General features: G+C 45.4%; 1 protein-coding gene across 1 annotated transcript; it reads right to left on the bottom strand.

Annotated features, from left to right (window-relative positions):
* Positions 1-37,651: 37,651 nt before the first annotated feature.
* RASGEF1C (RasGEF domain family member 1C) lies at positions 37,652-135,582 on the bottom strand. Its single transcript, XM_033855157.2, has 14 exons — positions 135,456-135,582; positions 70,211-70,393; positions 69,917-70,039; positions 68,587-68,724; positions 61,550-61,750; positions 60,395-60,469; positions 55,241-55,330; positions 53,458-53,560; positions 52,863-52,942; positions 52,685-52,780; positions 47,498-47,593; positions 45,344-45,467; positions 38,800-38,872; positions 37,652-38,306 (listed from the first exon to the last, which is right to left on the bottom strand). Exons 2-14 carry the CDS (start codon positions 70,385-70,387, stop codon positions 38,282-38,284), a joined length of 1,401 nt encoding a protein of 466 aa, XP_033711048.1. The 5' UTR covers positions 70,388-70,393; positions 135,456-135,582; the 3' UTR covers positions 37,652-38,281.
* Positions 135,583-144,179: the final 8,597 nt, after the last annotated feature.

The following is a 144,179-nucleotide window of genomic DNA, read 5'->3' as shown; positions in this document are numbered from 1 at the left end:
CTCCAGCTTTCTTTTGGATTCCATTTGCATGGCATATCTTTTTCCATCCCCTCACTTTCAGTCTATATGTGTCTCTAGGTCTTATGTGGGTCTCTTGTAGACAGCATGTATATGGGTCTTGTTTTTGTATCCATTCAGCCAGTCTGTGTCTTTTGGTTGGAGCATTTAATCCATTTACATTTAAGGTAATTATCGATATGTTATGTTCCTATTACCATTTTCTTAATTGTTTTGGGTTTGTTATTGTAGGTCTTTTCCTTTTCTTGTGTTTCTTGCCTAGAGATAGTCCTTTTGCATTTGTTGTAAAGCTGGTTTGGTGGTGCTGAACTCTCTCAGCTTTTGGTTGTCTGTAAATTGTTTAATTTCTCCATCAAATTTGAATGAGACCCTTGCTCGGTAGAGTAATCTTGGTTGTAGATTTCTCTCCTTCATCACTTTAAATATGTCCTGCCAGTCCCTTCTGGCTTGCAGAGTTTCTGCTGAAAGATCAGCTGTTAACCTTATGGGGATTCCCATGTGTGTTATTTGCTGTTTTTCCCTTGCTGCTTTTAATATGTTTTCTTTGTATTTAATTTTTGACAGTTTGATTAATATGTGTCTTGGCGTGTTTCTCCTTGGATTTATCCTGTATGGACTCCCTGTGCTTCCTGGACTTGATTAACTATTTCCTTTCCCATATTAGGGAAGTTCCCAACTATAATCTCTTCAAATATTTTCTCAGTCCCTTTCTTTTTCTCTTCTTCTTCTGGAACCCATATAATTCGAATGTTGGTGCGTTTAATGTTGTCCCAGAGGTCTCTGAGACTGTCCTCAGTTCTTTTCTTTCTTTATTCTGCTCTGCAGTAGTTATTTCCACTATTTTATCTTCCAGGTCACTTATCCTTTCTTCTGCCTCAGTTATTCTGCTATTGATCCCATCTAGAGTATTTTTAATTTCATTTATTGTGTTGTTCATTGTTGCTTGTTTCATATTTAGTTCTTCTAGGTTCTTGTTAAATGTTTCTTGCATTTTCTCTATTCTATTTCCACGATTTGGATCATCTTTAATATTATCATTCTGAATTCTTCTTCAGGTAGACTGCCTATTTCGTCTTCATCTGTTGGGTCTGGTGGGTTTTTACCTTGCTCCTTCATCTGCCGTGTGTTTTTCTGTCTTCTCAGTTTGCTTATCTTACTGTGTTTGGGGTATCCTTTTGGCAGGCTGCAGGTTCATAGTTCCCGTTGTTTTTTGTGTCTGTCCCCAGTTGGTTCAGTGGGTTGTGTAGGCTTCCTGGTGGAGGGGACTAGTGCCTGTGTTTTTGGTGGATGAGGCTGGATTTTGTTTTCTGGTGGGCAGGTTCACATCCGGTGGTGTGTTTTGGGCTGTCTGTGGCCTTATTATGATTTTAGGCAGCCTCTTTGCTAATGGACGGGGCTGTGTTCTTGTCTTACTAGTTGTTTGGCATAGGGTGTCCAGCACTGTAGCTTGGTGGTCGTTGAGTGAAGCTGGGTGTTGGCGTTGAGATGGAGATCTCTGGGAGATTTTCGCCATTTGATATTACGTGGTGCTGGGAGATCTCTTGGGGACCAGTGACCTGAAGTTGGCTCTCCCACCTCAGAGACACAGCACTGACTCCTGGCTGGAGCACCAAGAGTCTTTCATCTACACGGCTCAGAATAAAAGGGAGAAAAAGTAGAAAGAAAGAAATAAAGAGGGTAAAATTTTAAAAAAGTAAAATAAAAAAATAAAGTTATTAAAATAAAAAATAATTATTAAGAAAAAAAATTTTTTAAGTAAAAAAAAAACAGACTGGCAGAACCCTAGGACAAATGGTGAAAGCAAAGCTATACAGACAAAATCTCACACAGAAGCATACACATACACACTCACAAAAATAGGAAACGGGGAAAAAATAATATATCTTGTTCTCAAAGTCCACCTCCTCAATTTGGGATGATTCGTTGTCTATTCAGGTATTCCACAGATGCAGGGTACATCAAGTTGATTGTAGAGATTTAATCCGTTGCTCCTGAGGTTGCTGGGAGAAATTTCCCTTTCTCTTCTTTGTTCAGACAGCTCCCAGGGTTCAGCTTTGGATTTGGCCCCGCCTCTATTTGTAGGTCGCCTGAGGGCGTCTGTTCTTCGCTCAGACAGGAGAGGATTAAAGGAACAGCTGATTCGGTGGCTCTGGCTCACTCAGGCCAGGGGGAGGGAGGGTTATGGAGTGCGGGGCGAGTCTGCAGCAGCAGAGGCTGGCTTGACGTTGCACCAGCCTGAGGCTCGCCGTGCGTTTTCCCAGGGAAGTTGTCCCTGGATCACAGGACCCTGGCAGTAGCAGCCTGCACAGGCTCCTGGGAGGGGAGGTGTGGAGAGTGACCTGTGCTCGCACACAGGCTTCTTGGTGACTGCAGCAGCAGCCTTAGCGTCTCATGCCCGTCTCTGGGGTCCACGCTGTTAGCCACGGTTCGCGCCCATCCCTGGAGCTCCTTTAAGCGGCACTCTTAATCCCCTCTCCTCATGCACCTGGAAACAAAGAGGGAAGAAAAAGTCTCTTGCCTCTTCGGCTGTTCCAGACTTTTTCCTGGACTCCCTCCCAGCTAGCCGTCGTGCACTAACCCCTTCAGGCTGTGATTGCGCCGCCAACCCCAGTCCTCTCCCTGCGATCCAACCGAAACCGGAACCTCAGCTCCCAGCCCCTGCCTGCCCTGGTGGGTGAGCAGACAAGCCTCTCGGGCTGGTGAGTGCTGGTCGGCACCGAACCTCTGTGCGGGAATCTCACCGCTTTACCCTCCGCACCCCTGTTGCTGCGCTCTCCTCCACGGCTCCGAAGCTTCCCCTCTCCACCACCTGCAGTCTCTGCCCACGAAGGGGCTTCCTAGTGTGTGGAAACCTTTCCTCCTTCACAGCTCCCTTCCACTGATGCAGGTCCTGTCCCTATTCTTTTGTCTGTGTTTATTCTTTTTTCTTTTGCCCTACCCAGGTACATGGGGAATTTCTTGCCTTTTTGGAGGTCTGAGGTCTTCTGCCAGCATTCAGTGGGTGTCCTAAATGAGCAGTTCCACGTGTAGATGTATTTCTGATGTATCTGTGGGGAGGAAGGTGATCTCCGCATCTTGCTCTTCCGCCATCTTCCCGTCCAGCTCTGTAATATGTTTTTTTATAAACTTAACATCATGTCTTTTTTAATACACAGTTTCTGCCATTTTTTACACAGCTACCTAGCATTCTATCACTTAGGTGGCCCACAGTTATTTTAATCAGCACCATCTATTAACTGTGGACACCCTCTAGATGAACACTTGGAGTGTTACCAATCTTTCCTGTCATAAACAATGAGTAAAGTAAGGAATTTTGCATGTGTGCTACTGTATTAGTTTGCTAGGGCTGCCATAACAAATACCACAGATATGGTGGCTTAAACAACAGGAATTTATCTTCTCACAATTTTGGAGGCTAGAAATCCAAGATCAAGGTGCCAGCAGGGTTGACTTAATTCTGAGGCCTCTCTCTTTGGCTTGTACATGGCCTTCATATATTTTCATGTGGTCTTCCCTCCATGTGTGTCTGTGTCCTAATCTAATCTTCTTATATGGACACCAGTCATATTGAATTGCAGTCCACCAATATGACCTCATTTTACCTTAATTGTTTCTATAAATGTCCTATCTCCAAATATAGTCACATTCTGAGTTACTTGGGGTTAGGACTTCAACATGTGAATTTGGGGACAGGGACATACAATTCAGTCCATAACAACTGCTATATTGGTTGGCAGCAGGATAGCTGGGTCAAAGGATAAATGTAATGTAATTTTGATAGCCATTACCAAATTGCCCTTCATGGGATGCTATAATGGACCAAATGTTTGTGTTCCCTTGAATGTCATGGTATTTTGAGGTGGGGCTTTGGAGTAGTAGTTAGGGTTAGATAAGGTCTTGAGGGTGGGGCCCTGGTCTGATGTGATTAGCACCCTTTTACTTATTTTTAAAAAATAAATGTATTTATTTATTTTTGGCTGCATTGGGTCTTCACTGCTGCGTGCGGGCTTTCTCTAGTTGTGTCAAGCAGGGGCTACTCTTCATTGTGGTGCATGGGCTTCTCATTGTGGTGGCTTCTCTTGTTGTGGAACATGGGCTCTAGGAGCATGGGCTGCAGTAGTTGTGGCACGCAGGCTCAGTAGTTGTGGCTTGTGGGCTCTAGAGCGCAAGATCAGTTGTTGTGGCACACAGGCTTAGTTGCTCCGCGGCATGTGGGATCTTCCCAGACCAGGGCTCAAACCCGTGTCCCCTGCTTTGACAGGGGGATTCCTAACCACTGTGCCACAAGGAAAGTCCCACAGCACCCTTTTAAGAAGGGACACCAGAGAGCTTGCTTTCTCTCTCTCTTTCCACATGTGCACAAAGAAGAGGTCATGTGAGCACATAGTGAGATGACAGGTATGTGCCGACAAGCCAAGAACAGAGCTCCCACCAGGAACTAAATCAACTGGCACCTTGACCTTGGACTTCCCAGCTTCCAGAACTGTGAGAAAATGAATTCTGTTACTTAACCCACCCAGTCTATGGTATTTTGTTATGGAAGCCTGAGCAGACCCATTTTCCCACAAACTTGACAATTTGTCAAGAGTGTGTTGTCAATATTATGTGTGAAAAAAAAAAAAGCTGGTGTGATTTTAATTTTCAGTTCTTCTGTTATTGGTGAGAACATGCACTGTTTCATATATTTAAGGACCTCTCATTTCTTTGTGTGTGTGTGTGTGTGTGTGTGTGTGTGTGTGTATGAATTGTTTGTTCATTCTTTACCTATCTTTCTGTTAGGTTGTTTGGTTTTATTCTTTTCTATTTCTAGGAACTCTTTATTTGGCCAAGTAATAAGGGGATGGTATACCTTAGCAGCAAAATGTAAGAAGGCAGTCATCTAAGGGTTGGGTAAGAGTGACTTCTCTTACTTTCTTGCAAATTTATATATGTATTTGTCAACTGTTGGGAGAGGTATGTTAAAGTCTCCCTCTACAACTTTGGATTTCTCTTTTCAGTTCTTTTAAGTTTTGTTTTATGTATTTGAAACTATGTTGTTGGGTCCATACAGATTTAGAATTGTGTTGTCTTACTGCTGAATTGAGTTACTTATCATTATATACTATGGTTTGAATGTTTGTATTCCCTCAAAATTCATATGTTGAAATCCTAATACCCAAAGATGATGGTATTAAGAGGTGGGGCCTTTGAGAGGTATGTAGGTCAGGAGGGTGGAGCCCTCTGCCCCTTCCACTATGTGGGGACATAGTGAGAAGGTACCAATTATGAACCAGGAAGAGGGGTATCACCAGAAGGAGACCACACTGGTACCTTGATCTAGGACTTCCCAGCCTCCAGAACTGTAAGCAATAAATTTCTGCTGTTTACAAGCTACCTAGTCAATGATATTTTGTTATAGCTACCTGAATGGACCAAGACATTATATGATGTCTCTTTTTACCTTTACTAATTCTTCTTGCCTCTAATTCTCCTATATCTGACATTCGTATAGCTAGACCAAATTTCTTTTGGTTAATATTTGCCTAGTATATCTTTTTCCATCATTTAAATTCCAACCTTTTGGTGTCCTTATATTTAAGGTTTATTTCTTTTAAGTACTGTGTGGTTGATTTTTAAAAATCTAGTCTGACAATTGTGATCTTTTACTTGCAATATTTAGCTTGTTCCTATTTAATGTATAATTGTGTTGATATCTACTATCTTATTAATCTTTGACCAATTTTACTTTTTCTCTTCTCTGTTGAATTCTTTGGACTAATCAAATCTTCTGGATTATTTCATTTTATAGTTAACTACACTTCTTTTGTTAGTCTTTTCATAGTTAACCTAAAGAGTGCAACAAACATTCTTGTTATGCTAACACATATATATGGAATCTAAAAAAAAAACCAAAATGGTTCTGAAGAACCTAAGGGGCAGGACAGGAATAAAGGTGCAGACGTAGAGAATGGGTTTGAGGACACAGGTAGGGGAAAGTGTAAGCTGGGACGAAGTGAGAGAGTGGCATGGACATATATACACTACCAAATGTAAAATAGATAGCTAGTGGGAAGCAGCCACATAGCACAGGAAGATCAGCTCAGTGCTTTGTGACCACCTAGAGGGGTGGGATAGAGAGGGTGGGAGGGAGACGCAAAGGGAGGAGATATGGGGATACATGGATATGTATGGTTGATTCACTTTGTTATAAAGCAGTAACTAACACACCATTGTAAAGCAATTATACTCCAATAAAGATGTTAAAAAAAAGAATGTAACAAATTATTACTTTTTACCATTTCTTAATACAAATTATTCCCTTTACCTTTTCCCTATTAATGTTAGATGCTCAAAACAGTTCAATTCCATAGACTCTTCCTGAGTTGTGCATTACTTTGGTATGTGTTTATTTCTACATGTATTTTAACTCCCACATGATATTACTTTTATTGTTTTGTATTCATTTATTTTAACCCATATATTTACCCTTTCTGTGCTTCTCATTTCTTTTTTCAATTCTGTAATTCTCTCTGAGATTACTTTTCTTCTGACTGAAGAAATTTATTGAGATTTTAGGTTTTATAATAAGTTTGCTAAGAATGAATTTCTCTTGGTTTTTTAATTCTTGAAAAGCCCTTATATCCTTCCATTTTTGATGGACATTTTCTTTGGCTATAAAATTTTAGTAATTATTTTGTTTCAGTATTTTAAAGATGTTTCATTGTATTCTGGTTTGCATCATTTCTGATGAGAAGTCTGCCATCGATCTTATTTTTGCTTCTTTGAAGGTAATGTACAGGCATACCATGGAGATATTGTAGGTTTGGTTCCAGACCACCACAGTAAGGTGAATATTGCAATAAAGTGAATATTGCAATCAGGTGAGTCACACAATTTTTTTTTTGTTTCCTAGTGCATATGAAAGTTATGTTAGGGCTTCCCTGATGGCGCAGTGGTTAAGAATCCGCCTGTCAATGCAGGGGACACGGGTTCGAGCCCTGGTCTGGGAAGATCCCACATGCTGCGGAGCAACAAAGCCCGTGTGCCACAACTACTGAGCCTGTGCTCTAGAGCCCGTGAGCCACAACTACTGAAACTCACATGCCTAGAGCCCGTGCTCCTCAACAAGAGAAGCCACCACAATGAGAAGCCTGCGCACCACAACGAAGAGTAGCCCCCGCTCGCTGCACCTAGAGAAAGCCTGCGCACAGCAACGAAGACCCAACACAGCCAAAGATAAATAAATAAAATAAATAAATTTTAAAAAAGGTTATGTTACTGTTGTCTGTTGTGTGACATAGCATTATGTCTAAAAAAACAATTGCCTTGTGACTGGTGTCTGAAGTCCAAGGAGCGGGTCATGAGAACCTCCAATCTATAGCTGGTGGTCAGAAGCACCTTGGCTTGTGACTGGCATCTGAAAAGTTGGTTGTGGGCAGTCTTGAAGGATTGAACTCTTAGCCTGTGGAATCTGATGCTATCTCCTGGTATATAGTGTCAGAACTGAGTTGAATTGAATTCTTGGATACTCCTCTGGTGTACAATAATTACTTGGTTGTATGTGTGGGAAACTGCCCCCCTGCGCTGCATTGGAAGTGGCTTCAGTGCTTTTAAGATTTCCTCTTTTTTCCTTTGGTTTTCAGCATTCTTACTATAATATGCTTAAGTGTGGTTTTCTTTGTACTTATCTTTCTGGGGTTTGCAGTGCAACTTGAATCTGTGCTTTGATGTCTTTAATTAATTTTGGAAAATTCTCAACCATTCTCTCCTCAAATATTGCTTCTTCTCCATTTCTCTCTCCTCACTTTATGGGGCCCCAATTTCCATGTTTTCTCTCTCACTCATGTGATCCACATGTCTCTAACACTGTTTTCTGTATTTTCTTTTATTTTTAAAAAATCTCTGTGCTTCAATTTGGATATGTTCTATTTGTAATAACTTGTCTCCATGATATTTGTCATCAACTACTTCCCACCCTGAATGCTAAGGCAATTTTCCCATCAAGAGGTAAAATCTATTCCGTTATTTTCCTTGTATCTAGGCTGGGCTTAGAATCCACTTAAACAACAGAATGCAGTGGAAGTAATATTCTTGGACTTTTCAGGCTAAATCATAAGAAATCATTCACTTTCCATTTATCCTATTAGAATGCCAATTCTGGAGCAATCTGGTGACCATGTAGGAAACCTGATTACCCTGAGGCTGCCGTGCTGTGAGGCATCCTAAGCTAATCATACATACAGAACAACCATAGGTGCTCCAGTTGATAGTCTCCACTGAGCTCAACCTTATGGTTATCCCCCAGTGTGCTAGTCATACCAGTGAGTGTGAGATTACAGAAAATATATATTGGTCTCTGCCCCCAGTTCTTGGTACAGAGCTCCTGGTACCCTTATAATTTCCTAAGTGATTAAAACATTAGGAAACATCTCTTATTCTAATATTTGTTTTTGATCCCATCCCTGACACAGGACTCCTAAAACCCTTGTGAGTTTCTCTCTCTTTTTAAAAAAATATATTTACTTATTTATTTATTTTGGCTGCGTTGGATCTTCGTTGCTGCACGTGGGCTTTCTCTAGTTGCAGCTAGCGGGGACTACTCTTTGTGACAGTGCGCGGGCTTCAGTAGTTGTGGCTTGCAGGCTCTAGAGTGCAGGCTCAGTAGTTGTAGCACACAGGCTTAGTTGCTCCGTGGCATGTGGGATCTTCTTAGATCAGGGCTCGAACCCATGTCCCTGCATTGGCAGGCAGATTCTTAACCACCGCGCTACCAGGGAAGTCCCAACCCTTGTTAATTTCTAAGTGATAAAAGCACTATGATCATCTTTTGTTCTATTGAGGTAACTGTGAGTGAGCTCCTGGATGGGGCTTGTCACTAGCAAGACCAAGTTATGTTGAGAAGTTTGAAACTTTCAGCCCCAATTCCCCGCCCCATTCTCCAGAGAAGGGAGAAGGGCTAGAAACAGCTTTAATAATTGATCATGCCTATGTGAGGAAGCCTTCATAAAATCCCAGGAGTAGGAGGTTTGGAGAGCTTCTAGGTTGGTGAATACATACACACTGGGAAGGTGATGCACCCCAACTCCATGGGGACAGAAACTCCTGCACTTTGGACCCTCTCAGACCTTGCCCTATGTATCTCTTCATCTGGCTGTTTATCTGTACAAAAGTCATACCCTTTAATAAACTGGTAAATGTAAGTAAGTGTTTCCCTGAGTTCTGTGAGCTCTAGCAAATTAATTGAACCCAAGGAGGGGGTTGTTGGAACCTCTGATCTGTAACTGGTTGGTCAGAAGCAAAGGTGACAACCTGGTTTTATGACTGGCATCTGAAGTTGGGGGGACTGTCTTATGGGACTGGGCCCTTACCCTGTGGGACCTGACAGTAGCTATCTCCAGGTAGATAGTGTTAGAATTGAGTTAAATTTTAGAACACACAGCTGATGTCACAGAGAATTGCTTGTTGTGACCAGATGTGTCAGAAGTAAAATGCTCTGTGTGAGTTAATAAAGGAGGCTCATAGGGAAGAAAGTCATAGTAAGGAAGAAAGGGGTTTTTCTCTACATAGGGTGGGAAAATCTGGGTTTTTCCTTTACGGTGAGATTCTCTTGGACCAACCTATCTGTTAGTTAAATATCACCAAACAACCTCAGTTGATGTTACATGGAGCAGAAGAATCTGCAGCTAAACCCTCCTTGAATACATGACCAACAAAACTGTGAGATAAAATAAAATGATTGTGGAAGCCACTAAGTTTTGGGGTAATTTTTTATGCAGCAATAGCTAACTGGGACATATTTCAGTACTTGGCAGTGGGGTGCTATCTTAATGGAAACCTGAAACATGGGGCATTGGCATAGGGACTGGTTGGTGGGTGGGCACTTAAGGGGCCTTGAGGAGACTGTTGATGAACACCTGAAGGACAGTGAAGAGAATGCTATTTGGAGGCGGGAGAAAAGGAGACTGGGACCCTTGTTATGTAGTTTGGCAACACTGTCACCTGTAGTATTGCGGAAAATAGAAACTGTACTTACTGAACCTGTGAACCTGGTTGGCGAGAATTCTGGGGAGATTTTAGAAAAGGCCAACTGCCCTTTTCTGACTGCCTGTAAGAAAATATGAGAAGAAATGAAGTAAAAAATTTGCAGTTCAACTTTGAAGCAGATCTTAGATAAAATAGTTAAAAGCCAGGACTACATAGGTTTGAAAAATAAAAATTTTCATCCCTAGTCTTTACCAGCAAAAGATTCTCAAAGTTAGGGCAAAGATCTAAAACACTAAGAAAGATTTAACAGTGTGCTCAGTAGGGTTCCTACGAATCCCTGCAAAACAAGTGGGCCTCTAAGAATTTTAAGAATGTATCTCCCAGACTCTTTCAACTAGATAAGCAGGCTTCCAAGAATCCTGAGGGCCTTGTCCCATAGCACCCTGATTCTCAGCCCAAGCTATGAAAAAGGCTTATTCCGGAAAGAAATGAAGATGTGGCTTTTATCCAATGGAGTGGCTTACAATTGGATACACAGTAAGTGTACAACATTTTAAAAGGAATTACAAGACAATAAAGATTCATTGAGGCCTTTTGGACCCCCAACTTTCTGTGAGTAGGAAGCAAGTGAAAACACAGGGTATTTTTTTTTTTTTTTTAAAGAATGACTCAGAAGGCAAACCCAATGATTCTCATGGAGACTCATTCCCAGGGAGAAGAACCCAAGTCAGGGAATTGGCAACAAATTCCCAAGTGGAATTCAGAATTGTTATGGAGCAGGAACTGCTGTGAACCTTCCTTTTAAGAGAGTCTGTCTGGTCCAGTTTTGTTCACAATTTCTCTCCTTGGCCTGAGAGGAAAGACTCTCATTTAAAGTTCCACTGAAAGTGGATACAATGGGGCAGATTTCATATCCCAAAAGGAAGTGGGGTGCTGTTACCAAAAGAAGGATCAGGGATGCTAAGAGGTACCAAATTTCCATAATGATATAGAAATCTGTCCATGACATAAAGTTAAATGGAAAATAGCTAGTTTTAAAACAGCTTCTATGTATGGTGCCATTTAATGTATGTGTGTGTCCCAAACGAAATGTCTGAAAATTGAAAAGAGCTAAATCTTCCATTGTTGGTAAAAATATGGGGAAGAATTTATTCTCATACATGGCTGGTTGAGAGAAATCTGGCAACATCAATTAAAATTTGAAAGATACACTATTCAACCCAGCAATCTCACTCCTGGAAATTTATCTCACAGGAATAAAATCAGTGGTATGTAATTACTGTGTATAAGTATGGCTATTACAGCATTGATTTTTTGGGTGCAAAAAAATCCAAAAGCAAAATGAATACTCATCAATAAGAGAATGGCTGGAGAGGTGGAGTCAAGATGGCAGCCTGGGAAGATGCAGAGTTCGCATCTCCCACAACTAGGGTGCTTGTCAGATGCTGGTGTGTGACCTCAATCCCCAAGGAGATGGAAGGAACCCCCAAGTGAACTGCTGGGGGTTGGGCTGAAGTTCCTGCTGTGGGAGCTCTGAGTCCAAACCACTGGACTAACAGAGAACCTCAGACCCCAGTGTATATTCATAGGAGTGAGGTCTCCCGGAGGTCCTCATCTTGGCACCAAGACCCAGCTTTACCCAACAGCCTACAGGCTCCAGTTGGAAGCCTCAGGCCAAACAACCATTAAGACAGAAACACAATCCCAACCATCAAAAAAAAAGAAAAAGAAAATGAGATGGCCAAAAAATATGTCACAGATGAAGAAGCAAGGTAAAAATCTACAAAACCAAATAAATGAAGAGGAAATAGACAATCTACCTGAAAAAGAATTCAGAGTAATGATAGTAAAGATGATCCAGAATCTTGGAAATAGAATGGAGGCATGGATTGAGAAAATACAAGAAATTTTTAACAAAGATCTAGAAGAACTAAAGAACAAACAAACAGAGATGAACAACACAATAACTGAAATGAAAAATACATTAGAAGGTGTCAAGCAGGATAACTGAGGCAGAAGGATGAATAAGTGAGCTGGAAGACAGAATGGTGGAAATAACTGCTGAGGAGCAGAATAAAGAAAAAAGAATGAAAAGAACTGAAGACAATCTCAGAGACCTCTGGGACAACACTAAATGCACCAGGATTTGAATTATAGGGGTCCCAGAAGAAGAAGAGAAAAAGAAAGGGTCTGAGAAAATATTTGAAGGATTATAGTAGATAACTTCCCTAACATGGGAAAGGAAATAGTCACCAAGTCCAGGAAGTACAGAGTCCCATACAGGATAAACCCTAGGAGAAACACACCAAGACACATATTAATCAAATTAACAAAAATTAAATTCAAAGAAAAAAGGTTAAAATCAGCAAGGGAAAAACAAAAAATAACATATAAAGGAATCCCCATAAGGTTATCAGCTGATTTTTCAGCAGAAACTCTGCAGGCCAGAAGGGAGTGGCAGGATATACTTAAAGTGATGAAAGAGAAAAACCTACAACCAACATTATTCTACCCAGCAAGGATCTCATTCAGATTCAATGGAGAAATCAAAAGCTTTTCAGACAAGCACAAGCTAAGAGAATTCAGCACCACCAAACCAACTCTACAACAAATGCTAAAGGTACTTCTCTAGGCAGGAAAAACAAGAAAAGAAAAAGACCCACAAAACAAACCCAGAACAATTAAGAAAATGGTAATAGGAACATACATACTGATAATCACTTTGAATGTAAATGGATTAAATGCTCCAACCAAAAGACACAGACTGGCTGAATAGATACAAAAACAAGACCTGTATATATGCTGTCTACAAGAGACCCACTTCAGACCTAATGACACATACAGACTGAAAGTGAAGGGATGGAAAAAGATATTCCATGCAAATAGAAATCAAAAGAAACCTGGAGTAGCAATACTTGTATCAGATAAAATAAACTTTAAAATAAAGAATGTTACAAGAGACAAGGAAGGACACTACATAATGATCAAAGGATCAATCCAAGAAGATAAAACAATTATAAATATCTATGCACCCAACATAGCAGCACCTCAGTACATAAGACAAATGTTAACAGCCATAAAAGAGGAAATCAACAATAACACAGTATTAGTAGGGGACTTTAACACCCCACTTACACCAATGGACAGATCAGCCAAACAGAAAATAAATAAGGAAACACAAGCTTTAATTTACACAATAGAGCAAATAGATTTAATTGATATTTATAGAACATTCCACCCGAAAGTGGCACAATACACTTTCTTTTCAAGTGCACACAGAACAGTCTCCAGAATAGATCACATCTTGGGTCAAAAATAAAGGATTGGAAAATTTAAGAAGATTGAAATTGTATCAGGTATCTTTTCTGACCACAATGCTATGAGATTGGAAATCAATTACAGGAAAAAAACTGTAAAAAAACACAAATACATGGAGGCTAAACAGTGCACTAGTAAATAACCAAGAGATCACTGAAAAAATAAAAAAATATGCAGAAACAAACGCCAAAAAAAACATGACAACCCAAAACCTTTGGAATGCAACAAAAGCACTTCTAAGAGGGAAGTTTATAGCAATTCAATCTCACCTCAAGAAACAAGAAAAATCTCAAATAAACAATCTAACCCTACACCTAAAGCAACTAGAGAAAGAAGAACAATGAAAACCCAAAGTCAGTAGAAGGAAAGAAGTCATAAAGAACATGGCAGAAATAAATGAAATAGTAATGAAGAAAACAACAGCAAAGATCAATGAAACTAAAAGCTGGTTCTTTGAGAAAATAAACAAAATTGATAAACCCTTAGCCAGACTCATCAAGAAAAAAGGGAGAGGACACAAACCAATAAAATTAGAAATGAAAAAGGAGAAATCACAACTGACACTGCAGAAATACCAAGGATCATAAGAGACTACTACAAACAACTCTATGCCAATAAAATGCACAACCATGAAGAAATGGACAAATTCTCGGAAAAGTACAATTTAAGACTGAACCAGGAAGAATTAGAAAATATAAACAGACCTCTCACAAGTAATGAAATTGAAACTGTAATTAAAAATCTTCCAACAAACAAAAGTCCAGGACCAGATGTCTTCACAGGTGAATTCTATCAAATATTTAGAGAAGAGCTAAAACTGATCTTTCTCAAACTCTTCCAAAATATTGCAGAGAGAGGAACACTCCCAAATTCATTCTACAAAGCCACCATCACCCTGATACCAAAACCAGAAAAAGATATCACACAGAAAGAAAATTATAGACCAATATCACTGATGAACATGGATGCAAAAATCCTCAACAAAATGCCAGCAAACAGAATCCAACAACATATCAAAAGGATCATACACCATGATCAAGTAGGATTTATCCCAGGGTTGCAAGGAATCTTCAATATATGCAAATCACTCAATGTGATACACCATATTAACAAATTAAGAAATAAAAACCATATGAAAAAGCTTTTGACAAAATTCAACACCCATTTATGATAAAAAAACTCTCCAGAAAATGGGCATAGAGGGAACCTACCTCCACGTAATAAAGGCCATATATGACAAATCCACAGCAAACATCATACTCAATGGTGAAAAACTGAAAGCATTTCCACTAAGATCAGGAACAAGACAAGGATGTCCACTCTCGCCAATCTTATTCAACATAGTTTTGGAAGTCCTAGCCAAGGCAATCAGAGAAGAAAAAGAAATAAAAGGAATGCAAATTGGAAAAGAAGAAGTAAAACTGTCACTCTTTGCAGATGACATGATACTGTACATAGAAAATCCTAAAAATGCCACCAAAAAACTACTAGAACTAATCAATGAATCTGGTAAGGTTGCAGGATACAAAGTTAATGCATAGAAATCTCTGGCATTCCTATACACTAACAATGAAAAATCAGAAAGAGAAATTAAGGAAACAATCCCATTTACCATTTTAACAAAACGAATAAAATACCTATGAATAAATCTACCTAAGGAGGCAAAAGACCTGTATGCAGAAAACTATAAGACACTGATGAAAGAAATCAAAGATGACATAAACAGTTGGAGAAATATACCATGTTCTTGGATTGGAAGAATCAATACTGTGAAAATGACTATACTACCCAAAGCAATCTACAGATTCAGTGCAATCCCTATCAAACTACCAATGCCATTCTTCACAGAATTAAATTAAAAAAATTTAAAATTCTTATGGAAACACAAAAGACCTCGAATAGCCAAAGCAATCTAGAGAGGGAAAAACTGAGCTGGAGGAATCAGGCTTCCTGACTTCAAACTATACTACAAAGCTACAGTAACCAAGACAGTATGGTACTGGCACAAAAACAGAAATATAGATCAATTGTACAGGATAGAAAGCCCAGAGGTAAACTGACGCATATATAGTCACCTAATTTATGACAAAGGAGGGAAGAACATACAATGGAGAAAAGACAACCTCTTCAATAAGTGGTGCTGGGAGAACTGGACAGCTACATGTTACAGAATGAAATTAGAACACTCCCTAAGACCATACACAAAAATAAACTCCAAATGGATTAAAGACATAAATGTAAGACCAGACACTATAAAACTCTTAGAAGAAAACATAGGAAAAACACTCTTTGACATAAACCACAGCAAGATCCACCTCCTAGAGTAACGAAAATAAAAAGAAAAATAAACAAATGGGACCAAATTAAGCTTCAAAGCTGTTGTACAGCAAAGGAAACCATAAACAAGACAAAAAGACAATGCTCAGAATGGGAGAAAATATTTTCAAATGAAACAACGGACAAAGGATTAATCTCCAAAATATACAAAGATCTCGTGGAGCTCAATATCATAAAAACAAACAACCCAATTAAAAAATGAGCAGAAGACCTAAATAGACATTTCACCAAAGAAGACATACAGATGGCCAAGAGGCACATGAAAAGATGCTCAACAACACAAATCATTAGAGAAATGCAAATCAAAACTACATTGAGGTATCACCTCACACCAGTCCGAATGGCCATTATCAAAAAATCTAGAAACAATAAATGCTGGAAAGGGTGTGGTGAAAAGGGTACCCTCCTGCACTGTTGGTGGGAATGTAAACTGATACAATCACTATGGAGAACAGTATGGAAGTTCCTTTAAAAACTAAAAATAGAACTACCATATGACCCAGCAATCCCACTACTGGGCGTATACCCTGAGAAAACCATAATTCAAAAAGAGACGTACCACAATGTTCATTGCTGCATTATTTACAATAACCAGGACATGGAAGCAACCTAACTGTCCACTGACAGATGAATGGATAAAGAAGATGTGGCACATATATACAATGGAATATTACTCAGTCATAAAAAGAAATGAAATTGAGTTATTTGTAGTGAGGTGGATGGACCTAGAGTCTGTCATACAGAGTGAAGTAAGTCAGAAAGAGAAAAACAAATACCGTATGCTAATGCATATATATGGAATCTAAAAAATAAAAATGGTACTGATGAACATAGTGGCAGGGAAGGAATAAAGACGTAGACATAGAGAATGGACTTGAGGTCACAGAGAGGGGAGGGGGAAGCTGGGGCAAAGTGAGAGTAACATCGACATATGTACACTACCAAATGTAAAATAGATAGCTAGTGGGAAGCAGCAGCATAGCACAGGGAGACCAGCTCGGTGCTTTGCAATGACCTAGAGGGTTGGGATAGGGAGGGTGGGAGGGAGGCTGAAGAGGGAGGGGATATGGAGATATATGTATGTATATGGCTGATTCACTTTGTTGTACAACAGAAACTAACACAGCATTGTGAAGCAATTATACTCCAATAAAGATACATTAAAAAGAAAGAGAATGGCTGAATCAATAATGGTGCATCTATATAGAGGGATATTATAAAACCGTTAAAAATAATGAATTAAAGCTTTTCTGTGGACTGGGAGGGGTTTCCAGGAGTATTGGTGGTTGAGAAAAGCAAGATGCAGGAAAGCATCTGTAATAGAACCAATTTTAAAAATGACCCAAACCCCTTGTGATAAAAATTATATAAAATATGGAAGGGTGCATATTAGGCTACCTCTGGAGCATGGAGATTGGGTGGAGTGGGAAGGAGAAGGGGAAAGGCCAAGCAAAAAAGAAAGTTGAAAAATCACACTGGAAATGTAATCCTAATTACATGAATGCATACACATAAACCTATTTATGTGGAGGCAGATATGTAAAGACAAATTTTAACCATTTCTGGAAATATATTTATTAAAAGGTTAACAGTGGTTATCACTGGAAAATGGACTTCTGTTTATATTTACTTTTCCTTTATGTTTTTAAGTATTATTAAATTTAAATTAATAATAATAATATAGAAAGTTATTATTAATTTGATTAGGGAAAATTATTTGAATTTGGAGCATCTCAGGCCATGTGGGCTGCTGTAACAAAAATATCATAGACTGGGTAGCTTATAAATAACAAATTTATTTCTCACATTTCTTGGTCCTGGAAGTCCAAGATCAAGGTGCCAGCAGATTGAGTGTCTTGTGAGAGCCTGCTTCCTAGATATCTTTTTGCTGTAACCTCATACGGTGAAAGGGGCAAGAGAGCTTTCTTGAGCTACTTTTATAAGGGCAGTAATCCTATTCATGTGGGCTTCAACATGTGCACTTGGAGAGGCACAAACATTCAATTTGTAGCATGGAGGAAAGAAAAGAAAAAAGGAAAGGAAGAAGGAAGGGAGGGAGGGAGGGAGGAAGGAAGGGAGGGAAGGAGGGATTCCCTCTGAGCCCAGGCTTCTCCTGGCAGAGAACACATCAGTGAGGGAGCACACAGCCCTGAGCCCAGTGGGTCTCACAGTGCAGGACCAACTTCTCCTTTACCTGCAGTGGTTACACAGATGCCCCAGGCTCTGGTTCCTGGAATCAAAGGAAACTGAGGGAGCAGATTTGCCTTCCTGTCCCCAGGAGCCAGGGTATGGGCATGCAGCCTCGTGGTGGCCCTCCTGGAGCCTGAGGTCAGCAGAGGCCCTTCATGGGACAGCAGTGCCGAGGAGTGCCCTGGGGCACGATGCCACTGTATGTCGCAGAGTTCAGAGGCATGGCTTTGAGGCCCCAGAGTGGATGGTTCCCCATCAATTCCTGTCTCAGCTCTCCTTGGCTCCTTGGTTCCTGCCCAAGCCTGCCTCTCCCACCTTCCTCTTGACCTTGTCAGCTGCCTGGTAGGCTTCCAATAAATCCCTTCTCTGCTGAGTCAAAAAGAGTTCGCTTCTGTTGTTTGCAGGCACCGCTGTTCATAATCAGCCCCGTGGAGAGATGGGGAGCTAGGCCTGTCAGTTCTGTGCATGGGGTCCCTGGGCCCACAGCCCCTCCCACTCTGCTTTCTCCCTTCTGAACTGTTACCCGGGCAAGGCTCACACAAATGTCACCTCCTTGGCAAAGCCTCCCCAACTCCTGCCCTGGCCAAGAGGTTTATGACATTTTCTTGCCAAAGGCCTCGAGTCAGCATCCCCAGGCAGGGCAGGCTGGGGTGTATTGGAGATGTGACCCCCAGCTGGGTCCTCAGGAGCTGACACTGAGGGAGTGAGCTTTGCTTTCCTGGTGATGGCAGGGGTACGGGGGTTGGGGGAGCCTGGGACTGTTAGTTTCAGGTCCCACACCAGCAAAGCTGTGGTAATTTTTTTCTCTGGGGCCCTAGAGTCAAATACACTCACCCAATGACCAAAAGCAAGGTCTGCAGACCACTGAAGCTGTTCCACACATTCTTCTTGCTCATGGAATTGGACCCCACTACTTGGGAGAGAGTCACTGTATTCCCTTCCTGGTGCTGTGATACAAATCACCACAAACTTGGTGGCTTAAAATCACACACTTCCATCCTCTCACAGTTCTAGAGGTCAGAAGTCCTAAATCAGTCTCACTGGGCTAAAGTGAAGGTGGCGAGAGGGCTGGTTCCTTCTGGAGGCTTCAGGGGAGAATCCATTTCCCAGACTTTTTCACTTTCTAGTGGTCACCTGTGTTCCTGGGCTTATGGCCCCTTCCTCCATCCTCAAAGCTCATCACTCCAATCTCTGCTTCCACCATCACATCACCTTCCTCTGCAGTCGAGTCTCCTTCTGTAAGTACACTTATAAGTATACTTGTGATTTCATTTAGGGCCCACTTGGATAATTCAGGATAATCTCCCATCTCAAGATCCTTAACTTAATCACATCTGCAGTCCCTTTTGCCATGCAAGGTAACAGTCACAGGTTCCCGGGATTAGGATTGGACATCTTTGGGAGCCATTATTCAGCCTCATGCAGTCACCCTGGCATGATTATGCTTACAGTGCATGTGCCTCCTTCTGGTCTTTTTCTCTTCAGAGGGGCCATTGTAAATACTTCCTCTTGAGTGTCTGCATGAGCAATGCTATGCTCTCACCACTTCTGCAAGCCCCAGTGAGCTTCCCAGTGGCAGGGCAAAAGTTTCAATTCATTTTGTCATGCATGCCTGTCTTTCCAGCTAGGGTTAGAGGCCACTGCTAAATGTCCTTGCCTGTCTCAGCACCTACACCATGCTTGGCATGGGATGGGCTTCCACAGCATCTGCTGGCCAGTCACAGAGGAAGAGGCTGTTCCCCTAGGCCCACACTGAGGCTACAGCCCACAACAAGTCCTCTGTCCTCTTGGAGGTCTGGATAGGAACCTCTGCCCTTCTCCCTGGTCCCTAACCAGAGTGCCCTCAATGCCTCCTTCACTGCTCAGCTGCTCCTCTGAGATTCGTAGGTGAGTTCCATTCTGGTGACAGAGGGGACATATGCCTTCCCTGGGAGCCAACCTGACTTATTCCCCCAGCTTGACCAATCCTGACTCCATCACTCAGAACCCACCTATGAGGAAGGGCCACCAGGCATACCTGACAGGTTCTGGAACCTTCTCTTTTGGGTGTAAAAAAGGAAAAAAAGAATAGTGTAATTTTCAAGTGAATGGGAAATTAAGCCCAGACCAGATGACAGAGGGCTGTGGATAGATTTCATTTGAATGGATGCCAGCCTCACAGCCTCCTCAGGGTCCTGAACACAACTGACTACAGCCCAGGCAAGCCACAGGAAGAGACGAGAAGGCCATTGGGATTGTACAGAATTGCTGTGGCCCAGAGCTGGCAGAGGTGCAGCAGCTTCTCAAGAGAAGCCTGAGACCCAGATTGGTATATACAATCTCCAGTTCTAAATGTTTGCTTCCAAGTAACTAAACTGCAGCCACCACGCAGGCCTGGCCCAAGGGGTCTGGACCAGAATGTGGGTCTCCAACTGTGCCTCTGCCTGATACCATGCTCTGTGGTGCCCAGGCCACTGTTTCCTCAACATGGGGATTGTGGACCACCTGTGTCAGCATCACCTGGGGACACAGGTTACCAGTGGGACTCCTGGTCCTGAGCCCCATGGGTAGTGCTTAGGACCCTGCATCTGCCACAGGTGCCACAGCAATAGTTCCTTTTAAACTTCTGGATTTGAGAACCCTGGCTAAAGTTCATCATGGAGCCCTGAGGAATCCAGACATCCAGAGCTGTTTAGCTCAAGTCAGTGTCATATTTGGGACTTATGTGACATAAGAGTTCCTTTAAAAAACAATCCCACCTGCTAAATAAAGTTTGCTATCAAGGTTTGCTGATGTGGGCAGTGGGAGCATGGAATCTAAGGCAGGCAGAGCAAGCTTGAGTTTTTGAAAACGAGTCCAGCCATGCCACTTGTCTGCTCACACCCTCCAGCGGCTCCCCATACATTCATAGTCCAGTCCTTGGCCAGCTCATGGCCTCAGGCCCTGGATGCCTCCACATCTCTGCTGTCATTCTCCACCATTGCGCTTGCCCCTTTGCTCAAATGTCACTTTCTCAGTAAGACTTCCTCTGATCTCCCTATATAATGTAGTCTTTCCCACCCCAAACTCTCTCCCTTCCAAACAATTTTTCTTCCTAGTCCACAGCTGCTTCCACATTCTAACATCACATTATAGGATGTTTTGTTCCCAGCTGTATCCTCAGAGAGCAGTGCCTAACACACAGTGGGTGCTAAATAACTACTTGTGGAACGAATGAATGAAGGACCACACCACAAGTTGTTTCCGCCTAAGGGCCTTGGCGTGGGCTGGTGCCTTTGTCGGGAAACTTCTTCCTCCTCAACACACAGTTGGCTCCTTCTTGTTACTCAGGTCCCATTAAGTGTCCTCACCTCAGAGAGGACTTCCCTGACTCTCTAATATCCTACCTCTCAGTCTTTATTTGTCATCCTGCTTTATTTAATTTTTCTTTAACTTGAGATATAATTAACATAATATAAAATTTCATGTAACATAAAACTCACCATTTAAAAGTATACAGTCAGTGCTTTTGAGTGTATTCGCAAGATTGTTCAACCACCATCAATGTCCAATTCCAATTCCAATAACACCCATTACTCCAAAAGGAAACCCTATGCTCATTAGCATTCTCTCCTCATCCCCCTCCCCCAACCCTGCAACCACTAATCTACTTTCTCTATGGATTTGCCTATTTTGGGCATTTCACATAAATGGAATCATACAATCTGTGGCCTTTCATGTTTGACTTTTTTCACTTAGGACATAATTTTCAAGGTTCACCCATGTTGTAGCATATATCAATACCTTAATCTTTTTTATGGCTGAATAATATTCCATTGCATAAAGTGACCACATTTTGTTCATCAGTTCATCAGTTGATGGACATTTGGGTTGTTTTCACTCTTTGGCTGTTATGAATAATGCTGCTATGAACATTCACGTACATGTTCTTGTGTGAATGTCTATTTTCATCTCTCTTGAAAATGAAAGTTCTTATCACTTTAGAGTTCTTATCACTTAGAGCTCTTATCACTTTCTGAAATTATTACTGGGCCTACTATTTATTGACTGTATCTACCAGGGCCAGGGTTAGGGTACAGTGAGTGAAGAAGCACTTATCTCAGGTACAAAATATAAGAAGCATGCCCCAAACCTCAGTCATCAGCATAAATACTATTTTTATGCAATATTTTAAAAAATCAAAGATAGGATCCGTCAAAGTGCTGGAGCCTGAGGCAAAAGGGAAAATCAAATCCTGTCTCTATTTAAAATGTTGATCTTTTGTTCCCCATGGATTTTTTGCCTTAGTTTTGATTTTTTAAAATATTGCATTAAAATATTATTAATCTTGATGGTTGAATTTTGGGGCACTATTTTACATTTTGCATGGAGGAAAGTGCCTCCTTTGCCTTAGTCCCCTCAGGGTGTGAGTACCATGGGTGCTCCATCTCTAACACACACAGAAGGCTCTCAGGAAGCTCATGTCTGGCTGAAGGAAAGGATTGTCTGTGAGCAGGGGGTATACAGTCAACTTTGAATTTAGGGCAAGCTCTCAAGCTGTGAGGCCACGGCTCCCCTGATGCCCTTCAGAACCCAAGGTGAGAGGGACTGAGGCCAGTCCCCAGGGAGGGCTGCTTGATGGAGAGGAGGGAATAGATCCCAGGGCATTGTGAAGAAGAAATGGACACAGATCTGTGAGCAACTGATGCGGGGAGGTTGGCAGAGGAATTTTACCATCCAGTTAGGCATCTGATATCTGGCATTGAAGGTGCAGGAGGCCCAGCATGGCTTTGGGGACAGGTTGGCTGGGACTGCCTGCTCTACAGATGCATGCCTTAGCCGGGTTGGGGGTGTCAGAAGAAGGGCGCCTCCCTGGTATCCCCATGCAGCACTGGCACCAGCTTTGGTCTTTGTGAGACTCCAAGCAGACAACTCAACAGGGCTTCAACCCAGGTGCAGAATTTAACCAAAGGGGAGCCAAAAAACTCAGCAAACAAGATAAATATTTTAATGCAGTAGTAAAAAAATTAAATCAGGAAACTATTGTCTATATACTGGCCACCTGTTTTTGTTTTTTTAAATAAAGTTTTATTGGAAACTTGGCAAAAATTAGAGAATAAAAGCCCCTGGTGCTGGCCATAGCATCACAGAAGGGCACTCTCATGCCCTTCCTGGGGTGTCCTGGGTGTCCTGGGATGACAGTGGCTTTAGCAGGGCTCTCTTTGACCATTTCTTTCCCTCATGACTGAAAGGACTGGGTATTGACACAACCCTTTTGGAAAGTAATTGGTCGATACTTACTAAAATTTAAAACCCACTTCTCCTTTGGAGCTATCATTGCATTAAAAAAAAATCCATTTAAGGACTTCCCTAGTGGTGCAGTAGATAAGACTCCATGCTCCCAGTGTGGGGGGCCTGGGTTCAATCCCTGATCAGGCAACTAGATCTCACATGCATGCTGCAACTAAGAGTTCACATGCCACAACTAAGGAGCCTACTGCCACAACTAAGGATCCAGCGAGCTGCCACTAAGGAGCCCTTCAGCCGCAACTGAGGAGCCCGCCTGCCGCAACTAAGGAGCCCACGAGCCACAACTATGACCTGGCGCAACCAAGTAAGTAAATAAATATTTTTAAAAATCCATTTAAGTTTTTATATCAGGTCCCTGTATTAAGTACTCCCATTTAGCATGATTTTAATTTCTCTTGTCTGGAATCTGATTGATTTATCTTCTACATCCCTGAGCAATCATTTTAGGGAGAGAGGAGAATTATACCAAGGAGTGGGATCACTGGTTTATAGGAAATATGCACACAATTATTCAAAATACTGCTAAAGCATTTGCCAGCATGGCCAGCACACATAAACTCCCTCATCAGCAAATGAGAGGCCTCATCCCCTCACATTCTCATCAATATTTGATATTATCTACCTTCCTAACTTTTTATTTGGCTACGTTGGGTCTTCACTGTTGCTCACTGGCTTTCTCTAGTTGCGGCGAGTGGGGGCTACTCTTCGTTGAGGTGCATGGGCTTCTCATTGTGGTGGCTTCTCTTGTTGTGGAGCACGGGCTCTAGGCACGCGGGCTTCAGTAGTTGCGGCATGTGGACTCAGTAGCTGTGGCTCGTGCGTTTAGTTGCTCTGCAGCATGTGGGATCTTCCTGGACCAGGGCTCAAACTCGTGTCCCATGCATTGGCTGCTGGATTCTTAACCACTGTGCCACCGGGGAAGTCCCTACCTTCCTAAATTTTGAAGTTTGGGCATAAAAGTTGTATTTCATCTTGGTTTTAACTTGTTTTTTTCCTGATTCTTAGAGAGTTTTGTTTTTCTTTCTTTTTTGTATTTATTTTTCTTAATTGAAGTATAGTTGATTTACAATATTATATTAGTTTCAAGTGGAAAACATAGTGATATTTTTATAGATTATACTCCATTTAAAGTTATTATAAAAGAGTGGCTATATTCTTTGTGCTGTACATTACATCCTTGTATCTTATTTATTATATACATAGTAGTTTGTATCTCTTAGTCCCCTTCTCCTATCTTGATCCTCCCCTCACTCCTCTTCCCATTGGTAACCACTAGTTTGTTCTCTGTATCTGTGAGTCTGTTTCTGTTTTGTTATATTCATTCATTTTATTTTTTGATTCCATATAATAAGTGAAAACATACAGTACTTGTCTTCTCTGTCTGACTTATTTCACTAAGCATAATACCCTCCAGGTCCATCTATGTTGTTGCAAGTGGCAAATTTTCATTCCTTTTTATGGCTGAGTAGTATTCCTTGTATGTATATACCACATCTTCCTTGTATGTATATACCACATCTTCTTTATCTATTCATCTGTTGATGGACACTTAGGTTGCTTCCATACCTTGGCTACTGTGAATAATTCTGCAATATTGGAGTGCATTTATCTTTTTGAATTTGTGTTTTCATTTTCTTTGGATGTATACCCAGGAGTGGAATTGCTGGATCATATGGTAGCTCTATTTTTAGTTTTTTGAGGAACCTCCATACTGTCTTCCACAGTGGCTATACAAATTTACATTTCCACCAACTGTGTACTTGGGTTCCCTTTTCTCCACATCCTTGCCAACATTTATTATTTGTTGTCTTTTTGGTGATAGCCATTCTGACAGGTATGAAGTAATATCTCATTGTGGTTTTGATTTGCATTTCTCTGATGATTAGCGATGTTGAGCATCTTTTCATGTGCCTGTTGGTCATGTGTATGTCTTCTTTGGAGAAATGTCTATTCAGATCTTCTGCCCATTTTGCAATCAGTTTGTTTGATATGATGTTGAGTTGTATGAACTCTTCATATATTTTGGATATTAACCCCTTATCAGACATACCATTTACAAATATTTTCTCCCATTCAGTAGGTTGTCTTTTTGTTTTTTTGATGGTTACCTATGCTGTACAAAAACTTTTAAGTTTAATTAGGTCCCCTTGTTGATTTTCCCAGAACCACTTATTGAAGAGATTCTTTTCCTTATTTTATATTTTTGTCTCCTTTGTCATAGATTAAATTTCTCTATTCTGTTCCATTGATCTATGTGTCTGCTTTGTGCCAGTAACATACTATTTTGATTACTGTAGCTTTGGAATATAGTCTGAAGTCAAGGAGCCTCATACCTCCAGCTTTATTCTTTTTTTCTCAAGATTGCTTTGGCTATTCTTTTTTTGTTTTTTCTTTTGTGGTTCCATACAAATTTTAGGCTTATTTGTTCTAGTTCTGTGAAAAAGGTCATGGGTATTTTCATAGGGATTGCATTAAATCTGTAGATTGCTTTGGGTAGTATGGACATTTTAACAATATTACTTCTTCCAATCCATGAACATGGGGTATCTTTCTGTTTATTTGAAACATCTTCAATTTCCTTCATCAATATATTATAGTTCTCAGAGTATAGATCTTTCACCTCCTTGGTTAAGTTTATTCCTAGGTATTTTATTCTTTTTGGTGTGGTTATAAATGGGATTGTTTTCTTGCTTTCTCTTTCTGATAGTTTGTTTTTAGTGTGTAGAAAAGCAATCGATTTCTGTATATAAATCTTGTATCTTGCAACGTTACTAAATTCATTTATTAGTTCTAATGGTTTTTTGGTGGAGACTTTAGAGTTTCCTGTATATAGTATCATGTCATCTGCAAATAGTGACAGTTTTACTACTTTCCTTCCAATTTGGATGCCTTTTATTTCTTTTACTTATTTGATTGCTGTGGCTAGGATTTCTAATATTATGTTAAATAGAAGTGGTGAAAGTGGGCATCATTTTTCTGTTCCTGAATTTAGAGGAAAAGCTTTCACTTTTCACTACTGAGTATGATGTTAGCTGTGGTTTTGTCATAAATAGCCTTTAATATGTTGAGATATGTTCCCTTTATACAAACTTTTTGAGAGTTTTTATCATAAATGGATATTGAATTTTGTCAAATGCTTTTTTTCTGCATCTATTGAGATGATCATGTGATTTTATCCTTTGTTTGTTAATGTGGTGTATCACATTGATTGACATGCAGATATTGAACCATCCTTGCATCCCTGGAATAAATCCCACTTGATCATGGTGTATGATCCTTTTTCTATATTGTTGAATTCAGTTTGCTGATATTTTGTTGAGGATCTTTGTATCTATATTCATCAGAGATATTGGCCTGTAATTTTATTTTATTTTTTGTAGTGTCTGTCTGGTTTTGGTATCAGGGCAATGGTAGCCTTGTAGAATGAATTTGAGAGTGTTTCCTCCTCTTAAATTTTTTGGAATAGTTTGAGAAGGATTGGTATTAACTCTTCTTCATATGTTTGGGAGAATTCCCCTGTGAAGACATCTGGTCCTGGACTTTTGTTTGCTGGGAGTTTTTTGAATACTGATTTGATTTCTATACTAGTAATTGGTCTGTTCAGGTTATCTATTTCTTCCTGATTCAGTTTTGGAAATTTTGTATGTTTCTAGAAATTCTTCCATTTTTTCTAAGTTGCCAATTTGTTGGCATATAACTGTTCATAGTATACTTTTATGATTATATCTATGTATTATTGATTGTGATTTCTCCTCTTTTATTTCCTATTTTGTTTACTTGGCCCTCTGTCTTTTTTTCTTAATGAGCCAGGCTAAAGGCTTATCAATTTTATATTTTCCAAAAAATCAGCTTTTGGTTTCATTGATCTTTTCTACTGTTATTTTCTTGTTTCTATTTTATTTATTTCTGCTCTGATCTTTGTTATTTCCTTCCAGCTCTGGTCATCAGCATCCTACTCCCACACTGCCACCTCACAATCAGTCAGTCCCCAAGTTCTGTCAATCCACTTCCTTAGCACTGTCTGTTCCCATCACTTCTGCTCCATCCAATCATTCATCCACCCAGCCATGTTTCTCTCCTTCACTTCTTACCCTCTTTCTCAGTTCCTTGCTGACCTCCTTGTCCTCAGCTATACCTTCGTTTTCACCTAGCACACTGCTCATAGGACCATATTTCTGGAAAAGAATGTGACCTTGTTAGGGACTGTGACCCTTGGATCTCAAGGACTTAAAGGGTAAAAGCCAAACACCTCTTTGTGCATTAGCCACCTACTTTGCTTTCCGTCCCCTACTCTTGTACCTGCCATTTAGTCACAAGACACTTCCCAGAGCTCAGCCTACTCTTTGAAAGATAGTCATGCTGGGTATAAGATTCTTGGTTGACACATATTTTTCTTTCAGCACTTTGAATGCATCATCTCACTGCCTACCTTTGATTCTGATGATGTTCTCTTGTACATGATGGGCTGGGGTTTTTTTGCTGCTTCAAAGATTTTCAAACGTTTTTCTCCTTCTCTTTCAGAATTTTTACTATGATATGTCTGCATGTGGATGTCTTTGAGTTTATCCTAGTTGGAGTTTGCTGAGCTTCTTAAATGTATAGATTAATAATTTTCATCAAATTTGACAAATTTTTAGCTATTATTTTTCAAACAATTTTTTCTGTTCCTTTCTCTCTTTCCTCTCCTTCTATTCTTCCCATTATGCATATGTTGGTGAGATTAATAGAATCTCACATTTCTTTGAAGCCCTGTTTACTTTGTTTTATTCTTTTTTTCTCTTTGATCTTCAAGTTGTATAATCTGAATCAATATATCTTCTAGTTTGCTATTTCTTTCTTCTGCCAGTTCAAATATACTCTTGAGCCCTTTTAGTAATTTTTTCACTTCAGTTACTATGCTTTCGACCCCAGATTTCCATTTTCTTCCTCTTTATAATTTTATATCTCTTTATTTGTATTCTCTGTTTGATGAGACATTGTCATCATATCAACCTTTATTTCTTTAAGCACAGTTTCCTTTAGTTCTTTGAACATATTTACAATGGCTGCTTTGAAGTTTTTGTCTGTTACATCTGACATCTTGGTCCTCTAATAGGTAGTTTGTGTTGTCTGCTTTATTTTTTCCTCATGCATGGGCAGATGTTCCTGTTTCTTTTCACATCTTGTAACTTTTTGTTGGAAACCGGAAATTTTAGAAAATATATGTTAACAAATTTGGATACTGGTCTTCATCCCCACCCCCCACCCCCAGCCTAGTTGTTGTTGTTTGCTTGTTTATTTGTTTGGTGACTTAGGTGGACTGTTCTAGTGAAGTAAATCTATTTTGCTGGCAGTGTGAAGCCTTTAATGTTGCTCTTCAGAGGGTGCAGTCTTGGGCATGTGCACAGTCACCCTGAGATGACAGTGCCTTTGGCAGGGTTCTTTTTGACTGTCTCTTTCCCTCATCTCTCTGTTATCTGTCTTTCTTTGTTGGTATCACACCCATCTGTTAAGCTCCACTAATTCTTGGATGATTTTTCTATTGCTTTTGACAATGTCCTGGGACATATACTGTTCCACAGTCTGGTCCAATTAAATGCAAGCCCCCTTTTCAGGGGTAGTTTTAAAGGTCAAATTTTGAGTTTTGTTCTGAACTCAGTTGGGTTCTTCATCACTGCCTTTTCCCATGGTTCTTTCTGGCAACCTAGCTGTTTTATGGTTTAGTTTATAGTTCTCATAAAGCTACTAGTCTCCTACTAATTGCTTAATTGCAATTAAGCTAATTGCTTATGGAAATTTCTATTGTTTTTGAGAGTGCCCTTAGGCTTGAAATTTGCTACATTATGTTTCAAATAAAGTAATTTCCTCTGGGTAAAGCTTGGGAGTTCTCTGTTCTTATGGCCTCCCTCTCCCTGGGCAAAGTCTCTGAGCCACTGCTCCATCATGGGTATTGGGGACAGTGACCCACTTTCTCAGAGTGATATCTTTGCTTTATGGGCAGAGCACTGTGTGGGGGCTGTAGCATCTGGTCTCCTTGGCTTGCCTCTCCCAGCGTGGAAACTTCACCTTACAAGTGAGCTGGGGTGAGGGTAAACAGGGCTCCAATATTCTCTGACTAAAGCACCTGGGATAGAGTTTCCACTCTATGAATAGGAGCTGGTGGAGGAAGGGAGCCTCTGACCTCTCAGGTTTACTAACTCAGGGTTTAACCTTTACAACATGTAACTGGGCTGTGGGGATGAGAAATACTGGCAGTGTGTTCCTCTTGGGGAGATATGGTAGCCCTTGACTGGAATCTGGGGGGAGAAGGAGCCCTATGTTCTTGGCTGCACCTGCCTAGAGTGGAGCATCTATCATGCTGAGCTGAGAGTGAAGAGTGAGGAAGTGGGTTCAAACACCATAAACTTTCACTGTTCTTACTGAGTTTCAGTAGATTTTCTTAAATAAGTTTTTATTCATTTACTCTATGCTCTTTTAAGACAATTTATAGAAACTTAAAAAAAATCATTTTCACCACCTATGCTTGTTTTACTGGGGAGTGGGTCCCTGGAGCTCCTTACACGACCATTCTAGAAGTGGAACTCCTCCCACCTGCTCTTTGAGATTTCTGCTTCTGATGCTTGAAAGAGACTCTTCATCATCACTGCTCTGAGAAACTTTTCTGGCCCTGCCCTCCCCGTCCTCTGTCCCCAGGTGTTTCCTCTTCTGGTAGCCCCAAGTGTTTGGAATCATATTACTTTGGAAGGAGATAACCTTTGAGAGATAAACCTATCTTTTGCTGTCCCTGCACTTCCCCATTTCCCTGCTCATTATTCTGGGTACACAAGCCCTCTCAGGTTTGGGAGCCTCATTCTACCTCCCACAGTGATTTACTGTAATTTTTTGGGTATAATCCTTGAATGGAATTTTATAATTTGGCTTTAGAAATTATTATTTTTGCGGTACGCTGGCCTCTCACTGCTGTGGCCTCTCCCGTTGCGGAGCACAGGCTCTGGAAGCGCAGGCTCAGCGGCCATGGCTCACGGGCCCAGCTGCTCTGCGGCCTGTGGGATCTTCCCGGACTGGGGCACGAACCCATGTCCCCTGCATCGGCAGGCAGACACTCAGCCACTGCGCCACCAGGGAAGCCCCTAGAAATTATTTTTAAAATTAATTTAAAAAATCAAAGTACTGCTTGAAAATAATCTATAGTGTTAAAGGGCTTATAACAAAGGTCAGCTATCCCTTTTCTCCCCTTCCCTTCCTTTTTCCATTCCCCAAGAGCACTCTGGGGTAATGGTTAGGATGGTCACACCTGCCAGCCATCCCTCAGAGCAGGCTTTTCCAGGAGTTCCTGCCCTACTTGCTCCAGTCTGCCCTATTTCCCCATGTCTTCCCTTGTTCTCTCCTTGCGTTGTAGCCTATGATTGCTGGTGCTCATCACCTTTCTTATTTCCTTATTTGGTGCACATATTTTGCAGCAGGAACATATCCTGATGTTATTAATTGTTGGCAAGGATTTGGGGGGCCCCCTGAATCTTGTTGGTGGGGATATAGACTGGCAAATATTCTGGAAAGCAATATTCTGTGAAATTAAGAATGTATAGATCCTGTCCAGTAATCCCACGTGCATAGAAATCTCCCACAGCTAGAAGCTGGAAGTCTTCACTCTTCAGATTCTCAAATACACGCTCTCTCTGTGTGTGAAATTTTAATCAATTTAATTTTTGGATAGGTAATACATCGCATAATTTAGAAGCAGAAAGTCTTTTTCTATCCACCCAGTCCACATCTCCCAAAGTTAACTATTATTAGATTTTTGTGTATTTTAAAACGTTTAAAAAATTTTAGAGACTTTGAATGTAATATAAGCAAATATAAATATATATTTCTTCCCATCCATTTTTACACAAATGCTAACATACTATACACGCTTTTTTATACCTGTATCATACAGTGGGTACCTTTTTATATCAGTAGGTAAAGAGCATCCTCATTACAGCTGCACAGTATTCTGTGGTAGGGCTGTGCAGTGATTGATTTAACAAGTTTCCTATTTATTGACACTTGGGCTGTTTCCAATCTTTTTCTGTCAAACAGTGCTGTGATGAATAGCTGTCTTCAGGCTTATTCATTTGGAGGTGTACAAGCATGATGGTAAGATAAATTGCAAGAGATGGAATAACTATGTCACAGCATACACATATTTGCAATTCTGGTGAAAACTGCCAAATTCACTTCCATAGGACTGTATCAATTACACTCCAAAGAGCAATGTGGGGGTGTCTGTTTCCCCATCTTTGCCCACACAATTTTGCAATTATTAGTCTGTCAATCTAAGAGGTGAAAACAGCATACCAATGTGGTCCTCTTTTGAGTGAGGTTGAACATTTCTGCCATCCCTGAGCATCTCTTCATACATTTGAGTCATTTGCATTTCTTCTTCTATGAAACTGTTTTTTATCTCCTGCCCATTTTTCTATTGGATAGTCAATCTTTCCATTTTCTTTTGAATCGTCTTCGGTCATACGTTTCCCCCACCCCAAATTTCCCCGGAACTCCTCCCTTTGAGGTTGCTGTTTACCTCTCTGCTGCCCAGTGTGAAGGTCAGCTCTTGGTTCTTGTCTTATTTGAATTTTCAGTAGCACGGGACACAGCTGACCATCCCTTCCTTCTTGAATCTCTCTTTATCAGCTTTTGTCTCTTCTTTGGTTTTCCTCTTAACTTCTAGAAACCCCTTCTCAATGTCCTTTGGTGGATCTGCTTTATTTCCCCAACCTCTAAACATTCGAATGCCCCAGGGCTCAGTTATCTTCTCTCTGTGCCCTGCTCTCTAGGTGTTTTATCTGTGCCCCTGGCTGTAAAGCAGCCTGCACAGGGAAGCCCCCAGATTTACATACCCAGGCCAGATCTGCCCTCAGAACCCGATGTCATTCCAATTCGTACCCGACACCTTCACTGGGTTGCCTAATGAACATCTCAAACTGAGCATGCTCCAAATCAAATTCCTGATTTTCCCCTTTCATCCTACTCCTCTCCCGGTTTCCCACAGCTCAGTAAATGGCAGTGCCATTCCTTTATTTGCTAAGGCCCCCAAACCTTGGAGTCAGTCTTGACCTTTCCCTTTCTCTCACATTCGACTCCATCAGCAAATACTCTGAAGGTTTTACCTTCAAAATATATCCCAAACCGGGTCACGTTTTGCTACCTCCACTGTTACACTCTGGCCCAGGTTACCTTCTTCTCTCGCCTGCGTCCTGTTAGCGCCTCCTAGCAGGTCTCCTTACTAAGTGCCTGCGTGTGTGAGATCCAGTGATTAACTATAAAGACAGACCTAGACAGAGAGGTTGTATATATTAGTGTTAAGAGATCTTAATTTAAACCAAACTGTGCTCTACCCTGATGTATTTTATTTATGTTTTAATGCAAAAAGGCAAATAATTATTGAAGTAAATGAGATGTAACTGTCCACAAAAGCAGTAAGAGTAAGTAAATTGGCTGAAGAGATTTCTGCATTGCTATGCTGCACTAATATTATTGCTGACTTAGCTCCTCACTGTCAGCCCATCCAGTGTGCATGCAGAGGCCAGGAGAATGCACCAGTCTCCCACTTGGGCTCCAAGAAGGAGTTTAGGCATGCCTCTTCAGCAGGTGGGGGCTCTCTAGGTTCTGGGCTGGGCTGGGGAGCAAAATCCACCTGCTGTCACAGGAACAGGAATAATGTAACCATTAGTTACTTCCTTATTATGCAAATACTGTGCTAATCAAATTTTTTTCCTTAGGATAAATTACAAAAGTAGAATTATTGGGTTAAAAGGTATCAAAGAAATCTTTCTAAAATGGACCATGTTTTCTAAAAACTCTTATATTAGTCTGGGTTCTCCAGAGAAACCAATAGGAGAGATAGATAGATGGTAGGTAGATAGATAGATAGATAGATAGATAGATAGATAGATAGATATAGATGATGGGTAGATGATAGATAGATGATAAGGAATTGGCTCATGTAATTATGGAGGCTGAGAGTCCCAAGATCTGCCCTGTGCAATCTGGAGAGTCAGGACAGCCAATGGTGTAAATTCCAGTCCAAATGCAGAAGAACCGTGTCCCAGGTCAAAAATAGGCAGAGAGCGAGTGAATTCTCCGTTATTTCACCTTTTGTTCTTTTCAGGCCTCCAACTAATTTGGGTGAGGCCCCCTCACATTGGGGAGGACAATCTGATTTACTGAGTCCACTGATTCAAATGTTAATTTCATCCAGAAACACCCTCACAGACACGCCAGAATAATGTTTGACAAAATATCTGGGTACCCTGTGGCCCAGTCAGGTTGACACATAAAATTAACAATTACATCACCTCTTAAAACACTTTAGTGTCCCTCCTGCCCCAACCCAGAGCTCCAGGGTAAACTCCAAGCTCCTTGGTCTTCCCCAGGTGAGGGGGTTGTATTTCACCATATGGCCTCTGCAAGTCTTTCCTGCCATTGCTCTCTGCCCCCGACACACTGGATTCCTGTCTCCGCCGTCTCTCTGCTGATCTTTTCCCCAGCTTGCCCACTTGGTGGAGGTCTATTGGTGGGGGTTCTAGCTTATGCCTCAGGTTTGTTCATTCCCAGTTAATTTTCCTACTCTTCTGGTCTTGCCTGGAGGCCCAGCATTGGATATCTAAGGCAGTGTCAGGCTCTCTGCTCAGCCTGAGGGCAAGGGCCTGGTTGTGCTGAGAAGCATCTTGTGTGTGTATTTTAAGATCTCTCTGGATCTGTTCCCTGTCCCAGGGATCTAGGGCTCCCATCTGAGTCCTGAGGGTGAAAAATGGAGCCATTTTCACTGAAGACGCTGTGTACTGGGATGTGAACCTTACAGCGGTGGCAAAGGGTAGCATGATGGGGAGCATGGGGTGAGGCCTGCTGTCTTCTGCTGCTGGGGAAGAGGCACAGCTGTGCCCAGCAGAGCCCACAGAGAGGTGTGTGCAATAGGGGAGTGGGGAGGTTGTCTTGAGCATAAATGAGACAGTAGATGCACCAGGGGGCACAAGGGGCTCAGCAACCCTCCAAAGAGGAAGGGGCAAGAGTGGAGGAAAGATGTGTGTCATTGTGTCTGTGCTGGTAGGAAGACCCAGAGGCCATTTGGAGCTCCCCTTGGCTACTCAGCACCCTGAGCAGCAGAGCCTTGCTGGACAATGGACCCTGGTAGGCCCAGGCTCTGTCCCTGCGAGCTGGGTGTCCTTGGGCAATGGCTTTGCCTGTCTGAGCCTCCGTTTTGTCACTTGGCAAGGGGGATGGTGATAGCACCTATCTCGTGGGATGTGTCAGGCTGTATATAAAGTGCCAGATCTGGGGCTTAGCACCCATGATGGAAGCATTTCAGTTTTGGGGTGAAATGGAGCTTCCAGCTGAGGCACACCCTGACTGTGGCTCCTGACTGAGTTATCTGGCTCCCTGCTCCCTTGACTCATGGATGGGGTGGTCAAGAGTTAGAGACTGTGGAGGGCACTGCTTGGGCGTGCTGTGGATGGGGTGCCTCTTCCTTGGGAACCTCATATGAGCCCTGCAGCGTGGGGGATGAAGTGCCCTGAGGTCTGATACCTGCCTGCGGTATCTGAAGGACGAGGGGCCACACTGGTGGCTGTCTGTCTCTGAGTTGTTAGGGTCTGTGGTGTTCTGGGACAACTTTGGATACACGTTTGAGAATCATCCTGGGGTTGTCTGGGGTCCTGCCCTGGAGGGCTGTCAGGTGGATAGACAGGCCTCCACAGAAGCCTGGCTGAGTTCCCGGGATAAGTCACTGGTCACTGGCCACAATGGAGACACCCGCCCCAAGAAACTAGGGTGGGTAGGGAAGCAATGTAGGGGGCAGGGGCTTCAGAGGACCCACAGATTGCGCATATGAGATGAATTGATTCTGAACCCCAGCCAGCCCCAGGGGTCTCTGAGGCAAACCCCAGACAGGGACATCTTCCTGTCCTAACCCCCCTGTTCCTTCCCTGGAGGGCTCAGAGAAAAAGTGCTAGACAAAAAAAGAGAGACCATAGCCATGGCCCTTCCCTGGCCTCCTGTGCACAGTGGGGCTGGTGGTCGTCCTGGAGCCCTGAGGCCCAAGTACCTGCTGTGCGGCTCAGCTGGGCGGCCTCAAACCTGCTGTGTGGCAGGGATCTGTGTCACCTGGCACCAAACTGGGCCTCACGGGCCTCACTCTTGGGCACCACCTGTGTGGCTGACACCTGCCCCCCAGGAATAGGCTCCAACTGCTGCATCCCCTGTGGGCCATCTGACCTGGCCATAGGGACTGAGGCCAGGACGGCAGGAGGACAAAAGGGCCTCTACAGGGAAGGGCCTGGAGTCCTGGATGTGACTAAGGAACCATCCAAATGGCTGTGAGCAGGGCACCATCTCTCTCTGGGCTCCGAGGCTGCACCTGGAGAAAGGGCACCAAGATCCCCACCTGCGGAGTTACTGAGAGAAGACCCTCCTCCTGGCCTGGGCACCTGGGGCTTGGTACCAAGTGGGTGCTCAGCGAGGCGGGGAGCAGGGCCCCTGGGATGAACCTAAGACACAAACACACTCAGCTTGAGTCCCCTTGGCCCTGTGATCTCTGTGGGGCTGGCCATGGGCTGCCTCCTTCCTTCCTTCCCTGGACCCTCTCCCAGCTGGGGATGAGCCCAGGCCTCACACCACCATCCTCACCTGACACCTATTCTGCACTGGGTCTCTGAGGGGCTTGCAGACTAGAGGGAGCAGATGTGGGTGAGGGGGCTGCATGTCAGGAACCTCTGCCCAGAAGGGGGGACTTACAGCTGAGGTTGCAGCTCCGACTAGATCAACATGCTCAGGAACAGCATGCCAGGCAGCGGGAAGAGCAATTGCAAGGCCACAGAACTAGGAAATAGGAAATAGCCTCAAGCCTGGGGGTGGGCCGCTATCAGCAGTGACATGCTTGACTTGCCTCCCACCTAACCTCCAGAGTTTCAGCTGCGGGCCCTGTACTGCTTCTCCAACATCCTTTCTTCATGCTCCCCACAGCCTGGAGGACGCTGCCGCAATCTCCCAGTATGAGATGGAGAGGACTGCAAGGGGTATGGCTGAGCTGAGGAATTTGGAATCTGGCCTTGGAGAGAGAGCTGGGATCCTGGGCCTGGGTGAGGGATTGCATGAGGCAGGGGGGACAGTGGCCAGCTGCCCCCAGCCCCTTGACCTCACCTGCTGCTTCCTGAAGCTCAGCATTCTGGGGTTTCCTCATAGGTCCCTGAACTGAGTTGCTCAGGAGCAGGGAGCTGGAGCCAGGTGACCGGCAAGGTCAGGGCCCATGGGTAGACTGGGAGCCCCCTCCAGAGTGTCCTGACTCCCTGTGGCTGGGGAAGGATATAACCTCCTCCTTCCCGGGCAGGCATCCCAGAGCTCCATGGGCATCAGCCCTGGACCGGCCATCACATGTCTCCAAGGCCACTAACCCCTTCTGTGCCACTTGCCCCTGCTCCTGACAGGCAGCGCTCAGTGTGACCAGGATGCAGGGACAGTCCCTGCTGATGTTTGTAGGGGTTTTGTCTAATGTTGCCCCAGACACCAAGGGAGTGTGTTGGGTAGGGACGAGGGGATCAGGAGGTGCTTCTAGTCAGCTCCTGGAACCCCCCAGGACTCCTTGGGTTTGGCACCAGGGCCCCACCCACACCCCTGTGGGAGCTAGATATGGTGTGAGGCAGGGTGGGAGCCTGGGTTTGGCTGAAGCCCAGTTCCTGCTCTGCTACCCACTCCACTACTCACCCTCTCTAGGGTCTCAGATGGAAAGGGGTGGGCTGCTCTGGTGCAGAGCAGATCCCATTCAACCCTAACGTGCAGCATTCCCATGCCTCTGTCAGGCTGCAGGGCCCTTCTGGGGCCTTGCTGAGGTCCTGGGTTCATCAGGCAGAATTCCTCGAGTTGGGGGAGGCACCTGGGGTGCTGGTTGCTCTGGCTTTGCCTGTCCCTCAGGTGGGACCCAAGGCCACACTGCCAGGACAGAGGTGTCAGGTCCTAGCTGAAGGGGGCCTAGACTCTGAGAGTCCTGACATGGTCAGGAGCTGGCCAGGATGCATCAGTGCACCTTCAACACATCACTCTGCCCTCGGGCCCTGACCAGGAATGGGGGTGTACATCACGCTCCCTGACTTCTTGGCTGGGTGACGTGGTCACTTGCCAGGTGGGGACTCAGCAGCTCCACAGCCCCTCCACTTCCTGGTCCAGAAACTTGGCTCAGTGTGTGAAGGGCTGGGTGAGAGCCCCAGGGGAGGAGCTTCATGGTGGGCTGAGGGTCCTCCCTGGATTCATCACTCCTTGCCCAAACAAGAGAGGTGTCTGGCCTCACACAAGGCTGTCAGTATCCATTCACCGGAGCTTACCTAGCATCTACTGCACACCAGCTCATTTTAGCAGGACATGGGGTTTATGGAGTGGAAATAGCCACCAAGTCCCCCTCCTGAGCTGTGGTCACAGCATTCCTGGGCCTGAGCTGGGAAACTGCCCTGCATCCTGGCAGAAGCCCACGGGTGAGAGACATGAAGTGGATGTGGATACGCAGGGTATACCAATGTGTTTATACCAACTCTAAAATTTACAATGTACTGTACACACTGTCAAGTCTGTGACTCAAATTTGTCCTGCTGACCAGCATTATAGTGGTCACCAGGAAGCTATCCCGATACCAGCAGGATGCAGAAAGGGGGTGCACGGGGCTGCAGAAACCAGCCCATCTCAAGGGGCAGGGTCAGGTCCATCAGTAGAATGGCAGAGGCCACTGGTGGGCTCTGGCCCTTCTCACGTCATGGTGATGTTTGCTGGAGATACAGAGGCTCCCAGGCCATCTGGAGATGGACCGGGTGTCTGTCTCCATGGCACGAGTCACCCACTGAGAGCAACACTGCAGTCACCCAACACCTTGGGTCATCGCCGAGGACAGACAGACTGACCAACAATGTGAGCATCACTGTCCTGAAGGTAGGGCCCCTGAGGCATGTGCCACCCCTGTGTTTGGAGGCTCTGGGCCCTTCCAGGGCTGAGGCTCCACAAAAGGTGGAGAAAGGTCTCCTGTGCTGTGTGGTCACTGTGATGGGCACCAGGCCACAGGGTCACGGTTTGCAAAGCAGCGAGGCACCAATGCCTCCTCCTCCCACTGGGCTGGCTGGGGCAGGGCGGCAGAAGGCTTCTGCTGGCTTCCTCTCCTCCTCCCCCCTCTCCTCCTCCTCCAGCTCAGTGCTTTTCACGTCTTCCCCAGAATAGAAGACCTGCAGATTTAAACACGCCGAGCGAGGGTGGTGAGAGCCTGCTGGCCCGGCCCGTGGTTATACTCCCGTCCAGCCCCCCACCCCACAGGGGCACGTGCAATCCTCTTGGCTCAGTCCTTGGAGCCCGCCACTGCGCATCATTTCCAACCTCCGCTCGGCTGTGTTAACAGGCCGAACAAGCAGGAGGTGGTGTGTGTCTCTCTGTCATAAGAGTATGGACTGGGGTTCCAGGCCCTGGGGCACACATCTCAACTGCCCACGGGGCAGCCTCCAGTCGTGGGGGATCGTGGTTCCAGCCTCTTCTCCCTACCCCAGCGCTTAAGTTCCTCCTCCACCTCTAAGACCCTGGTCTGACCTGCCCCCTCCCCACGGAGGGGCTCCCAGGAGGCTGACAACCGAGTGTAGATGAAGTCCCTCCACTCTGTCTTGGCCCCAAGCGCCCCACCTGCTCCCTCCACCTCCCTCCCACACTTGTCTTGGCACAGAGACTCACCTTAGAGATTTCCACCTCTCTTTTTCTGTTTGGTTCTCTGGACTCTCGCTTTCATAAGAAGCCAAATAAAGACCTAGTCAGAAAATGAAGTGATATTATGCATTTATGAGCCATGACAATAACCTCTTCTACACCCAGAGTCTCACCTGCTTTTTGTTTTTGAATTAAATTGTTGTTGGGAGGTAACTGTAGATTCACAAGCAATTGTAAGAAATAATACAGGGAGATCCGTGTATCTTTTACCCAGTTTCCCCCAATGGTAACCACTTGCTAGACTATAGGACAGGATCATCACCAGGATTTTGGCGCCGACACAGTCAAGATATAGAACATTCCATCACCACAAGGATCCCTCATGCTACCCTTTTATAGCCACACACACTTCCCTCCCATCCCCACACCTCTCTTAACCCCTGGCCACTACTAATCTGTTCCCTGTGTCTATATTTTGTCATTTCAAGAATGTGATATAAATGGAATCACACAGTATGTAACCTTTTGGGATTGACTCTTTTCACACTGTAATTCTCTAGAGATTCATCCATGCTGTAGTGTGTATCAGTGTGGTTCATTCCATTTTGTTGCTGAATAGTATTCCATACCATACTTTGTTTAACCATTCACCCACTGAAGGACATCTGTATGGTTTCCAGTGTTTGGCTGTGACAAATTAAGCTTCTGTAAACATTGGTGTATGAGTTTTTGTGCAAACTTGTAAATTCATTTCTCTGGAATAAATATATGCCCAAGAGTGTAATTGCTGAGTCACATAGTAGTTGCATATTTAGTTTTATAAGAAACTCTTTGTCTGGTTCTACATCCTGAAGATTTTCTCTTGCTTTTTTTTTCTAAAAGTTTTATAGTTTTACATTTTACATTCAAGCCTGTGATCCATTTTGATTTAATTTTTGCATAAAGTGTGAGACTTAGGTTGAAGTTCATTTTTTGCCCTATGGATGTCCAAATGCACCTGCACCATTTGTTGCAAAGACTATCTTTCCTCCACTGAATTGCTTTTGCACCTTTGTCAAGAATCACTGTGGGTCTCTTTATGGGTCCTCTATTCTGTTACATTGATCTATGTGTCTGTCCTGCAAACACCACACTGTCTTGAATACTGTAGCTATTCAAGCTATATTGGCCTTAATATTGGGTAGAGTGATTCCTCCTGTTTCATTCTTCTTTTTCAAAATTGTTTCAGCTATTTTTGTCCCTTTGCATTTTCATATAAACTTTAGAATAATCTTGTCTGTATCTATAAAAAATCTTCCTGGAATTTTGATAAGAATTGCATTAAATCTGTCCTGAAATTTGGAAAGGAGAACTGATATCTTTGCTATGTTGGAGTATTCCAATTTATGAATTCGTGTCTCTCCATTTATTTAGATCTTCTTTGATTTCTTTCATCAGCATTGTGTAGTTTTTAGCATACAAATTCTATACATGTTGTGTTAGATTTATACCTAAGCATTTCTTTTTTGATTGATTGTAAATGGTATTGTATATTTAATTTCAGTGAACTCATATTCATTGTGAGTACATGGAAATAAAATGATTTTTGCTTGTTTATTTTGTATTCTGTGATGCCTGCTGAACTCATTTTGTTCTAGGAGTTTTTATGGATCCCTTGGGATTTTTTACATCTTCTGCAAATAGGGGCAGTGTTAATTCCTTTCTGATATGTATGTCTTTTATTCCTTTTCTTGCCTTATTGCACTGACTAGGTCTTCCACCAATGTTGAATAGGAGTTGTGAGAGTAGACATCCTTGAGTTGTTACCAATCTTAGTGGGAAAGCATTCCATCTTTCACCATTAAATATGATGTTAGCTGAAGGGTTTTTGTAGATGCAATTTATCAAGTTGGTAAATTCCCTTCTATTCTTATTTTTCTGAGAGTTTTTACCATGCACGGGTGTTGAAATTTGTCAAATGCTTTTTCTCCACTGATTGACACAATCTAGTTTTTTTTTGTTCTTTGACCTGTTAGTATGGTGGATTATATTGGCTGATTTTCAAATATTGAATAGCCTTGCATTTCTGGAATAAGGCCACTCGGTCATGATATATGATTATCTTTATATTTTGCTGAATTATACTTGCTAATATTTTCTTAGGGATTTTTTGCATCTATATTCATGAGGGATTAATCTGGGTAGAGTGTGTTATCTGTACTGTCTTTGTCCAGTTTTCATATCACGATAATACTAGCTTCATAAAATAAACTGGGACGTTCCCTCCTCTTCTTTTTTCTGAAGGAGATTGTGCAGAGTTGGTGTTACTTCATTAAATATTTGGTAGAATTCTCTAGTGTAACTATCTGGGCTCAGACATTTCATTTTGGCATGTTTTTAAATGAAAATTTCAATTTCCCTATTAGCTATAGGGTTATTCAAATTATCTATTTTATGTTGAGTTGTGGCAGTTTGTGTTTTTTGAAGAATTGGTCCATTTCATCTAAATTGTTAAATTTACATGCATGGAGTTGTTCATAGTATTTTCTTACAAGTCTTTTGATGTTGGCAGAGTCTGTACCCTATTTCATTCCCGATACTAGTAGTTTCTGTCTTCTCTCTCTTTTTCTTTGTCAAGAAGTTCTTTGCTAGAGGATGGAAATTTTATTGTGCTTTTCAAAGAACCAGCTCTTCAATTAACTTTTAAAAATTGTTCTGTTTTCTGTTTCATTGATTTCTGTTCTCTTGTGCTCTTATTTCCTTCCTTCTGCTGACTTTTGGTTTATTTTGCTCCTCTTTTTCTAGGTTCTGGGGGTGGGAACTTAGATGATTGATTTGAGGTGTTTCCTTTTTTTTCTAATGTATGCGTTACATGCTGTAAAATTCCCTCTCATCCCTGCTTTAGCTGCACCCTGCAAATTTTGATAGCATTTTCATTTAGTTCAATTTTAAAAAAAATTTCCTTGAGACTTCTTAACTCATGGATTATTTAGAATTGTGTTGTTTAGATTATAAGTGTTTGGACATTTTCCAGTTATCTTATGTTATTGATTTCTAGCTTGATTCCACTGTGATCACATGCTGTGAACACATGCTGTATGATTTCAATTACTTTAATTTTGTTGCACTTAGGATATGGTCTATCTTGGTATATGTTCGTGGGCAAATAAAAAAATGTGTATTCTGCTGTAGTTGTATGGAATGTTCTATAAATGTCTATTAGATCCTATTGTTTGATGGTATTGGTGAGTTCTGCTATGTCTTTGCTGATTTTCTGTCTAGTTGTTATATTAATTGTTAAGAGAGGGTGTTGAAATCTCCAAACTATAATTGTGGATCTATTTATTTCTCCTTTCAGTTCTATTGGGTTTTGCTTCATAAATATTGCAACTCTGTTGTTTGGTAGATACACATTTAGGATTGCTATATCTTCTTGGGAGACTGACAATTTTGTCATTACATAATGTCCCTCTCTGCCTCTGGGAATTTTCTTTCCTCTGAAGTATACTTTATCTGATATTCTTATTGCCATTTCTGCTTTCTTTTGATTAATGTGTCCCCATCCTTTTACTTTTTAACCTGTCTACATCATTATATTTGAAATGAGTTTCATGTAGGCAGCATATAGTTGGGTCATATTTTTAATTTATTCTGCCAGCCTCTGTCTTTTACTTGTTGTATTTGGACCACTTACATTCAATATAAGTATTGATATGTTAGAGCTTAAGTCTGCCTATTTATTTATTATTTTCTATTTGTTCTGTGTTTTGTTTTTCTTCTCTTTCTGTGGGTTACCTGAACAGTTTTTAGAATTCCATTTTGACTTATCTACAGTAAATTCCTAAAGGATATTTTCACTGGATATAGAATTATGGGTTGGCAGTTGTTTTCTTTCAGCACTTGAAAAATGTGCCACTGCCTCTGGCTATGGTTTCTGATGGGGAACCTGATGTCATTTGAATTGTTTTTCTCCTATAGGTAAAGTATCATTTCTCTCTCAGTGCTTTCAAGATTTGTTTCTTTTTCTTTAGTTGCCAGAAGTTTGACTATGATGAGTCTTGGTATGGGTTTCTTTGGGTTTATCCTATTTGGGATTCACTCAGTTCCTTGAATCTGTAGGTTTATGTCTTTTCCACATTTGGGAAATTTCCAGGCATTACTTCTTCAAGTACTCTTCAACCATACCCAATTTGTCCTCTCCTTCCCAGACTCTGATGACATGAGTGTTAGATCTTTTGTTATAGTCCCACTGGTCCCTGGGGCTCTGGTACAGTCTATATTTTTCTCTGTTGTTCAGATTGTAAAATTTCTATTGTTTTATCTTCCAGCTCACTGATTCTTTCCTCTGTCCTCTCCATTATGCTGTTGAACCCATCCGTTCAGTTTTTTATTTTAGTTATTGCACTTTTCAGTTCTAAAATTTCCATTTGGTTCTTCCTTATATCTCCTGTTTCTCTGCTGAGATTTTCTATATTTTCACTTGTTTCAGGGAGCCTGAGACTGACTGGATTGCCAGCATGCCCTGTCAGGGGAGGTCTGATGGAGCTGAGGGCAGGGCCAGGCTTTTGTCAGAGGCTTTTACCATCCCAGTTGGGGCCCAATACATCTTAAGTCCCTTCTCTTGAATTTCTCAGCTCTTTTGGGGAGGTAGAGGGAAGGATAGGAAGAAGAGAAGATCAAAAGGGAAGGTGCTTCTCTCTAAGGGTATTCCAGAAGGGCCGGGATTTTATTTGCAAGTTCATAGCTGTCTGTCTGACTGGCACACAGCAGACTCTCTAGAAGTATTGTTGACTGAAGGAGTGAATGAAATGCCCCCACCCCACCTCTGCCCTTCCTGCCTCTAGACTCTCCCGACCTCTCTCCTAATGTGCCTTTGACACATTTTATTGCCCAAGTTCCACTGGGTAATGACAACAGTCATCATAATAACTAGTGTAGTAGGTTGAATAATGGGTCCCAGAGATATTTAGGTCCTAATCCCCTGAATATGCCCTTTTGGGACTTCGCAGATGTGATTTAATTAAGGATCTGGAGATGAGGAGATTATCTGGGTGGGCCCTAAATGCAATCACAGGTGTCCTTATAAGAGAGAAAGGGGGAGATGACTACAGAAGGCAATATGATGATGGAAGCAGAGGCTGGAGTAATGTACTTTGAAGATGGAAGGAGGGGCTACAAGCCAAGGAATTCAGGCAGCCATTAGAAGTCATAAAAGGCCAAGAAATGGATTCTCCCACCAGAGCCTCCAGAAATAACCAGCTCTGCCAACACCTCTATTTTAGCCCAGTGTAACTGATTTCAGACTTGCTAACTTCTGTAATCATAAGAGGCTAAATTTATGTTGTTCTGAGGCACTAAATTTGTGGTGATTTGCCACAGCACCAGTAGAAACTAATACAACTAGTATTGATTGAGTGCAGTCCTGTGGGCTTTGCTTGTGTCACGTCAATTAATTCTCACCATGGCCCTGGGAAGTAGTTTCTCTCATTACCTCATTACCTACCCTTTAGAGATGCAGTAGGTGAGGCTTAGAGAGGGTGAGAAAGCTGTCCAGGGTAACACAGCTTCTGGGGTGGGAGCAGCCAGGCTGGTTTATCCATCAGGCTGCTGAGCTTCTCATGTATGTGGAGTAGGGGAGACTCCAGATATGGATGAGACCCCCCAAAATTACTGGCTCCAAAATATAAAAAATAAAATGGCAAAATTGAAAGTATTAACGATTCAGAAGCAAGTCATTAAAAAGTCCTTCCTCCTAATTTTTTATTTTTGGCAGAAAATGTTTTCCTGGGCATGGGTGTGGGTCCCTGTGTAAAATGCCTGCCATGACAAGGAGCCAGGCCTCCTGTGTGCTGAGCAGGGTTCTCCCAGGGTGGTACCAGGGCATCCTGCATCCAGAGAGCAGCTAACCATGGGGCCACTCTGCTCCCCACAGGGTCCATCAACTCAGCCAGATGACTGTTTGCTTCTCCAGCACTTTCTCTTCTGGAGGAGGGAGCTCCAGGAGTATGCTCATTTAGCAAATTCATAAGCAAATCTGTTGTGTCTGACAAATGATCGGATGGAAATACTGACTATTTAAGGGGACAGACATCAACAGTGCTCTGGAGAAAGGATGCCTCGTTTCATGCTGGTGTGTATTACACATGAACACACACACATACACAGGCACACACTCACACACGCAAACATGCGCATGCACACACCAGGTGTGGAAAGACCCATGGTCAGCCTAGTACTTTGCCACCCCCACATGAGCCCTGGAAGGGCTATTTTTATCATCATGCCCACTTTCCTGATGAGGAAATTAGGGTCAGACATCGTTCAGATTTACAATGTCCAATGGCATCCAAACTGTGCCTGGGGGAAGCCTGGCCTTGGGGGCCCAACCTGCAGCTCCTCAGGCCCTGTCCTGTGCTCTGGGGGTAGCAACTATTCAGTTGGGGGATGCAGACTTCCCTGCTTCCTTGTAGACCTAGCACACATGGGCGTGGTACATCCCTGCTCAGAGCAGGGGCCCTGAATGGTGATGTGACCAAGAGACCACCCACGAGTTCTGTGGCTGGGGGTCAGGGAGGCCATGGGGCCACCTTACCATCCTCGCTGAAGATGGGAGCAGTGTGCAGGTAGTGGGTGATGCTGGGGTCTTGCTCGAAGGGACACTCCACTTGTTTCCATGTGATGAACTCTCCTACTTGCTTGGCCAGCTCCAGAAATTTCTGCCAGGGACACAGAGACACAAAACGATGCACCCTGAGTGCCTGGAGGTCACCTGTGACAGTGGGGCCGGCCCTGGCCCAGTGTCTCTCATCATCCCCAGTGACGCCTGCCTCTAGGGTGGGCAAGGTGGGACACGGGGCAGAAAAATGATGGAATCACCCATCAGGAAATCTGGACGTTTGTCACATTTCTTCATTCTCTCTGAAGAATTTGCTATGCCCAGCACCTAGGGTTCACCTGTCCCCCTTGTCATGGCGAGAGAGCAGCCTTGGGCTATGCCATCAGCAGGCAGTGCATTTAGCTAGAGGTGACTATTACTTTAGTTTCATTCTGTTTATCTTTGTGGTTATCTCAACTAATGGCAAGAGATATATCCTTACTTACAGCAACTTTGTTTACATAGAGAATGAGGCGAATACATTTAAATAAATGTATTTAAGTAAAATTTAATTCATTTAAGTAGAATTTTAATTGAGTAAAATTTAAGTACATTTATTTAAGATTTTAAAAACTGCTAACTTAAAGCAGGATTTTAAATACAAAGCTGTGACTGGGTGAGAACCCCACTCTGTGGCATTCTTTGATCAGCCTTGGTGTCTGCCCCCAGTCCCCACTGCCCATGCCCCAGGATCTGGGGCCATATGAGTACCTGTCTTCTTGCCCCTCACTGCTCCCCCACCCATCATTCCGCCCAGGCCTTGATTCTGAGGACCAATTCAAGAAAGGCAAGAGACAGAGTGTGCGTTGGGACCAACTGGAGAGTGAGCTCCCAGGCCCCCTTGGCCCCTGCAGTCTCTCCCAAGCCCAGCCTCTTCCATGTCGCCTCCAGCCTGGACTGCCCCCTGGGATGCAGAGCCCAGGCATCCTGCTGGACTGGGCTTCCTCCAGCTATGCCGGACCCTACGGGTAACCAGACCTGTGGACAGCATGTGAAGGTCTGCTGGGGTGTCCATGTGAAGCCCCACAGCAGAGGCAGCTCCAGGCCAAAAGGCCCAGGCATTCATTGTGGGTCCTGTCAGCAGGAGACACGTGCAGAGCCTTTGGGGGGCCATGTGGCATGTCCACTCCTCCTAGCCACTCTGTGTGGTCATGGTGGCAGCCCTGTTTCACAGAAGGAGAGACTGAGACTTGGACAGAGTGAGGGGCTGGCCCAGGACTGGTGCCCCTTGGAGTTGGAGGCTGAGTGGGGCAAGCAGTAGGGTAGGGCTGGCCCTCTCGCAGGAGAAAAGCCCCTTCTTTCCTGTGGATTGGGGGGTACCACTGCTCATGGCATGCTCTGTCTGACTCAGTGACCATCTGCTGTCACCATCCTGTGCCCTTGGGGCTCCTGGGTCCCATTCCTCCCCCTCCCCATGCCTAGCCCACCAGCCACTTCGAGACATACATGCTGGGTAAGCTTGTATGTGGTGTCGAGACATGGAGTGGATCAGCCTGGCCTTGCTTCTAAAGAGCTTGGGGACTTGGGTGCTGTGACTGAGGGATAATAGCCCGCTATAGAAGGGGCCTCTCTCCTCCTGTGAGGTCAAGGGGAACTTCCTGGAAGAGGGAACATTTGAGCTGACAGTGATGAGTGTCTGCAGAGGGAGAGGAAGTCTTTCTCTCCTTCCCACTCTGCCTGACACTTCCTCCTGTTGCTAAGGGCTCCTACTTTGGAAGGCCTCTCCTGACCGTGAACTGTGCCCCTGTGCAGCTCCTGTCACAGCACCATGTCAATTGTCACTGTGGGTCTGCAGGGCTGTCTTTCTTGCCAGCCTGGGGCTCCTTAAGGACTGAAAATGATGCTACTTCACCTGTGCTAGACATGAGGCCTGCGCAGAGTGGGGGTCAATGCCTTCATGAGCCTCAGTCTCTTCCTATGGAAGATGTGGGGAGACCCCAATAATCCCACTCTGATGTTGGCTGCAAACTGCTGCACTCTGCCTCGGAGTCCTCCTTTAATCCAACCATTCAGGGCCAGAAATCCTGCTCTGGGAGCTTTTATCAGCCTGCTTAACTAGGTGGCAGGCCCTCCAAGGCCCCTGGACCCTACCTCAAAGTTGATGTGTCCATTGGGGAGGCGGTTGGCACAGCCTTCGTTTAGGAAGTAGATGTCTTTGATGAGCAGGCTGAAGAAGGGGATGACGATCTGGAAGGGAGAGGGTGCAGGTCAGCCCTCAGTTGGCCTCCCCACAGTGGCTGCATAGGAGAGAGGCAGCCTTGCCAGCAGCCACCTGCCCCAGGGACCTCAGATACAACACCAGGATGCAGAATGTGGGAGAGACTTCCCACCTGGGCAAGGCTGGCCAGCCTCAGAGCTTCATGGGTCATAGGCTACGTAGTACGTACCATGGGGAGCAATGTGGAAACCACAAAGAAAGGAGGCACAAACTAGGGCCAGACCATTTCTTTCCAAGTCCCACCAGACCCCAGTGCAGTGCTGATTGAGCTCCTACTGTATACAATGCCATTCCCCTTCCTGTTGGGGCTGGGTGAAAGATGCATAGTTTCAGTGGCCTTTGAACATTTCTCCCATCGTCTGTTGGGAAAGGCCAATGGGAACTTCTCCCCACAGTCCAGGGGTCCACAGACTTAGGTCTCCTGACTCATGTGCCCCAGGAGGAATGGAGTGTGCCGAGCACACTTAAATATAAAATAAAAATTTTAGAAAAGAATAAATATACTGAAATAGAAAAATATTTTTTTAAGTTTTGGTTTTATGAATCAAAAAATATGCTAATGGAATGTGAATTATCTGCTGTGAAATTCTGTGGCCTCTTTTAAAAATATACATTTAACAATTTGCCATTCTATGTCTTTCTTGATGCTAAAGATCTGATGCTGCTGCACTATGGTAAGGCTGAAAGCATCCCTACTCTGGTTCCTGAAGGGACAGGCTTATGTGCTCAGCCTGAGAAGGATGGGGTCTCTGTGTTTCACTGTCAGATGTCTAGTTTCTCCCTCCTTGTTCCATACCTGCTAACCCCTAGAGAAAGGAGTCCAACTGGTGACAGCTCAGACTACTCTTGGGGAACCAGCTGGGTCTACCTTGTGTTGTGGGTTGAACTGTGTCCCTCAAAAAGTTATGTTCAAGGACTTCCCTGGTGGTGCAGTGGTTAAGAATCCGCCTGCCAATGCAGGGGACACAGGTTCGATCCCTGGTCCGGGAAGATCCCACATGACACGGAGCAACTAAGCCCTTGTGCCAAAACTACTGAGCCTATGCTCTAGAGTCTGCAAGCCACAACTGCTGAAGCCTACTGAAGCCAACTGCTACAACTACTGAAGCCCACGGGCCTAGAGCCCATGCTCCACCACAAGAGAAGCCCGCGCACCACAACGAAGAGTAGCCCCCACTTGCCACAACTAGAGGAAGCCCGTGCGCAGCAACGAAGACTCAATGCAGCCAAAAATAGAAAGAAAAAAAGTTATGTTCATGTCCTAAACCCCCCAGTGCCTATGAATGGGAACTTATTTGGAGATAGAGTCTTTGCTATGGATGGAATCAAATGGAGATGAGGTCACATGGATTAGGTGGGCTGGTATTTTTATAAAAAGAGGGAAATTTGGACACACACAGGGAAGGTAGTCATGTGACAACAGAGACATAGATGGGAATGATGCAGCCACTAGCCAAGGAGTGCCTATGGCCATCAGAAGCTGAAAGAGGCAAAGAAGAATCCTCCCCTAGAGCCTTTGGAGGGAGCATGGCCCTTCCAACCTTGATTTTGGCCTCTGGCCTCCAGAACTGTAAGAGAATACATTTCTGCTGTTCTAAGCTACCTAGTTTATGTGCTTTGTTATGTCAGCCCAGGAAACTAACACATCTGCTCTGCCCTTAGGCTCCAGAGCTGGGCACATGTGGCCAGGCCAGCTAGTGCCGGCTTCCAGCCCATCACCCTTAGGCCCGGGCACCAGGCCCTGACACTTCTGGCTCAGGGACTGCCTAGGTCATTCCCCAACCAAGCTGACAAGGGCTTTGATGTGAGGACCTGGGCACTGACCACTCGGCACAGCATAGAAGCATGGATGGCTCAGCTGGGCGGGGCAGATGGGGAAACCAAGGTCCATAGAGTGGTAGGGCCTGGCAAAAGGTCCAGCTAGTGATCACCAGGGCCAGGACCAGAGCCAGGTTTAGCAGGGTTTGTCCACAACTGAGGGGTTTCCTGGGATGCAGGACTTGTGATACTAAACCTGGGGCAGTCCTAGGCAAACTGGGATGAACTGGTCACCCTAGATTTATGTCACTTCCACAAACATTTGCTCATGTCTTCTCTATGCTAGGTGCCGGGGCTTGGGGGACAGTGAGAGTGTGTCACACACATTCATTCCTGATCCCAGTATAGTGGGAGACAGTCAAGGGAACAACCTACAAAACAAGGAAGCCTCATCTTGGCTTCCCCCACGCTGGCTTTAGTCCCTTGCTGTGCTCTCAAAGAGTGTCTCCACTTACGCCCTTGTCACCGGGGCATTGGTGGTGGGCCTGAGTGCTTCACTGTGCTGAGGTATATACACATGAGATCATGTTTCATCCTCATCACTGTCCTGTGAAATAGGGCTTTTATGACCCCACGTCACAGATGAGGAAGCTGAGACTCAGACAGGTTAAGTAACTCATAGAAGCTCACACAACAGTAAGTAGTGGATGCAGGACTAGGACTCTGCTCCAGAGCCCCTGTCCTGTCTTCTTCCTCACTGTGCCAAGAGGGAGGGTGGTCTCTATCCATCTCCCACCACCCACACTGGTGCTGAGTCCCTGGTCCAGTTCTTGTGCATGATGGCTGAATTGAGTTGGAATGGGGAGACCCACTGAGACGGGCAAGGGTGGGGATTAAGGGCTGTGGGACTCTGGGGACAGAGACGGCTCCTCATGGGCCTGGTGCAGGTTTCCTGGTGGCAGGGCCATTGAAGTGGTCCTCTGGGTGGCAGCATTTCCCATGTGTGAGAATTTTTCACCACTTCTGTCTGTTCACATGACTGTAAACCTGGGCCATTGTTTTCTGGACCTGAGCATTTCCATCAGAACCCAGCTCAACCTGGAGGGCACCCAGAGAAGCCTGTGTGGAGGGTGCTTTGTCACAGAGACTAGGGGAGAGTGAGGGGCAGACAGGAGCCAACCATAGGCAGGAAGAAAACACAAAGTGACCTCCTGGCCTCAAAGTTTCAGCTGGGGGCACTGGGAGACTGCGAGAGCATCTGCAAGCTTCTTTCCCTCCTTCCCTACTTCATTTCCTCCCTCTTTCCTTCCCTCTCACCCTCCCTCCCTTTTTTCTTCCTTCCAACCTCCAGCCTTCCATTCTTCTATCTTTCCTTCCTCCCTTCCTTGCACACTTCCATCCATCTATCTATCCTTCCTTCCATCCATTCTTCCATCCATCCATCCATCCGTCCATCCATCCTCCAACCTTCCATCCATTCATGAAGGAGCTTCTGTGGGTCTAGCCCATGGTCCATAACTCCCTGGAAGTTAGAGGAGAATGCAGTGAAACTAAGTGCACAGCTCTGTCAGTCTCCCACTTATAGCCCCAGACCTAAATGCACAGCGTCCCAGCACCCCAGAGCTAGAAGGGGTGCAGAGAGCGGGAGCACAAAGTCCCAGTCTGTTCACTCTGCTTTCAGGGTAGAAGGAAAAGAGTGTAGAGCACCAGTGCTGTGACTGACACCTCAGTCCAAAGGCTGCAGCCTCCTCTAGGCACCCCCACCCACAGTCCAACTCCTGGGCCAGAAACCAGTACCCCTGTGACTGCCACATGGTACCTGTGCCCCGAGGACGGAAGGTAGAAAAGACTGGGAGACTTAGAGTCTGATTCCTGGCTCTGTTGCCTACTTGCTGAGTGACTTGGCTAGTGAGGGCTCCTCTCTGAGAATCAGTCTTCTAATGCAGAAAGTGGCAATGCTGAAGTCTACCCCATGGAATAGTTGTCAGAATTAAATTGGGAGATGGTGGTCAAGTGGCCCTCATGCGGTGGGTGCTCAGTGAAGCGAGAGTACCCCTGCTGCCCTGGTTTTCCAGCTTCCTGGCTCCCGGGGGACAGGCTCACCTGCCCTGGGACTTGAGGACATGCCTTGCTGAGTGCTGCACCCCTGCACCAGGCTCCCCGGGACCCAGCATTGCTGAAGTGCTGACAGCCTGAACAGGAAGGGTCAGCTGGACAGGACATGGCCAACAGTGTGGCCTGGGTCTGCGCATAATCTGTGCTCTGCGGGGAGGAGGCTGGGAAGGCCTGGTGGGTTGCACGAGCATGCATATCTCAGCCTGCTCCCCAAACCCGACCACATATGCATCCAATACGATCACAGAGTCACTTCGAATTTCAAGAACAGCAACTGGTTCTATTATCCCGTGAGCTGGAAGCAACTTCCACAAACTATGGTGGGGCCCTGATTCCACCAATGTTCCTGCAAGAGACCAGACTGAAAAGGCACAGCAAGTCTTGCTGTTTTCTCCCCATGGAGATGAACGACTCTAATCATCAAGCTGGTGACAGGTTTTAAGCTGGCGGATCATGGCAATCCCAGGACCTGGGATGGTTTCTTGTATCAGAGGCCACTAGGAGAATTTGGAGGAGAAACAAAATTGATCAGGATGACCAAATGCCCTCCAAATGCAAATGTATAAGAACAAGATCTGTGAAAATGCAATTCTGTGGCAAGAAGCCACAGAATTTTGGTTTAGTCATTTCCAAAAACATAAATGTGATCTGAGGCCACATCAATGAAGGTATTGCCTTTAGGATAAGGAGGTGTAAGACCCTATGTACTTGGAACCACAATTTGATCTGAAACAGAGGGACCCTGACAAATGGAGCTGTTCAGAGAACAAAGGGACCCAAGAAGGGAGGGAACTGGAGACCACAGCATGGCAGGGCAGGCCTGGGGCTGCTGACTCAGGAGGAGAGAGGGAGGCGGGGCCTGGGGCTCAGAAGGACTGGTGGCTGGAAGAGGGAATGGCCTCACTCTGTGCGGTCCTCTGGAGAGGATAGCCCCAGGTGGCTGACACAACCCCACAAGGCAGCACTTGCTACCAGTTAGAGCTGCTGGGGGGTGGGTTGATCTGTTTGGGGAGGTGGTGAGTTCCCTATACTGGAAGCATGCGAGCAAGGTGACACGACTCTCTTATTATAGATGCTGCAGAAGGGCAGGGGATTGGACCAGATGACCTTCAAGTCACCACCCCACCTGGGCCTAGGTGGTCTGGAGCAGGGAGGGGCTCTGAGGGCTGGGCAAGCCTCTGACCTACCTTCTCTCGGCTGCTGTGGGCGGTCAGGGAGCGGTGGGCTGCCCCGCGCAGGGCTGTTCTATAGTTGCAGAAATTCCCTGTTGGGTCCATCTGGTGCTGGAAGGAGATAGGGAGGCATTTGGGCAACTGTGTCCTGGGGATGGTTGGTGGCACCCAGCAGCCCAGCAGCCTTGCTTACCTCGAGGATGAAAAACTTGGCTGTCTTCACTTTGGCCCAGGTCTTCTTCAGTCTTGAGACAGGGCTCATGTTCATGCCAGCTGAAAGAGGGAAGGCTGAGCTGGGGGCAGGGCCAGGCTGGGAGGACTGTTCTGAGCTGCACAGTCCCTCTGTGAGGCCCCCAGCTGGCCTAGCCCCTCAGGCTGCACCTTGACCAGGGCTGATGTTTGTGGAGCCTCAGCCTGCCAGATGGAGGGTGGGTGGGTGCTAATGGACACTGTGTACAGGTAGGCCTGGCTTCTGTATGTGCAGGGCCCCTGTCCCAGTCCCTGTCCCACACTGGCCCTATACTGTGACCAGGGGCCTGCTTTGGGCCCCTGCTTTCCCTGGTTCTGGGGACACACTGCCAAGCTCTCATCAAGCACCCTGAAAGCCCTGGGCTTGCCTCAAAAGGGGCACCTCCCCAGGACCTTTGAGGTGGGGTGGGGGGAACATGGGCCCAGCCTGCACCCACCCCCTGCTCAGGTGGCTTGCACCCCACCTGCCTGGGTGTGCCCACTCCACCCTCTCTGGGAGCACTTGCACTGGGGGCTCCAGGCCTGGCCGGCCCACTCACAGATGATGGCCATTAGGGAGTTGAAGTTGCCGATGTTGAAGCACTCACGGGCTACGTCGATGAAGAACTCAATCACCTGGGCCCTCTGTTTCTTCTTGGATGGCTGGGGACAGGGCATATGAGCCTCAGTGATGAGGTGTCCCCACCCTGCCCTGACCACACACCCTGCTTACCTGTCCTATCCCTCATTAATCTTCTTTAAGCCCATTTCACAGCTGAGATGCTTGATGCCAAAGCAATTTGTAGCCCAGGGACTGAGGCTCTCAGTGCACCCTGGGTGGAGCTAGCACAGAGCTCATTGCCATGGAGGGCCGGATGGGGGCTGGCGGGACTCCTGTTGCCACACAGGAGCCACCTGCAGCATGGGAGGTGCTGGGGGCCCCCACATGTCCTCCTGCCCTCTCAGGCCTAGCTCCAGCACCCCTACACCTAGAAGCAGAAAACATGACTCCCTCACCTCTCTTCCCAGCACCAAACTTCTCCACTTCACACGGGGTGCGGGGGCCCCACGGTGACCCCGAGGCTCTGTCCCCTAGCAGCCCCACCAATGCTTTCTGTCGACTGACTGTGATTTCAACCGCAGCTCGAGTCGAGTGCGTGAGACTTTGATCTCTCTGATGGGTCAGAACCAAACTGCGTCCTCTCCCAGGCTGAAGCGCTGCCTGACTCTGGGGTGGGCTCTGTCCAGGTTTCACTCAGGCAAACCCCCGTCTTAGCTGCCAGGCCAGTGATGCGGTGTCAGAAGCAGGCAAGGCCCAAGGAACCCTACAGTGTTCTTTCCACGTAGATTGCCCTCCTCCCATAATTGCAGAAGTGGTCCTTACTGCTGCCAAGAAGCTTGCTGTGGTGTCTGAGGAGCTGTGCATCCAAAACCCCTTCCGAGAGCTGCCCGCCTGAGGTCCTGCCCTTTCATGGGACAGCCCACACGGGGATGGTGATGGTGACCGAGCAAGGTGGGGGATCAGGGCCAACTACTAGGGTGGATGTGGGCACTCTGACAGGAAGCACTGTCTCAGGCTGAGGTATCACAGATGAGCTTCTCCTTTCTCGGTCGCAGACCCCTCATAAACACCTTATGCCCCAAGCTCTGTCTCAGTGTCTGCTTCCAGAGAGCCCACCCTGGCACATATGCTGCCTCCAATCTTCCCCTGAGACGGGGGACCTTGGGCTTCACCTGACAGTGGGAGAATGGGCTTGGGAGAGGGTTCCACTGCCATAGGAAGGGAAGAGGGTGGGCAGGGTCTGGCTTGGCGGGGCTGAGACCTGGTGGCGAGCATGTCCAGCTCAGTGTTTCCTGGTCTTCCTGCTTTCCAGGAGAAGCCAGAGACCTGGACTTTAAAGTGCAATCTCCCACTTCTTAAAGGTTAGATTATTTCTACCTCTAAGTCCTGAGTGAGCCAAATGGAATTTGTCTGCAGGCCAGACCAGTCCGCCCCAGGAACAGGTGGAAGAAGCAGAGCCCGCCCCCCTCTCCCTCAGCAAGCATCTCTCTGACACCCTCTGTGACTGGCAGGTGGATCCACGCCAGGCAGGATCCACTGGCACGCCAGGATCCACCGCATCACTGACCTGGCAGCTAAGATGGGGGTTTGCCAGGCTCTACCCAGAGGGGAGATATCACTACAGGCAAGCTGGGTGACACCCGGTGTCCCAGAGCGTGCCCAGCCTGGCCCTGGGCTTGGAGACAGGCTCATGATGCTCTTCTGGTTCCCTCCCAAGAAGGCTCCTCTCAAGCCCTGGCCACCTTTGGCCATGCCAGGTCAGGCCCTGGCTTCCTACGCACCATGCAGATCTCAGTAGCCACAAGGTAGCACAATCTGTTGAACCATTTCACGTAAGCTTCCAGGTTGTTAGTCTTGTCACTGAAACAAGGCTAGGAAAGACACAAGGACCATGCTCAGGCTTTTTGTCAATAACTTTTTGAACACGAATAACTTTTTGAAGTCAGCCATGATCATTATAGACAATCTGGGAAATGTCGCAACCTCAAAACCATCCACAAATATCTCAAAACCATCCAAAAATACATGATTTGACATGTATCCTTCTAGTCTTTTTTTCTATACACTTAAAGACGTAACTTAATATGATATATATATATCATATACCCACACACATAATTAATCCTCATTATTCACAGATTTTGTGTTTGCAAATCTACTTCCTAAAATTTCATTTGTAACCCCCCCAAATAACACTCATGTCACTTCTTGGTCATTTGTGGACATGTGCAGAGTGGCAAAACATTTGAGTCCCAATGCACCTGTGTGTTCCCAGCTGAGGTTGAGCTGATGCCCTGACTTCTGGTTTCAGCTCCCATACTGTAAACAAGTGTCCTTTTTGTAGTCTATTTAGTGTCTTTTTTTTTTTTTTGGCACTTTTGTGCTTTTTCTTGGTGATTTCACTGTTTAAAGTGGTCCCAAGCACAGCGCTGCCATGCTGTCTTGTGTTCCTAAGCATATGAAGGTTGTGACGTGCCCTAAGGAAAAAAATATGTGTTAGATAAGCTTCATTCAGACGTGAGTCACAGTGCTGTTGGCCATGAGTTCAATGTTATTGAATCAACAACATATATTAAATAAGGTCTTATTAAACAGAAACACACATAAATCAAGGTTATATATTGACAGGTTGATGAAAATGTTGTGATGAAAGGCTTGCAAGGAACCTAACCCTATGTTTTCCCCGGGAGTAATGGCTCAGTATTTGCTAATTCAGTGTTCACAACGACTATAGGATATAAAGGTGAATAATGAGGACCAACCATATGTGTTTATGTATGTATGTGTGTATGTATGTTTCTATCTCTATCTCTATATTCTATATATATTCCCACATTTTTCTACATGAACCCTTTCATGTGCTATAAAATATTCTTTGGAAACATAATTTTAAAAATTGATGTAGACTATTCCACTGTATAAATGTACTACAATTCCAGAGAATCCAAAGGAAGTAAAGAAAGAAGGAAAAAAAGAAGCACAAGAGGTAAAGAAGACAAGGTACAACAGAAGACAGTAAAAACAAATCCATCTAGAGCAGTAATTACCCTGATATAGACCAGTCACTGTAATTTTAAAAATCCAGCCTTCTGCTATTTTCAAGAGGTACACCCCAAACCCAAGGATATAAGTAAAAAAATTGAAAAATACACGTGATAAATATTTATGTGATATTTATCATCACATAGCTATATTAGTATTAGACAAAATAGACTTTAAGGCAAAAAAGGACTCCAAGGCAAGAAGCATTAAGAGAGTTTAAAGGGTAACTGCATAAAGATAAAAGTTTTGATTTATTGAGAATATGTCATGAGTCTAAATTTGTCTGCACCTAATAGCATAGCTTCAAAATATGGAGGCAAAAATAATCCAGAAAGGTAAATTCCTTATAAGGAGGAAATTAAGAATACTTGTTCGTTAAAAGACACAATAATGAGAATGAAAAGCAAAGCAACCAACTAGGAGAAGAAAATTTGCAGTACATCTAACTGACAAGGGATAATTAACTAGTACACATTTTAAAAACTCACTCAAAACTCTTAAAAATCCTTAAGAAAAAGACAAATCACCAATAGAAAACCGAACAAAAATCAGGGACAGGCATTTCATAGATGAGAAAACAAGAATGTCCAAAACACATGAAAAGATGCTCCATTTAACAGTTTGACAAAAATTAAAAAGCCTGACAATTTCAAGCGTCAGTGAGGCTGTGGAGCAAGAATAACTCCCTGCTGGCAGTGTAAATGGATACAGCCTCACCTGGCATCATCTGGTAAGGTTAATCATATGCCCACCCTGTGACGGACACAGTGATTCCCTTCGTAGGTATATATTAGAGCAACATCTCAAAGTGTTGTCCATGGACTCCTGGGGGTCCCTGAGACCGTTTCAGGGGGTCCACAAGGGCAAACCTAATTTCATATTCATAGATTATTGCCTTTCACCATGTTGACATTTGTACCAATGCATAATAGAATGATGGGTAAAATTGCTGCCACCTTAGCCTGAATCGAGACAGAGTCACCAAATGACACCAGTGGCCATCGTGTTCTTCACTACCACACACTCACAGTAAAAGAAAAAAAGTGAGTGTGACTAAGAGTGTCCTTGAGGACAAAAAACTTTTCAGTTTTATTAAATCTCAACCCTTGAGTACATGTCTTTTTCATGTTCTATGTGACAAAATGGGAGTGCAGTTGTCCCTCGGTATCTTTGGGGTGGGAATGGTTCCACCTCCCCCCTCAGATACCAAAATCAGAGGATGCTCAAGTTCCATATGTAAAATGGCGTAGTATTTGCATAAACCTATGCACATCCTCCCGTGTACTTTAAATCATCTCTAGATTACTTATAATACCTAATACAATGTAAATACTATGTAAATAGTTGCTTGGGTGAGCAGTAAATTCAAGTATTGCTATTTAGAACTTCCTGGAGTTTTAATTTTTTCTAATATTTTTGATCTGAGGCTGGTGGAATCTGCAGCTGCAGAACCTACAGATACGAAGGGAGGACTGTAGACATAGGCACTTCTGCTGCACACAGAGTTTTGATGGTGGTCTTGCGGGAAAGCACTGGTGTGACTGACTTGTGAGCTGAACTTTACTCATGGAGCACTATTTTTACCTGAAAGAAGGACTGACCCATTGTGGTTACTCAGACTTCAGTATTTGGTTGATATTTCCTTGAAAATCAACAAAATGAGCCTGTAACTTCAAGGAAAACAACCGATAGTATTCGTTGCCAAGGATAAAATTCAAGTTTTCAAGAGAAAATTGGGAACTTATAAAACATGTATCTGCCTGTGGAGCGTGACAGCTTCCCAATACTTAAGAACTTTTTGGGTGATATCAGTAGTGAATATATATAATGAATATCATTTTAAAATATCATATAATGAAACATGCCAACATTCAGAAGGTCTGCTTGATTCAGTGAACCCATATTTTCCAAATGGACAATATATGTCACAAAATCCTGCATGGGCAAAAAGATCCATTCAAGATGCAAGATGGACCAATGAATTTTAAAGTGATAGAGTTTATTTTCAGATTCCAAATTGCAGCTGATGTTAAAAATTACCCCTTGTTGAGTTTTAGTGTACTATCAAAGAAGAATATTCACAATTATCTGAAAAGGCTGTAATATATGCCTCTCTTTTCCAACTACATATTTGTGTGAGGATGGATTTTCAACTCAAATAATGTTAGGTCAAGAGATTGAATGCAGAAGTAGATTAAGAGAATTCAACTGCCTTCTATTTTCAGTCATTAAAGAGATTTGTAAAAATACTGTAAAACAATATCACTCTTCTCATTAATTTTTTTTTATTTTGGAAAATAGAGTTATTGTTCATAAAACTTACATTAACATATAATGAGTTATGATTTTTGAATAAATAAATATTTTAAAAAGTTATTGGCTTTAATGGCTAATAGAATAAATACCGGTAGATATTATTAGTACATAATCAAAAGTTCTTTGGGGTCCTCCATAATTTTTAAGAGTGAAAAAGGCATCTTGAGACCAAAACATTTGAGAACTGGTGCCCTAGAAAAAATGTACCCACATACATTAGAAATGTGTAAGAATGTTCATAGAAGCAATATCTACAATAGCCAAGAGTCTGGAAGCAACACAAAAATGTTCATCTACAGTAGAGTGGGTAAAGAAATGTCACGTGCAATCTTGATGTATTTCACAATAAAAAATAATACTTGGAAAGGGCCAAACCCCCAAACAAAACAAAACAGAACAACAAACAACTCAATAAGAGTAGCAAAGTCTCCTTTCCACTCTTCTCCCAGCTCCATGCTGGGCTCCCCAGAGTAACCAGTATTCCTAGAGATTGTCCACACGCATGTGCAAGGGGATATGTATCATGCACCCTCCTATCTGTTGTTGTTACACAGATGGTCACATACTCTTTGCCACTGCTCTTCACTTTACTTTCTTTTCTCAACAATGGACCTTTGGTGATTATTCCATTCTTACAGTCACTCTTATTCTAATAGTTGCATAGCATTCTATGTATGGATGTATTATAATGTTTAATCAAGTCCCTGTGGATGGTAAGGTAGTTTGCTTCCAGCCTTTGGTCATAAAGCACAGAAAGATATCCCAAATATCTTTGTGCATACATCTTTGTGTACATGTGTGTGTATATCTGCAGGGTAAATTGTTAGGTGTGGAAAGTTGGGGTCCAGAGTGTATATTTCAAGTGTTGATGCTATTGCCATGCTGCTCTCCAAAGTGGCTGTGCCAATTTTACCCCTTACCAGCCGTGTATGAGACGGTCCCTTTCCCTGCACATACACACCCATGTTTAATCTTTGCTTATCCGAGAGGTGAAATGCAATTGCATATTCAGTTTTCTCTTCTTTTATTAGGTGCCAGGGCAGAAGACAGGATATTTCCAGTTCTGGTTCGGATTTAACTCCTTGATAAGCACCAGGCTAACTGCTGGTTGGGCTCTGAGAGAGAGGGGCAGGCTCTGAAATTCCACCTTCAGAGGGAAGAGCATGCCCTTAACTTCCCTGGGCAGCTGGCACCAGCCCGCGTTACCCCGGGTGGCCGCTAGAGGGCATCAGCGCCCACCAAAAAGCACCGGGAGGGCACATGGGGTCTTGGAGCGGGCCCCGTGCGAACCTCTACCCTCTAACCCACCCAGGGCTCCTGCTCCTCGACCGCCACTCCGCCCTCGCTGGGTGGGTGACCCGGCCAGGCTCATCCCGCCCTCCCAGGCTTCCCCAGGACTCAGGGCTGCTGGGGTGTGATGGCCTTGGGCTAGGGGCATGGGTGGAGTGGGCACGACCGCTCCAAGCCCATCTGCCCTTGGTCCCTCCGAAGCTGGCTCAGCTGATGCTCCGGGGATCCCCCAGAGGGACCGGTGACTAGGGGTCACTGCTGGGACAGTCCGTCCAAGGGCCTTCTACCTTTGTGCTGGCCAGAGGGTCCTTGTTCACAAAAGCCTGGACAAATTCCTCAGGTCCAATGTGTTGTAGCCGTTCCTGCACCAGAGACAGAAAAGGAGTTGGGAAAATGGGAAATGTATGGGGAAGGGATGCTCCCTGGGGGCCTGGCATGGGCCCAGCTGCCCTTCTCACCGGGCCTCTACAGCCCTGTTCTGGGTTGTCACAGAGCTTAGCACCATCTTGAAGGGGGCAGCCCCTCCTTTCCCATGCTCAGGGGCTGCTGTATTTCATGGGGGCAGGGGTAAATGTCTCCATAGGGAGTGCTTGTAGGGTGTGATACCTAGGAAACCAGGCTCGGAATCGGGTAATTGAAATGACCTGCTCCCTCCAGGGTAGGCCTGATGGCTAAGAGCATGGGGTCTGGGTCAGAATTGAATCCTGGCTCTGTCCGTTCTGCTGTGTGACTTCTGGCAAGTCACTTAAACACTCTGGCTTTAGCTTCCTCAACTGTGAAAAGACAATAATAATAGCACCTATCTGGTAAGGTGGTGGGAAGATGAGATAGTGCACGTAACTCTTGAATATAATGCCTGGAAACCAGTAAGGGTGCCATAAACGATGGAGGTTTAAAAGAAAAGAACCCTACTCCCCAGCTTCCCTTCTCTCTGGGGCAGGCCCCTTTGGCCTCTGCATCTACAAGGAGCCCAATATACTGGAGGTTAGGCCAGGGCATCCCTTTCACACACAGGAAGGCCTGTCTGCACTTCTCTGGAAAGCTGGGGTGGGTACAGTGTGACTGTGTGAGTCCTGGATGGGGAAAACCGAGGCCCGGGTGGGGAAGGCCTTGGATGTGGGAGGATCACACATCAGGTGGTGTCAGAGCCAGGATCTGAACCTAGTTCCTCTGTCCCAGGCCTGGACTCTCAGGCAGGCCAGAGGTCAAAGTTGGGCAGGGCTGGTACCTCCAGCCTTCCTGTTCCTCGCCCCAGGTGTGGTGAGAGACTGCTCCAGAGTCAGGGTCCTCTGGAGATGCCTGGGTGGCCCTGATGTGATGGGCTCAGGCCCTGGGTTAGGCTGAGACCAGGTGGGGTACAAGACGGGGAGTTGGGGGGTGGCCCACTATTTTCAGTGTTCCAGGCTCTGGGTCTGAGTGGAGGGCGGTGTGGGCCTGCTCACCAGCTCTATGTGGGTCAGCTGCTGAGCCAGTGTGTAGGGGTCACTGCAGATGCTGAGGAGCTCCCTGTGGATAGAGGCTGGAGGCTTGTTCCTGTAGGAGATGGGCTTGTCAGTGCCCAGCAGGCTTTCCGGCCCCTGGCCCAGAGCTGCCAGCTTCTGGTGCAGAGCCTGCAGGAGCTGATGCATCCTCTTTCGGTATGCCTGGAGGAGGGTAGAGAGAGGGTGCTCAGGCCTGGAAACCTGTCTCCGCATATCTAATAGCTGAGGCAGGCAGGCTCCCCAGCTGTCAGGGATGGGCTGCTCCTAGGTGTGCCTGCACCTCCCCGACCCTGAAATAGGACCCAATCCAGGGCAGGCTGGGTTTGGGGCCTACAGTCAAGGCTGGCTGGGGAGAAGGCTGCAGGATCACCAGCGGGAGCCAAGAAGAGCACACATTAGGGAGAGTGGCTGGGTGCAAGCCCCCCCAGCTGTCTGGGGAGAGGGGCAGCATGGGGTGGGGACTGCCAGGGGGTAGAGGGATAGAGGAGGGAGATGTGGAATGGACACTGCCCTGGGTGCTAGTCTTTTGCTTGGCTTCAATGGGGGTCCCCTCCTGTCTCCCAGGCCTAGCTTAGAGAGGCTTTCCCTGACCAGCCTTGCTGTTCATCCTCTGCCCCTGGCACTCTGTCTCCAGCTCACCCTGTGTGACTTCCTTATGGGACCACTGCAAGAGACGATTGGGGTTGTTTACTCCCCTGCAGAATGACAGCTCGGCAGGGGCAGGGAAGTCTGCGTTAACCTCTCTGTGTCATAGCTCTGGGCATGCAGTGGACACTTGATAAGCATTTACTGTACTGACAGAGCCCCTCAACATGCAGCTCAGATGCTGGGCTTGGTGCAGGGACCACCCTCCCACCCCATGGGGAAACTGATTATTGCCCCTCAGAGACCCTTATTTCCAAGGAAGGTGCATCAGACTAGCTGGGTTTACTGAGCAAGTGGTCCACACATTCCCAAAGGTTTGGTCAGTAGCCCACAGAACAGGCCCCCGACTGGTCAGCAAATGGCTCCCCCAGAGGTGGATTCAACCCCCTTGAGCCAGGACCTGGCCTGGGAGTGGCAGTGGGCATCTGGGGCCTGGACTCCTGCCAACAACAAGGTGTCAGGAAGACAGGTTCCCAGCGGGGCCTGGTCCCAGAGGCCTCAGAAGAAGGTTGTGGCTAGTCAGTACTACCAGGTAATTTCAGATAGAAAAAGTGCACATTCTTCATGCACACAAACCCAGAGGCATTTTGCAGGTGGGGCGTAGGGTGTAGGGCTTGCCTGGGGGACCTCAGTGTTTCCTCAAGTCTCTGATGGGGCTCAAAGGAGCACTGAGGTCCAGCATTGTTGGTGCCCAGAGCTCTGGTGATGGAGGTGGCATCCCAGCCCCTTATGAAAGTGCTTCTCTGTGGAGTGGCCAGGGCAGCTGTGGTAGAGCCCTCAGGACACAGGAAACCCGAACCTAAGCCCAAACCCTAACACTAACCCTAACTCCCAGAGCCGTGGGGGGCAGACCCAGAAGGCACCCATGGGTTAGCTGGGCAGTGTGTGGGTAAACTGAGGTCCAAGTCTTCCCTTTGTCGCCAGTGGAAGGAACAATCCGTCTCAGCTTTGCTGTATCCAAAAGTGTGGTCAGCACCCATGCTGCCTCCCAGGTCTTCATTTGAGTGCCAGGAAGATGGTGAGTTAGGTCCAGTCAGAGCCAGCCCCGGTGACACAGTCACTGGTGATTCCCAACACCTCCACCAGCCCCCCACCTCTCTCTGCTACCCAGCCCAGAGGTGGCTACACTGGCTGTTGAGATCCCGCATTTCCCACTCAAGCCTCCACCATCCCATCTGCCTCCTCTCCTGTCACCAGACTAACTCTCACTGGCACCAAGGACCTCCTGTCATGAAAGCCAGGGGCTGTTTCTCAGGCAGCATCTGCCTCAGCTCCCCAGTTTCTCCTGCCTTGGGCTGTTTGTAGGCTTGTCTGTCTGCACTGTGATTGCATGCTGGGTTCCTCCTGCCTCTGTCTATTCCTCTCTTCACCATCCTCTGTACTTCATTCCTGGGTTTTCTGGTTCATGTGCAGAGTGTCGTTTAGTATTCGTGTGCAGACAACCTTCTCCTCTGATCTCCAGAGCCATGTGGGCAAGGGGCCACCTGGACCTGGTGCATGCAAGAAGTCATGCTCTCCTCCCCAGGCCTGCCTCTTCCACCTGCATCCCTGTCCGCTGAACGGAGCACTGGCATCAGGCACCTGGACGTGGAGCCATCCTCAAACCACCTTCTCCCTCAGGCCCTCCAGGCCATCACCAACCCTCTTGATTTTGTCTTCTTCCATTTCCATGCTTGTCATCCACCACAGTGTATGTGGTCCAGGCCATAGTCATTTCCCTGGTGGCTGCAGTGGCCTCCTCAGTGGGCCCCATGCATTCACGCCAGCCTCTCTCCATTCCACCCTGTAGCAAGAGTGTTCTGTTCAAAATGCACATTTGACCACTGCATGCTTCTTCCCTAAATTGCCTCCCTGCTTTTGCAAAGACAAAAAGCCTGACATGGCTTGGAGGCCCTGAGGTTAGCTCTGGGCATGCTCAATGGCCTCCATGTAGCCCTTGCTCCTCTTTTCTGTGCTCCAGACACAGACCACTCCCCAATCCCTTTGACCCCTTGTCCCTCCTGCCCCATGACCCAGGCAGGACCTGTACAGCCTTCTCCCTCCAAGCTCCATGCCCTTCCTTCAGAGCCCTTGTCCAAGCCTCTCACTGGAGTACCAGCTCCATGAAGGCAACACTGGGTCACTCTTTGCTGGTCCCCAGCATGAACAGGAGGGGCCCACACATATTTGCTGATTAGATAAAACTGGCCTTCACCTGCTTCTAGACAGTCAGCCTCTCCAAGGCAGACTTCAGAGCTCTACTGAAGTCAAGGATGCAGTGCATCTGTGGCTACAGTTTGATAGAACCAGGCACTGGCCCTATCTTTAAAAATATGCAGACAATTTAGCAGGACTTGTTTCTATTGAACCAATATTCACTCCAAACAATTGCCATTGCTTGCGTGCTAATTCATTTAAAAATTTTCCTTTAGTGTTAACCTCAAGCTTATGTGTTGATTTTTTCCTGAATCTTCTGTTCCCCCTCTGAATGTGGGGAAGGTATTTGACCTTCTCTTTGACCTCCTCTCATTCTCTCACTGATTTCTACACCTTGTGGACACCGTCTGGGAGATCTCAGTGAATCTGGGCAGGCCCAGGGACCTACCGCTGAGAACACCAGTGTGTTCCTTGTCACTGTCAGGAGCCCACATTCGAGAGCCGGGGTGCACCCAGCATGGCTCAGCTCTCCCCCAGTGGCTCGCCTGTGAGCTGGGAGGATGGGGACTGCGCTGTTTTCTCTGTCATTCTCACAGAGCTGCCTGCTGCATGCACGGAGCCGAGTGTGAGTGTAGAGGTCGCCATCCAAGCGTGGCCTGGGTGGTGGCCATGGCTCTCCAGGTGCCTCCAAGTTCTCTTGGACTGAGCGTTTCGTGATTAGGATCCATTTCTATCCAGACGAGTACGGGCCCTTGTTTTCTGAAGTTCCTGAAAGCTCCCACCTGAGCCAGCCTGCGGCTGATGTCCAATGGGCTTAGCCCACCTGCACAGGCAGGAGTTCTGCACCCACTGCCAGCTCGTTCTCTGAGTCAGCTGTCCACCACCTTTGCCCTTGGCGGGAGGTAGTAGACAGCCATGTGAGTGGGAGAGCAAGGCCAGAGCGAGGAAGGCTGCCCGTACAGTCAGCCTCCTCTGGCCAGCCCAGTGGGTGTGGCCAAGGCACTGCTGTCCTCCTGTCCTGTCTCCCTCACCAGGGCTGTGACCCTCTATGCCTTCCTGTGATCCCCCAGTCTCTCTCAGCCTCGGCATTGGTCTTCCTGAGTTGTAACTGCTGAGCCCAACCTACCAGGATGGGAGCCGAGGGTGGACTGGAGCAGCACAGAACCCACAGTCATAGAGAATGGCCTTCCCAGAGACGCTCCAGCTCCTTGTTCCCGGTTACTGAGAGGTGGTGGGGAGCACAGTGAGGACATGAGGCTTCCAGGAAATGGCAGGGGGGCAGGAAGAAAGAGAAAGGTGTCACCTTTCACAGCCACTTTGATGGGGAAGCCCCACTCCTTCCTGGCCCTGTACCACCTCCTCCACGTTCCTGAGCAGCATTGTTCTCCTCACAGCCCTTTGAGGGAGGGCTTATCATCTTCCCTCTTACAGAAATTAATTTAAGGTCCAGAGCGGTTAAGTAACTTGCCCAAAGACACGCAGTTCTGAAAACACTGTGTTCATCTCATTGTATTATGCACAACACTTTATATCATCCTATCTTGATCCTATCTCTGTGTAAGAAATCTTTTACAAGATGATTCTGAAATGTTTTTGGAGCAAAAGATATAATGCCTATGATTTAAAAACATAATTTGGAGGGAGGGGAAGTGTGTGAGGGGATAGAAGAAACAAGTTTGGCAAAATGTTGATAATTGTTGAAGCTAGGCTATGAGCACACAGGAGTTCATGGTTACTATTATCTATGTTTGTATATGTTTGAAATGTTCCATAACAAAAGTTTCAAAAAAGTTAAAAATAATCCCCATGTGCCTGAACTTTGGAAAGAATTTGTTCCTCATCATAGCTCACATTTACCAAGTGCTGAAATACGAGCACACGTGACTTCAGGGCCTTTGCCGCAGACCTGTGTGGTGGGAGCAGTTATCGTCTCTGTTTGACTGATGAAGAAACTGAAGTTCAGAGAGGGGAAGCACCTTGCCCAAAGTCACATAGCTGTGGTTTCTGAGCTGGGATCTGAGCTCAGAAGGTCTGACCCTGACCTCATGTTCTGAGTCCTGTGGGCCCTGCCTCATCCGTTTGGTTCAGGGCTCACCAGCTCCTTTCCCAGCTGAGACTGTGCCTGTGCTGGGAGGGGAGCAGCCTGCAGTCCACCCACAGCATCCAGGGGAGGGAAACCAGCACCTATAGGACATCCCCTTGGAGCAGGTGCTTTCTGGGGAAGGGAAACTTAGGGATTACAAAGACACATGGGTCACCCCTGGCCTGAGCCTGGGTGGGTGGCATGGAGACTAGGGAATCCCAGGTCCAGTTCTCACCACTCAGCACACCTAATTGGATTCCGAGGGAAGGAATGAGAAATGCCCCGAATGAGTTATTTCTGCTTTGAAAATCCACACCTGGTGGATGACTGCTTTCTATAGCCCATTCATAGGTCTTGGCTGTATCTTATTTTCATCTACTGGGTATTAGAAAAGATTTCCCAGCACAGTCTTGACAGATTTTTTGAGGGCTCAGTGAGGAGGCACTGCTTCTCAAGGAAACAAGCCCAGGACTTACACCCATCCCACGCCACGGTGGCCAGAATGGCAGGGTCTGCCTCTGAAATTGCTCTGCCAATGGCAGAGGCAGGCCTGATAAGGGCAGATAATCCATCTTGTCAATGGCTTAGACCTCACCTGCTTGAAGGCCTACTGTGGCAGGGGAGAGAGATAAAGCAGAGGACTGGGCTCTCATCTCACTACATACCCTCTGCTCCATCCATCCATCCATCCATCCATCCATCCATCCATCCATCCATCTACCGTCCCTGCAACCATCTATTTCCCACCCACCTCCCCTTTTATACATTCACCCACCCACAGATCCATCAATTCACTTATCTATCCTTCCTCCCTCCAGTCTAACATTTGCCCTCATCCATCCATTCATACATCCATCCACCATTCATCCATCCATCCATCACCATCAATCCACCATCCATCCATTCATACATACATCCACCGTCCATCCGCTCACCCACCCATCCATCCATCCACCATCCGTCCATCCATCCATCCATCCATCCATCCACCCACCCACCTTCCCATCCATGTTCTCACCCACCCACCCATACCCACACACACCCATCCACCTACCCATTCACTCACCCTCCCATCCATCTAGTCATCCATCTACCCACTCATCTAGCTATCATTTCTACCTTTCTCCTCCACTTCTTTCCATCAATCTCTCCACATCCACTTAGCCCATAAATCTCCCTGCCTACCCAACTTCCCAAACATCTTTCTTTCCCCCTCGACTCATCCATCAAAGTAGCCAACTATGTACCAAGCCGGTCAGTCAGCATCTCCCCTTCCTGCTTCATCCTCCTGATCCATCCAGTCATTGAGCCTTCCCTGAGTCTCCTTTCTGCTGCAACCTAAGCCAAGTGTTATAATCCCCAGATGGATCAGGGGATGCAAAGGAGGAGGAGGAGATGACCCTCATCTCACTGAGCTCTCATAACAACTAACTTGCTGGCTATGTGAAATGACCTCAGGGCAGGGCATCCCTTTCTGAGCCTCAGTTAGGCCTTGGACTTTACAGCTTCCTGGTGCCCAGCCTGCCTTGGCAGTTCTCCTTTGGCTCTGGCTGGCTCTGTGTTCAAACCCACTGTGGGGCATGTCACTAGCTGTCAGCTTGCCACATTCAGTCTCCTCCCAAGGCAAGCAACATGCACTCCCCCTCAGTGTTCTCACCCTAATCCTGGGAGGTAGGGAGTAGGGAGTTTTGTTCCTCTTTCACCTTTAAGTGCCTTCCCCAGAGTAATGCAGCTGGGAGAGCAGGGCAGGGTGTGGGGCGCAGAGGCACCAGATGCCCAATACACTGGCTGCCTCCCAAGCTACTGGGGAAGAGGGTTCTGCCAGGCCAGCCTAATGGGTCATTGACCTATGGCCCGACCACGCAGCCACAAGAGCCCTTCACTTGCCATCTGATGCCACTGATGAGAGCAGGACAGGAGAAAGGTCAAGAGACCAGGCCTGGAACCAGAGGCCTGCTCTCCCTGCCAGCTCTGCAGTGCCTGATTCTCTGATGGGGCAGAAAGGGGCTGATTTTAGAGGGGCTGCAGTGTGCTGGTGGGGAGATGAGGACCCTGAGGCCATCCCAGGAACAGGCTCAGATCTGGGGTGTGAGGGTGTAGACAAGGTGAAGAGAATCCCGCTTGGCTCGCCCACCTCGTCACAGGGGGCGATGCGGCCCACCACATCCTTCAGGTGACTGATGGTCGACTCCTCCTGGAAGTCCCGAGGGAACGTCTCTGTCCACTCGGCCAACAACTGGAGCAGTTTGGGGCCAAACTTCCGGACCTGGGCCTGCAAGGCAATCCGAGGGTCGTCTGCATTTGGTGAGGGTTGCTTGGGAGGTGGGGGTCACAGCAGCCTCTGTCTCAGCCACTCACTGCGCGTCTGGGCTGTCCGAGGGGCAGCAGCAATGGCCGAGGCGGGGTGGGCCTCGTGCCTACTTTGTGCCAGGAGACAGAGACGGGACATGGGGATGGGGGCTGACCACAGCAAAGCAGAGGGGGACAGACACACATTTGGAATGGGGGTCATCTCTTGTTTGTAACTGCCAGTCGTCCCATCTCCCTTTCTGTGGTGACAGCATCTGTTTTCCTGTGGGGTCTCCCTCTCCATCCTTCCCAGCTGATCCTGACCCAGGGCTCCAGGAGTGTGCCCAGATCAGTGCTGGCCAATCAGGGCATGGCACACCCCCATCATGCACTGTGATTGGCTCACAGAGGGGCATGTGGCCTAAGCTAAGCCAATGAGATCGGGGCTTTTATTTATCAGGCTCCTCTTTCCACAGGATTGGGAAGGGTAGACCATGACCCTGGAGCCGCGGAGGCCATCAGACCGTACAGAGAACCTGCCTGAGCCAGAGTGAGGCTGGCCAGAGGTAAACAAAGCAAGGGGTCTTAGGGAGAAAGACCACGTTTTAATGGTGCTTTAGTCCCTGGAACCAGTGGTAGCTTGAGACTTTGCAGTTATATGAGCCAGTAAAGTCCCTTTGCCTTAGGCCCGTTGAAACTGGGTTTCTATCACTGGACAGCGGAACCCTACTGACACATGTATAAATAGACTGTTGTAGCCCATGGGATATGGCGAGGGACAGAGGAAAGGATATGGGGAACCGAGGGAAGGCTGAGCCAACAGTGGACACGCAGAAGAAGAAAGGGTGGAACAGAGGGTGCCGGGGGCAGGGAGACCAACAGGCACGGCAGGGCCATCCCAGGCCACAGATGGGGATCTACTCATGGGGCTCTGGGGGCCCAGGTTTGGGCTGTGTGAGCTCAAGGCTCCCCTAGGGCATTGGAAAACGGCACTGGGGTTAAAGGTTCTGACTCTGTCCCTTCTGGCTCTGGGTTTCAGACAAGTCAGAAACCCCTGTGGGCTCCTTGTCAGGAGAACGGGAGCAATTGCTGCCTCTCCAAGAGGTTGATTCACAAGTGCATGTCAGGGGAGACCCAGTACACTCGGAGGCCCCCGGCCCTGCCCTGCCTCTCACCTTGTCCAGCACTGGCTTGTCCAGCTGCTGCTGCTCGATGCACAAGTGGCAGACCCGGGCCAGGAGCTCCTGGGGCTCGATGAAGAGGCGGGAGCTCAGCAGGAAGGTAAAGATGTAGGCTTTCTGGGGGGATACGGGAGAAAGGCAGCATGTGCTCACAAGGGCATGGAAGGACGTGCCTCCCAGCCTACTCCACCCCCAGGCCCAGCCAGCCCCAGCTCTGCTGTCTCCCCCATGCCTGGTGGAAGAGAGCCCAGTCTGCTACCCCTCCTCCCCACTGGGTGGATCACCCACCTCAGGGTAGTAGTCAGCTTTGGGCACCAGCTGCTCGATCAGGGTGTCCAGGGAGGCTGAGGATGGAGCTCCATCCAGGAGGGGCTGCCCGGCCTGCTCACCATCCGTGGGCTCAGGGTGGGGTGGGCCGAGGCTGCCTGGAGTGACCATGTCGGAGGTGCTCAGTGTCCGGGGCATGCCTACCTGCAATGGCAAGGGGCATTTGGACCTGCTGGTCCCCTGGGATCCTGGCTGGGCAGGCCCTGCCTCCCATAGGCTCTTCTGTGCCCACCTGAGCCCAGTGATCACCTCCTGGGAGGGCTGCCAGGGAGGGATCCCCCCACCCCATAGCCATTGCATCCCCAGGAATCATCTCTTTTCCATTATCATTCCTAGTCATTTAGGGACTGACTGTTTCCAGTATCCACTCCTACTCGCAGTGAAGGTTGTTTTTGACCAGGCTTAGACAATCAACGTATTTGCCCTGCTGCTGGCCACAAGAATGAGTCGGGGGTGGACCTGATCCAAACTAGAGGGCTCAGATGCAATCCTAGAACTTCTGTGGCACTTGAAAGCTCTTTCCCCTGGGTCCCTGAGCAGTGGAATGGCACGGTTGGAACCATCCTGTCCCTCAAGGAGCCAGGAAAGCGAGCACATTCCTGAGTTCCGTGGGTGAGGCCCTGGATCCTGCTGTGCCCGAAGCTGCTCTGTGGACTGCTCCATCACATGAGTCGGTTTGAGTTTCTCTCAGGTGCAGCCAAATGACGGTCCAGGCTCTTTGTGATTAGGACCCACTGACCTGTCCCGCTATTCCCCCCTTGCAGGAAGGCTCTCCCACCATCTTCAATCCTCCATCCCTCTGCACGTGGCTGAAGTGACTCCCCCTAGGTGGGACCTTCCCTGTTTCCCTGCAGCAACCCGTCAAGGCTGGGCCTGACTTCCGGTGGGCATCAGCAGATTCTCCCTGTTAGCACTGTGGAGTGCTTGGGGTGCTGCTGGTGCCTGGTATAGAGAAAGGTCTCCAGCCAGACCTCCTCCAGGTGGGGCCACAGCACACATATCTTCTGACCCAGCACTGAGTCAAGGTCCTGGCCTGCAGCAGGCACCCATCCACGAGTGTGCACTGGACAGTGCTTCCTCCCTCGGGCTCTGCACATATGCCTGTTGGCCAGTCTTCCTGAACGAAGCCTTTGGGGCACTTGTAGCAGCGAGTCCTGGCCAAGCCTGTGACTGTTTAACCATCTCCCATACGTTTAACCAGCTCCCATACGTAACCATCTCTCCATACATTCAAGCAGCCCCCGCAGCCTTAACTGTGGAGTCCTGCAGGCTCACCACAGGGACCTTACAGGGAGCAGCCTCCCCACTGCCCCTCTCACCTCACCCCTGCTGCCCCCATGGCAGACCCTGGCCCCAGCCTGTTTCTGACTTCTCCTGCCCGCTGGTGACCTGGCCCTGAAAGTAAAGACAGAGGGACTTGGAGAGTCCAAGCTGATGTTGGGGATCAGAAGCAGCCCTGCAGAGGGCTGTCCCTAGGGCGTGCAGCGACTGGGTTACGGTGCAGGGAGGGTGCGGGAACCAGTCTGAACAGCGGCCTGGACAGTCCCAGCCCTAGGGACAGCCACAGCTTTATTTCACCTTTCCAGCAAAGTTGTAAGTGTTCAATTTTCAGTTGATGAAACTAAAATTTCACAAAATTGTCTCCTGTCCATCCCAGTGGGAAAGCTGCTGCACATGAGGGCACACGGGGGCTGCCCTGCAGGGAATGGTGGTTAACTCTGGGGTGAGCGCTGCCTCTGCCACACACCCAGAGCCCAGAACCAGAGCCCAGTTCCACTAGACAGAAAGCTCTTGAGGCCAGGAAGGTCCGCTCTCTCCTGCCAGACACCTGGCACCTCCTCCCTGTAGCCTGTCCCAGATCCCAGTTTTCTCAAAGATGAGCCAGTAGCGGAGGTGGAGGCGATTCTGGAAACCTCTCTGTAGCTCAGGGTGGTCCATCAGACAATGTGAGAGGGTCTGCAGAGGGGCCTTTCTGGGGAAGCCAGGATGCCACAACTTCAAGAGGTGAGCTGGGAAGCATCCAGAACACCTCAGGTCTGGCCTGGTACTGGGGGCCGGGTGTGGGGGGCCGGACACACGAGGAAGGGGGGAGGGCTTGGACCCAGCTCTGTTCCGAAGCAGCAAGTTTCCACTGGAGGTCAGGGGTTGCGTGGAGCTGGGGGCCAGAACCATTATGACTCACAGGGATGCCCAGAGAGCAGATGGGTGGCTGATGTTGCCCTCCCACCTCCAAGCACCCATCCTGTTGCCAGCTGGGCTCTGGCCCGATTATCAGTGAATGGATGGGCTTGGCCCCCTGCTGCAGTCTCTGGTGTCTCCTGCTGTTGCTGATTCATGCGTGCATTCATGCGTGCATGCATGGAGTGGCTGCAGACGGACAGGACCTCTCAGAGCTGGCAAGGGGTTGGGGAGGCAGACATAAGCAAGCCAAGGCATGCAGAGAGACTGTACCACTGAGGCTCTGAAGGGTGTGCCCAGGCAAGGGGAGAGGGGATGATGACTTCCTGCATCTGGGTATTCCTTTGAGATAGGGTGGGTGCGGTCAGAGCCACAGTAGTGCCCTGACATTCCTCTCACCCCTCCCCGAAGGTGCGCTGGCACAGACGTCATCCTCCTCCCTTGAGCAGGGGCTCCAGCCTACTGGGAACACAGACGGGCTGCGGAAGTGGCCCCCATTCACCCTCTCCCATAGTAACTGCTTTTATTAATTTCTTACCTATTTTTCTGTCCTTCTGTATACAAGGACAAGAAAATATAAATATATATATTCCCCCCTTTCTTTATTACACAAAAAGTAGTGTATTGCACACACTCTCCTGTGCTCTTTTCACTAACAGTACATTTTGAAAATCTTCCCATGGCAGGACAGAGCACGTTCATGCTTTTTATTTTTTAACTGTCCCACAGTAATCCATTGTTTGGATGTCCAATGGTAATTTTTTTTTAACATCTTTATTGGAGTATAATTGCTTTACAATGGTGTGTTAGTTTCTGCTTTATAACAAAGTGAATAAGCTATACATATCCATATATCCCCATATCCCCTTCCTCTTGCATCTCCCTCCCACCCTCCCTATCCCACCCCTCTAGGTGGTAACAAAGCATGGAGCTGATCTCCCTGTGCTATGTGGCTGCTTCCCACTAGCTATCGGGGTAATTTTTAAAAGCCAACTCAACTGTCCATCAACAGATGAATGGATAACAAAATGTGATGGATACACACGACGGGCTATTATTCAGCCTTAAAAAGGAAGGACATTCTGACATGTGCTACCACGTGGGTGAAACTTGAGGACTCTAATGCTGAGTGAAATAAGCCAGACACAAAAGGACCAATCTGTATGATTCCTCTTACATGCAGCTCCTGGAGTAGTCAAGTTCATAGAGACAGACAGTAGAAGGTGGCTCCCAGGGCAGGAGGTGCATGGGGAGTTACTTTTATTCACAGAGAGCTTCAGTGCTGCAAGATAAAAAGAATTCTGGAGATGGATGCTGGTGGTGGTTGCACAACAATGTGAATGTATTTAATGCAATTGAACTGCACACTTAAAAATGGTTAAGATCGTAAATTTCATGTTATGTGTATTTTACCACAATTTTAAAAGAAGCCAGTGATGCTGGGAAAATTGTTTATTGTCACAATTTCCCTTGAGAATCCTTGGAATCACCAGTAGTTCCCCAATGTGTGCTTCTAAGCACACAGCCTGCATGGTGTACATGAGCAGCAGCTGGGAGTACAGGGCTGGCACAGAGGTCCCGAGCGGGCTGGCGGGCTACTCCGTCTGTGCCCCATCTAAAGAGCTGTTTCAAGTTATCTCTCTTTGCTTTGCCTCGGGGCCTGGGACTCTCTCTCTCTCTCTCTCTCTCTCTCTGTGTGTGTGTGTGTGTGTGTGTGTGTGTGTGTGTGTGTAGACAAGTGCATGGTATGACTCCAGTAGGTGTCTGCTTTATACCCACTAAATGAACAAGACAACAAAACAACCAGTGCTGTCTGGCATGTTGGAACAGCCCTTTAAACACTGCTGGGCAGGGCTCTACACTGTCACAGCCCCTTTGAATTGGACAAGATTTGACTCGATGTGCAAAGAGCCTTATGTTTGAGAGTGTTCTTTCACCTTAATCAAATCCTTGGAAATTTATCCCAAGAAAATAATCTAAAGAGGAAAAGTTTTGGAAAGGAGTTTGGTTAGGTGTTAATTATAAGCAGTGAACAAAATGCAGAACGCCACAGATGATGAACAGAAGGAGAACATACCCATTAGTGGAGTTTCTGTTGCCGTTGAAATGACAGTTATGAGGACTCAGTGATAACATAGAAATGGTTATGATGTAACGAAGTGAAAATGGGAGGAGAGGAAACTGCACATATGACACGATACAAGCAATATTATTCCAATGAATAAAATTACAATGGAACACTGAAAAAATGCTTCATTGATGTGCATGCCCCCTTTGCCCCAATGTATGCTATTGTCTTGGTGCTATCCATTCAAGCTGAATGAAGGTCGAGCTCAGTCATCAAACATAGCTGAGAAGACGAAAGGCCCCCAGAACACCTGAACACATCCCAGGGCTATGGCGGGTGGTGGGATCGCGGGCATGCTCAGCCCGTGACCCCCTGAGGGGACGCAACCAACAGTGGCCCAGCCATGGTTTGAATGCAAAGTCCACTTTCTGATGTGTCCAGGTGAGGGCCCCTTTACCCCAGGACTAACCACACACCACACCTTCGAACACGCTGCACCTGCTTGCCTGGCATGCCTCCTGACCCCTGTGACCCCTGGGCCTCCCCAATCCCCCAGACTTCACACTGGCCTTGGTCTCCTGGCATTGTGTTCTCTCCAGGAGGAGGCTGGCTCGCCCACTGCTGCACTCTAGGGCCCGGCTCCCTGACACACACGCACAGTGGGTGCTCGGTCAAGATACGTGGCATTCAAGTGACTCAGTGGTGCAGGTGAGAGGCAGTGAAGCCTGAAATTGAACAGTGCAAAAAGGGATGATGAGGTGTGGCCAACACACCAGGCATTCAAGTATTGGAGTCTGTGGGAGGGAAGCTGGGGAGAAGCCTGCAGTCCTGACCTGGGAAGGCCAATCTTCCCTGCCTGACGCCCCATCTCATCCCTTAGGCCTCCCATCTTACCGATGAGGAAACTGAGGCTCAGAGTGGGAAAGGCAGGTACCCAGCTCTCATGCTGAGTACATGGAAGAGCTGGGACTTGAGCACAGGTGAGTCTGAACTCCAGGCCCTCTTCCTGACCATCAGCCCACCTGGGCACTGATGCTGGTATCCCCAGGCCACAGTGTCAGAGGGACTCGGTCAGACACTTGAGGTGTGACCAGCAGTGCCCAAAACACGAGGAGAGAAAAAGCCCATGCTGGTTGGCCCGGGGTCACAGTGGCCCCTACGGGGACAGGCCATCCCTTCCAGGTATTAACTCTGGCCTGTGGGCCCAGGTGCACAGAGGACCTCCTCTTCCAGGTGCCACATCTCCTTCCCAGCCCAGACCTGAGCTCCAAATCCACCCCTCTTGGCACCTCCATTGGCTGGGTCTGCTTTCTTGGCCTCCATCTCCTTTCCTTCTGGCTACAAACACAGGAGTTTTGCTTTGGGGAGTAACCACACCCTCTGATGAATACTGACAGTCCTGGTGGGACTACCAGGGAGGCCCACCCTCACTTGGCCAAGGGGCGGGAACCAGCCCAGCCTGGGCCAATCAGATGCACTGCCCTGGAAAATGCACTTGGTTGTTGTGGGGGGACCTGACCTAAGCAGGCCTGACCTGCTGCAGGCCAGGCCTGGGAGGGGCAGGGGTGGCTTCTGAGTCACAGTTTCCCCCCAACCTAGGCTTGTGCTCCTGCCTCAGTTTCTCTGCCCATGTCTCCTATTCCCCTGCTTAGTCCCTGCCCCTCAGGCGTATATATGGATCCCCGTGTTTAAGTCTCCAGGCCCCGCATGTGGAGGTGCTGGGACTCCCATGACAGTTATGAGGGGTAGGCAGCGAGCCTGCACTGCATGGATCTGATCTGCAGGAAGACTGGCAGATGCAGGGAGAGGACCCGCAGCAAGCCACCCTGCAGGTGAGGCTGGTAGAGAGTGGCCAGAGCTGTGGGCACGAGAAAACACAGCTCCGCTGGGCTCCCTGAGGGCTGACCACGTGCTCAGACCTTCCAGGTTTAAGAGAGCCCAGAATTCCTGACATTTTGTATTTTGATTTTAATTAAATTTGTTTTTTTAAAAAAGCCACAGCGGGGACCACACTGTATGACAAAAGCACATTTAGAAACGACATCTCTGGCTCCTGGGTGGCCAGTCTACAACCCTCATTCTGCTGGCCCAGCCCACAGGGCTGGTGATTGGCATAAAAAAGCTGCCAAAAATGGAAATCCAAAGACCCTATGGAAGGAATGTGTGTGGCTGGTCAGTGCAACATGTCTTGGGGACTGGAGAGGAGATGTTCTCTCCAGCCTTCTTTCCTGGGTGGGCACCGGGCCAGGCTTGACCGAGGGGACAGAGGGAAAGACACTCCTAGAAAACGGCCCTGAAAAGTGCCTTTGTGCACAGAGAACAGGGAAAAGAATCCCTCCTCTTTAGTTTATGAAGAGGAACCGGTAAGATTAAGTGCACAAAGCACTCAGCACAATACCTGCCATGGAGAGGAAAGGACCACCAAGGCCAGTCCTCCCCACGGGTGCTCACCACCTGCAAGGGCTTAGAACACAACATGAGCAGCAATTCCAACTGCTAATGGAGCTCTGTGCCAAAATTCTGAACAGCACTCCTGTGCTTCACCAGGGTTTCCAAGCTGGCTGTGGCCTGATGGCCCTCTACCCTGCTCCTCCAGGCTTGTAGCTGGAGCTTCTGAAACCAGCTATCAATAGCTGCTGGGGGTTATCCCTGCCAACTGACTCTTGAAGGATGTAGTTGGCCACAACTTCAAATCAGAGCCACTTCTGCCTTTGCCTCCCTATGTAGCATACGTTTACACATTTACATATTTGCATCCCATCATTTCTTCCCCCTCCCCCATTATATCTTTCTCAAAAATTGTTGTAATATCTGCTTAACATAAAATTTATCATATTAACCATTTTTAAGTGTACACTTCAGTGGCATTAACCATTTAGTTGCTCAATCATCACCACTATCCATCTCCAGAAATTTTCCATCTTCTCCAAATAAAACTCCATGCCCAGTAAGCAATAACTCCCCATTCTCCCCTCCCTTCAGCCCCTGGTCATCACCATTCTATTTTCTTCTTTAAGAATTTGACAATTCTAGGTACCTGTATAAGTGGAATCATATAGTATTTGTCCTTTTGGAAGGCAGCTATGTTCACCACTATACCACCAACACTGCACAGCAGTATTTGTCCTTTTGGGACTGGCTTATTTCACTTAGTAGAAAGTCTTCAAGGTTCATTCCTGTTGTAGTATGTGTCAGAATTTCCTTTCTTTTTTTTTTTTGCGGTACGTGGGCCTCTCACTGTTGTGGCCTCTCCCGTTGTGGAGCACAGGCTCTGGACACGCAGGCCCAGCGGCCATGGCTCACGGGCCCAGCTGCTCCGCGGCATGTGGGATCTTCTCGGACTGGGGCACGAACCCGTGTCCCCTGCATCGTTAGGCGGACTCTCAACCACTGTGCCACTAGGGAAGCCCCAGAATTTCCTTTCTTTTTAAGGCTGGATATTTATACTGTATTTCACTGTATATGTATACTACATTTTCTTTATCCATTCATCCATCAGTGGACATTTGGGTTGCTTCCACCTTTGTCACACTGCTTTCCACAGCAGTTGTCCATTTTACATTCCTACCAGCAATGTAAAAGGGTTCCAATTTCTCCACATCCATGCTAATACTGATTTTCTTTATTTTTTTTTTGCGGTACATGGGCCTCTCACTGTTGTGGCCTTTCCCGTTGTGGAGCACAGGCTCCGGATGCGCAGGCTCAGCGGCCATGGCTCACGGGCCTAGCCGCGACCGGGGTACGAACCCATGTCCCCTGCATCGGCAGGCAGACTCCCAACCACTGTGCCACCAGGGAAGCCCCGATTTTCTTTATTTTTGATGGTAGCCACCATTAGGGTATGAAGTGGTATCTCATTGTGGTTTTGATTTGTATTTCCCTAATGATCAGTGATGTTGAGCATCTTTTCATGTGCTTATTGGCCATTCATATACATCTTCTTTGGAGAAATGTCTACTCAAGTCCTTGGCCCATTTTTGTATTGAGCTGTTTTTATTGTTGTTGAGTTTTAGGAGTTCTTTATGTATTTCAGATATTAATCCCTCTTAGCTTTGTGATTTGTAAATATTTTCTTCTATTATATGGGTTGCCTTTTTACTCTGATGATAGTGTCTTTTGATGCACCAAAGTTTTTCATTTGGGTAAAGTCCAATTCGTCTATTTTTTTCTTTTGTTGCCTGTGCCTTTGGTATCATATGTAAGAAATCATTGACAAATGCAATGTCATAAAGTTTTTTTCCAATGTTTTCTTCTAAGAGTTTTATAGTTTCAGCCCTTATGTTTAGGGCTTTGATCCATTTTGCATTAATTTTTGTATATGGTGTTAGGAAAGGGTCCAACTTCATGATTTGACCTGTGGATATCCAGTTTTCCCAGCACCATTTGGGAAAGGATTTTTCTTTCCCCACTGAATGGTCTTGGCATACTTGCCAAAAATAATTTGATTCTATACACTGGCATTTATTTGTGGGCTTTCTAGTCTATTCCATTGGTCTATATGTTTGTCTTTATGGCAATACCACACTGTTTTGATTACTGTAGCTCTGTATTAAATTTGAAATCAGCACGTGCAACGCAAATCCTACAACTTTGTTTTTCCATTTCAAGATTGTTTTGGCTATTCAGGGTCCCTTGAGATTCCATATAAAGTTTAGATGGAGTTTTCTACCTTGGCCAAAAACCCAATTGTAATTTTGATAGAGATTGCATTAAATCTGTAGATTGCTTTGGATAGTGTTAACATCTTAACAATATTAAGTCTTCCAATCCATGACACAGGTTGTCTCCACTTATTGGTGTCTTCTCTCATTTCTTTCAGTAATGTTTTGTAGTTTTCAGGGTATAAGTGTTTTGCCTCCTGGGTTAAATTGATTCCTAAGTGTAAGTTTCTAAGTTTATTCTTTTGATGCTATTATAAATGGAGTTGTTTTCTTAATTTCCATTTTGGATTGTTCATTGTTAGTATACAGATACACAACTAATTTTTTTTTTTTTTTTTTTTTTTTTTTGCGGTATGCGGGCCTCTTACTACTGCAGCCTCTCCTGCTGTGGAGCACGGGCTCCGGACGTGCAGGCTCAGCGGCCATGGCTCACGGGCCCAGCTGCTCTGCGGCATGCGGGATCCTCCCGGACTGGGGCATGAAACTGTGTCCCCTGCATTGGCAGGCAAACTCCCAACCACTGAGCCACCAGGGAAGCCCCACAACTAATTTTTTTGGTGTTGATTTTGTAGCCTGCTACTTTGCTGAATTTGTTAATTAGTACTAACAGTTTTGTTTTGTTTTTTGTATGTAATCTTTAGGGTTTTCTATATATTAGGTCATTTGTTTGCAAACAGCTAATTTTACTTCTTTTCTAATTTGGTTGCATTTTATTTCTTTTTCTTGCTCTGGCTAGAGCTTTTTTCACTATGTTGAATAGAAGTGGCAAAACAGGCATCCTTGTCTTGTCCCTGATTTTAGAGGGAAAGCTTTCAGTCTTTCACCAGTGAGTATAATATTAGCTGTGGGTTTTTCATGTACAGCTTTTATTATGTTGAGGTAGTTTCCTTCTAGTCCTAGTTTGTTGAGAGTTTTTATCATTAAAGGGTACTGAATTTTTTCAAATTCTTTTTCTGCATCAATTGAAATGATCAGACGATTTTTTCCTTCTTTTTTTAATGTGATGTGTTACATTAATTGATTTTCATAGGTTGAGTCATCTTTGAATTCTAAGAATAAATCCCACTTGGTCCTTCTAATATGCTGCTGAATTCAGTTTTCTAGTATTTTGTAGAGGAACTTTGCATCGATGTTCATGAGGAGTATTGGTCTATAGTTTTCTTTTCTTGCAGTGTCTTTGTCTGGCTTTCATATCAGGGCAATACTGGCCTCATAGAATGAGTTAGGAAGTGTTCTCTCTTTACTTTTTGAGAAAAGTTTGAGAAGGATTGGTGTTAATTCTTCTTTAAATGTTTGGTAGAAATTCACCAGTGAAGCCATCAGCTCCAGGGCTTTTCTTTGTCAGGAGGATTTTAATTACTGATTCAATCTCCTTACTAGTTATAGGTCTAGATTTTCTATTTCTTTGTGATTCAATCTTGGTAGGTTTTGTGTTTCTAGGAATTGTACATTTCATCGAGGTTATCTAATTTGTTCTCATACAATTGTTCATAGTATTTTCTTATAATCCTTCTGTAGAATTGGAAGTAATGTTCCCACTTTCATTTCTAACTTTAGTAATTGAGTAATTCTCTTTTTTATTGTCAATCTAGTTAAAAGTTTGTCGATTCTGTTAATCTTTTTGAAGAACTAACTTTAGGTTTCATTGATTTTCTGTAATTTTTTTCTATTCTATATCTTATTTACCTCTTCTCTAATCTTCATCAGTTCCTCCATTCTGCTAGATTTGGGTTTAGGTTGCTCTTCTTTTTCTAGTTCCTTGTTGATTTGAGATCTTTCTTCTTTTGTTTTTTTAAATAAATTATTTATTTATTTATTTATTTTTGCCTGTGTTGGGTCTTCATTGCTGCGTGCAGGCTTTTTCTAGTTGTGGCTGGCGGGGGGGCTACTCTTCATTGCAGTGCACAGGCTTCTCCTTGCAGTGGCTTCTCTTATTGCAGAGCATGGGATCCAGGCATGCGGGCTTCCGTAGTTGTGGCACATGGGCTCAGTAGTTGTGGCTCGTGGGCTCTAGAGTGCAGGCTCAGCAGTTGTGGCACATGGGCTTAGTTGCTCTGCAGCATGTGGGATCTTCCCAGACCAGGGTTCGAACCCATGTCCCCTTCATTGGCAGGCAGATTCTTAACCACTGTGCCACCAAGGAAGCCCTCTTTCTTCTTCTTTTTTTTTTTTTTTTTTTTTTTGTGGTACGCGGGCCTCTCACTGTTGTGGCCTCTCCCGTTGCAGAGCACAGGCTCCAGACGCGCAGGCTCAGCGGCCATGGCTCACGGGCCCAGCCGCTCTGCGGCATGTGGGATCCTCCCGGACCGGGGCACGAACCCGTGTCCCCTGCATCGGCAGGCGGACTCTCAACCACTGCACCACCAGGGAAGCCCTCTTTCTTCTTTTTTAATGTCAGTGTTTATAGCTATAAACTTCTCTCTTAACATTGTTTTCACTGCAACCCATAAGTTTTAGTATGTTGTGTTTCCATTTTCATTTGTCTCTAAGGATTTTCTAATTTCCTTTATGATTTTTTTCTTTGAACCATTGGTTAAGAGTGCATTGTTTAGTTTCCACAGATTTGTGAATTTTCTAGTTTTCTTTTTATTGTTGACCTCTAACTCATCCTTATTGTGGTTGGAGAAGATACTTTGTAAGATAGATATCTTTTTTTAATATATTGAGACTTGATTGTGGCCCATTATATGGTCTATCCTGGAAAATGTCCCCTGTGCACTTGAGAAGAATGTGTAATCTATTGTTGTTGCATAGAGTGTTTTGTATATGTCTCGTAGATCTAGTTGGCTCATTGTGTTTTTCAAATCCTATATTTCTTTACTTATTTTTTGTCTGATTGTTTTATCCATTATTGAGAGTGGGGTATTAAAGTCTCCAACTGTTATTGTAGAACTATCTGTCTCTCTAATTCTTGTAATTTTTTTCTTCATATATTTTGATGGTCTGTTTTAAAGTTATGTAAATGTTTATAATTGCTATATCTTGCTGTAATGAACCTTTTATTAATATATGATGTCCTTCCTTATCTCTTGTAACCTTTTTAAATTTAAAGTTTATTTTCTGCTATTAGCATAGCCACCCCACTCTCTTTTGGTTAGTGGAATATCTTTTCCCATCCTTTCACTTTTAACATATTTATGTCTTTGAATCTAAAATGAGTCTCTTGTAGACAGCACGTAGTTTGATCATTTTTTAAAATCCATTCTGCCAATCTCTTTTTGACTGGAGAGTTTAATCCATTTAGATTTAAAATAATAACTGTTAAGGGGAATTTACTTCTGCTATTTTGCTATATTTTCTATATGCCTTATAGCTTTTTGTCCCTCATTTCCTGTATTACTGTCTTCTTTTGTATTTAGTTAATTTTTTATTGTGAAACATTTAAATTATTTTCCAATTTCCTTTTGTGTATATTCCATAGCTATTTTCTTTGTGGTTACCATGGGGATTACATTTATCATCCTAAAGTTATAACACTCTAGTTTGAATTTATGCTAGCTTAACTTTAATAGCATACAAAAACTCTGTCCCTATACCATTCTGTCCCTACACTGTTTCAGTTATTGAGGTCACAAAACCACGTCTTTATGCAGTTAGTGTCATAGGCTAATAATTATTTTTGTAAAAAAACCCATTAGTCTCTTAAATCATGTAGAAAACAAAAAGTGGAGTTACAAACCAAAGTTACAGTAATACTAACTTTTATACTTGCCCATGTATATATCTTTACTAGAGATCTTTATTTCTTCATATGGCTTTGAGTTACTGATTAGTGTCTTTTTGTTTCAACTTGAAGGACTCCATTGAGTATTTCTTGTTCTGGTATAATGAAACCATTCAGCTTTTGTTTATCTTGGAATATCTTAATTTCTCCCTCATTTTTGAAGGATAGTTTTGCTGTATATTGAATTCTTGGTTGGCAATGTTTTTACTGTCAGAACTTTGACTATATCAACCCATTGCCTTCTGGCCTCAAAGGTTTCTGATGAGAAAAATGCCAATAATCTTATTGAGGTTCTCTTGTATGTGACAATTTGCTTCTCTCTTGCTGCTTTCCATATTCTTTTTGTCTTTTTCTTTCGATATTTGATTACAATGTGTTTCATCATGGTTCTCTTTGAGTTTATTTTACGTGGAATTTGTTGAGATTCTTGAATGTTTATATTCATGTTTTTCATCAAATTTGGGAAGTTTTCAACCATCATTTCTTCAAACAATCTCTCTGCTCCTTTCTCTCTCTCCTCTCCTTCTGGGAGTCTCACAACATGTATGTTTGTTTTCTTATTAGTGTCCCACAGGCTCCTTAGGCTCTGTTCACTTTTCTTCAGCATTTTTTCTTTATGTTCTTAAGACTCAATAATTTCAATCATCCTAGCTTTAAGTTCACTGATTCTTTCTTCTGTGTGCTCAAATCTGCTTTGGAATATATCTAGTGAATTTTTCATTTCAGGTATTGTACTTTTCTGCTCCGAAATTCCTTTTTTGTTTTTTTATGTTTTCCATCTCTTTATTGATATTTCTATTTTGTTCGTAGTTTTCTCAACTGGTCACCTCATCTTTGTCTAATAAGTCCATCATCTGGTCTTCCTCAGGGATGGTTTATGCTGATATTTTTCTCCTTTCAATGGTCCATACATTCCTGTTTCTTTGTATGCCTTATGATATTTTGTTGTTGTTGAACATTGGACGTTTGACTCTTATAAAGTAGTAACTAAAATCTGGAAATAAGATTTCCTCAGGATTAAAAAAAAAATTTCTTCAGGGTGCCTTTGTGCTGGGATCAGCCTAACATGTAAAATTAAGATCTTTTTGGGTCTTTTACGAGCCTGCACCTTTCCATAGGCATGTTCAGTAACTTTAGAAATTCTTCCCTATATGTGGTTATTATTTTTTTTTTTTTGCGGTACGCGGGCCTCTCACTGTTGTGGCCTCTCCCGTTGCGGAGCACAGGCTCCGGACGCGCAGGCTCAGCGGCCATGGCTCACGGGCCCAGCCGCTCCGCAGCATGTGGGATCTTCCCAGACCAAGGCTCGAACCCACATCCCCTGCATCAGCAGGCGGATTCTCAACCACTGCGCCACCAGGGGAGCCCTATATGGTTATTTTTGAAAGTCCTAATCCTTAAATGTTTGGCTCTCAAGAGGGGAAAAAGAGAAAAAAGAAGGGAGGGGGAACCAGGCTCTGGCCCTTTAAATCCCCTAAAGCCTATTCAGCCAGCAGGAATTGCAACTATGGTGGCCTGCTTCTGTATCTGCGCCTCCATAATCAGAAGCAATAGGTATAAGAACCCAGATCCCTGATATTTAGAGAACAAGGGCATTATTGCCCACCTTGGCTCCCATAAACTGTGTGCAAGCTGCTCCAGGAATATGTTCATGGCTGCCTGCCCTGAGGCTGAAGGGTGGAGGATGCTGCTACCATGCTCAGATCTGAAACTGACCAAAATTAACTGAGATTTACTGCTTAAGCCTTCCTCTGGGAGCTGCAGGCCTTTAAATAGACTCTAGAGTGCTGAAATAATTACATTAGACAGATTCTGCCAGTTCAACTGTCATCTAGGTGGAGATGGAATCCTGGTACTTCCTATGCCACTATCTTCCCTGATGTCCCCCCATTATATCTTTAACTGGGTATTGCTATTGGGTTTTTGTTTGTTTAGTTTCTTGTTTTATAAATTTATTTATTTTATTTATTTATTATTTTTGGCTGTGTTGGGTCTTTGTTGATGCACACAGGCTTTCTCTAGTTGTGGCGAGTGGGGGATACTCTTTGTTGTGGTGCTACTCTTCTCATTGTGGTGGCTTCTCTTGTTGTGGAGCATGGGCTCTAGGCATGAGGGCTTCAGTAGTAGTGGCATGCGGGCTCAGTATTTGTGGCTCGCAGGCTCTAGAGCACAGGCTCAGTAGTTGTGGTGCACGGGCTTAGTTGCTCTGCGACATGTGGAATCTTCCTGGGCCAGGGCTCAAACTCGTGTGCCCTGCATTGGCAGGTGGATACTTAACCACTGTGCCACCAGGTAAGTCCCTGCTATGGGGTTTTGTATATGGATTTTTTCATCTCATTAGTTCTAATAGTCTTGGGTTTTCCAGAAACCAATCATGTCTACAATTAATAGTAATTTCATTTTTTCCTTTCTTGTGGTTAAACCTCACTCCCTTTTCTTGTCATAGTGTATTGGACAAAACTCCTGCAAAAACAATACTAGTGGGAATAAACATCTTAAATTGTTCCATCTCTCGATCAGGGACAGGTATGCTCTGGGACAGAGATGAGAGCCCTTCAACGATGATGCTCCTAGTCCCCTTGCAGCTTTTTGGGAGGGTTTGGGGCCACACACAGTTCCTGAATCTGTGTGTGCCCTGGAAGCCCCAGGCATCCTCCTTCCCCTGCCATGAGAAAGAGCTCCCTGTCTAGATGGCCTCTTCAGAGACCATGTTTCAGTTTTACTTCTATCTGCGCAGGGCTGCCTGTCTAGATGGCCTCTTCAGAGACCATGTTTCAGTTTTACGTCTATCTGTGCAGGGCTGCCTGTCTAGATGGCCTCTTCAGAGACCATGTTTCAGTTTTACTTCTATCTGTGCAGGGCCACCAGAAGCTCTGAGAAGAGGCCTAAATTCCAAGCTTTTCTCACAGGGTCCAGGCAAGACCTGCTCCCCAGGTAGGGCATCTGGAGCCTCAGCTGGCCCAAGGCATGATTGAGAGAGTTGAATGGGCATCTTTGGTTGGGACTGCTTCTGCAGGAATAGGGACAGTCTCTGTGCCCTTAGGGGAAGAGGAGCTAAACTTGGGGCTGTTTCCAAGGGTCCTGGATGAAGTACTTGCCCCATCTGACCCAGACAGGCTCTGACCCCCAGGGGTTTCATTTCAAGAAGAAAGAGATTCTGTGTCATGTTTCATCTGTCTTTTGTTCTCACATGTCACTTAATCCTTAAAACGACCATATGGGAATGATTGCCCACTTCATAGATGAGCAAACCTGGGTCCTACATGGTAAAGTGGAGTGGATAAGGTTACTAGCTGGTGACTTTTACCCAGATCCCAGACTCCAGACCCAGCTCCTATCCTTGGCCCTGGGAAGGAAACTGGTAAATGCTGAACGGAAGACAGACATGGCCCAGAGATTCAGCAGGGGATCTGGGCTCAGGGGCTGAGAGCTTGAGGAGGGCAGCCTGATTACTGGGAATCCCAACATGGCCCAGCCTCCAGGAGGCAGGAAGCCCCCTGATCAGCCCCTAATGGACTCAGCTGAAGAAGAGGTTTCAGCCCATGGCCAAGCCCTTCCCCCGCCCTCACTGGAGCCTCAGAGGAGGAAAGGGTCCAAGGGTAGGGGCGTGAACCATGCCATCTCATGCTTGGCTGCTCTGAGCAGTGGCAGCATTTGTTCAGAGCCCCAAAAACCTCTGTGGTCCTCCTCCCCTCCCTCCCTAACAAAGCCTGGAGCTGAGACACTCATCTCATTACAGTTTGGGTCCAATGAAGGGCTCCTCCTTGTTTCCTACTGTCTGAAGGGATACTGTGGGGGTGCTAGGGTCTCCCTCAGACCTGAGCGCAGAGGTGGCACATGCGCAGCCTGGCCTTGCCTTTGGGAGGCCATCCAACAGACTTGGCTGTGAAGGGAGGACTGGCATGTGTTAATTTTGTGCTCCATATGGCCCTCAGCTCCTGCTGGCAGAGCCTGCTGCTTTCATATCTTGGGAAGCTCGGGTTTCTGAGATCCTAGGGCCCAGCTTGCAGGCAATCTGTTGAGTGCAGGTTGACAGCACCAAGACCCACCACAGGTCAGTAAGTAATACAGAGCTCTTCAAAGGGAAAATTGGTCTCTCTCTCGCTCCATAATCCATCCAGTCAGTCCCTTACTCTTGGTCCACATCCTTGATTGTTTCCTGAGGACACACTTTTAGAAGGAGCAAGACTGGGCTGAAAGACACCAGTCCTTACAAGCGAATCAAACTATACTGCCCAGTTGCTCCCCCAAACCACAGTGAAGGGGTTTTGTTTTACCCTTCCAACTGCCATGCTTCCTTACTTCCAGGAACCACTTCTCCCCACTGGCTGGAATCCTGCTTAGGTGGGCTTGGGGCGGGTGGTAAACTGGGTCCTGGCAAATGAAAATGAAGCATCCTCTCCTCTCACCCCTGAGTGAGGGACCCAGGTTATCCAATCAGAGTAAATATGGGGCCTTGCTTGGCGACCACCACAGAGAGACGTTCCCTTGATACTTTTTCCTCTCTTCACTTAAAAAAAAAACTAAACACAAAAGATTCTATGAACACACCTATAATTTAAATAAGAATTATTTTTATTATTATTAAAACAATATGAATGAACATATGTGAACTGCTACCCAGGCTAAGAAAAAGAGAATTACCAGTACCTTAAAATCCCTTACGTACTTTCCCTGATGAATCCACTCCTTACTCCCTAACCTCTAGGCAATAACCATTCTGACTTTTGTGCTAATTGTTCCCTTGCTTTTCTTTATAGGTCTACCTGTGTATCTATCCCAAGAAACATACTTCTTAGTCTTAAAATTGAAGGGCAAGCACACACCAGCCATGCAAGGAGCGGGCAGCACTGTCCCTGCTGGGCAGAGGCTCCAGGAGGAGGTGAGTGGAGCAGTCTTGGTCTGACTTCCGCTTCTCTGGGAGGTGACAAGGCCCTTTCTGGGGAACTCATGAGCAAGGTCACGAGTGAGTCTTGGGAAACACTGGGCTCTCCACAGTTGGGTGCCTGGCAAGACTGGGGTGTAGACCAGGCACTGGACATGCAGCAGAAGTCTGGTCAGTGAAAGTGGGCTGCTCTGTCCTTTCTATATTTGAGACCACTGTGGTCTACCTCCCACTCTCAGGGGAAAGCTGGAAACTTCTGTGAGTGATATGCATGTCTTCAGCAGAGCTTGAGGGGAGAGACCCTCATTAGCACATGGTCAAGACAAGCCAAGTACTGATGAGAAGCTGGCCCAAGTTGTCCTGGGTGTTCTGTCCTTGGGTTAAGAAGACGGCCTGATGGAAGGGGGTCTTAATGATGACAGTTTGTTTCTTGGGTTGCCCTGATGCAGTGTGGCTCAGTTGCCCTCCACATGTGGTGCAGAGCTGCTATCCTGGAATCATTTTCACCATCCTCCAAAGGATGATTCCCTTGTCATTTCTTTTGTGTGGGGTCTCCTTCTTTCTGCAGCTCATGTCTTCTTCTTTTCTGGTTTATTCTTTCATTTCAATGGAGCTCATCCTCCAGTATCTTCTTGAGAAGAGTGCTTAGGAAACAAATTTGAATTGTAGGACACCCAGCTGGTGCTGGGGGTGTCGTGAGTGTGAGAGTAAAGGAGAAACACACACCAGATCTCAGATCACATCATGCAGACCTCCTTTGGAGGCCCCTAGACATTGCATCACCAGGGCTATTTTCTCATAGTCTTTGATACCTACTGAAATTCTCATGTCTGTTTGTTTGCTTATTTCTCCTCTGTTTCCCCACAAGATCAGGAGCCCTGGAACATGGTCTCTCACGTCCACTGAAGCATCCCCAGTGCCTGGACTGTGCTTAGGCACATGGTAGTTACCCCAAAACATATTTAAACGAAGAAATGAGTGAGCAGATAGATGGCTATTAGAGTCTGGTCCTATCTGGCCACTGACCTGTTGTATAGCCTGGGACAGAATGCTTCCCTTCTCTGGGCCTCATTTCCTCACTGAACTAAGGGGACTGGGGTGGGAAGGTACCTGACCTTGTCTAGCTCTGGTCTGCACAGGGGCAAGAGCACTGTCCAAAGTCAACAGCTTCCTGCTCACAGGTCCTGCCTTCTTTCTGAAAATCAGGATGATTTTTGCATGCCTCTAGACACCGGATCCCTCCATCTTTCAGGGCCACAGAGGTCCCACACAGAGGCTGGAAATTCATCCCTGAGTCTCAAAGTGCCGGGCAAGAATCCAGCTGGACCAGGAGATGGAGAAACTGAGGACTGGAGAGGGGACACTCGCACTACAGGTCAAAGCTCTGGCTGCCAGCCTGGAGGATTCCCAGTCCTGGGTGGTGGATGGAGGGACCACAGTCCACATGCCACCATGCAGAGCAGACCCCGGTGGGTGTCTCAGATTCTCAGAGCCGAAAACAGAACTGTCCTCTGGACTTAGATCTCCTCTGTGTCACCCTGAGCAACTCAAAGCCAAACAGCATTTCATTAGTGACATTTGATGATCAGCTCCCCTTATCTCATTAAGGAACTTTTTACAGGCATGCACTGTCATAAATAGATTTATGATTTTACTAATATTTTGGTGTGTTAAACTATTCTGGTTCCTTTGCCTTTCCATATACATTTTAGAATGACCTTGTCTGTATCTACAAAAACCCCTGCTGGGATTTTGACTGGAACTGTAGCAAATCTGTAGATTAATTTGGGGAGAACTGGTAACTTTACTATGTTGATTGTTCCAGTCCATGAGCACAGTATGTATTTTGTGTGTGTGTGTGTGGTACGCAGGCCTCTCACTGTTGTGGCCTCTCCTGTTGCAGAGCACAGGCTCCGGACACGCAGGCTCAGCGGCCATGGTTCGTGGGCCCAGCCGCTCCATGGCACGTGGGATCTTCCGGGACCGGGGCACGAACCCGTGTCCCCTGCATTGGCAGGCAGACTCTCAACCACTGCACCACCAGGGAAGCCCCACAGTATGTTTTTAATGTCATTGATTTCTACATTTATCTTTATTATTTCCTTCCTTCTTCTGTCTGCTTTGAGTCTATCTTGCTCTTCTTTTTCTGGTGTCTTAAGGTGAAAGTTTTAATTATTATTTAAGACTTTTTTCCCTTCTAATGTGAGAATTTAATGCTATCAATTTCTTTTTACAGTACTGTTTGAGGCATATCCCACAAATTTTGATATGCTGTATTTTCATTCTCATTCAGTTAAAAATATTTTCTAATTTCCCTTGAGACTGCCCCTCTTACCTACGAATTATTTAGAAATGTGTTGTTTTATTTCTAAGTGTTTGGAGATTATTCTGTTCTTCTATATTTAATTTCCAATCTAATTCCTTTATGGTCAGAAGACATATTTTGTATTTTTTTTTTTATTTTTATTTTTTTAAATTTTTTTCATATTTTGTATTAATGCAATGTTTTTATATTTGTTAAGGTGTGTTTTATAATCCGACATAGTCTATCTTGGTGAATACTCCATGTGCATTTGAAAAAAATGTGTATTCTGCTGTTGTTGGGTCAAGTGTTGTATAAATGTCAATTAGATCCAGTTGGTTGATGGCGTTGTTTGGTTCTGTATCCTTGCTGATTTCTGTCTACTAGTTCTCATGATTAGTGAGAGAGAAGTGTTGAAGTCCCTAACTATATTTGTGGATTTGTCTATTTTGCCTTTCAGTTCTGTCAGTTTTGCTTCATGTATTTTGATGCTCTGCTTTTAGAAGCATGCACATTTAGGACTGTTATGTACACTTTGCAAATGACCCTCATCATCATGTAACATCCCTCTTTGGTGATTTTCTGGAGTTCATTCTGTTATTAATATTGCTACTCTAGGTTTCTTTTGATTAGTATTTTCATGGTATATCCTTTCCCATTCTTTTTCTTTGAACCTATCTATGTCATTATACAGTTGACCCTGGAACAATGCAGGGGTTAGCAGTGCTGACCCTCCATGCACTCAAAAATCCACATTTAACTTTACAGTCAGCACTCTGTATCTGCAGTTCTGCGTCTGCAGTTCTGTAGTAGATTTTGCATAATTCTTACTCAAGGATTTGAGGGGTGGTAAATGAGCACTGGCTTTATCGTAAAGTTAGCGTTAGCCCCTAATGAGAGATTTCTCCTACTCTTTGAAGCTAGGCACTGACTTGTCCTCTCCAGCTATTAAAGTCCTAGATGGCACCTTCTTCCAATATAAAGCTATATTAAAAATCTGTTGCTTAGTGTAGCCACCTTTATTCATTATCTTAGCTAGATCTCCTGGATAGCTTGCTGGAGCTTCTTCTTCAGCACTTGCTGCTTTACCTTGCACTTTTATGTTAAGGAGATGGTGTCTTTCCTTAAACCTCATAAACCAACCTCTGCTAGCTTCAAACTTTTCTTCTGCAGCTTCCTCACCTCTCTCAGCCTTCACATAATTGAAGAGAGTTAGGGCCTTTCTCTGGATTAGGCTTTGGCTTAAGGGAATGTTGTGGCTGGTTTGATCTTCTCTCCAGAACACAAAAACTTTCTCCATATTAGCAATAATGCTGTTTCACTTTTGTATCATTCGTGTGTTCACTGGAGTAGCACTTTTCATTTCCTTCAGGAACCTTCCCTTTGCATTCACTACTTGCCTGTTTGGCACAAGAGATCTAGTTTTCGGCCTATCTTGGCTTTTGACATACCTTTCTCACTAAGCGTAATCATTTCTAGCTTTTGATTTAAAGTGAGAGGCATGTGATTCTTCCTTTTATTGAACACTTAGAGGACCTTGTAAGGTTGTAATTGGCCTAATTTCAATACTGTTGTGTTTCAGGGAATAGGGAGGCTGGAGGAGAGGGAGAGAGACAGGGGAATGGCCTGTTGGTGGAGCAGTCGGAACACACATGTATTGATTAAATTTGTTGTCTTTAAGGGTGCTGTTTGTGGTGCCTCAAAACAATTACGGTAGTAACGTCAAAGATCATTGATCACAGACCACCCTAACAATTATAGTAATAATGAAATAGTTTGGAATATTGTGAGAATTAACAAAATATACTGCAGAGACACAAAGTGAGCAAATGCTGTTGGAAAAATTGCTTGACACAGAGTTGCCACAAGCCTTCAATTCATAAAAAATGCAGTAACTACAAAGTGCAATAAAATGAGGTATGCTTGTAGGTACTTTTCATAGTCTATTTAGAATCAATATTTTTTACCACTTCAAGTGAAATATAGAAAACTTAGCCACAACTAGGGTGCTTTACCCTCTCTCCTCTATATTGTAAGCATCTTATATGTTACATCTACATACACTGAAAACAACATCTGACAATGTTATCATCTTTGTTTTCAACCACCAAACATATTTTAAAAATTCAAAGGGAGAATAGTCTGTTGTATTTATACAGGTATTTATCATTTCTGTTACTATTCCTTCATTCCTGATGTTATAAGTGCCCTTCTGGTATCATTTCCCTTCTACCAGAGCAACTTCCTTTAGCAATGCAAAAGAGCAGGTCTGTTGGCAATAAATTCTTAGTTTCCTTTCAGCTGAGTGTTTCTTATAACATCTTCATTCCTGAAGGATCTTTTCAATGGATCTAGAATTGTGGGTTGACAGTCCTTTTCTTTCAGCACGTTAAAAAATGTTGTTCCAATTATTTGACCTCTATGGTTTCTAATGAGAAGTCCACAGTCATTTGACTCACTCTTCCCTTCTAAGTAAAGCATCATTTCTCTTGGCTGCTTTTAAGATTTTTTTCTTTGTGTTTAGTTTTCAGTGGTTTGATTATGATGTGTCTGGGCATGAATTTCTTTGTGTTTTATTTTGTTTGGGATTCACCTTGTTTTGGGTTTCTTGAATATGTGGATTTATATCTTTGATTAAATTGAGACGTTTTCAGCCATTATTTCTTCAAATACTTTTTCTCCCGCCCTTTTGGGACTCCAGTGACATAACTGTTAGACGTTTTGCTATTATTCCATAGATGCCTGAAGCTCTGTTAATTTTTCTTTCAATTTCTCTCTGTTGTTCAGACTGGATAATTTCTATTGAACTACCTTCAGTATCACTGATCATTCTCTCTCATTTCCATTCTGTTACTGAGCCCTTCCAGTGAGTTTCTAGATTTGGGTTATTGCATTTTTCAGTTCTAAGATTTCCATTTGGTTCTTTACATCTCTTATTTCTTTGCTGACATTTTCTATCTTTCCATTTGTTTCAAGAGTGTTTGCCCTTACTTGTTGGAGCATTTTTATAATAGCTGCTTTAAAGTCTTTGTCAGATAACTTGAATTTGCTAAGATTCATCTTAGCATTGGCATCTATTCATTGTCTTTTCCCATGTGAGTTGAGATTTTCCTAGTTCTTCACATCTCAAGTAATTTTGGATGGTGTTCTAGACATTTTGAATACTATGTTTACAAATTCTTGTTCTTTAAAAAATCCCATGGAGAATATTTATGTTTCTGTTTTAGCAGGCAATTGATCCAGTTGGGCTTGTTCCAAAAGTTGGGCTTGTTCTGATGGGGTTGTGATTTTAATGTTAGTTTTATTTTCAAAGCCATTGAGTTGATGTTCAAATCTGTATGTCATGCAGTGGCTAATCTGAGATGTGGGCAATAGTCTTATTTTGTACTTTAGTTATCAAAGCCTATGATGTGCTCTTTAGGGTCAGATCCCCACATGTGCGGCTTGGGTATGAGCCCAGGAGTTCATAAACAACTTTATGAGGTTGCTTTTCTGACCTCCTCCCTTTCTACAATCTATGGTATTTTCCAGTCTCCCGGGGCTCCCTTTTTTTGGTCTTCAAGGCAGAAAGCTAGGGCTTTACTTACCCCCGTTCTGCTATGCACTTCCTATGACTATGCCTGCATCCATGGCTAAGTGGTAGGAGGACAGAGAGAGATAGAAAAGTGGCAAGTTCACCCTGTCTTCAGTGGGGCAACAGCTCCTCTGCTCAGAGAGAAAGGTTTCCCTTCCTCAGAGTTTTAGGTTCTTGCGGGGTCCAAGAAATGGTCTTGTGGGATTGCTTGTGAGCTAGAGTATAAAAGAGCACAGGAAAGATTTTTTAAATGGATTTTCCTGCTCTCTCAGAAATAAGAGGCCTCTCACTTGCTCCTTGAGCCAGAACCAGTGGGTGTCTCCTGAAGCTCTCTGTGCCAGTGTTGATGTCCCTTTTAGGTTTCAGGCTGCCCTGAGTTCAGGCTAGCGAACATCAGTGGAGGAAAAATGGTAAACTCACTGCCAGTTAGGTGGTACTTCAAATTCTGATTTTCTTCCCCAATCTGCCTGCTATTATTCAGTTTTCAAAGTCCTCTAGCTGCTCCATGTGTACTGTTAGATTTTAAGCTTCAGTGGGAGAGATAGGATGGAGTATGCTTATACTATCCTAGAACCCAAAAGCTGGTGCTTATATTACATTTTGTAGTTTCATTCTTTTTAAAAATCAATAATGTTTGTTTTCATTACATTAATTTTATGGTCACTTTCAATTGATACTGGTGATTTAGATAGGAATGTAAAATTTCACTACAGAATACTTTCATTTTAATAAATGAGTTGATTTTATAAAAAATAGTAAGCAAGACTACACCAGTATCTGCCTGCCTGCTGTGCCCCAAACATGCATCCACACTCCCACCACTGAGTCAGGTTTTCAACTGTTTCCTCCATTTTAGAGGACCCGTCTTCTGTTCCTCTTGAAGGTCCAGCTGCAGTGTTCCCTCCTGGAAGAAGCCTTCAAAAATGCAGTAGAGGGCTTCCCTGGTGGCGCAGTGGTTGAGAGTCCGCCTGCCAATGCAGGAGACACGGGTTCGTGCCCCGGTCCGGGAAGATCCCACATGCCGTGGAGCGGCTAGGCCCGTGAGCCATGGCCGCTGAGCCTGTGTGTCCGGAGCCTGTGCTCCGCAACAGGAGAGGTCACAACAGTGAGAGGCCTGCGTACCACAAAAAAAAAAAAAAAAAATGCAGTAGATAGGGGGCTGGGGCCAAATGCATTTGGAGGCGGCCACTAGAGGAACAGAGTAAAGAAAGGGTCCTCTGAGCAGCTGGGGTTATAGAGACAGACTTGGGAAGGGCTGGTAGGCTTCGACAGGGGGAGCGGGTGGCAGGTGGGCATAAGCTGCAAGGGTGTGTGTGGACTCCTCCCTGAGCCTGAGTTTCCCCCCATGAACAATGGGGATGGTAAGCCCACATAAGCATGGAAAGGTTGTGAGCAACTGCGCCCAGGACAGCACTGGAACTTGGTCAGAACCATCCCCGGCTACATCCCATGACATGGCTGGGCCCTCCTCTAAAGTCCTTCTCATGGCCCATGAGGTCCCCCCGACTGGGCTCCAAGCCCACCACTCCAACCTCGTCCTAAATTCTCTCCTTGCACACACTGCACTCATTCTTGCCTCGGGGCTCTGTGCTTGCTGTTCCCCACTGGGAACACCCTTCCTCCTGGATGCCTCCCTCTCATCCCCCATCAGAGCCTTCCCTGACTGCAGGTCCACATGGCATTCACTGCCCAGTCATTCTCCACCCTGGACATCATTTCATATTCCTGTGGCATGAAGCTATCGTGTGTCTTATTTGTCTCCTGTTCTCCCCATGGGACCGTGAGCTCCTTGGGGGCACAGCTTTGTTAGTCCTATTCATGGCTGCACCCCCAACATCTGGACCAGGGCTCAGCCAGCACTTGCTGAATGAATGAATGAATGAATGAACAAACGAACAACCGTCACTAGGCGGTGACTGGATGCAACACCAGACAGAGGAGGGCAGAGAAAGTGCTTAGTGGTGCCTGGCCAGGGGCTGAGGCTGACAGTGGTGACCATGCAGCTTCATGGGGCTGGCCAGCCAGGCGACAGCTGCCAGGGAGGAGTGTGGCTTGTTTTGTGAGGGGAAAACAAGTATCTTATTTATCACAGACAATGAATATCAGACTGTGTGAAAAACACATTTGTCACTGAGATGTGTGAATCAAGGACCCAGGAATGAAAGCGCTAACTGTTCCTCAGCTGAGATTCTTTTAGATACTGCTACCCACCAGCGGAGAGGCACAGCCCTGCCTGCCCTGCCCAGGCCCAGCCACCTCGTCCCCTTGGAGGCCACCACTCCAGTCAGGCTCACCACCCTCCTGTGACTGACCAGAGTCAGCTGTCCCCAGGTTTCTCTCCTGTCGAACCTCCTGATGGCTCCTGTGGCCCCAGCCCTCAGCTGAGCCCCTCTCTGTGCTGCAGCCAAAGGGGCTGCACCGGCAGCTAGGTCATGTCCCTCTCTTGCTCCCCGCATCATCAGAGCTGAGTCCTGAACATGGTGGTAGCTGTGGGAGCTGCCCCGAGGCTGGGCCCCCTGCTCTTGGCTCCCTGCCTCACCTCAGGCTATGATGTGTGTGTCTCCCTCCAGTGGGTGGGGTCAGGATCACCCCTCTGTGGCCCCTGTCCAGCGAGAGGCTGGACATAAGCACTGGCTCTCATAAGCACTGTAGAGCCGCTCCAAATTGGGGCCCTTGAGTCCCAGAGAGTTGGCGACAGCCCGGGTCAGAAGGCCATGGTCCTGGTTCCAGGTGCAGGGGCCACACCTTGAGACACAGGCCATGGCCCCCATCCTAGGCATCCTGGGGCCCTCCTCCAGCCCAGGAGTGGGATCCTCACCTCTTTAACCTCCTTGGGGAGGGAGTACCCAGTGGGCTACAGGGAAGGAAAACCATTCTCAGCTCAGGTTTTGTGGCTTCTGAGTTGCAAGAGCCTGGGACTTTCAGCTTCCACAGCTGAGCTCCGAAGGCGGCCTCAGGTGAATATAGAAGGTGTGAGCCATCTAGGAGGTCATGGGCCCTGGGGCCTGCTCACCTGGAGGTGGCAGGGCAGGGGGAGCCTCATGTTCAGACACTGAAGACTGGAAGAAAGGGGACATCAACAAGGACCACGGTCCCCACCCTGCATGGCCCTGGAACCCAACATAACCCTGGAGATGACAACACCCCAGCAAACCCAGAGCCAGCATTCTGGGCTGAGGGATTTGTCTTTGTTAACGCTGAAAACATTTGGAATGTCTAGTCCACTGTGCTCGGCACCCACTGCCTTGACTCCCCGCTGTGGGTCAGCCCCGGCTGCCTGCGCACCTGCAGGGACGCTGCCCATATCTCCTTGGAGTTTGAGGCAAAAATAGCTAATTGCATCTCCAAGTGTCTGCATGAGTCACCCGCACCTCCTGACAAACACCTCTCAGGTGTTTTCAAGGATGGGAAATGGTTGGCAAAAATAAAACCTTTGTTTTTTATCCCTGTGGCTTCTGGGATTCGTTTCAGAGTGTCTGGGGAGGTAAGCCTGGGAGGCCTGGGGACGTGCCCTGTGGGCTACGCGCTGGTGGGGGGGGTCTTCCTCACCGTCTGGCACTGGGACAGTCCCTTCCCCTGTATGAGCCTCAGTTTCCACATCTATAAAGTGCGCTGATAATAGCCACCCTGAGGTGGGTCTACTGGGGTCAGGAGCAGAGTCAGTGCTCTATCGGTGTGGTCCTGCCCACTCTCTGACAAGGGGCACTCAGGATCCTATCGTTCTCAGATGGCCGGGAGGCCATCCCAGCCTGCTCCCCTGCCTCCTTCAGGTGGGAACTGCCCCTGGCCCAGGCTGCCCGGCCTTCCACTGCCACTTGTGTTATCCTGGCCTCTCTCAGACCTCAGGATCTGGCCAAGTGCACCTTATGCCATCCTGGTCAGGCCCCAGGAAACACGAGGTGGCTAAGGAAGTGGGGGCATGGAGGTGCAGGGATCCCCAGCAGTCAGGACGGTCTGGGGTGTGCACAACTCCCAGATGCTGCTGCCCAATGGCTCCTCTCAGACCCTCCCGTCAAGCCCAGCCAGGGCCTTCCTGCCCCAGCCTGAAAAGAACTGGGCCCACCTCCTCCTTTCTCTAGAATCCCTGCTAGGCCCCACTGTGGAGCTGGAGCCCACCTGGATCTCCTCCCCACAAGTGTGCCCTCTCACCCTATAGCCCTCCCACCTGCCCACCAACATTCCATTCCCACCTCTCTGGCCCCTTCCTGCCTCCAGGCCTTTGCACTTGCTGTACCCTCTTCTTGGATGGCAGAGGCTGAAGTTCAACCCGCTGTCCTTTCCTCCAGGGAGCCTGACTCAATCCCCTCTGCTGGTGGCCAGAGCTCCCTTTCTGGGCTCCCATGCCCTTCGCACAGTCCTCTGGGCACATATGTCCCTGGGCAGGGCTTGCGTTCCCTGTCTGGCTCTCTCACCTACTTGTTCATGGCCAGGGAGGGTGCAGTTCACCTCTCTGTCCCCGGTACTGGTCTTGGCGGGCACCGGCCAAGTGCAAGCTCAATGGTCACTCCAGGTAAGTCACCTGAGGTTGACAAGCAGAGGCCCAGGTGTCCTGCCCTTTTAAACGGTGAATTTGCTGACCTTATTTACACAAGGGCTTTCATAAGAATCAGCATTTCTGCCTTCGCTCAAGAGCTCAGAAGAGCCAGCCACATCAGGCCTGTGTTCCCGCCTGGCCCCTGTCCCTCTACCCGGGGATGCCACCACCTCACTGTCCCCATCAGCCGCCTGTCCCTGCTCTGCCTGGCCTGATTAAATCCTCTGTGGTCGCCTGGGATTTGGGCACCTCAGGGGATCCTGGGGCAGGGGTCCTGCTGTCCTGGGGCACACTGGAGACCAGACCCTCACACTGACTCTACTTGTGGAAGCCACATGGACATCACTCCCTGGGGCTGTTTCCCTCTAGTTAGAGATGTCTGTTAAGGGTCTGGAAAATCTTAATGAACAGAGAAATCATTTCATTTCTCCCTGAATTTGGAAATCTTAAGGAAGGAGTTAAAACCTGTGGGATGGGGCTTCCCTGGTGGCGCAGTGGTTGAGAGTCCGCCTGCCGATGCAGGGGACACGGGTTCGTGCTCCAGTCCAGGAAGATGCCACATGCCATGGAGTGGCTGGGCCGGTGAGCCATGACCGCTAAGCCTGCGCGTCCGGAGCCTGTGCTCCACAATGGGAGAGGCCACAACAGTGAGAGGCCCGCTTACCACAAAAAAAAAACAAAACAAAACAAAAAAAAACCTGTGGGATGGTCCCAGAGAGTTGGGCAGCTGAATGACTAGGAGGGCGCTGCGGACTTCCCACCTCTTCTCCTCCCCCCACAGATGGTAGGAACTGGAGAAGTAGGGCCTGAGTGACACCCAGCAGGGCCACTTATCTGAAAATAACTCCGAGAAGCAAGAAGCTGCTTTTAAATACTTCTCATTCTTGCTATAAGAAGAGGCTCTCACAGCTGAACTTTAACAAATTCGTCATTGTCTTTTCTGGGAAGACAAGGGAAGATGAAGTCATCAGTGTTATAATAAAACAAAGAAACATACTGTTTTTCTCTGGCTTCTCTCAGGAATGTCGAGTAGACAGAGAAAAGGCCCTTGTCAGAGAGGCTGGGAGGATGTATGTGTGTGTCTGAACCCCGTAGCTGGTGGCTCCATTTGGCATTCTGAGTCACTCCCTATCCTGGGCTGTAGCCTCTGGACCACTGGGGCCCTTGTCCACGGCCAACAGCATGCAGCATGTGCACAAACACAATTGTGAATCTGGTTCCCTCCAGGCTTGCTGAAAAGCAGTTTGACTGTCACCTGCAGGGGACACAGAAGGGGTTCTGTGGTTGTCACAGAAGGGGAAACTGAGGCTCAGAGAAAGGGCCTGACCTGTGCTAGGTCACCCAGCTGGATTGAGGGGGGACCAAGATGGCCCCCACCCCTTCCAGGGATTCAAATTGATATTGGGCTTTTATTGACTTCTGAAATGGGTCTGGGGTAGCCCACAGCCGGGACTGATTCTGACTTGGGAGGGTCTCCACACAGAGACCCCAGGCAGCTCATGTGGGGAAAGGCCCAGGCTGGATGGTGGGCTACTCGGATCACAGGCACTAGAGGCTGCCCCAGTGCACATGGTCAACCCCAGGGGCCCAGGCAGATCAGTGCCTCCCCAGCCACTGTCCTAAAAGACAGTAAAGGAGGTAATGGTGTTAGAACTTGAGTCCTGTGTAAGAGGCCACTTGTCCATGGCCACCTTTGCAGAAGGCAGTGAGCCTCTGCCTCTGAGGCTGAGACCTCCCACACTGGGGGTAGGGCCATCTTGGTCAGATGTGGGCACTGGACATCTGTCCCTGCCCTCAGCATCTGGGGGAGGCTGGAAGTCACTGGAGTTGCTCCTGGAAAATGCAGATGCCTGGGCCTCGCCCCAGCTTGTGGACATCCTGGGTGGTTCCAATGCTCAACCAGCCAGATCCTTCACCTAGAGGAGTCCCAGATGTGGGGACCCACAGACCACCACCCATCTGGGAGCCCTCAGGCAAGTCCCATCCCCCTAAGAGCTTCCTAATAAAGTGGATACAGTGCACCGCCTCACTTGTGGACAGGAGGATACAGGTGTGAACCAGCCGCCACGCGCCAAACTCACAGCCCAAAGACGGTTAACACACACATCCTTGAAAATAAACACATGAGTATTAAGAAAGCCCAACAATGCCCTGGCAGAAAGGGGACAGCCAGTTTTCCCTCCGACAGATTCACCAGTCCTTCTACTAGTAGCAGTAGTGATGGTGGAAGCAGTAAGAGGGATCACAGCGACAGCAGGAGCCCAGACTCACTGCTCAGCCACTGGGTGGATTCCTCATCGTCTCTGTCCCCCACCACGCCGTTGCTCTCATCCTCCCTGTTTCACATGAGGTGACCCTGGTTGAGTGACTTGCCGCTGCAGTGTGGGGAGCTGGGGGAGCCAGGCCATGGCACGGCATGTGACCAAGAACACAGCTCACCCCACTTCCTCCATTCTGGGCCCTGGGCCACATGTGTCAGTGCATGGAATCCCCAAGAGGGAGTCCTGGAGAAGTGAGGACACCCACCAGAAGGAGAAGTTTTCACAGGGCTAGGGACACCGATATGCCAGGTACCAGCAGGGTGATAAGGGTGGGGCCCCCCTATGCACACCTGCCCTGTGCAGCCCCCTGGGTTCCTCTAAGAGCCTGGCTCGGGCTCAGGACCTTCAGAACATGAAACCGCTCATTTCAGCGTTCGTTGAATGACAGGATCAATTTCATGATATTTCCGGGTCTGACTACTCTCTGCACAGCTATTCACTTAATCATGTTCTTTATCAATTCACATTTTAAAATTAGCATCATTCTTACCAATAATATCTATGAACTCACAGGTCTAATGTGCTGGCTGTGTGCTTTTTAAAATGCATTAAAATAAACATGTCAACACATAACAGTGACTGAATAGTGAACAAGTGTTGTAGTCAATCCTCAGCCCAGCCTGAAGAGGCAGCATTGCTGGTCCCTGAGGACAATGGCTGTCAGGTGAGGTGGATTTTAGGACCTCTAAAATCTTGGGGTCTCTTAGGTGAACGAAGGTGCCTCCTTGACATGCCTGAGACCCACAGGGACCCATGTCTTTGGGCCTCAGCTGGCTACACTCTCCAGCAGCAGGTGGCCCTTGAGGCAGAGGTCACGCAGGCCACACCCTCCCCTCAGCACACTTTCACTGTGGTCTCCAGTCCATGGAGGGCCTGGGAGGGCAGTGAATGGTCCAGCCATGCTGAGTGCTGCTTTAATCTTGCAAAGACCTGTCCTAAGTGGCTGCCAATCCTGTCATCAGGACAATGACTTCCAGGTTCTGTACAGGCCGCCAGGCCAGCCCAGGCACCACCTATCATACCTCCAGGACTTGCCAGGATGTGGCAGGGAGGAATCACTGCTTGTGCAGATGGGCCATGCTGCTCCGGGGACAGGGGGCCCTGGCTTTCTGGGACTAATACTTTTCTTCAAAAAAAGACACAGACACTATGAAAACATCACTGTTCTGGTGATGGCAGCTGTCAGGGCCTGGCAGAGGCCAGTCCCACATGAGTATCCTCCTGGCCCCAATCTGCTCCTGGAGGAGGGGGCTACAGAGAAGAGGGGCTTCCAGGGATGGTGACTTTGCCAGCATGTGGGGGACTGAGATGTGTGGGGTGAGACCCTCAGTGAGAGAAGGAGTGGCCAGGTAAGGGGCAGTGAGGGTGATGCTAGTCTAAGGGCCATAGAGCAACTGGAGTTACTTCCAGAAATATCCCTCCTAGGAAAGGATGTCTTTGGGGCTGTCTGCACATAATATCCCTGGCTCAGCAGCCCTGATCCCTTCCCTCTCCAGGCCCACCTCCTACTCGGTGCAGGGGCTGGCCTGCCTTAGTAACTAACTTATTTCAAGGTGAACTCACTGAGTGTTTATGCTCTGCTCACCTAGCAGTTTCCCTAAGGAAGCAGCCTGTTAATTGGCTCCATTTTAACCTCTTCTCAGTTCCAGCAGCCCCAGCAAAGGCCCTCAGATGAGTGTCTGCACTATCCCTCTGGCCAGGCTGCAGCAGTACATGGACCAAGTGAGGCTAGGGCGCAGGAAGCAAGAGAAAGACCCCAGCTTGCCTCCTGGTCCACACCAAGACTTGGCCCTGCTGTAGCTGCCCAAGGTCACGGGCCTCTGTGGCTTCTGCCTACCCAGCATCTATTCCTCCTTCTGGCAACAGAACCCATTCTGTCCTCTCTCTCTTGCCTGTGGTATTAAAGGCACATGGCCCTAGTGGCTACTTGGGGTAGGAACTAGCTTGGCCTACAGTGCTTTGGGATGGGCATGCGATTCAGGCCCGGCCACTCGGTGCATTCTACCTCCAGACTTTGGGATAGATTCATGGGTAGGCATGTCACTTGGGTGGGCCACCAGACAGATAAATGTCTTGGGAGCAGAGACTCTGTCTTCTGCTTAGGGAAAGTAAAGGACAGGAGGTAAGTGCAAGGTTGCTGAGACCCGTCTTATAAAAGAAGCCCATGTGGAGAAAGAAGAGCCAACAGGCAGAGAGCCTGAGACCATGTCCTAGATCTAGCCATGCCTGAAGTCTACCCCTGGGCTTTTTATTTACAGATGCAAATACATTCTCTTTTTGTGCTTATGTCTGCTTGAGCTGAGTTTCTGCACATGCAATAGAAAGAACCTTAATGACCCAGGCGCTCAAGACAGGCATGTTTTTGGAGTACACCACCACCGTGGACTGTGGGAAGTGCATTGGCTTTACACATAGGCTGACCAGGGCAGATGTGGGTTTGGTCCTTAGCTGTGAGTTCCTGGGGAGGTCACCTTCCCTCTCATATTCTCTTCTGTAAAATGGATCTAATGACCCCAGCTCACAGGCTGATGTGCCAAGGTGACATCTGGCCTGGAACTCAATGGCAGGAAGGACCAGATATGGGAAGGACATCCTGGGAGTTGGGGAAGGGCTGTGTAGGGGGCAGCAAGTGCCAAGGCCCAGAGGAGGGAGCAAGCCAAGAAGAGCGAGGCTGCTGTGGCTAGAGCGGGTGACGAGAATCCTCACCATGGGGCACGGGATGGGGAAGAGGTAGGTTTGGTCAAGTGTTGTGGGATGGCCCTGGTGGGTCTCTACTGGGTGAAGAATGGGCATGATTGTGGGATGAGCTGGAATCAGGGGGTGGAGAGAAGTGGCTGCATTCTGGACAGATCAAGAAATTGACACCCACAGGCCATGCAGATGTTTGGATGGCAAGGGGGTGGCTGATGGAAAAGGACACTCAGCTACTCAGGTTGGCACCTGGCCACCTGGGTGACTTGACTGAGATGAGGGAGACTGTAGGAAGAAGAGGTGGGAGGGGTGGGGGGAAGCCCAGAGTGGAACAGTGGAGGAAGGAAGGGCTGATCAGTGGGCCAACCATACAGAGAGCAGAGGACAGCATGAGGCGATGCCCCAAGGTTTTGAGGACCTGCTCCAGAGCAACTGATGGGTGGCATGAAGGCAGAAGCTAGCATGGATCTTCACCTTCGACCTTAACCATTACTCTGAGACCCTATCCAGGGAGAGTGCAACGATCAATAGCACCTGCCAAGGGCAAGGAGGCTCACCACACTGCTAAGAATGTGCAGCACCCGGCAACAGGCACTGGTTAAGCGAAGGGTGGTCCCTTTCTTCAACAGAATACCATGCAGCAGTCAGAGGAGCACAAGAGATGCTGAGAATGTCTGCCAGCTAAGGAGTGAGAAAAGCCAGTTATAATTCAGGCTATGTTTAGAATGAGCGAAGCTTTGCAAAAGAAAAATATACCTCCATGCACCCAGAGAAAAAGTCCAGCACAGTCAATGATGAGAGGGATTATCTTGTCCTTAATAGGCTAGTGAGTGGTTTTGGTTTCTCCTTTACCACTTTCTGCATTTCTGACATTTTCCCCTTCAATGGCTTGTATTACTCTTACAAAGAAGCATCAGAGAGTTTTCATTTTGGGGAAAAAAGAAAGGAAATACAAGGAAAGAGCAGACAGGTGATGGAGGAGGAGTGTGGCTCCAGGTCCCACAGCAGACGCCAGGGGGAGGCAGCTTGCTGGGGCCTGCAGCTTTGGGGAAGGCAGCCAATTCCTCTCTCTCCAGCCACTTGTTAGTCTGAGGAGGTAATAACACACAGAAGCATGCAGGGCACATTTGAGTTTAATAAAAAAGCAGGGATGATTGACTCCAAGTCATTTCTCAAAGCAGAAGCCAGCATATGGGATGGCCCGGCTGCTGCCTTCAGACACCAAACAGCTGCAAGGCCGACTCTTTTCTAAAACCAGTGCTGCCACCACTGCTCTTTGAGATGAGCTCCAAGATCCAAATACTCAGAATACAAACTGCCATTTGGGGGTTCACACTGGCATGTGCACAGCGCTTTACAGTTGGCAGAGTCCTTTCACAGATGTCATTCCCTTTGAGTCCTAGGTCCCTGCATATACACTCAGGGAGCTAAGCCCCCGCCCCAGCCTGGCCACTAGCAAGCAGCCCAGGACCCAGCTCCTGCCCAAAGGACTGCCAAGTTTACTCCCACAAGCAGAGCCCCTGGGGCCCTTAGCTTCTTTTTCAGCCTTAGTTATTGTTACTTGTTTGTGTTTTAACTTTTTAATGAAGTATAGCATACATCCTGAAATGTACACACATTTGAAGTGTGCAGGTAGGTGAGTTCTCCCAAAGTGAACACACCTGTGCAACCAGCACCCAGGTGGAGAAACAGCACATTTCCAGCTCCCTGAAGTCCAGCCTGGGCCCCTTTCCTCTCATTAACCCTTAATTTCAGCTGGAAAGAAAAATGAAGAGGGATCACCATGTAGGAAACCATCACTGTTAAGACAATGCCTGAGACGTGCAGTACCCAGAGGGCTATTCCTAAACGCAGAGAAAGGAGATGAGGAGGGGCCCCATGTGCCCTGCATGTGTGGCCGTGGTGGGCTGCACACCCAGCTTGGGGCCACTCTGCCCCTCTCGTCACTGGTGGTCAGGAGGCCGCTGCCTGGGGATACACCAAGCCTGCTCAGCCTCAGTCCCACCCCAGATCTACATAAAAGAAGCAAAAACAAGGGAAATATATGGGTAGATATAAAGACATTTTTTCTTTTCCTTTAAATATCTTTAAAATGTAATTGACTGTTCAAAGCAAAAATAACGTAGTGTGGGGTTTATAAATATGTAGAAATACAATGTATGACAACAGCACTGTTATGAGTTTCACTGTTTCCCCCAAAAAAAGATATGTTGAATTTCTAACCCCTAGTATCTCCGAATGTAACATTATTTGGAAATAGGGTCACTATAGATTTAATTAGTTAAGATGAGGTCATTCTAGAGTCAGATGGGCCCCTAATTTGACTCATATCCTTAAAAGAAGATGGCCATTTGAAGACACAGGCACACTGAGAGGAAATCATGTGACAATGAAGGTGGAGATTGGAGCTTCAAGCCAAGTAATGTCAAAGATTTCTGGCAAACCACCAGAAGCTAGGAAGAGGCAAGGAAGGATTTTCCTATTGGTTTCAGAGAAAGCATGGCCCTGTTGATGCCTTGATTTTGGACTTCTACCCTATGAGAGAATAGATTTCTGTTGTTTTAAGCCAACCCAGTTTGTAGTACTTTGTTACACAACTCTAAGAAACAAATACCAGCACAAAGGCTGAGAGAGAATGGAAGTACACTGGCATCAGGTCCTCATACCATATGTGAAGTAGTATAGTATCACTTGAAGGTAGACTATGCTAAGTTAAAGATGTGGTGGGAAGAATTCTAAGATGGCCCCTCAGATTCCCAAGCCCCTGGTGTACACGCCTTGTGTAATCCCTTCTCCTTGAGTGTGGGTGAGACCCATGAATGTCATGGATGGTACTCCTATGATTAGGTTATGTTACACAGCAAAGGTGAAGGGAATTTTACAAATTTAATTAAGGACCTTAATCAGTTGGCTTACAGCTAATCTAGATTAGGTCAGGCTCCTGGGTGAGCCTGACCTAATCAGGTGAGCTCTTAAAAAAAAAAGTCTAGAAGTCGGAGACTCGCATCAGAAGCTCTCCTGATGTCCTTGAGAAACTAAGCCATTATGAGTTCAACAGCTGCAAGGAAATGAATTCTGCCACCATCTACATGAGCTTGAAAGGGGATCCTAAGGTTCAGATAAGATTCCAACCCCAGGCTTCTGAGACTCTGAGGAAAGGACCCAGCTAACCTGTCCCTGGAAACTGACTCATGGAAACTCTAAAATAATAAATGTGTGTTGTTTTATGTTACCAAGATTGTTTTAATGCTTTAGGTAACAACAAAAAAGTAATACAATGTATATTATTACACCTAAATCCAGCCCTAAAATAACATAAAACAGGAATACAGCTAATACATCAACAAAGAGGATAAAATGGGATCACTAAAAAACAGCCAATCGCCTAAATCCAGCCCTAAAATAACATAAAACAGGAATACAGCTAATACCTCAACAAAGGGGATAACACGGGATCACTAAAAAACAGCCAATTAATCCAAAATAAGTCAGAAAAAGAACATAAAAGGATAAAGAACATCTGAAATAAATAAAAAGTAAATAACAAGGTGGTAGATATAAATCCAAAAATATCAATAATCACATTAAGTGTAAATGGTCTAAACAACCGAATGAAAAGGCAGAGATTTTCAGATTAGATAGAAACCTAGAACCACACAGAGCCCTCTATTTAAATATAAAGACACAAATAGTGGCAAAGTAAAAAGATGAAAAAAAGGAAAGAAAGATGGTGTGTCTACATTATTCTCAGACAGAGTAGATAAAGAGGGGCATTTCATAATGACAAAGGGGTCCATTTATTAAGAGGACATAAACATCCTAAATGTGTACTCACCTAATAACAGAGTTTCAAAATATATGAAGCAAGAACAGATAGAACATAGCAGAATGACTGAGGCAGAAGAATGAATAAGTGACCTGGAAGATAAAATAGTGGAAATAACTACCACAGAGCAGAATAAAGAAAAAGAATGAAAAGAATTGAGGACAGTTTCAGAGATCTCTGGGACAACACTAAATGCACCAACATTCAAATTATAGGGGTCCCAGAAGAAGAAGAGAAAAAGAAAGGGGTGGAGAAAATATTTGAAGGATTACAGTTGAGAACTTCCCTAACATAGGAAATATTCAATCAAGTCCAGGAAGTGCAGAGAGTCCCATACAGGATAAATCCAAGGAGAAACACACCAAGACACATATTAATCAAACTATCAAAAATTAAATACAAAGAAAAAATGTTAAAAGCAGCAAGGGAAAAAACAACAAATAACATACAAGGGAATCCCCATAAGGTTAACAGCTGATCTTTCAGCAGAAACTCTGCAAGCCAAAAGGGAGTGGCAGGACATATTTAAAGTGATGAAAGGGAAAAACCTACAACCAAGATTACTCTACCCAGCAAGGATCTCATTCAGATATGACAGAGAAATTAAAACATTTACAGACAAGCAAAATCTAAGAGAATTCAGCACCACCAAACCAGCTTTACAACAAATGCTAAAGGAACTTCTCTAGGCAGGAAACACAAGAAAAGGAAAAGACCTACAAAAACAAACCCAAAACAATTAAGAAAATGGTAATAGGAACATACATATCGATAATTACCTTAAATGTAAATGGATTAAATGCTCCAACCAAAAGACACAGACTGGCTGAATGGATACAAAAACAAGACCCGTATATACGCTGTCTACAAGAGACCCACTTCAGACCTAGGGACACATACAGACTGAAAGTGAGGGGATGGAAAAAGATATTCCATGAAAATGCAATTCAAAAGAAAGCTGGAGTAGCAATACTCATATCAGATAAAATAGACTTTAAAATGAAGCATGTTATAAGAGACAAGGAAGGACACTACATAATGATCAAGTCAATCCAAGAAGAAGATATAACAATTGTAAATATCTATGCACCCAATATAGGAGCACCCCAATACATAAGGCAAATATTAACAGCCATAAAAGGGGAAATCAACAGTAACACAATCATAGTAGGGGATTTAACACCCCACTTTCACCATTGGAGAGATCATCCAAAATGAAAATAAATAAGGAAACACAAGCTTTAAATGATACATTAAACAAGATGGACTTAATTGATATTTATAGGACATTCCATCCCAAAACAACAGAATACACTTTCTTCTCAAGTGCTCATGGAACATTCTCCAGGATAGATCATATCTTGGGTCACAAATCAACCCTTGGTAAATTTAAGAAAACTGAAATCATATCAAGTATCTTTTCTGACCACAACGCTATGAGACTAGATATCAATTACAGGAAAAAAAATCTGTAAAAAAATACAAACACATGGAGGCTAAACAATACACTACTTAACAACCAAGAGGTCACTGAAGAAATCAAAGAGGAAATCAAAAAATACCTAGAAACAAATGACAATGAAAACACGATGACCCAAAACCTATGGGATGCAGCAAAAGCAGTTCTAAGAGGGAAGTTCATAGCAGTGCAATCCTACCTCAAGAAACAAGAAAAATCTCAAATAAACAACCTAACCTTACACCTAAAGCAATTAGAGAAAGAAGAACAAAAAACATCCAAGGTTAGCAGAAGGAAAGAAATCATAAAGGTCAGATCAGAAATAAATGAAAAAGAAATGAAGGAAACAGTAGCAAACATCAATAAAAGTAAAAGCTGGTTCTTTGAGAAGACAAACAAAATTGATAAACCATTAGACAGACTCATCAAGAAAAAAAGGAAGAAGACTTAAATCAATAGAATTAGAAATAAAAAAGGATAAGTAACAACTGACACTGCAGAAATACAAAGGATCATGAGAGATTACTACAAGCAACTATATGCCAATAAAATGGACAACCTGGAAGAAATGGACAAATTCCTAAAAATGCACAACCTTCCTTCCGAGACTGAACCAGGAAGAAATAGAAAATATGAACAGACCAATCGCAAGCACTGAAATTGAAACTGTGATTAAAAATCTTCCGACAAACAAAAGCCCAGGACCAGATGGCTTCACAGGCGAATTCTATCAAACATTTAGAGAAGAGCTACCACCTATCCTTCTCAAACTCTTTCAAAATATAGCAGAGGGAAGAACACTCCCAAACTCATTCTATGAGGCCACCATCACCCTGACACCAAAACCAGACATACATGTCACAAAAAAGAAAACTACAGACCAGTATCACTGATGAACATAGATGCAAAAATCCTCAACAAAATACTAGCAAACAGAATCCAACAACACATTAAAAGGATCACACACCATGATAAGTGGGGTTTAGCCCAGGAATGCAGAGATTCTTCAATATATGCAAATCAATCAATGTGATAGACCATATTAACAAATTGAAGGAGAAAAACCATATGATCACCTCAATAGATGCAGAAAAGGCTTTCAACAAAATTCAACACCCAATTATGATTAAAAACTCTCCAGAAAGTAGGCATAGAGGGAACTTTCCTCAACATAATAAACGCCATATATGACACACCCACAGCCAACATCGTCCTCAGTGGTGAAAAACTGAAACCATTTCCACTAAGATCAGGAACAAGACAAGGTTGCCCACTCTCACTACTATTATTCAACAAAGTTTTGGAAGCTTTAGTCACAGCAATCAGAGAAGAAAAAGAAATAAGAATCCAAATCGGAAAACAAGAAGTAAAGCTGTCACTGTTTGCAGATGAAATGATACTATACATAGAAACTCCTAAAGATGCTACCAGAAAATTACTAGAGCTAATCAATGAATTTGGTAAAGTAGCAGGATACAAAATTAATGCACAGAAATCTCTTGCATTCCTATACACTAATGAGGAAATATCTGAAAGTGAAATTAAGAAAACACTCCCATTTACCATTGCAACAAAACGAATAAAATACCTAGGAATAAACCTACCTAAGGAGAAAAAAGACCTGTATGCAGAAAAGTATAAGACACTGATGAAAGAAATTAAAGATGATACAAGTAGATGGAGAGATATACCATGTTCTTGGATTGGAAGAATCAACATTGTGAAAATGACTGTACTACCCAAAGCAATCTACAGATTCAATGCAATCCCTATCAAAATACCACTGGCATTTATCACAGAACTAGAACAAAAAAATTCACAATTTGTGTGGAAACATAAAAGACCCCAAATAGCCAAAGCAATCTTAAGAAAGAAAAACGGAGCTGGAGGAATCAGGCTCCCTGACTTCAGACTATACTACAAAGCTACAGTAATCAAGACAGTATGGTACTGGCACAAAAACAGAAATATAGATCAATGGAACAGGATAGAAAGACAAGTGATAAACCCACGCACATATGGTCACCTTATGTTTGATAAAGGAGGCAGGAATATACAGTGGAGAAAAGACAGCCTCTTCAATAAGTGATGCTGGGAAAACTGGACAGCTACATGTAAAAGAATGAAATTAGAACACTCCCTAACACCATACACAAAAGTAAACTCAAAATGGAATAAAGACCTAAATGTACAGCCAGACACTATCAAACTCTTAGAGGAAAACATAGGCAGAATACTCTATGACATAAATCACAGCAAGATCCTTTTTGACCCACCTCCTAGAGAAATGGAAATAAAAACAAAAATAAACAAATGGAACCCAATGAAACTTAAAAGCTTTTGCACAGCAAAAGAAACCATAAACAAGACCGAAAGACAACCCTCAGAATGGGAGAAAATATTTGCAAATGAAGCAACTGACAAAGGATTAATCTCCAAAATTTACAAGCAGCTTATGCAGCTCAATATAAAAAAAACAAACAACCCAATCCAAAAATGGGCAGAAAACCTAAATAGACATTTCTCTAAAGAAGATATACAGATTGACAACAAACACATGAAAGAATGCTCAACATCATTAATCATCAGAGAAATGCAAATCAAAACTACAATGAGATATCATCTCACACCGGTCAGAATGGCCATCATCAAAAAATCTAGAAACAATAAATGCTGGAGAGGGTGTGTAGAAAAGGGAACCCTTTTGCACTGTTGGTGGGAATGTAAATTGATACAGCCGTTATGGAGAACAGTATGGAGGTTCCTGAAAAAACTAAAAATAGAACTACCATACGACCCAGGAATCCCACTACTGGGCATATACCCTGAGAAAAACATAATTCAAAAAGAGTCATGTACCACAATGCTCATTGCAGCTCTATTTACAATAGCCAGGACATGGAAGCAACCTAAGTGTCCATCAACAGATGAATGGCTATAGAAGATGTGGCACATATATACAATGGAATATTACTCAGCCATAAAAAGAAACGAAATTTAGTTATTTGTAGTGAGGTGGATGGACCTAAAATCTGTCATACAGAGTGAAGTAAGTCAGAAAGAGAGAAACAAATACCGTATGCTAACACATATATATGGAATCTAAAAAAAAAATGATTCTGGTGAACCTAGGGGCAGGACAGGAATAAAGATGCAGATGTAGAGAATGGATTTGATGATATGGTGAGGGGAGGGGAAGGGTAAGCTGGCACAAAGAGAGAGAGTAGCAGCGACATAAATATACCGTGAAATGTAAAATAGATAGCTAGTGGGAAGCAGCTACATAGCACAGGGAGATCAGCTTGGTGCTTTGTAGCAACCTAGAGGGGTGGGATAGGGAGGGTGGAGGGAGACGCAAGAGGGAGTGGATATGGGGATATATGTATACATATGGCTGATTCACTTTGTTATACAGCAGAAACTAACACAACATTGTAAAGCAATTATACTCCAATAAAGATGTTAAAAAAAAAAGAACAGATAGAACTGTGAGAAGAAAATCGATAACTGCAGCTGAGATTTTAATGCCCCCTACTCAATAATAGACAGAATAAGTAGACAGAAAATAGGAAGAATATTGAACACTTGAACAACATTACCAAGCAACTTAAACTGATTGCTGTTTACAGAAGAACATACAAGAACAGCAGAATGCACATTCATTTCAAATGCACACTCAAGAACAGCAGAATACACATTCATTTCAAATGCACATTCAAGATAGACTATATTCTAAGCTATAACACAAGTCTTAGTAAATTTAAAAGGACTCAAGTCACAGAAAGTATATTCTTTGACCAAAAAGGAATTGAATTAAATATAATTAACAAAGGTATCTGGAAAATCCCCAATTATTTGGAAGCTAAATAATACACTTCTAAATAACTTATGGGTGAAAGAAAAAATAATCAAGGAATTAAAACATATTCTAATTTGAACATAATGAAAACACAACATATCAAAATATGTGGGATGCAGCCTAAGTGGTACTTAGAAGAAATTTTATAGCAGTAAATGTCTATATTAGAAAAAAAAGTAGATCTCAAATCATATACTCACATTGATGACCTCAGCTTCTACCTTAAGAAACAAGAACAGCAAATGAAACCCAAAGTAAGCAGAAGAAAGGAAATGATACTATTCAGAGCAGAAAATAAATGAGGTATACAACAGAAAAACAATACAGCAAAACAGTGAACCAAAAATCTTGTTCTCTGAGAAGATAAAAAAATTTAATAAACTTCTAGACAGACTAATCAGGAAAAAAGAGAGAATATGCAAATTACCAATATCAAAAATGAGAGAGGTGACATTAATACAAGTTCTAAAGATATCAAAAGGATAATAAGGAAATACCATGGACAACTTTATGCCAATCAATTGACAATTGACAATAGATAACATGGAAAATTTTCTTAATATATACAAACTACCAAATCTCATGAAAGTAGAAACAGATAACCCGAATAGCCCAATATCTATCAAAGAAATTGAAACTGTTGTTAAAAGCCTTCCCATCAGGCGTAAGACAAGGATGTCTGCTTTCACCATTGCTATTTAATATTGTACTGGAAATGCTAGACACTGCAATGAGGCAAGGGAAAGAAATAAAAGGCATTAAATTAAAAGGAAACAGTAGAACCATCTTTATTCAGAGATGACATGACCCCCTATATACAAAATCCTAAAGAATCCACAAATAAACTACTAGAGCTATTAAACAAATTTTCAGTAAAGGTGCAAAAATACAAGCTCAAGACACAAAAATCAGTTGTTTTTCTATATGTTAGCAATTAACACTCTGAAAAAGAAATTAAGAAAATACAATTTATTTTTTACATTTATTCTTTTATTTTTATTTATTTATTTTGGCTGCATCAGGTCTTAGTTGCAGCATGCGGGATCTTCGTTGAGGTATGTGGGATCTTTCGTTGCAGTGCGCGGGCTCTTCGTTGCAGTATGTGGGCTTCTCTCTAGCTGTGGCGTGTGGGTTTTCCCTTCTCTAGTTGTGGCGTGCAGGCTCCAGGGCATGTGGGCTCTGTAGTTGTGGTGCGTGGGTTCCAGAATGCGTGGGCTCTGTAGTTTGCGGCACGTGGGCTCTCACATTGAGGCATGTGAGCTCAGCAGTTGTGGTATGCAGGCTTAGCTGACCTGCGGCATGTGGGAACCTAGTTCCCCGACCAGGGATCGAACCTGCATCCCCTGCATTGGAAGGTGGATTCTTTACCACTGGACCACCAGGGACGTCCGTATTTATTTTTTAAATTAAAAAAAATTTTCTTGGAGTATAGTAGATTTACAACATTGTGTTTGTTTCAGGTGTACAGCAAAGTGATTCAGTTATACATGTACATATATGTTTTAGATTCTTTTCTCATATAGGTTATCACAGAATATTGAGCAGAGTTCCCTGTGCTATACAGTAGGCCCTTGTTGGTTATCTATGTTATATATAGTAGTGTGTGTATGTTCACCCCAACTCCTGATTTATCCCTCCCCCCACCATGTTTCCCCTTTAGTATACATAAGTTTGTTTTTGGTATCTGTAACTCTATTTCTGTTTTGTAAATAAACTCATTTGTATCATTTTTAAAAATTAGATTCCAAATATGAGTGGTATCCTATGATATTTGTCTTTCTTTGTCTGACTTACTTTACTCAGTATGATAATCTCTAGGTCCATCCATGTTGCTACAAATGGCATTATTTCATACTTTTTTATGGCTGAGTAATATTCCATTGTATATATGTACCACATCTTCTTTATCCATTCCTGTCAATGGACAGAGGTTGCTTCCATGTCCTGGCTATTGTATAGTGCTGCAATGAACATTGGGGTTCATGTATCTTTTCGAATTATGGTTTTCTCTGATATAGGTCCAGGAGTGGGATTGCTGGATCATATGGTAGCTCTATTTTTAGTTTTTTAAGGAATCTCCCTACTGTTCTTCATAGTGGTTGTACCAATTTACATTCCCACCGACAGTGTAGGAGGGTTCCCTTTTCTCCACACCCTCTGCAGCATTTATTGTTTGCAGATTTTTTTGATGATGGTCATTCTGACCGGTGTGTGGTGATACCTTATTGCAGTTGTGATTTGCATTTCTCTAATAATAGTGATGTTGAGCATCTTTCCATGTGCTTTTTGGCCATCTGTATGTCTTCTTTGGAGAAATGTCTGTTTAGATCTTCTGCCCATTTTTTGATTGGGTGGTTTGTTTTTTTGACATAGAGCTGCATGAGCTGTTTGTATATTTTGGAGATTAATCCTTTGTCGGTTGCTTCATTTGAAAATATTTTATCGCATTCTGTGGGTTGTCTTTTCATTTCACTTATGGTTTCCTTTGCTGTGCAAAAGCTTTTAAGTTTAACTAGGTCCCATTTATTTATTTTTGTTTTTATTTTCATTACTCTAGGAGGTGGCTCCAAAAAGATCTTGCTGTGATTTATGTCAAAGAGTGTTTTGCCTAAGTTTTCCTCTAACAGTTTTATAGTATCAGGTCTTATATTTAGGTCTTTATTCCATTTTGATTTTATTTTTGTGGATCGTGTTAGAGAATGTTCTAATTTCATTCTTTTACATGTAGCTGTCTAGTGTTCCCAGCACCACTTATTGAAGAGACTGTCTTTTCTCCATTGTATATTCTTGCCTCCTTTGTTGTAGATTAATTGACCACAGGTGCGTGGGTTTATCTCTGAACTTTCTATTCTGTTCCATTGACCTATATTTCTGTTTTTGTGCCAGTACCATACTCTTTGATTACTGTAGCTTTGTAGTATAGTCTGAAATCAGGGAATCTGATTCCTCCAGCTCCATTTTTCTTTCTCAGTATTGCTTTGGCTATTTGAGGTCTTTTGTGTTTCCATATAGATTTAAAATCTTTTTGTTCTAGTTCTGTGAAAAATGTCACTGGTAATTTGATAGGGATTGCATTGAATCTGTAGATTGCCTTGGGTATTATAGTCATTTTGACCATATTGATTCTTCCAATCCAAGAACATGGTGTATCTTTCCATTTGTTTGTGTCGTCTTCTATTTCTTTCATCAATGTCTTATAGTTTTCAGAGTACTGGTGTTTGTCTCCTTAGGTAGGTTTATTCCTAGGTATTTTATTCTTTTTGATGTGATGGTAAGGGAATACAATTTATAATAGCCTCCAAAAGAAGAAAATATCTGAGAATAAATTTAACCAAGAAGGTAAAAGACTTGTACACTGCAAACTATAAAATATTGTTGAAAAGAAATGAAAGAAAACCTAAATAAAATGAATGATATTTTATGTTCATAGATTAAAAGATTTAATATCATAAAAGTGGCAATACTACTCAAAGTGATCTATATATTTAATGCGATCCTAACCAAAATTCCAATGGCCGTTTTTGCAGATATCAAAAACCCATCTTAAAATTCATATGGAATTGTGAAAACAAAGCTGGAGAACTCACACTTCCTGATTTCAAAACTTACTATAAGCTACAGTAATCAAAACAGTGCAGTATTGGCATAAGGACAGACATACAGATCAATGAAACAGAATCAAGGGTCCAGAAATAAACCCATAGATGTATGGCCAGTTGATTTTTGAAAAGGGTACTGAGATCATTCAATGGGCAAAAACAGTCTCTTCAGCAAATGGTGCTGGAATAACTGGATATCCAAATGCAAAAGAAGTTGGACCCCTTACCTTGCACCATATGCAAAAATTAACTCAAAATGGATCAGAGACCTGTATATAAAAGCTAAAAGTAAGAAACTCTTAGGAGAAAACATAAGGGGAAAGCTTCATGACATTAGATTTGGCAGTGGATTTGTAAATATGACACCAAAAGTGTGAGCAACAAAAGAACAAATGGATAAAACTGGAGTTCACCAAAATTAAAAACTTGTGTGCAGCAAATGGCATTATAAAGAATATGAGGGCTTCCCTGGTGGTACAGTGGTTAAGAATCCACTTGCCAGTGCAGGGGACACGGGTTTGATGCCTGGTCTGGGAAGATCCCACATGCCGCGGAGCAACTAAGCCTGTGTGCCACAACTACTGAGCCTGTGCTCTAGAGCCCACGAGCCACAACTACTGAAGCCTGTGTGCCTAGAGCCTGTGCTCCACAACAAAAGAAGCCACTGTGATGAGAAGCCCACACACTGCAACGAAGAGTAGCCCCTGCTTGCTGCAACCAGAGAAAGTCCGCACACAGCAACAAAGAACCAATGCAGCCAAAAAAATAATAATAATAAAATAAAGAATACTAAAAAGACAAATTACAGAATGGTAGAAAATATTTGCAAATCATGTGTCTGATATAGGTCTAGTATCCTGAATATATAAAGAACTCCTACAATTCAACAACAAAAAGACAAACAACCCAATTTAAAAACTAAACAGGCAAATTACTTGAACAGACATTTCCCCAAGGAAGATCTGCAAATGGCCAACAAGCACATGAAAAGGTGGTTAACATCATTAGTCATTAGGGAAATACAAATCAAAACCACAATGAGATACCACTTCACATCCACAAGGATGGCCATAATCAACAAACGGAAAGTAATGAGTGTTGGTGAGGATGTGAAGAAACTGGAACCCTTGTTCATTGCTAGTGGGGATGTAAAATGGTCAGCTGCTATGGAAAACAGTTTGGTGCTTCCTCAGTAAGTTAATCATAGACCCAGCAGTTCTACTCCTAGTTATATACCTAAAAGAAGTGAAAACAGGTACTCAAACAAATACCTGTACATGAATGATCACAGCAGAACTATTCACAATAGCCAAAAGGTGGAAACATCCTAAAAGTCCATCAACAGATGAATGGATAAATAATTGTGGTATATACATACAATGGAATATTATTCACCCATAAAAAGCAATGAAGTACTGATATATGCTACAACATGGATGAACCTCAAAAACGTTAAGTGAAAGAAGCCAGACACAAAAGGTCACATACTATATGATTCCATTTATATGAAATATCCAGGATAGGTACATCTGTAGAGCTAGAAACAGATTAGTGGCTGCTAGGGGCTGGGGGAGGGCAGAGTTGGGAGCAACTGCTTAAGGGGTATGGGGTTTTATTTTGTGGTAATAAAAATGTTTTGGAACTAGATAGAGGTTTTGGTTACACAACCTTTGTAATTTACCATATTAACAGACTAAAAAAGAAAAACCATATGATCATCTCAAGGATGCCAAAAAGTATTGGACAAAGTTCAAAATCCATTCCTGATTAAAAACGCTCAGCCATCTAGGAATAGAAAGGAAGTTTCCCAACTTGATAAAGTGCATCTGTGAGAAACCTACAGCTCATATCATACCAAATAGTGAAAAACTGAATGTGTTCCCCCTAAGATCAGGAAAAGGCAAGGATGTCCACTCTTATTACTTCTATTCAACACTGTACTGGAGGTTTCACTAGTGCAATGAGGTAAGAAAAAGAAATAAAAGGCACCCAGATTGAAAAGGAAGAAATAAAACTATTTTTATTTGTAAATGATGTGATCATCTATGTTGAAATTCCTTTAAAAGCACTGTAACTAATAAATGAGTTTGGCAAGGATGCTGTGTACAAGATCGATATACAAATATCAACTGCATTTCTATTTACCAGCAACAAGACATTGAAAATGGAAATTTAAAAATATGATTTACAATAGATAAAAAAGTACTGAAGGCTAAAGTTGAGAAAAGATGTGCAAGAGTACCTGGAAAAGTATAAAACATTTCTGAGAGAAATTAAGGATCTAAATAAATGGCTGTTAATACATCAGAAAATTCAATATTCTTGTCAATTCTCCCAAATTGATCTATAGATGGTAGAAATTGGCAAGCTGATTCTCAAATTTATTTCAAAATGCAAGGGAATGAGAACATCTAAAACTACTTTGGAAAAGTAGAACAAAGTTGGAGTACTTACACTTCCTGTCTTCAAGACTTATTTTAAAGCTATAGTAATCAAGAGAGTGGGGTGCTGAAATCAAGATAGACCAAGCGATCACTGGAATACAATAGAGAGGCCAGAAACAGAGCCACAAGTTTATGGTCAATTGATTTTTTAAGAAAATGTAAATGCAATTCAGTTAAGAAAGATGGTCATTTCAATAAATGGTGTTGAACAATTGGTTATCTGATGCAAAAAAACTGATATTGATACCTTCTTCCCATTGTAAGCAAAAATTAACTCAAAATGGATCACAGATTAAGACCTATAAAGTTTCTAGAAGAAAATATGGGAGAAAAATCTTTGTAACCTTGGGTTAGGTAAAAATTCCTTAAGCACCAAAACATAATTGAAAAGAAAAAATTGATAAAGTGGACTTCATCAAAATTAAACACTCTGTTCTTCAAAAGACACTGTGAAAAGAATAAATGACAGTCACATAATAAGGGGAAAATTTATAAATCACTTACTGATAAAGAACTTGTATCCAGGGCTTCCCTGGTGGCGCAGTGGTTAAGAATCCTCCTACCAATGCAAGGAACACGGGTTCGAGCCCTGGTCCAGGAAGATCTCACATGCTACAGAGCAACTAAGCCCGCGCGCCACAACTACTGAAGCCCGCGGGCCTAGAGCCCATGCTCTGCAACGAAGAGTATCCCTCACTCGCTGCAACTAGAGAAAGCCTGCACGCAGCAATGAAGACCCAACACAGCCAAAAATAAAAATAAATAATAAGATTTATAAAGAACTTGTATCCAGAATATGTAAGGAACTCTCAAAAAGTAATAAGAAACAAACCTAATTTTTAAATATGCAAAATATCTGAACAGACATTTCATCAAAGAAGATACACAGACGGCAAATAGACATAAGAAAAGATGTCCAAATAATTAGCCATTAGGGGAATGAAAATTGAAACCACAATGAGATCCCTCTCCACAACTATTAGAACAGATAAAATGAAAAAGACTGACAATACCAAGTGTAGCAAGGATGTCGAGCAAGTGGAACTTCCATACATTGCTATGGGGTTCAACCATTTTGGAAAAGAATTTGGCAGTTTCTTTAAAAGTTAAACATGAACTTGCCATATTACCTAGCCATTCCACTCCCACGTATTTATCTAAGAAAAATGAAAGCAGGTATCCATACAAAGATTTGCATGTAAGTGTTCATAGCAGCTTTATTTATAATAGTCCCAAAGCATAAAGAACCTATATGTCCATCAGCAGATGCAATGGACACATGTATTTGATTTTTATTACTTTGTAACAAATACCATAAACTTAGAATACAATTACCGAAAACTTAAACAAATATCTCTCAGTTTCTTTGGGTCATGATCCTGGAACATTTTGGTTGGGTACTCCGCTCAAGGACTCACCAGGTTGAAATCAGGGTGCCAGCAGGGCTGCCATCTCATCTAGGCCTTAGGTTCCTCTTCCTACTTCACTGCTGGCTGGCAGAATTCAGTCCCTTGCAGTTGCAGGACTGAGGCCCTCAGCTCTAAGAGGCCACCCACCTTCTGTACAACACGGCAGTTTGCACCTTCATGGTCAAAAGGAGAGGCTTTAAACCTGTCTGACTTCCAGAAGAACCCAATTAGGTCAGGTCCACACAGAATAATCTCCCTTTTCATTAACTCACAGTCAACTAGCCAGTGACCTTAATTACATCTGCAAAATCCCTTCTGGCATATAATGTAACCTAATAGCCTAAAATCTCATATTCACAAGTCCCTCTCACTCGAGGGGAGGGGATTATCCAGCACATGTACCCCAAGGAGTGGGAATCCTGGGGGTCATCTTAGAATGCTGTCTACCACATAAACAAGTTGTGGCACATCCAACCAACAGGAATCCTGCTCAGCAATGAAAGGGAAGAAACTGTTGATACACACAACAACATAGATATACTTTAAAATCATTTTGATGAGTGAAAGTAGTTAGATGGATATTTTGATTGCGGTGATGGATTCATGAGTGTTTACATGTGTCATGAGTGTCTATTGTATGTCAGTTATACACATGTTTAAAAAAGAAGTTTATAAAATGTGATATTCAATAGTTATTAGAAAACATTTAAGTATGTTTTTCAACTTTTCAACTAATTTTTATGAAATTGAAATACAGATTAGTTATTTATGATGACACAATATTCAAACTGAGGTGTGCTATAAGCACAAATGCATATCTGATTTTAAAGACCATATGAAAAAGGAATGTAAAATATATCATTGGTAACTTTTATATTGATTACATGTTGGAATGATAATACTTTGGATATGTTTGGTTAAATAAACATAGTTGTTAGTTGTGTTACTAATCTTAATTTCACCTTTTTTAATGTGGCTACAAGAAAATTTCAAATTACCCATAGGGCTCCATGATATTTCTACTGGACAGTGCTGCTCTAGATCAAACTGCTTGGTTAGGGAAGTACGGGGGATAGCAAACAAGTTCACTGACATCAGAAGGAGACCAAATTCAGAACATGGGACACTCTACAGGACAAATGTCCCCTTTTCTCTAAGAAATCAATGGAATGAAGACCAAAAAACCCCTAAAAAAACCCAAAAGGTGGGGGGGGAGGACTATTTATAGAATAAAAGAGACTTAAGAGTTATAAAAATCAAGTGCAATGTGTGAAACTTGCTAGGATCCTGATTTGAACAAACCAACTATAAAAAATATTTCTGAATTAATTGGGGCATCTGATTATAGACTGGCTATTAGATAATAATCAGAAATTATTATTAATTTCATTAGGTGTGTCAATGGCATGATGCTAATAAATAAAATCCCTATCAGTTCCTTGATGCATATCATAGTTATGACAGGGGAAATGATAGGGTGTCTTGGATTTGCTTTAAACACCTAACAGGACAGAGTACAAGTAAAGAAAGATGGGCTGTGAGCTAACAGTGTGGGATCCGGGAGATGAATGCATGGGGTTCATGTTTATCCTATTCTTTACATGTTTAAGTTTTTGAGAATTTCCATAAAAAAAAAAGTTTTACTACAAACCTACAGTAATCAAAACAGTATGGTACTGGCACAAAAACAGAAATATAGGTCAATGGAACAGAATAGAAAGTCCAGAGATAAACCCACACACCTATGGCCACCTAATCTATGACAAAGGAGCAAGAATACACAATGGAGAAAAGACAGTCTCTTCAATAAGTGGTGCTGGGAACACTAGACAGCTACATGTAAAAGAATGAAATTAGAACACTCCCTAACACCATACACTATAATAAACTCCAAATGGATTAAACATCTAAATATAAGGCTGGATACTATAAAACTCTTAGAATAAAACATAGGCAGAACACTCTTTGACATAAATCGCAGCAAGATCTTTTTGGAGCCACCTCCTACAGTAATGCAAATAAAAACAAAAATAAATAAATAGGACCTAGTTAAACTTAAAAGCTTTTGCACAGCAAAGGAAACCATAAACAAAATGAAAAGACAACCCACAGAATGGGATAAAATATTTTCAAATGAAGCAACCGACAAAGGATTAATCTCCAAAATATACAAACAGCTCATGCAGCTCTATTTCAAAAAAACAAACCACCCAATCAAAAAATGGGCAGAAGATCTAAACAGACATTTCTCCAAAGAAGACATACAGATAGCCAAGAAAGCACAAGAAAAGATGCTCAACATCACTAATTATTAGAGAAATGCAAATCAAAACTACAATGAGGTCACCTCACACCGGTCAGAATGACCATCACCATAAAAATCTGCAAACAACAAATGCTGGAGAGGGTGTGGAGAAAAGGAACCCTCCTACACTGTTGGTGGAAATTTAAATTGGTGTAGCCACTATGGAGAATAGTACGGAGGTTCCTTAAAAAACTAAAAATAGAGCTACCATATGATCCAGCAATCCAAATCCTGGGCAAATATCCAGAGAAAAGCATAATTTGAAAAGATACATGAACCCCAATGTTCATTGCAGCACTATACAATAGCCAGGACATGGAAGCAACCCAGATATCCATCGACAGAGCAATGGATAAAGAAGATGTGGTACGTATATACAATGGAATATTACTCAGCCATAAAAAGAATGAAATAATGCCATTTGTAGCAACATGGATGGACCTAGAGATTATCATACTGACTGAAGGAGGTCAGACAGAGAAAGACAAATATCATATGATATCGCTTATATGTGGAATCTAAAAAAAGGGTACAAATGAACTTATTTACAAAACAGAAATAGAGTTACAGATGTAGAAAACAGACTTATGGTTACTAGAGGGTAAGCGGGGGGGAGGGATAAGTTGGGAGACTGGAATTGACATATACTCAATACTATGTATAAAATAGATAACTGACCTACTGTATAGCACAGGGAACTCTACTCAATACTCTAATGGCCTACATGGGAAAAGAATGGACACATGTATATGTATAACTGATTCACTTTGCTGAATACCTGAAAGTAACACAACATTGTAAACCAACTATACTCCAATAAAAATTAAAAAAAAAAAAAAGTCTGTGACTTTCTCCCTGAAAGTCGCAGGGGGTCTGGGTGCCATGTGACCTTGGGCTGCCCTCCCTGTCTGAGCCAGGGGTGAAAATGGCCACAGGAAGGAATGAGGGCATTCCTCATTAAGGTGAGTAGCCACTGATCATATTTATTATATGCAATGTGCTGTTAATGACTCTGCTCATGAAATTGGTTATATATGGTGCAATAACCTAACTTGTTCCTTCTTCTTACACACTATTTGCAAAATATAAGTACATTTTCCCTGGCAAACATTTCAGAATTGCAACATGCAGACACCTAAAGTCCTTTTCTTCATCCAAAGTGCTAAAAGAATTTAGCTGCATTTATGCAGAAACATCTGTTCTCAAAGCATAGGCCACTGGGGGCCTGCAATTGACATCAGGGGAGCAGCTGTCACACACACTGTCGTCTCAGCCTCCTTAACCCTTTCGACAATCCCCCTTGCACACGTTCACACAAACCACCAAGTGTGCAATGTTTTATTCTTAAGGGGTTTGTCAGAGCAGCCGGTTGTCAGAACTCCTGAGCTGGGGAGCCTTCCCACATGACTGATGGATACTGCCATTAAACGTGAAGGAAGTGGAGAGTTCAACCATCCTCATGGAAATATGTCACAAGTGGATTGCACCTCCCGATCAGGGCTCCAGATCATGGATAACTCTGAGGATCAGAGCCAGGCACATATCCAAATCCGCCTGCCCAGGTGGTGTCTAGGTGTGTGAGTGTGCAGGGTGACCTGCCCTGCCCCTCGGAGCCTGGGGTCCTCCCTCTTGGCTCCTGTGCCTTGCTCTCTAGTGTTTTTGTTCTGCTGAAGATTGGCAGGGAAACTGGGCAGTGGCTGGTTCAGAAGGCCCAGAGAGCCCTCCTGAGCTGTGCTCCCAGCCTTGTACAGGATGGCAGTGACAGAGTGGCCCAGTGCCTGTCCTCAAGCTGCTCACAGCCAAGATGCAGAGAGCAGGCACTGAGCTGCCAGGGTCTCTCGTGCCAGGGGCCTGGACCCTTGCTCCTTCTTCCTTGCTTACCTGACCACCACATTTTGCCTAACTGCTGTTTGAGCTTCCATAGCAGCTGAGGTATAGCCTCCTCCTGGAAGGCTCTCTTGAGTTGACCCTGACTATGGCCCTCTCTCACCCACACATGAGGTAGGGGACACTGCCGCCCTGCACCTGCACCAGGGCCTGCTACAGAGCAGTACTCCAGTGATCTGGTGGTTTGATTAACTTAGTGGTCTCCAAAGTAGGAAGTGTGTCCCCAGAGTAAAGACCAACATGAGGAACTTGGGAAGAAAATGTGAGAACTCCTTTTAACATTTTAGCATTCACTTAAAGTGATTTTGTTATGAAATGTTTGTTACATAAAAAGATTATCTGTAACATATAAGTTATGAAGCATGATAACAAAGTTAGATGCCTGGAGGCCCTCCACACAATCGGGCGGTGGAATGTTGTCAACCCCTCCTGTGCTATCCTCCCAACCCACCCTACTTTCATCATTCCCACTATCTGGAATTTTTTTTTATCAACTCATATAACTTAACAGCAAAAAACAATTTTTTTTAAACAATTTGATTTAAAAATGGGCAGAATATCTGAATAGATATTCTTCTAAAGAAGACATACAGATGGTCAATAGTTATATGAAAAGATGTTCAACATAGCTAATCATCAGGGAAATGCAAATCAAATTCACAATGAGATATACCTCACAAGTGTTAGGGTGGCTACTATAAAAAAGACAAGAAATAACAAGTGTTGGTGAGGAGGTGGAGAAAAGGGAACCCTTGTGCACTATTGGTGGGAATTTAAATTGGTGCAGCCACTTTAAAAAACAGCATGGACGTTCCTAAAAAATTAAAAATAGAACTACCATATGATCCAGAAATTCCACCCGAAGGAAACAAAAACACTGACTTAAAAAGATATCTGCCCCCTCCCGTTCATTGCAGAATTATTCACAATAGCCAAGACATGGAAACAACCTAAGTGTCCATCAATGGGTTAATGGATAAAGAAAATGTGGTATATTTATATATATGCAATGGAATATTATGCAGACATAAAAAAAGAATAAAATCCTACCATTTGTGACAACATGGATGGACCTTGAGGGCATTATGTTAAGTGAAATAAATCAGACAGAGAAAGACAAATACTGTATGATCTCACTTATATGTGGAATCTAAAACAAAACAGAACAAAAAAGTTGAGCTCATAGATACAGAGAACAGATTGGTGGTTGTCAAGGTGGGGGTGGGGGTGAGTGAAATGGGTGAAGGGGGTCAAAGGGACAAACTTCCAGTTATAAAATAAATAAGTCCTGGGCATGTAATGTACAGCATGCCGACTATAGTTAACAAAACTGTATTGTATATTTGCAAGTTGCTAAGAGTATATATCTTACAAGAAAAAAATTTATCCCAGAAATACGTATCCCTAAACAATATACTGTATGGTTTAATTGCTTTTAAGTTTTATAAAAAACTGGTGTGTGGACTTCCCTGGTGGCGCAGTGGTTGAGAATCCGCCTGCCAATGCAGGGGGACACGGGTTCGAGCCCTGGTCTGGGAAGATCCCACATGCCACAGAGCAACTAAGCCTGTGCGCCACAACTACTGAGCCTGTGCTCTAGAGTCACGAGCCACTACTGAAGCCCGTGCGCCTAGAGCCCGTGCTCCGCAACAAGAGAAGCCACCACATTGAGAAGCCCGTGCACCGCAACAAATAGTAGCCCCTGCTCGCTGCAACTAGAGAAAGCCTGTGGGCAGCAATAAAGACCCAACACAGCCAACAAAAAATAAAAAAAAATTTTTAAAAACGGCGTCGTTCTGTACACAGTACTAGTGACTTGATTTTTTGCACTTACCATGATGGATGAAGATTACATCCATACAATGCTTCTAAGAGTCTGCTCTCTGACTGTTCATATGTGAGTGTTCCATAATTTCTTTTTCCATTTTCCTGCCAATGGAACATAGGTTGGTTCCAGTTATTGCTGCTTAGAGCAGGGGTCTAGGAGTACATGCACACACAATTCTCTTGGGGACACATCAGCAGTGGAACTGCTCCTTTGCAGGATATGCTACAAGTATATATATTCAAGCTCACTGGATAATTCTCAGCTGTTTTGCAAACTGGTCATACCAATTTACACTCCCACACATAGATCAGAAGGGTTTCTACTGATCCATGATGTCTCCAGCATTTATTACCCCACATATTAAATTTGCTTATTGAATGAGTGTGCAATAGTGTTTCTTTCTTAAATATTTGATAGAATTCACTGGGAAAGCCACGTGACATTTTCTTTCTGGGAAAGTTTTTAATTATAAATTCAATTTCTTTAACAGAAATAGAATTGTTCAGATTTTCTACTTCTTCTTGTGTCAATTTTGGTTTTGTCTTTCAAGGCATTTGTTCCTTTTATCAAATGTATTGATATAAAGTACTTCATAAAAATCCCTTGTTATCCTTTTAATGTCTGTAGAATATTGATAAATTGTATTTTCGCCTAGTTAGTCTTAGAATTTATCAATTTTATTAACCTTTTCAAAAGGTTTTTTTCTCTACTGTTAGTTTTCTATTTCACTTATTTCCATTCTAATGAGAATGTTTATAAACAACCTGACACACCTTGCCTGATAGATAGTAAGCACTCAGAGAGGCACTCCTGGTTGAGCCCAGCTCAGCCATGAAACTGGGCAGCTGCTTAGCATGTGGGTGGTCAAATGAATGGACAGACAGGTGGCTGAGCAGAGAGTAGAGGCCTCATAAAGACAGAAAAGAGGGCAGGCCACACTGCTTAAGAATAGCCCAGGCTGTAAACATCTCAGACCATAAACAGCATAGACCAAGTGCCAAGGCCCACACTGGCTAGATTACCCTGCAAAGTCCACTTACATCCCTGAGCCTCTGTTTCCTCAGAGGAAAGGAAAGTAGACGGAAGTTGCTATGAGGCCACAGGTACACAGCTGCTGGCACTGTGCAGGTGCTTCAACCATCAAAGACAGAAGTGGTCATTTAATTACTATTTTTTAGCCAGACTCATGTACTTTTGAATGTTGCCTGGATTTAAAAACAAAAAATGAACAATTTACTGACCAAATTAACCAAGTACATAATGACTCTGCAGGGGCAATATTTAGCTGATTCCAAGAGGCTGCATTCCTTCCAGTCCTTGGCGAGATCCCTTGTTTATAAGGCAGGAATTCACCAATTAGGATGATCCCTGGTGCCAGGACTGAAAGGCCTTTAACTGACAACACTGGAGCCTGTGTTAGCTTTACTCAAAAATAATAAAATGAAGGTGACACCCCCCACCCCAAGTTCATGGACCTTTCACAGGTTAGTCCATAAGACTCTTCCTGGCTAAGTTTATGTGGTTTGGCAGTTTGGGGTATACCTGGTGGTGCCTGGGGTAGTATGACCCTAAGGAAATCACGGAGATGACGTGACACACACGAGAGGGCTCCTTTCTACAGGCCCCGGCCCCAGGGAGCTCTGCAGGGCAAAGGAGGGTCAGGCCACTTTTCGTCATCATTACCAAAAGTGAGGGATGCATGCTGGGTCACCAGGAACGGAAGGGAATAAGCACAGAGTGGATGCCTCTTTTGCACCAGGCACCGGCATTATGGGCCCCATTTGGTGTTTGAAATCCAAAGTGATCCTCGGAGTGTAAGAGCAGTCACCCAGTGAGGAAGCAGTGGGTTCAAACCCCAGTCTCTGTGACCTGGGTGCCTTGTGCTATCTCTGGTTCCCTCGGGAATCTTTGGGGGCCCTGCATGAAAGGGGCATGGTGGGGCACCTTTGCAGAAAAAGAGAACCCTCTGAGGTAGAGCCAGGCCCACAGGGCCAGGCCCAAAGGCCAAGGGTGTATTGACAGTAACAGGAAGGAGACTGGGAATGATGCCTGAAGGATGGGAAGGGAAATGGAGGCCAGAGCCTAAAATTTCCAGAGGATGCCTGACGAAAGCCTTCAGCCCCAGGTTCCTCAGCCTCTCCCCGCAAAACCCCTCCCCTCATGCTCCTGGCAGATGCCCTGGCCTCCAGGAGGGCACAGGACACACAGTCCGAAGGTGACATGCATCACAGTTGGTAATTTTAAAGCAATTTCAACCCAAAACAGTTAACCTGAATCAAGTTTTGAGAAAGGAGTCCAATAAACCCAGGTTATCAGAGAAAATTCATGTAGATCCTTCAAAACAACACAGGAAATACCAACCAAAAAATATGAAGAAACCATTGTGGATTAAACAGACTCTAACAGACACGACAAACAAGGGCAATACCTGATCACTGATTGGATCTTGGATATAAAAATAAGACCCATAAAACATCACTGGGGCAACTGTTGAAAGCTGACTATGGACTGTTTATGAGAAACGTGTTAATGTTAAGTTTCTTGAGTGTGATACCTGAATAGAGGTTTTGTAGGAGAACATCCTTGTTCTAAGGGGATGCTGATGTCTTTAGGCAAAGGGCATGATTCCAGTAACTAACTCTTCAATGGTTCAGCAAAAGTAATGAGCAATGAGATAAAGCACATGCTCCAAGATATTAACAAGTGAGGTATTTAGGTGAAGAGTACATCATTCTTTATGAAGCTTTCCAAGTAAAAAGTTTGGGGACATCTCTGGGCCCCCATAGTTAACAGCAATCAGCTAAATCCAAACCTCTCCATAAAGATGAACCAAAAGAGCAAATAAAAGCACCCACACCCAGGCCTGGAACATGATCAGGAGGCAGGCTGCTGCCTACCTGAAATTGGTATGAAAGAGACCCAACTTGCAGAGCCTGCTCCAGAGCCCGCTGGTATTGAGGGTCAGGCAGAGACCACGTGGGAAAGAGGAGCAGGGAGCTAGGTCCAAGACCTTAGAAAAAATAACACCAGAAGGAGAAAGTCCCACCTGCATGGGGAAATTCTGAGAGCAGGTCTGAGACCAGGGGGGATCAAGGCACTGAATACTAGGGAATTGAAAGGGGACAAAGTGTGTGGGACCAGAGGCGGCTGTCTTGGAACTGTCCTGCTTCTAGGAGATGTGGCTCTGAAGTAGAGGCCCTTGGAGGTTTGGTGATAGTAGATAGGAAGAAGTAGCATGGAAATTCAAGGACCTACAGAAGCAAAAGTAAACACAGAAGACACATAACCATCCCAAAGCCTTAAAGACACCAAGTAGGGATACTGCGCTTCTCTAAACCAACAGAAGAGGGAATTCTTGAACTAAGAAACCTGATGTTATCCATATGACCAACTCCTGCCTACATTCATTTTATTATTACCAGTCCCAGGTAACCTAAAGACATTTCTAAGTTAACAGAAGGTAACAGACAATACCCATACAAACCAATTTAAGGTTGACAACCATTTAAGAATGACAATCATTCTCCCCACAAATCAATTCACAGGGGAACAATTTAATAATGCCCCAACTTGAACTGCCTTAAGAAAAGATTCATATATGAAAAATAACATCTGAAGTATAAATTTGATACGGACCAAAAAATAGGTAAACGTGAAACTAGAGTTTCCCAAACTCAGGAAAGAAAATGAAAGACAAAATCAACTCAGAACTGAACACTAAATTAGAAGCTCTCTTAGGGAGAATAGATTTGACTGAAAATTTTTTAAATGCTCATTGAGGAAATGAATGAAAACAACCACAAAACAGCAGTGAAGAGAACCATAAAGAAAGTGATAGATATAGAAGACAGGCAAAAAAAAAAAAAAAGATCTAGCATACAGACATATTACTGGAAGAAAAAAATTTTAACATTTAAAATTATTATCCAAGAAAACTTTCTGGAAATGAAAGAAGACTTGACTCTGCATAGTCAAAGCCCCCACTTACACTTGAGAAAACATCTCAAATGCTCAACTCCAAGACTTTTCCTAGTAAAATGATTAGACGTTAAAGGTAAAGAAAAAAATAATCCTTTGGAGCTCTAAGAAAAATGATCAAGTCACTCACAAAGGGAAGGAAGGCATGTTTATTTCAGACTTCTTGTCAACAACATGTAAGAAATACCATCCAGAGCAGCATTTTAACAAACTCAAGGAAAGAAAGTGTAGGTCAGGATCCTATAACCAGCCAAGCTATCATTCAAGTATCAGGGTTACAGAAAACATATTGAACATGAAAGAAATCAGGGACTATTGAACTCATGAGCCCTTCCTGGAAAACCCATTGGAAGCTAAGCTTTATCAAACCAAGAGATGACTGGGGAAACTTTAGCAAAAAGAAATATTAGCAAACAGAATCCAACACCATTGTGGTGGACAGACTCTAGGGTGACCATGATTCCTATATCTCCTGGTATTCATGCCTTGGGTGCGGATGGAACCTTTGACATTCCTCTAGCCAACAGAATATAGAAAAAGTGATGGGATATCACCTCCTGATTCCCCTGCACAGGACTCTGTCTAGCAAATTTACTCTAGAGGCTCTCTTTGCTGGCCTGATAAAGAGGCCATGCTGGGGAAGCCCATGTGGCAAGAACCACAGGTGGTCCCCAGGAACTGTGGGTGGCCTCCAGAAGCTGAGAGCAGACTCCAACCACCAGCAAACACTTAAGCTGTCAGTCCTGCAACCACAAAGAACTGAAGTTGGCTAACAACCATATGAGTGGAAAAGCTAATCCATTCCTAGTTAAGCCTCTGGATGAAAACCCAGTCCTGGCTAACACCAGCAGGAACCCAGCTAAGCCACGCCTGGACTTCAAATCTACAGAAACTATGAGATGATATATGTGTGTTATTTTAAGCCACTACATTTATGGTAATGCATTACACAGCCATAGAGCAATAGATAGCTAATCCAACCATATCAAAATATATCATGCCTAGTGGTTTCTATTCCATGAATGCAAAGATGGCTTAATATTGATATTAATAAATTTTGTGTCTTATTGTTTGCCTCACTCTCATCCCAGACCTGATATTAGGAAATCCATTAATATCATTCATCTTATTAATTATGCTAAGGAGAAATATCATAATTGTCTCCACAGATGTCTTCAACAAAAATCTATACCCATTCCTTACTTTAAGAAACCACCCAATAAAATAGAAATTAATGGATACTCCATATATATATATATATATATACATATATATATATTCGTACCCTAAAGTCAGCATCCTTCTTAGTGGAATAAGTATTAGAGGTCTTTTTACTAAGGTCAAGAGCAAGGTAAGAGTCCCTATTATATCCAATATTTAATACTGAATTAGAGGTTTTTAGCTAATTTAATTAGATAAGAGAAAGCAATTAGATGCATAAAAATCAGTAAAGAAGTAAAACTATTTCAATTTTCACATGACAGAATATATGAACTATCTAACAGAGTCTAACAACAAAATAAATTTAATGAGGTAGATAGATATAAAATAATATACACGTAGACAATAAGAAGTTACAAGATATAATGGAAAAAAACCTTTTATAATAGCAACAAACAAGGTAAAATACTCATGAATAAACCTGACAAAGAATGTGAAGAAAACTTCTAAATGCTCCTGAAAGTGGTCTTGAACAAGTAAAAGGTTAAATAGTCTTGAACACAAAGGAAGACATTCCTTGTTTTTGGATAAGATGACTCAACTTCATAAAAACATCAATTATCCTGAAGTTATACATAAATTTAATACGATCCTAACAAGAGATACCAGCAACATGTTGGAATAGCTAGGAAATTCCTGAAATTAAAAGCAGTGGAAGGAGGATTAGCCCTACCAGATATCAAAACACAATAATGGGTATTGAGTTCAATCTCTTTCCTCTGTTGCAATAGTTGTAGATAGTCTTCCTTGCTGTTCATACACACACACACACACACACACACACACTGTAATTCCTACGTGTGAGACCAGCATATGATGGGACAGAGGTGTGAGACAGACTAGAAAGCCCAGAAATAGGTCCAACTGCATTTGGATGTTTAGTATATGATACAGGTGTATTTCAGATCACTTGGAGAAAAGATGGCCTTTTAAATAAATCGTGTTGGGATAGAGGGATAGACATTTGGAAAAAGATTACATTGGATCTGTAAACTAAGTACAAAACCAAACGAGTATTGGAAAACATAGGTGAATTCCATTACAACTGAGTGTGAGAAAAGCCTTTCTAACTAGGATTCAAAATCTAGATGCAATAAATGAAGGATGATTAAATCAACTATCTAAAAATAGAAAGCTTTTAATGGCAAAACCCACCATAAACAAGTTAAAAAAAACCTGGGAGAAATAGTTGCAATATAACAAAGATAAAGCACTAAATAAATATCTCTAATATGTATTTTGAACAAATTTTTAAATCCAAGTTAAAGAATCTCCCCAAATGCAAAAGGAAATGGACAAAATATATGGACAAGCAATTCGCAGAAAAAGGTACTCAGATGACTCGTAAACAAATGAAAAGCTGTCTAATTTCACTCATAATAATAGGAATGTAAATTAAGATGCACTGAAATACTATTTACTGGCTCTTAGATCCACGAGGGTGTGGGAGAAATAGACACTGTGATACCTTGCTGGTAGGAGTGCAAAATTTGGGAAGAGGGGAATCGAGAATAGTTAACAAAATAAATATTTATTTACTCTTCCTTCTTGGAATTAATAATATGCTTCCACAAACACAAGCAACCTATAGGCAAGGTTATCCATTACTCCACTATTTTTAATAGCAAAGGCCTGAAAAAAACCAAATGCCCATCCATAAGACAGTTGAATAAGTAGGGAACAGCCTCAGAATGGAGTACTATGTGGCTCTACAAAAGAATGAGGGAAGTCTCTGTGAACTGGTAAAAAGATATTTTTAACTGAAAAAACCAAGGCACAAAAAAGATGTACATGCTAACTTTTGTAATAATGCATGAGTGGCTTATTTTGCAAAAGAGACCCAGCAAGAATAAACCAGAAATGATTTCAAATGATTACCCATGGTATGGGAACAAGAAGGAAGAAACAGGGATGGGATTGAGACTTCTAAGTACAGCTTTTCTTCTTTTCTTTTTCTTTTTTTTAGTTTTGACCTTTGGACCATGTAAAACAAATGTTTTACATATTCAAAAAATAAAAGTATATCATAAAGACTAAAGGGAAAAAAACCCACCAAACTGTGTGCAAACACAAACAGATGAAACTAATGGTATATCAAATTGAGAACATACTCACATAGTGATGACTTTAACAGCCAAAGAAATCCTGAACTTGACCTGGTAGATTTTGATTGGTAGTGGTTTGGATGTAGTGATTCTGAAACTATTCTGGGTGTATTCTAGGATTAAGCAAATTATTACATATATTTATATTCTGTGGGAACCAGGTTCTTACTGTGGGAGAAAGGACATGGAAACATTAACTTTTAGTTTTAAAGAAAGAGCTCTTGGCTCAGTCCACTGAGAAGGCCTAGAGCCAATGACGCCAAGGTAGCAATGAGCACATCTAATGCCCAGATACTGGTTTCTAACCCCACTCCCAAGCCTCACTGAAAGACACCAAGGCTTCTTGAGAAATGGCTGACTCTAGGTCTGAGTCAAAGTACAAGTGAGAGCTGGAATAATATTCAAAAACTTATGGGAACATGTCAAAGGATGCAGAGACCAACCTGAACACCCAGCCCAAACAGCCAGCATCTCTTCTCTACAAATTCGGGGCAGGCAGGTACTCCTTCCCCTGCCGGGTGCAGGGAGATCTGAGATTGGCGCCCAGAAGGATGCAGGAAGTGGGGCAGTGCTTGAGACCAAACCAGGCTCTCTTGTCCACCGCAGCTAACAACTCCACCACCTGCCGAAGACCCTGCCCTTCTCATGCCCCTGGCCTTGCCAGGATGGCAGACTCCACATCCAGCAGCCAGTTGTCTCATCCTTGAAAACCCCTGCTCCCTCTCCTGCCCCCTGCAGTCCTCTCCACCCACCTCAGGGAAGTCCTTTCAATACTCACAACTTTAAACCCTCCAGGGTCTGCCCACTGCACCCAGAGGAAAATTCAAACTCCACAGCTCACATAACTGGCTCTGTTCCAGCTCCTCCCACCCACCACCTGTGCCTGCTTCAGGGGCCTTGCACCCTCAGATCTTTTTGTGGGAGTTCACATCACAGCCAGTGGTCACTGCTCAGAGACACAGTCCCTGACCAGGATAAGGCTCCCCACCCCCCTCCCCCAGTCCCTACCCTAATTACCCGGTTTTATTTTCTTCCTACCACTTACCTTCTGCCATGACCTTGGTTTTTCCCTTGATTACTTGTTCAGCTTCCTTCTCCCACACCTGCTTGTAAGCACTCACTGGGGCCAGGAGCAGATACCATACAGTAGGAGCTCCACGGATGCTCTAGGCGAGTGAGCCAACAACCCCAGCCACTCCCCTGACTCAGTGGCTGGAGTATGGCTTTTGGACCCAGTCCTACCACCGTTGAAACCCCCGCTTTGCCACTTCATGGTCCTGAGACCTTGAATAAGTCCTGTCACCTCTCTAAGCCTCGGTTACTTCAACTCTAAGATGGGGACACAGCACCTGCCCTGCAGGAAAATCTTCCCAGGACACTTCTCTGACTCCTAAGGCTCAGCAGAACACCTGCCTCAGGGGCCCAGGAGGCAGGGGCGGGGGAGCAGGGGTGAGCCTCTCCACCACCCCAAGCTGGCTTGTCTGTCTTTTCAACATTTCTCCCCACGCTGAGCCTGGGGCAGGGTCGGGAGCCTCCCCTTGCCTCTTCCCCTCCCCGCCTCCCTTTCCCCACCTGAACACAGAGAGGAGTGGACTACGGGTTCCCTGGCCCTGCCTGCCGTCACTGAGTGAGGGACACACCCAGAACCCGGAGCTGACCCCACTGTCCCTGCAGGCTCTCTGGCGGCAGCATTGATCCTTTCCTCAATCCGATCCCAGCTTCAGAGACAACACCACCCTCTTCTCCCACAGACAAGGCCCTTTCCCTTCTTCGCAACCACTCGGCAGGTCAGCCTTACTGTTCCTATTTCGCAGCTCGGGAAACTGAGGTCTAGTGTTGGGGAGGCCTTGGGTCCAGGCTGGCTTTTCTTTCCTGACACCCGAACAACTGAGGAAGCTTGCTGCTCGCGCCGAGTCAAGTGGAGGGGCGCGCGCGGCACAGCCGGGTCTCTAGCCACGGCGGCTGGGGGTGTGCCCTCCGCCGGTCCCCTCCCGGTCGCCACCCCTGCCCACGCACCCGCGCCCCTCGGGGCACACTCCCCGCGCGCCTCGCAGCCCCTCCCATCTTCCACCACCACTGCCGCGAGGGCTGCACACTCCCGCGCGCCGTGGCTTCACGGCCGGCCGGCCGGCCGGCCACGCGCACTGTCACCCGCGCGTCCACTTGTGCCCCAGGTCAACCCTGCGCGTCCCCGCGCAGCGGCCCGGACACCCGCCGTCCCGTCAGGCTCGCAGCCCCGCACCTCCGCGTCGCGACCTACCAGGCACTCGCGCCCCGCCGCCGCCGCAGCCCCTCCCAGAGCCCCTGCCCGCAGCGCCCGTGTCCCGCCCGGCCGTGCCCCAACTCACCGGCTCCCGGTGCGCCCAACCCCGGAGCCCGACCCATGGGCAGCGCCCGCCGCGCCCGCTGCCAGCCGCGGCGCTGCGGACCCGGGCCGCTGCCCGCTGCCTGCCGCCCGCGCGGCTCCTGGGCGCAGCCCGCCTTGCGCTGGCGGCCGGCCCTGTAGCAGCGCGGCGCGGCGGCCCCTCGCGGCAGCAAGGGGAAGCGCAGGGCGGGCAGGGCGAGGGGAGGGGCTGCGGGAGCCCCTGCCGGGCGGTCCCATTCCCATTCCCTCCTGAGGCCTCCCATACCCGAGGTGTCCCTGCTCACCAGGCCTCTCCTCTGCTGCAGGCCTCAGGGTCAAGGCAACACGTCCAGACTTGCATTCAGAACCCTCAGCTGTGACTCGCCTCCCACCCCCGTGGAGGGGGACCCACTACAAGCATCAGATGCCAACCCCCTCTGCCACAGCATGGCTCCTGCTGGACTCTGCACCTGAACTGCCCCCCCACCGACTCCCTCACCTGGAAAACCCCTGACACCCTAAAATCTGGTTCATCTCTTTTCCTCAAGGCTAGGCTCTGGCCACCCCTCTGGACTCTGCTCCTGAGGTGGCTACTGAACTGTGGTTTGTCTGTGCCCCTGTCTGGTGGGCACAGGGTGGGCATCAAAGGGTGGGGAAGAGTGCTCATCAACCCCCAAGCGGCTTCTGTAGGGGAGGTGGTCCCGGGAACTGGCCCACTGGGAGGGTGGGTCACCACTGTGAAGACACTGGGCTACTAAGAGGATAACTAAGAGGATAACCGGTGTGCTATTTCACTTTTAGAATGGAGGAGGGCGCCTGAACAAGATCCAGTGACCTTTCTCAGCTGGCTCCACCTGGACATTAAATGTGTCCTGGTTTGCCCCAGTGTAGAGGTCAGGATAGCTGTCTTCTGCTTTAGTCAGGACCTGCCTGAGGAGATGTGGCAGGTCACCCAACCCAACTAGCTTTAGCAAAAATAATTTATTGGCTCATGAAGCATTAAAAGTCCAGGTATTCTGCTTTCAGGAATAGTTAGATGCAGACGCTTAAACATTATGAATAGGAATCCACCTCTCCCATCTCCCAGAGCTTCTATGGCAGAATGGCCCCTAGCAGCCCTGGGTTGACACCCTCAGAAAGAGCACACGTGCCTGATATTCCCAAGAGAGCCCAGAGCTGCCACACGGGCTCTGAGGAGGCCAGTTCTGGCTATTTCCAAAGACCTGAAGAATGAGGGTTACAGGCCTGGGTGTTGCTTCCCTGGAGCTGAGGGTGAAGTAGCCCTTGTGCTAAGCCTGATGATGGAGCAGGGCTCTGTTCTAGCATGCCCCAAGGGCTGTTTCCAGGAGACTGGACAAATGAAAACAACAGAGTCCAGCCAGTATCTTGCACAGTTGGCAAAACTGAGGCCTGGAGACAGCAGGCATCTGCCTGGGGCTCATAGATGTATTAGGGCAGGTGGGTTGGTTGGGCTGGGCAGGGAAGCAGCAGGGCCTTGTGACAAGGCTAGGGCCAGAGGCTGGTCCCAGTGAGGGTCATGCCTGAAACCAGTGCTGATGACCAGGCTGTGGTGCAGGGGAAGAAGAAACAGAGGCAGGTTGGGGGAGGTTCCCAGCACAAAGATTCACCTCAGGGCTTAGGCGCTAAGGCCAGTCCTGAGGCCAGTGGGTCTTCTCTGATTCTCACCCCATGCCCCAAACCCTCAGGTCAGGCCTCAGAGACATGCTGGGGTTCTAGGGAGAGAGGGCTGCATGAGAGGACTCAGAAGAGCTGGCCCACTCACCCGTGACACGCTGAGGCCCGAGCAGCACTTCAGGGCCCCCTCACAGACTGTAGCTCAGAGGAGGAGGGCCAGTCTCTCCCTATCCCACCCCACCCCTCTCTGTGAGCAAAGGCTTGGGGACCACTGAGGCACTGCTGTCATGCTGGGTGCAGGGTTGGGGCTGCTTGGAGTTGGGGCAGTGCTTGGTGTGGTGGAGGAACTGAAACCTGTGAACTTGCTTGTGGCCACAGCACATGTTCCAACTGCCTGAGTGAGGCAGGGCTATGCCTGGGACAGGGAAGAAGGCCATGTCTCCTGAGGTCTCCTGCATCCTGTCTCGCTGCTCCGGAGGTCAGGTATGTGTTGAGAGTACAGCATGTGCTGCAGTCACCACCTCCCAGCAGCTCCTTCAGCCGAGCCTCAAGGCCAGCAGGGAGTTCTGCTCTGAGCTGTCCCCAGCTTGGCGGACACTGGCTGCAGGTGCCGTGGCTAGACCCTGGGAGAGGTCTGGCCCCATGCAGGCACCACATTTTCCCGGGCCCCTCCCCAGCCTACCTGCATCCATCAAGTCCCTTTGGCCTGTGCTGCCCCAGCCTACCTTCCCACTCCAGAATATGCCCAGGGACTAGTCCCCGGAGTGTCCGGTGTTGGGACAGAGGGTGAGCAATCCCGAGAGCTATCATCTCAGTCTACTCTGCCCCAGCCCCGCCTGGGATACACCTCTGGTGGATATTTCCTGAGGGCCTATGTGTGCTCTGCACCATGCCAGACACTAGGATACCACAGCGAGCAGGACATGGGGTTCTTGCCACTTCAGAGCCCACAGTTTAGGGAGAGGAGACTGAAAACTAACCACACAAACAAAAGAATAATAAAAATGATAATTTCAGAGAATCCTAAGTGCCATGAAGTCACCAATACAGGGTGAGGTCTTTGAGTGTGTCCGGGGCTACTTTACATGGAAGGGCTCAGGTAAGGTCCCTCTTGACACATGGGGTTTGGGCTGAGACCCTAAGGAGGAGTCAGCCCTACAAGGTCTGTGGGAACATTGTTCTTAGCAGAGAGGATAGCAGGAGCAAAGACCCTGTGGCCAGCTTACACTCCTCTTTTGTGAGAAAGACAGGAGGCAGTTGTGCCTGGAGAGTAGGAGAGGGTGCGGGAGAGTACAGAAGCCCAGGCGGAAGGGGCCAGGGTCAGGTCGGGGCCTCCTGGGGGTAAGGAGCTGGGACTCTGTTCTCTGCGTGTGGCCCAGGGGCGGGCTCCACCTCAAATCTGTCAGCAGCCCCTCTAGCCGGAGGTGTACTGGTCGTGACGCCCATGAGACCTTTCCCAGCAGCCCCAGTCACTGCCTTGGTTGCCCATGGTCCAGATGGCACCTCCCACCCACATACGGCTCTGGGACCACCTGAATTTGTCCCACCAGCCCAACACTGGGATGGCGGGGCTGGGGTCCTTGTCCACTGAGGAGGCCACTGCTGGAGCTGCTGCACTGAAGTACACATGAGGGAGGGAGGCAGGCAGGGGACATCTGAGAAGCACAGACCCGGGGCAGGGGCAGGGGGCTGGGGGACTGGGTGATGGGAAGATGAGGAGAAAGTATGAGAAATCAGAGGCAGCTGGGGTCTGGCCAGGGTGGATGGGGGATTTGCTGAGACTACGGGGCCAGGGAGCTATTAGGGGACATCTGGAGGCAGCTGGATCTGTGGGTGCAGTCTGAGGTAGGCCCTCATAGGTGAAGGAAGGAGATCCTGTGGTCCCAGCTGCTGTAGACACTCAGGCAGTAGCCAGAGCCTGTGAGGGCCTCTGCAACATGTCGGCCCCAACTCTTGGCCCAGCTGGAGCAGGTGACTCAGGAACGAGCCTGACACCAAGCGGGCTGCCAAGCACCGGCACCAATAATCAGAGAACAGTGAGGACAATTTTGGCCTCTGGGCAGTGCATTTTATTAGTGAAACCCACAACTCATCCATTCTTGGATCTGGTGAAAACTCATCCTCTCTCGCTGCCCCGGAGGTCAGATCTGTGTTGAGGGTACAGCATGTGCTGCAGTCATCACCTCCCAGCAGCTCCTTGAGCCGAGCTGGCTCTGGTGAAAACTCTGCAAACTTACTATGAGGGCAAATCTCCAGGGGAAAGTCATCACATGGCCAGCCACTGGTGGGGGGTAACCGTTATGGACTGAACGTGTCCCACTCAAATTCATATGTTGATTGTGAATCTCTATATTGTACACCTGCAACTTATATAATATTGTACATCAACTATACTTCAATTAAAAAATCTACTATGGGGCTTCCCTGGTGGCGCAGTGGTTGAGAGTCCGCCTGCCGATGCAGGGGACACGGGTTCGTGCCCTGGTTCGGGAAGATCCCACATGCCGCGGAGTGGCTGGGCCCGTGAGCCATGGCCGCTGAGCCTGCGCGTCCGGAGCCTGTGCTCCACAACGGGATAGGCCACAACAGTGAGAGGCCCACGTACCGCAAAAAAAAAAAAAAAAAAAAATCTACTATGTATCATATAAATGAACTGCAAGGATATATCGTACAGTACAGGGAATATAACCAATACTTTATAATAACTTTAAATGAAGTATAATCTATAAAAATTTGGAATCACTATGTTGTACACCTGAAACTAATATAATATTGTAAATCAACTATACCTCAATTAAAACACAGTTCATATGTTGAAATCCTAAGCCCCAAGGTTTTTGGCGGTGGGGCCTTTGGGAGGTGAACAGGTCATGAAGGTAGAGCCCTCATGAATGGGATTATCACCCTTATAAAAGGGACCCCACAGAGCTCCCTTGCTCCCTCTGCCATGTGAGAACACAGTGAGAAGGTGGCCATCTGCAACCTGAAAGCGGGCTCTCACCAGAACCTGACCATGCTGGTACCCTGATCTCAGACTTCCAGCCTGCAGAACTGTCAGAGAGAAATTTCTGTTATTTATAAGCCTTCTGGTCTGTGGTACTTTGTACAGCAGCCTGAGTGGACTAAGACAGTCACATTTAATGACTGTGTATAGACCAGGGCCCTGACCATCCACTGAGTCTGGGCAGGGATCAGGGAGGAGAGAGAGAGTGTGTATGCATGTATGCGTGTGCTTGTAATATGTGAGTGTGTGTGGCATGTGTGGTGCATGTGTGTGGGAGGTGAGTGTAGGTCTGGTCCCCATCACAAAGCTCCAGGCTTGGCTGGCTGAGGACAAAGGCTGGCATTACAGATGGGGGGGGGGTCCCTGGAAGCGGGGCGGGAGATGAGGTGCAGGTGGTTCATGTAGGAGAGGATCCCAGGGAGCTGGGGAAAAGAGGGAGGGTGAGATAGGGAAGGGTGGACAGCCCATAAAGGGTGCATTGTTCAGATGGTTACTGTCATGGCTGATAAAGGCCTAGACCCTTTAAGGAACTGTACAGGAAGTGTCTCAGCATTCTCCTGCTGGGCAGAGAATTTATCCATGTCCCCTCTACTTCCAGGTTGCTCCTGCATGAAGGCTGAGTGTACAAGCAAAATTCCTGAGGCAGAAAAGCATGAGCTTGAGGCTGGCCACCCCAGCACACGCACAGTGCCATCCACCCACCTGTGCTGAATGCAAGCAGGTGAGACTGAGTCTCGGAGTACAAAACTTGCCTGCTACAGGTCCCCGTGGGACACTCAGATTCCCTCAGGTCACCCCCTTTCCCACCCCTCCCAGAGTCCCCTTGCCTGCAGGCAGCACTTCTGCCAGCTAGGTGGCATAGCTGGGGGTGGCCACCCCTGCTGACTCCTTTCACTGCCTACTGGTTCAGTGGCATGAGGAGCCCAAAGTGGCCCAAAGGAGAGACTGAGGTTCGGAGGAGGCATTATTGGGTCCTGGGGGCAGTGTCCAGCAGAGCCTAAATCTGCAGGCCTGGAAAACACCTCCTGAGGGTCCTCAGCTCCCAAGCTTAGGGGAAAGTATGTGACATGATGGGCCCACCAGGTTCTTGTCAGGGGACTGATGGCATAAACCTCCCCTTCCGTCCTAAGTGCCCTTGGCACCTGCCACAACTTGAGATCTCATTTATCCAAGATGTCAAATGTCACTGTGCTTAGGAATCACCTGGAGCACATGAGGAGAGGCAGCGCCCCAAGACCCCCATCAAGACTCAGGTTTAGGGGTCTAGGTGGCCCCACAGTCTGTGCTTGTAACAAGAGCCCCAGGTGATGCTGATGCAGGCAGAAGATGGGTCACACTTCAAGAAATGCTTATTAAAAAGGGTACAGAGTGGGGGCTTCCCTGGTGGCACAGTGGTTGAGAGTCCGCCGGCCGGTGCAGGGGATGTGGGTTCGTGCCCCGGTCTGGGAAGATCCCACACGCCGTGGAGCGGCTGGGCCCGTGAGCCATGGCCGCTGAGCCTGCGTGTCCGGAGCCTATGCTCTGCAATGGGAGAGGCCACAACAGTGAGAGGCCCGCGTACCGCAAAAATAAACCAAAGGGTAGGGCTTCCCTGGTGGCGCAGTGGTTGGGGGTCCGCCTGCCGATGCAGGCGACGCGGGTTCGTGCCCCGGTCCGGGAGGATCCCACGTGCCGCGGAGCGGCTGGGCCCGTGGGCCATGGCCGCTGGGCCTGCGCGTCCGGAGCCTGTGCTCCGCGGCGGGAGAGGCCACAACAGTGAGAGGCCCGCGTACCGCAAAAACAACAACAACAACAACAACAACAAAAAAAACCCAAAGGGTACAGGATGATCCCTCCCATTTTTGGTGGGCAGAATAATGGCCCCCACAGATGCCCAAGTCCTAATCCCCAGAACCAGTGAATGTGTGACCTTACACGGTAAAAGGAACTTTGCAGGTGTGACTTAGTTAGGACTTTGAGATGGGGACGTTATCTTGGATTATCAGGGTAAGCCCCATATAATCAATGGGTGCTTAAAGGCAGAAGAGGGAGACAGAAGAAGAGTCAGAGAAAGATGTGAGTATGGAAGCAGGGTCAGATGCTACTCTGCTGGTTTTGAAGATGGAGCAAGGGGCCAAGAGCCAAGGAATGTGGGTGGCCTCTAGAGGCTGGAAAAGGCAAGGAAACGAATTCTCCCCTAGAACCTGTAGGAGGAACCAGCCTTTCTGACACCTGCTTTAAGCTCAGTGAGACCCATGTGAGACTTCTGATCTACAGAACCGTAAGAAAATAGACTTGCACTGTTTTGAGCCACTATTTGTGGTAATTTGCAATAGTGGTAAGGGGAAACTCGGACACCATTCCGCAAGAGAGGCATGGAGAAGGCAGGCAACTTATGCAGGTGGCACAATAGGGCGGGGGCCCAAACCCTGCATGCTTCCCATTAACTGCCCTGGGGGCGGGGTGGGAGGCAGGCAGGTCAGGATCAAGCTGCTGCCCGCCGAAGGGCCCACAACTGGGCAGAGTGGATGTGTTATGGACCCTCCCTGGGAGCTCATTTACAACACAGATGCCCAAGACCTTGGACTCAGAGGATCTGTGTGGGGCCCAGGAATCTGCATCACAGCATCAAAATGGTTTACCGACCTTCAATTGTTCAGAATTTATCAGCAGAAAAAGCACAGAAGGTGGTTTTAGGACATCCAAATATCCCAAATGTGATGCTGGCAACCTTGATCATGTAAAAGTGTGTGTGAGCAATGTGGCAGTGGAGCCCAGGTTTAACACCCATCTGGTCAAGTGGGACCCACAGAGGCTGCCACAGAGGCAGTGACGTGTGGTTACAGCTGCATTGTAGCAGGCTCACTCCAGTGTGGGGTAAAGGCCGGGCTGTGGCTGGACAAGAGTGGAAGCCAGAAGCCCCTCTAGGCCATCACAGCCACTGCTGAGCTATCTGTTGGAGATGGAGCCAAAAGGATTGGAGCCTCCTTTACCCAGGCAACTTCTTGTCCTTAGTTGTCAGCTCAGCTGGATTAAGTATTTGTGTCTTATTAATGGGACACGGGAGCCTCTCAGCAGGCGTTTGCTGAAAATGAAGGAGTTGCATGAGGGGAAGAGGGGACAGGAGGGGTCCTGGAAGTGGGGACCCCTGGGAAGCATCCTGGCCCAGCTGAGGAGTCCCGACATAGTCCTGTAGAAGGATGCATTTTGATTTTGTGCAGAGGCGGCAGTGTGTCCATGGGGAGTGGGGCTTTCTGCCTCCAGCTAGGCTGCTGGGCTGTTTCTAGACCAGTGGGTTTGGGAAGAGCCTCGGCCAGGCTGTCTGCCTATGCTCAGCAGGGCTCAGCCTCGTTCCACAGGCCCACAGCACACACAAGCCCCAAGTCCTCTCACTGCCACCACCACACTGCCTTAGTCTTTCCTGGTCTGATGGGTCCAAGGTGGCCCCTCACGGCTGTCACACCCTGCACTTCTCTGCTAGCTCACCCTCATGCGTTTGAAATTTGCTGCCTCCTGCTCTTCCCAGAATAAGTCCTGCCACTACCCAAAGGAAGCTCTTTTCTATTTAGTTTTCTGAGAGTCTAAAACCAAAACAAAAATATGTTATTTATTGAAACAGTTTCAATAAACACCCTTGCATTCGTGAATAAACAATACAATCTTGGATTCAGTTAGCATCTATGAAAAGGGCATAATCTTGATCTGTCTTTATTCAATTTTGGAATCAAGATTAATCCAGCCTCCTAAACTGAGTTGGGTGGCTTTTAAAATCTTGGATAAGTTAGTTTGTTTCTTGAAAATGAGTAAAAATTGATCTGTAAGATTAATTTTTTCTGGAGAGTATTTGGGGGTGGGAGGGTACCCTTTGATTACCATTTCACTTTCTCTGACAGCCACTGATCCACTCAAGTTTTCTGGAGGCCACCCAGAGCACACCCGCTCCTCTGGCCTCAGACCCCGTTTTTGCATGCTCTCTGGCTGTGGGAGCTTATGTTTTCTTCCTGCCTCCATTTCCCTGACTTTAAGATGGAGATGATACTGACCTCATGGAACTGTTGAGAAGATTAAATAAGCTCGTATGTGTGATGTGCATAGTACCATCATTCCTTG

Source organism: Tursiops truncatus, chromosome 3 (genome assembly GCF_011762595.2).
Source record: "Tursiops truncatus isolate mTurTru1 chromosome 3, mTurTru1.mat.Y, whole genome shotgun sequence".
NCBI lineage: Eukaryota > Metazoa > Chordata > Mammalia > Artiodactyla > Delphinidae > Tursiops > Tursiops truncatus.
Note: the sequence above shows the minus strand (reverse complement) of the source record. Positions and strands in the feature narration are given on the sequence as shown.

Bases quoted from the DNA above. Each gene is read 5' to 3' on its own strand.
- RASGEF1C (XM_033855157.2), bottom strand. From the start codon at position 70,387: ATGCCCCGGACACTGAGCACCTCCGACATGGTCACTCCAGGCAGCCTC. The intron at 60,470-61,549 runs GTGAGCAGGCCC...TCTCTGGTGCAG, and splicing joins AGCTGACCCACATAGAGCTG to GAACGGCTACAACACATTGG. The intron at 52,781-52,862 runs GTAAGCAAGGCT...ATCTCCTTCCAG, and splicing joins CCAAGTTTTTCATCCTCGAG to CACCAGATGGACCCAACAGG.